At 43.5% G+C, this 144179-nt stretch overlaps 1 protein-coding gene across 3 annotated transcripts; it reads right to left on the reverse strand.

Annotated features, from left to right (window-relative positions):
• Nucleotides 1-11219: 11219 nt before the first annotated feature.
• On the reverse strand, nt 11220-98191 carry brinp1 (bone morphogenetic protein/retinoic acid inducible neural-specific 1). Of its 3 annotated transcripts, none has more exons than XM_072714761.1 (8): nt 97760-98191; nt 70885-71152; nt 49819-50009; nt 44151-44320; nt 34955-35060; nt 20846-21082; nt 17408-17630; nt 11220-13050 (listed from the first exon to the last, which is right to left on the reverse strand). In XM_072714761.1, the coding sequence occupies exons 2-8, from the start codon at nt 71100-71102 to the stop codon at nt 11910-11912; spliced, it is 2286 nt and encodes a 761-aa protein (XP_072570862.1). In that variant the 5' UTR covers nt 71103-71152; nt 97760-98191; the 3' UTR covers nt 11220-11909. The 3 variants fall into 3 exon arrangements, with proteins under 3 accessions (XP_072570862.1, XP_072570864.1, XP_072570863.1); XM_072714763.1 differs by lacking the exon at nt 97760-98191 and adding an exon at nt 74167-74264; XM_072714762.1 differs by lacking the exon at nt 97760-98191 and adding an exon at nt 74148-74264.
• Nucleotides 98192-144179: the final 45988 nt, after the last annotated feature.

The raw sequence follows: 144179 nt of genomic DNA on the forward strand, positions 1-144179 counted from the left end.
ATGCCAGACAGGAAGAACAGTTACTGTGCTGCCATAATGCACCAGGGCAATAAATAACTACAATTTTCATTACATTTTCCTTGCTAACTATTGTATTTTGTGTTAATAAAGTTTTGTGTATTTGAATGACAGTCTACTTCTACTGCCATTGTAAGATATGTTGTAGATTCTATGTTAAGCAGCAACGAGGGGGAAAGTTGAACCATTTAGCGTGTCTGCTGAATAAGATCGAATGTCCTGCAATCTCCCGTTCCTTAATTTCTGATTTGGGGTAAAATGTGTGCTGCATCAGCAGCTGCATCTTGCAAGGAGACAGCCAGCAGTTCCCCAGAAGCCCAGAACCCTGACTAAACAGAAAGTCAGCGCGCATCACGTTTTTTTTCTGAAAGTGGCAGAGCAGAGAGATGAAATGCGAGTGTGATGCTGTAGCAAGTGATTTCTCAATTTGTCTGAAAATAATGTCAGGGAAAAAAATAAATTATGCAAATGCGTTTAATCGGCTCCGAGAGCCTGGAGGGAGGCTGGTGTTTACCTTTGAGAACGGGACTTGACGTGGCATGCTTTGAATTTTTTATGCGTCTCAGCAAAGCAACTTCCAGGTCAGTGCGCAGTAACTTTAAATGCTAAACACCATCCATCGAAATTACTAACTCGCTTTGGATGAAGTTACCAGCTAAGCACCAGTATGATAATGGAACGTCAGCAAAACAAAGGAGCTGATTGTGGACTACAGGAGGCAGCGGGGCTCTTACACATCTGTCCACATCAATGGTGCTACAGTGGAGAGGGTGAGCACCTTCAGATACCTCGGCGTCCACCTACAGGAGGACCTCACCTGGTCCACACACACACGCACTCTGGTCAGCAAGGCGAGGCAGCGGCTCTGCCATATGAGGCAGCTGAAGAGGTTTAAGGTCTCTCCTGCTGTCCTAAAGGCCTTCTACTCGGCTGCCATAGAGAGCATCCTGACCATGAGCATCACAACGTGGCTCGAGAACTACTCTGCCCAGGACCGGAAAGCCCTGCAGAGGGTGGTTAGAGCAGCTGAGCGCTGCACTAGATCTGCCTTGCCCTCCCTTCAAGACATCTACAACAGCCACCGTCGGACCAGAGCAACAAATATCCCCAAGCACCCCTCCCTTCCCAATAACGCTCTGTTTTGCCTGCTGAATTCAGGCAAACGCTTCCGCAGCCTTATGACCAGAACGGAACGAAGCTCAAGAAGGAGCTTTTTCCCCAGGTCATAAGGCTCCTAAACCAGGACAATACTCAATGCCTCATAAGAACATAAGAACATAAGAAATTTACAAACGAGAGGAGGCCATTCGGCCCATCAAGCTCGTTTGGGGAGAACTTAACTAATAGCTCAGAGTTGTTAAAATCTTATCTAGCTCTGATTTAAAGGAACCCAGGGTTTTAGCTTCCACTACACTAGCAGGAAGACTATTCCATACTCTAACTACACGCTGTGTAAAGAAGTGCTTCCTCAAATTTGTTTTAAAATGTTCTCCCGCTAATTTCCACTTATGGCCACGAGTTCTAGTATTTAGACTAATATTGAAATAGTCATTTGGCTGAACAGCATCCAGACCCGTTAGAATCTTATAGACCTGAATCATATCCCCCCTTAGTCTCCTTTGCTCAAGGCTAAACAGATTCAGTTCCGCTAACCTCTCCTCATAAGACATTCCTCTAAGACCAGGAATCATTCTCGTAGCTCTTCGTTGCACCTTTTCCAAGGCAGCAATGTCCTTCTTGAGGTACAGTATGGTGACCAAACCTGCACACAGTATTCTAGGTGGGGTCTTACCAAGGAATTATATAAGTGTAACATCACCTCCCTTGACTTAAACTCCACACATCTAGAGATATAACCCAACATTCTGTTCGCCTTTTTTATTGCTTCTCCACATTAAGGCCTTCCGCCGGACTCTGCAGTGACTCTTCAGTCACTGTAACACCGACATATCCTATGAGTACTGCTTCATACTCTCCAAATTGTTGGCACGTACCTCAGGCCTCTTGCACATTGCACAGCAAAATACCTCTTACCTATCACTTATGTATAGATTATGTACAGCTGAACATTTCATATATTTCATATATTTTTTTATCTTATATTATTATTTTTCCTTATTTTTTTTCTATATTTTGCTATCATGCACATCTGCTCGGAGTGACCAGGGTTACATTCCACTAAATGTTGTATGCGTACAACTGTGTACGTGACGAATAAACCTCTTGAAATCTTGAAAGACAGGGGAATATCTTTATATATATATATACAGTATATATATATATATATATATATATATACAGTATATATATATATATATATATACACACACACACACACACACACACACACACACACACGTGATTTGAGACTTAATTGCATGCTTCGCCTGCAATGACAGTCATGCTCTGGTTTCACCTGAGACATTGCTGCAGGATCAGAGAGTTTTGCTGCGAATGCAACCACCGTAGTGACACCCCTTCCCCTCCATAGACTGCAGCCTCTAGCTTCCTCCCGTTCTGTCCTGCCAACTGAAGGATGGTGCACAGAGCAGTGATTGCAGGACCAGCTGCATCCAGATGAATTGAATATCTCCGCCTGGCTGGTCTTCTTCATCCCAAAGCCCCTGACCAAAGGTTGATGTCGATCTGCACCAACTCCACTAAAAGTACGATGGTAGCCAGCAATGCCATTCTATAATAGAGATGGGGGTAGGCAAAATTGAACTGAAACTTTATTTTCCATTTGCACAGGTACAGAAGTACAAGTACATTGGAATTCTTGCACAATTCCCCCAGTCAACCCTAGGCTGAACACAGTTAATTAAACACATGCACTCACCTACTATAAATAAAAATAAATTAAAATGTGGTATTTTTTCCTTATAATTCATGTGGTTACTTGGATTTAAACTATAACTCTTGAATGGTAAGAAGACCACCTTCCACCTCTCTGTCTCAAAAACGTTTCAGATTAACAAACAAATGCACATTTTTTCCTGTTTATTTAGTAGACACTTTCATCAAAAGGGACATAACTTTTTTTGGTAACACTTTATTTAAAGCATCCATGTATAATCCATTATGATACATTCGTAAAATATGAATGCTCTATGAAGTTGTCATCTATAATGCACTATAAATACCTTCATAATGCATTATAATACTTATAGCGACCTTTATAATGCATTATGAATGTATCTATAATATATTATAGATGAGAGCTTCATAAAGCATTCATAATGTATAATACACATGGCTATAATATGTTATGCCTTTTATAGATAATTATAGCCATGTTCATAATATGTTTATAATGCAATCATAAAGTATCTATAATGCATTATGATGATTGCTTTATGTAAAGTGTTACCATTTTTTTTGGAGAAAGGAAGATGACTCAGTCCCTGGAGTAATTTTGGGTTGAAATCAGTCTTTAAATCAACCTTCTGCTCTTGGCCACAGCATCCTAACCCCCTGCAACACATCCCCGCAACCACTTACTGCCCCCTTTCTGTGCCCCACAGACAAAACCACCGCTCAGATCCCAAACACCAGGCGTCTCTTGTATTCCTTTCCACGGGCAAATCCCCAATGACCAAATTTGTATTGGAAGCACTGCGCCGTGGCGAGTGGCAAAAACAAGGCTGGCCTTCATTAGCAGGCTTACAGGGCAGGGAGCGCAACCCGGACGATGTGTCTGCACTGCTCCACCGGAATAGCAACAAGTTCCACACCAGCATTACCCCTTTCAAGGGAGGGAGCGCAAGGAAGAATGGGTTTATGCATGTTGACATTAGCCCCATTTGTAAAAGACTTACTTTTTTATTGTGTCAGATAAGAAACCTAATTATTCTATGAAGAATATAAGTCTGTCACATATTATTCCATCCCCTCAAAGGAATTTACATTTCAAAAAGAAGGATCTAATTACCATGTCATTGCATAGTGGAATAACAAAGACCATAATTTTATAATAAATCAAATGCCCTTTGAATCATTGAAATTACAGTAATTGGTTCTTTAGGGGTATCTGTTCCCATGTATCCAAGTATACGTATGTGATGGACATGTTTAATACATTTTTGTTTGACTGATTTACAAAATGTTGATTAAAAGAACTGCTTTTGGGAATTACTCTTTTAAATGGACAGTTTGATGAGGGTGTGGTCTTGCCATAACATTATGCATTATTGTTTAGCATGAGACTAGTTAGTTCTTTCTGCAACTACAGTACTTGCAGTACCTTTCTCCCTTCCAGTCCACAATTTGTCTTAAGACATGTTATTTATTTATTAATTTTTAAATTTTTTTTCCTATTTTGTTTAAAAAGGAGAAATTACAGTTGCATTTTGTAAATGCAATATCTGAACTTTTAAAATCGGTGAAAACCTTCCGCTAAATGGATTTTGAGTGCACCTATTGACTTTTTTGTAAGTTGAGTGCAGATACAGAGGAGATTAACAAGGTCCAGAATTAAATGCTGGGGAGTATAGAGTATGCTCCTGTCAGGAGACAAACATGTTGCTAAGCTACAGGCTCTGAACTGAAATATTGTTGGGATTTGATGCTTATGATACTTAATTGAGGGCAACTTCCTGAGGCAGCAGCTGTTCTTTGCTTTTAAAAACCTGAAAACACAAGGTTCCTGAGGAAACAACAAACCTTTTTCTAAACAAAGCGGGGCGCTAAAATTTATATAACATGAAAGAGTCGTAGGAGAGCTCAGGAAATTTAAGGGAATCTTACCTTCCGGCAGGCGGTCAAGCAGGTCAGCTGCTCCAGTTTCACAGTCAGTTTGAAGCCCCTTTAAAGATCCATTATATGGCCAAAAGTATGTGGATGTCCCTATTAATTAAGCCCCATTGCTGACACAGGTCTATAATTAAGGATGCAGTCATGCAATCCGCAACAAACTTTAGTAGCAGAATAGGCGACTGTACGGAACACTTTCCACTTGGCACCGTCACAGGATGCCATCTTTCCAGTAAGTCAGTTTGCCACATTTCTGCCCTGCTACAACTGTCCTGGTCAACCGCAAGTGAAGTGATTGTGAAGGTCAGAATGTCTGGGAGCAAGTTCAGCTGTGAAGTGGCAGTGACACAGGTTCACAGAATAGACCACACCTGATAGACCAACATCAATACCCATCCTGAATGGCAACTAATCCAACCAGCAATGCTCCAACATCCAATGGAAAGCCTTCCCAGAAGAGGAGAGGCTAATCTAGCAAGAACAGGGTGGCCAACTTCATAGTGATATCCTTGCTTTCAGAATGAGATGTTGAATAAGCTGGTGTCCCCAAAGTATCGACTATACAGTATTCAGTAGAGTGCCTCAAGCATGAAGTCAGGAGACACTGGATTGGATACCAGCCTGTCATAGGAAACATATACTCACATACACTATGGGCAAACCCAATTTGCCACATGTTTTTTGACCCCTATGTGTACCCGTAGCGGGCCCATGCAGACACAGGAAGGACACGCAAACTCCACACATAAGGAGCTGTGTACATTGTGCAAAACCCACAATCTGGGAGGTGTGAGGCCACAGTTCTACCTACCGAGCCCTGGTGCTGCCCCTGCAAAGTACAGTATGTTCAGCTAATTGAAAGAGCAGAAACCCAAGGAGACAGCGGCCCGGTCCGCCTGCTTCCTGTGATGCGCCGCACCGTCTTGCAGGCCACGCTGGATTTGTACGGAGCCAGTATCAGTAAAGCTGCACTGCGGCTTCAGCTTGTGCTTAGTCTGTAAAGAGACCAAGGTCTCTGTGGAAATCAAAGGCTAAAGAAATGGAGTGAAAAAAATATATATTCAAACTTAAAAGTTTTAAACTAGGAACTATTTTTTAAAGAATTTCTTAATGTAGATCCTGACTGTCAAGCTTGCTTCCAGACTCTGGAAGTATCATTTTCATCTCCTCCGCTAATTACTTAATGGATTACTTTACCAAATTTTCTAAATTGTATTTCCTCGGCTCCGTGACAGTGATGGTGGCTCGAAGGCGTGCCAAGCTGGCTCCTTGAATCCCTGTTTATCCATTTGCTCAGTTTTGGCATAACACTGACACACGCAGGCATCTGCATTGATGTCCCAAGCAGATCACAAAGCAACCTCAAGCCTTATGAGTGTCCCTGGTGTCACACAGCCCCTGATAAAAAATGTATTTAGTGTTTAGAACACTCTGTATATGAGATTTAGTTGAAATGACAGAAGTGCACAAATATTTATTTCAAAGCATAGCATTCATAGCATAGCATAGTGTAGCGTAGCACAGTATAACACAGCATAGTGTAGCGTAGCATAGTATAGCATAGCATAGTGTAGTGTAGCATAGTATGATATGTTATAGTATGGTATAGCATGATATAGTTTCTGATAACAAGCTGTAATGCTGAAAGTGAATTTACCAGCTCTGTCAGTGTTTCTGATACAACAGCAGTCGTGAGGTGTTTGTTGATGTTTCTCGAACGTCTCGAGATGCGAGATTCAGCTTCAAACCTCTTGAGGTGAGAGCCTCCAATAACAAGTGTGTTTAATCTGCCTGCTTCTCTGAGCACCCAGGGGGAAACATGCGCACTTAACTTCACCTGTTTGCAGTTTAAATTGCTTTCACATTGACTGCATAATGGGGTTTTTTTTCCATACTTTCAGTTTTTTTCCTCAGTGCCCATTCTCCACAGAAGAGAATGCTGTGGACTTGTACTCGTTGATTAAATTGAGGAGGAGGAGTCCGCCACTTGTTTTTCAGTCTTGTGCAGAAGTGGCAGGACGAGCAAGGTGATTGCGATGGGGCTGTTTTCATGTCATCATTCTGAGGGCACTGGAGCTGACCAGGCCACACGTGGGAGGCCTGTGTACGTCTATACCTTCAGCAACATGCAATAATTAGATCTAACAAATTTCTGTCTAGGATCCAGATGATTTTTTGGTTGTTTCCTTTAACAAGATTGGAGAATGATAGATAGGCTTAATTTCAAAGAGGGCTATACCTCACAGTATGTGGTCAGGTGTAAACAGGAAACCCTGATATATTTTGCTTGTCCGGCCTTAATTTAAGGGAGGCTTGATCTTATTATCATTGGGGGGGGGGGTTCTCACATCAATTATTATTAATTAAAGTGCTCAGTTTACATCCAGGAGCCTCCCCTCCCTCTATGAGACATCCCTGACTAATTGTGATGGTCACAGTCGTGGCCATAAATCTTTCGTTTTCAGCAGCCTGTGGTAGGATCCGTGATGCAAAGCATGATGGGCGTCATAGTCATATAGCTGGTCTTTGCAAGAGGATTTCATGTTCTGTGATATCCATCATTGAGAACATCTGGAAATATCGTTTGCAAGTCTTGGTTCGTAACCTGGAGTTCTGATTGCATTGCAGCTGTTTTTTTTTTGGTGGGGGAGAGTTTTGTTTACTTGTGGGTGTGTGTGCCCTACAATTGCCTGCAATCATATCCAGAATGCCCCCTGCTTGGAGCTCTATGCTGCCTGGGACAGACTCCAGCCTGAGAAGATAAATGGCTGATCTGGGATGAATATAACTTCACCTGATGAGCTGAACCTCCCTCACAAGATACCAGCGCCGTTACACTCATTGAGGACAACAAGTTAATTCAAGCGCCTTCTTGCTAAATCACTTTTGACCTGGGACATTCCTCACACTCTAACTGTAATTGAACCAGATAACAGAAGGCAGTTTTGTGTTATAACGAGAAAGACGAGAAACAATCTGAATTAAATTTCACAGCAGAAGCATCATAATCTACCCCCCCCCCCCCAGCTGAAGCAACAACCCCTGCAGAAGTCCATAATCACCCATAGCCATTAGATAAAACATTATCCTTTAGTTCAATTTTTTTCTCCACTTTAAGGTAATGCATTTTAAAGTATAATGCTTTATCCCTTTAAGTGTAGATTTAGAGGAACTTATAATAAACTCACAAGGGGAAAGACAGACTTTTACTCAACAATTTTTTTTTTACTTATTCCCCCCCCACCTCATCCCACAATCTACAAAATGAGTTTGATCTTTTGATATTTCACCAAAGAAGCTCAATACGAATTGACAACTGGTTGTTAAACCCCCCCAGAAGCACGATGTATGGCTAATTGGCTCGGGAGCGTCCAGAGCAGGTGGCCCGGAACACGCCTGAGGTGACGCCGAGGAAATCCGCGAAACTGGCACTCATTTGTCCATCTTGATTCGGTACAGTGATGGCCGCCCTTCACTACTGCCTGTTACGGGCTAAGTCAAGACGGCAGGCCAGCAGTGCAGTTCTCTGTCAGGGAAAATGCTTTCTGACATTACATTTTAGATATTTAGCTTTTATCCGAAGTGACACACATTTTTTTTGACAAAGCAGGGTTAGGCAGCCCCTGGAGTAATTGGTGGGTTAGGGTCTTGCTCAAGGGCCCAACAGCGGCATCACTCTGCTGACCCAGGGATTTGATCCAGTAACCTTTCGATCAAAAACAGAGCATCCCAACCCCCTGAGCCACACAGCAGCCCCAAAGCCTTTATGGCAGATATACCAGGACTCAATAAACAAAAACACAGGAGCTCGGCAGGGAGAAGTAGCAAACGGATGCTTTGCAATACAATGACTGACATATGCAAATGTTTGTATTTTGTTTGTATTTTTTTCCACAGGCCATGTTGATCCGGCCATTGTCATATTGGTAGGGCATATATTTTCAGCGTCCGTGACTGACAGTATGACTCGGGGGGGCTCTGGGAGTGTTCAGGCTTCAGACAGGGCCTAAGTTTTCTACAGCCATTTTCCTGTTTCTAGGATGATGCAATAGCATTTTAAATTAAACTGGCGGGTGGGGGGGGTGCGGATCATTAAGGTGATTTAGCAGCCAGTTTTATCTAAAGCAGTTTCCACGGCTCAGAATTAGTATGGCTATTTATAGAGAAAGATATTTTTTATTGCACTCATTCATCGGGTGCAGCAGCAGAACCCTTGTGATGCAGATCTTTAGCGATTAGGCCTCCCGCTGTCCTCTGTTAGTCAGTCTGGCCTCTGCTTTACTGAGGGTTACTGAAATCTCTGTGCTGCAAGTCACATGACATTTTCTAAAAAAGAAGTGTGGATTTCGGTGAGACATTTCCCCCTCCGTTCCGAGGATCAGAGGCTGAGGAACTCGGTAATCAAGCTTCCGGAACAGCGAAAACTACCAATAAGATTAGGATAAAGTTTATTGATCTCATGGGGAAATTCTTGAAATGGGCGAATCAAACTCAGGCTATGGCGGCACTAGTGCCAAATACTGACCACCAAGGACCCCCTAACACTTTAGGCAACCAATAATGATTGGGGCTGTTTTAACAAAACCACACGCATACACAGATGTAAATATCTATGCATACATGTCTGATTCTCAACTACCATTAATCGCCAGTCATCCCTGCTGTAAATTGTTACACACAAACAGCATTTCTTAGTAAATATAGCATTTAATGCGAAATAGAGTCATTATATGAAACATTCATTTGAAGAGAGCTACCATAACAGTCCCAACAGAACAGCAAAAGTTACACAGACAAGAAATCATTTGCTGTAACATCAGGTCGACGTGTGTTGCAATACAGATGCGACTCTTCTCCGTCCATGTGACCACGACCGTGTGTGAGAACGAGTGTGTGCTTGAGTTTCACATACACACCTGTGAGACAAGTTATACAACCTAAACAGACTCAGGATAAAACGGCAAAACGAAAACTGACAGGTGAACTCTTTCAGCGTGGTTAACTTCAAATACCAAGTTGTGCTAGAGAATACTTCCCAGCTTCTCAGACTGCACTTGAAAATCCATATTTAAAATCTTTTTTTTTTTTTAAATCCTTTCTTACAATACTTCAAGTACAGCCTTTAGATATATCAGTCCAAAATAACTATTTACAGATGGGCTGTACTTCATTACCATGTCTGGTGTACAATGCTATCTGAAAGATTCCTTCCACACACACACGGTTAAACGGGATTACTCGATTTATATATAGCGTTCTACTCAGGTCGGATAAATGTGCCCTGGGTCGGCCAGGGATGGGTTCATTGTTTCTGGGGACCCATCGCCTCAGTTAAAAAGACACTTAGGGGACACCCCTCCCTTTAGACCCCTCCCTTTAGACCCCTCCCTTTAAATAAATAGCCAGCTAGTAGAATCAAAAGATTGTAGCTACTGTAGCTGGCTGGCTGAACATGCTGCTTCACCTTCTCAGGAATACAGGTTATACATTTTACATTTTTTTTAAATGAAGTGACTGTTTGTGGCCAACATGGGGATAAACCTTGGGGGCTGCACACAAATGTGTGGCTTGAGTGATGGTAACCCCCTCCGACCCCCCCCCCCCCCCCCAGTGTGTCTTCTCTCTTCATTTCTTATTCCAGAATTAACCGTGTCCCTGTTTTGCTCTTAATCCAGTTTTATTTCTGAGTAATGAAAATAAGGAAGTTGACCTTTCTTGTATCATGTTAAAGGGATTATAACAGACACATAATTATCCTGCTAACAAACAAAAACAATCTCCCCGGCTGCACCCTGAAATGTTTTCCTGGGTTTGGGTGGATGTATAGAGAGGATGGGACACTAGGCTGGGAGAAGGTGTTAATCAGCACATCTATCACTGCATATGTTTTATTAATGCTAAACTCCTGTTGCTGAGGCAAAATGGAGATTAGCAACTACATGTGTGTGGAGTAGATTTAGAGACTAAATCATTTTAATTGTGCGGTTTCATATCGGCCCTCATTTCACAAGTCCTCTGTAGTTAATGGAAATAGAATGGCTTTTAAGGTGTTAATCCTAGAGTATGTACATTTTCATTCCACGTGGCGATTTCCATCAGCCATTTTTACACAAGCATAGATGCATAAATAAACTGGAAAATAAAAATAGAATTTTGTGGAGGGTGGGTGGACTTTACTGCCTCCCGTTTGATAGTCACGTTAATGGCTTATGCTAGCTGCTGTGAATGATCGGAGCGATCGATGCACAGCCTCTCCAAAACCCCCCAATCCCCCCCACCCCCTGACTCCCCGCCCCGGGTGCAAACCGCACGCCGTGTTGCTTGCCTGACCTCACGTGAGGCGGCCAATAGTGCAGTCAGTCCATCTTCAAGACAGCAAAAATCACCATCAAACATTAATAAGGGGAAAAAAGCTCAAGATGTCTACAACGGAACAGAAAATTATGCTCTTCGACGGTTTCTATTGTCTTTATTTAAAACGGTAAAACAGAATCGTAATGACCTTGACTTTTACGCCAGAGAAAAACGTTAATGTTATTTTCTTTCACTGAATTCCGCTCGCGACAAACATCAGCGTGGCATCACTCGTAACTGATTATTAATAAGACTCTTAACACTGCGTCATGTGAAATTAAACGCATACATCTGCGCAGGCCTCATGGTTAAAATGCTTCACGTTCAACTGAAGAATATATTTACCCTCTTTTATACTTTGACAAAACATTTTTTGGTAAAATTAAAAAAAAAATTATATCTGGTCTACATTTACATCGTTTTATTAGATTAAAAATGCTTTTACTCAGTTAAGAATGGCAGTTATTAAAGTACCTTTGCTCCCTCAGAATAAATTCAAGGCCTCTTAGTCAGCATATTTTTCTTTTTTCTTTCTTTTGTTTCTTTCCATAGGTTCTTTAAGGTAACAACAGACATGCTTGGACAAATATGATACAGTCTTGTTAAATGGTTTTAGTCACTTTTCCAAACTAAAAATCTTTCTTTTTTTCCTCGATTTCAATTAACAATAACATTTACAAAGTGTTCAACAGTACATCAATAAGTCGAGTGAAAACTTCCAAAAAGTTATCCGCCTTGATCTGTTTTGTAAATATTTATATGTATATATATTTTTTCTCTCTTCCTTAGCAGAGTTTGGTAGTCAGGTGGTCAGATTGTTTCAAAATCTCCGTGTTGTACATGTCCAAGGCGTGGTTGACCCGGATCATCTCGCTGTTGTTGAGTTTCAGCCGATGTTTCAGCATACAGGAGAAGAGGTCGAGCTGCGGTTTGCCGGGGGCCACCGGGGGCGCCAGACGGTTGATCCGGTCCCTGATGTCCAGCAGCAGCAGCATGACGGACGACGACGAGTAAAACTGCGTCCCCTGGGTGTACGACTGGTTCACCTGCTGTACGGCGCTGCGTAGGAGGTCGGCGTTGAAGCGCAGGCTGTATCCGAACACCTGGATGTCAGAGATCTTGATGTAGATCTGCCTCTTGTTGGGGTCGGAGAGATCCACGGGGCCCTGGCCAGTGTCATTGCGCAGCGTGGTAGGCATTTTGGCCCGGCTGCGCAGGTAGATGTGCACCGTCTCAAAGAAGGTCTTCCAGCGGTTGCCGAGCAGCAGGGTCCAGTTGTAGCATTGTGAGCTCTGCAAGCGCACCCTCTCCCAGCGCGGGTAGCCATGCTCACCAAAGGGCATGCTCCACCCTTCTGAGTGGCTGCCACTGAACGGGTTGACGTAAACGAAGAACATGGGGTCGACACTGCTGTTGCGCATCTGGCAGATCTTCATGGAGAGCCCGACGATCATGTGCAGGTAGTCCATGCGGTTCTTGTTGCTCTTGAGCGTGAGAGACATGCGCTTGCGCCACCGTGGGTCGAAGAAGGTCTCCAGGCGGATCTCGTTGCTGATGAAGGTGGTGTGCACGTACAGGCGCGAGTCCATCTTCTGCAGCAGGTACTTCAATTCCAGGTCCTGGAAGTCCAGGTCTGTCTCGAAGCTGATGAACTGCTCGCTGCGCTCCGAGTCCACGTTCTGCGGCTCGCAGCGGCCGCGGTACAGCTTGTAGCCCTTGTTGCAGGAGCCGCACTGTGAGATGTTGGCCAGGCTGCACATGGCGCAGCTGTTGTTGCCGCCGATCACGCAGGGGATGGGCCTCTGGCACAGGCTGCCTCCCGTGTGGCACACGCAGGTCCGTTGGCTCTCCAGGAAGGTGCCCCAGAAGCCGTTCTCGTTGCAGTACAAGAAGGACTGGACCCTGTTCAGCCACTGCAGCACGGACCTGGACAACGGGCAACAGAGGGAAACGATATTCAGCAACATTTGCTCTCAATGCAACCGTGAAGCGACGGCCATTTCCCGCCATTCCCCGAGGCTGCCCGCCTCATTTCCTGAGTAGATCTTTCCGCTCTTCTCCATATTTTCCCCCCAGGCCTCCTCCCCTGTCATCTCTACAGTCCTTTATCTCTGCTAGATGAGGGAGAGTTATGATTTCAGGAGGGAATGTGTCAAGGTTAAAACGACACGAAAATTAACCCAATTTGCAAGGATGACTCTGATGACAGTTGTCCCAGATCAAACTGCAGGGACAGGCGATGGGGCTAGTAGCACAAACCGCTACTGCGGACGAGCTCAAACAGAACCTTGCCGACCGTGGATTAGGCTGTTCCTCTCACCACTGTGATTTGTGATCTTGGTATTTTGTATAAACATCAGTTTGTCACGCTAGTTTCAAAACGAATGAAGTGAGCAGGATATATTACATTTGAAGGCATTTTTTTTGTTCCAAAGTGTCCAATTCAATCCACAATTTTAAACCAGATCACAAGATAGTCATGAGTAAATCTGGGAAACAGGGAAGTTTTGCAAACATCGCTTCGCTTTTCTAAAAGTCAGTAGTGAAGAGACATAAAGAATGAGATCATTGGCTGTGCCATATTGCAGTGCTACAATATCCATAATATGATACAATATCCAGAATATGCACATTCATTGGTTTCCATACATATTGCTGTAGATGCAACGGTTTCAACTGTAATATTTTTGCTAGCTGGCCAATGGTCATCACAAAAAAAATGCAGAGCAAAAGTCACACAGTAAGAACAGTTAGAAAAACTGTAAATGTATGAGCTACTGACAAAGATACTATTTGTTCATCTATTACTAACATTGCATATTTTCACATTACATGGGCCAATTTCCTGAGGACCATTTGCCTGTATGTTTTTTCCATACACAGATATTTTCTATGCTGCTTTCCAATGCTGTTATATAGGAGTACAGTTTATGTGTATATGTCCATACCAAAAAATAATGTCTTCCATTTGCTGCCTATTAGGGACCAAAGAGAGCTGATAGCATCCCAAGCCTGCCTCGCTAGAGGCGGGTCCAGTTTGAGCCGGTACGCACTTCAAAGGCCTCCAGCTGCATCTTTTACTCTCCTGTTACGTATTTTCTCCAGGAGTGACACGGCCACTCTGCAGTTTGCCACAGGGGGCGATATGGAAATGATGGGACTCGACTGAACATGGGTTGTTTGTACAAACCCACACGTAATCCCCACGCCGGTAGCAGGGACTCGGACTGGTTCTGGCACTCAGTGTGGATGACAGACATGACTGCAAGCAGTGCTGCATCCTTCAGGGAGGGAAAGGCAACAGTGCTTCCGGCAAATGAAACACTGGGAATTCCTCGCCGGTATTCTGCGCTGAGTGCAGATGCAGATCAAACACTCCAGCGCATTTTAGTTTTCATCCCTATTTTTTTTCTGTTTTAATTATCAAAACTGTAATTTGGGGGAAATTTCTATCTAATTTCACTGCACAATTTTCAAGAAATTGTCCCCAAATGTCCCCACAATGTGATAAAAAAATGTTATTCTGACTTTTGGGGACCATTTTTTCAGTCCCCACAAGGGAAAACTCAATTTTATAAAAATCTGTCAATGCAATCAAAGAACTAAAAATGTCAAAAGTCTTGTATTTTATTTGGTTACTTATGGTTAAGGTTATGGCTGGGTAGGGGTTAAGGATTCCATTGCTGGGATTAGGGTTTTTCCCATAGGAATGGATGGTTCTCACAAAGATATGAGTACAGGTGTGTGTGTGTGTGTGTGTGTCTGCCTCATACTCTTCTAGTATCACCATAGCAAAGATGTCATAATATCTGATTACGGGTTGATCTAACAGACCCGTGTCTCCAATAACAGGCACATGAGATGCGTGGGTGTGGCAAAGTTCGTTGTTTGCTGTCACAGATCTCTGAGCGTGCCTTAATCAGGGTACGAGTGATGACAGACCGGCCCAATTAAAGCGAAGCCATTAGTCTGGGTGGTAAAGAACAACTACAGGACGCGTTCTGCTCACGGGGAGCAGCAGAGTGTTGCAGGCTGTTCGCTTAATCGCTCACTGCCAGGCGATTAAAAGCCGTGTCTCAGCAACAGCAACCGGAGAAACGGAGACGAGTTTATCAGTCCCACAACTCGCTGGCAAGTCGGGACTGCAGAGAGCAGGTTTTGACCCCCCCTGATCATGTCATTAGTGGCTGATGCATTGGAGGAAAAAAGCTTTTCTATATCATCTTCCGTTTAAATAATTTAATATTTAAATAGCAACATGTTTCCCGATGCTTAATTCATTGTCTTTGGTGTTTATGCATTCATATTCCTCAGCAAGGCATTATCACCTGCCACGAAGACCCTGAAATGCATAAGCAGCTATGGAAAAGGGAAGGAAAGGATGCTTGGATGGAATTATTGGTATACAGGCAGATATTATGCATAACTACAGATATCTGTATTTGGTTGTATCATGTTTATTTACTTATATAATTTTCCCCACATTCTGTTACCTGTCACAAAGGCAATTCTGCTGAAACAGCCCTTGTGTTTTTCCCTAATTCTGGTGCGGTAATTAATTAAATCCGGATACTGGCCAGAAACCCGTATGGCTGACAAGATTAGTGAATTTTCGGAAAGTCTTGCTGCTGTACGGGACAGACTATGTTTTTTTTTTATTTGATAATTATTACAAGGGACTTGGCTGAGAGCTATGTTTCTGCTGAGCCAGGACAAGAGGCTTGGTGATTGTATACACACACACACCATGCAGCGGGACAGTGTTCAGGTCAGGTGGAGGGCAGAGCCGCGTTCCCTTAAGAGCAGCAAAACGGGGAGTCATGACTTTCGACGGTCCTGTGGCGGTGTTGTGGGGGGGAGGGGCAATGAACTTCTGCTCCCATTGCCTTACCACATTTAAGGGCCCCAGTACCAGAAAGGACCATCAGGGTCAAATCAAAATGAAGCACATGGGGTGTGTGTGTGTGCCTGTGTGGGGACAGGATGTGGATGTATATCTCCACACCTGTAGGGGGCGCAATCATCCATTCACTCTGAGCCCTAGATTTGGGACCTGTCACTGTCTCTTACCATGAAAACACCGTGATTTCTGCATTGCCGCATGGCAACGCCTGCTCGGTTCCCTCGACGACCGTGACGGCGGTAATGTCATTTTCCATCAAAGCGTAGAGCGCGGTACATCAAACGCTTAAACGCCGGAGAAGCGCCCACCGTGCAGGCAGAGATTAACTGTCACCTAAACGACTTAATGCCATTTGTGTGCTTGCACTAAATGTAAATTATGTTCATTTATTTTGTCTTGTTTCAATTACATGGCTTTGATGGCACCCTTGATATTGTCACAAACATCCATTAGCATTAGTAGTAAGTGTGTTTAGGTTACTGCGAATTTACACGTGCTGGCTTCGCCTTGTTCGATCCCCTCATCCAGATAGATTTTTAATTATCCATGTTCCCTGGCGTTGGGCACATTTTGTCCTCAAGTCACTCACAAACACATAGATGATGAATAGAACGTTCTAGGTTTTATCCTGGGGACCTTTCCTACTTCCTCTGGGTGTGCAGAGGGGACCGTCTCTCTCCCAAATGTCGATATCTGCATTACTTTGCAAAAAGTAGCCCAAGGGATTTCCGACAGAACCTCAGACTTTTTGCTAGACAAAGTTCTTTTGCCTGTATCATATTTAATTTCTGTCACAGCCTTAGACATACCACACTCTGAGGTCATTTATTTTTGACAGAGGGCTGTTTGTCATATGGCTACAGGACAGACACCTAAAGTAATTTCTTGCATCAGCATGCATTCTTGTATTTATTTAATTAAAACATGTTCTTATTATACATTAATGTTTGCTCCAAGACCCTGACCAGGATAAGAGGATGGACAGAGGATGGACAGAGGATGGACATAATCCTATTTGCATTCTCAACCCAGTCCTCTGGAACCCCCAGGCAGTCTGCATTCCTGCTTCCTCCGAGTTCCAAGCACATCTGAACCAATCAATCAAGCAATCAAGAACACCAAATACCTGGTATATTGGGAGCTGGGATGGAATAAAACATGGACTGTCTGGCGGCCCCCGAGGACCGGACTGGGAAACACTGCCCTATAAGCTTGGAAAACACAGGGAACGTCACATGTATCTAAGAGGTCCACGGGAACTCTGCCATGCAAATGAAGTTCACCAGCCCCAGGACACTGGGTGGCTGTGGGCTGCAAGGTGGTGGGGAGATCAGTGGCACAGTCAGGAGACTGCTAAAAGGACGCCCTGGAGAAGCTCACCTCTCCCTGGGCATCTGGTGGCTGGGCTTGTGGTGGCAGCGCACGCTCAGGCTGAAGAGCTTGCGGGCCGTACGCTGCATCTTCAGCCGCTGGGCCTCCAGGGAGCTCTGCAGCAGCCGGAAGCGGGCCTGGAGATCCCAGTCACTGCCCCAAAGTAGGTGCACGCTGCTCACCGGCAGGAAGTGAGTCGAGGGCAGCCTCTTCAGGAAGGACTTGAACTCGTCTGAGAGGACAGACAGTGAAGGGGTTAGCATTGGTGCTAGGGGCACACATCTTAGGAGATAGGAGACACCTTTGGGAGGACAGGCAGGGACAGAGTTAGCATTGGTGCTAGGGGCACACATCTTAGGAGATAGGCGATGCCTTTGGGAGGACAGGCAGGGACAGAGTTAGCATTGGTGCTAGGGGCACACATCTTAGGAGATAGGCGATGCCTTTGGGAGGACAGGCAGGGACAGAGTTAGCATTGGGGCTAAGGGCACACATCTTAGGAGATAGGAGACACCTTTGGGAGGACAGGCAGGGACAGAGTTAGCATTGGTGCTAGGGGCACACATCTTAGGAGATAGGAGGCACCATTTGGAGGACAGGCAGGGACAGAGTTAGCATTGGTGCTAGGGGCACACATCTTAGGAGATAGGCGATGCCTTTGGGAGGACAGGCAGGGACAGAGTTAGCATTGGGGCTAAGGGCACACATCTTAGGAGATAGGAGACACCTTTGGGAGGACAGGCAGGGACAGAGTTAGCATTGGTGCTAGGGGCACACATCTTAGGACATAGGCAATGCCTTTGGGAGGACAGGCAGGGACAGAGTTAGCATTGGGGCTAAGGGCACATAACTTAGGAGATAGGAGGCACCATTTGGAGGACAGGCAGGGACAGAGTTAGCATTGGTGCTAGGGGCACACATCTTAGGAGATAGGCGATGCCTTTGGGAGGACAGGCAGGGACAGAGTTAGCATTGGGGCTAAGGGCACACATCTTAGGAGATAGGAGGCACCATTTGGAGGACAGGCAGGGACAGAGTTAGCATTGGTGCTAGGGGCACACATCTTAGGAGATAGGAGACACCTTTGGGAGGACAGGCAGGGACAGAGTTAGCATTGGTGCTAGGGGCACACATCTTAGGAGATAGGCGATGCCTTTGGGAGGACAGGCAGGGACAGAGTTAGCATTGGTGCTAGGGGCACACATCTTAGGAGATAGGCGATGCCTTTGGGAGGACAGGCAGGGACACAGTTAGCATTGGTGCTAGGGGCACACATCTTAGGAGATAGGCGATGCCTTTGGGAGGACAGGCAGGGACAGAGTTAGCATTGGTGCTAGGGGCACACATCTTAGGAGATAGGCGATGCCTTTGGGAGGACAGGCAGGGACAGAGTTAGCATTGGTGCTAGGGGCACACATCTTAGGAGATAGGAGACACCTTTGGGAGGACAGGCAGGGACAGAGTTAGCATTGGGGCTAGGGGCACACATCTTAGGAGATAGGCGATGCCTTTGGGAGGACAGGCAGGGACACAGTTAGCATTGGGGCTAGGGGCACACATCTTAGGAGATAGGAGACACCTTTGGGAGGACAGGCAGGGACAGAGTTAGCATTGGGGCTAGGGGCACACATCTTAGGAGATAGGCGATGCCTTTGGGAGGACAGGCAGGGACACAGTTAGCTTTTACGGCCCTGTGCTTCTTGTCCTGTCATGTACTGGGTATGCGGTCATGGGAGATGTACAGATGAATTCCCTTGCTTGCTGGCAGCCATTAGCCGGCAGAAAGTCTTATGTGCCGTGACGGCAGCAGCGTTTGTTCAGCCAGCTCTTTAGCCGGCTCAAATATGCGGCCGTTGAGTCGCAAAGCAAACTCTTCTCCAAGAACAAACATTTGCTCCTGCAGATTTTTTTCCCTCTTTCACCAGCCAGCATTATGATGAGAAAATGTGATGCCTATTAGTTTTTTCCTGATCACTTTCTGACAATAAAAAAAAAAACTGTAAACAGTAGTTCATCAAAAAACACTGGCTCACGTCTACTTCTTGATATCATTCGATAAATTTCTACGTAGATCCCCATCCAGTTTGGATGCAGTCACCGACTTCAGTGAGAATATTTATAACTGTCGGATTCTTTTTTCTTCCCCATTACTCTCTGTCAGGCATAAAACTATGTGAATGTTTACTATAAAGTTTGGGGATGGGGGTGTTTTGGAATGCCAGTGCAAGGTACTACAGTTCTTCCATGACCGAGGGGAGTTTGATTTGTGTGTCCACCATTATATATAACCGATCCTCTATGTTTGGGCTTTATTACATGTTAATAATATATAAGGCAGAGGAGATGTGAGATATTGAGTCATCTCTCATGAATTTTGATCAGGTAAGCTGGGCAAGAAGGAAAGATTATTACTGTCTGCAGGCCGGTCAAAGATCACACGTCGGTCCGGTTTACTCAACACACTTATTCTTTGCATTATAAATTAACTTATTCATGAAAAAGGGGGAAGTCGCTGAACTTTAACCATGCTGAATATGTACCGATATCGGTGTCACCTTCAGAACACAAACTGTGTTTGCGAAAAGGCGACTGTGCCTTAAACCGGCCCCGCCTTTTAAGTGGGAAATGCTGCGACGTTAATGGAACTTGGCTTTTTCTCCCGTCAGCCGTTTAAACAGCTGACTTCTGAGCATCAAAGAGAATTATTCATCCTCCAGCTCACGCGGGCATGTAGGCGCACTCCGGCGTGTCTGAAAGTGACTCCGCTACCGCCACGTTTGCCTTGACAACGCACAAAGAGAGGCTCGCTCCTGTTAAGCGCCGTGCCTCATGAAAACCTGGCAGAATGAAGAAATTGACTGATATAATTAACTGCAAGAGCCTTCCCCTCTAACCGAAGGCGCCTAAAAGACACTGAATAATTCATTGTCACTTTATTACATGCTGCCCTACAGAATTTAACATGCGGCATTTATACGGGGAACCGCGGAGGATGAGAAAGAGCCACCGCAAGAACCCTGCCAGAGAAGTACACCTCTTGATTTTATTTCCATGGTCCACAGTTAGGCACAGAATAACATTATTGTTGCTGGTTTATTACTGGGACTGGAAGAGCACAGCAGATCTTCTGCTAACATGCTATGGCTAATCTGTGGACCTTCTGACCTGTACTACCGCTACACATTGATGTTGAATCATTCTTATATCGAATGAGTTTTTGTCGGGTTATGCTAAAGGAGTAACTAGAGCCATTGAGGGTTAAGGGCCTTCCTCGAGGGCCCAACAGTGAAATTTCTGTGCCGACCCTGGGATGAGAACCAGGGATCGTCCGCTCACAATTAATTATTACAAATCTTCATCAAAAGACATTAGAGCATTTTCACAGGACTTCCAGACTAATTTCTTGGGCGTTATGACCAATCAGTACAGTCTGAGATGTCCATGTACCTGAATTTTCAAAGTCCTTGTAGGTGGTGGCCCAGGTGTCTGCCATCCCCATCAGGGTGTTCTCGATGATCTGGATGTCGGTGATGGGGCAGTTGCATTGTTGGAACTCCTCGGCGCAGCGGCACACACACTGGCTGTTTCGGCACACATACTCCCCCTCGCCGTTGCACATGATGTAGCTGAGGGCCGACTGGACGAACTTCTCCTGCAGATACTCGGGGAAGATTACCTGCAGACCTGGCAGTAAAAAAAGGGGATCCTCAGTTGACTGAGAGTATTTGTTTAGGGCCCATGACTGAGACAGAGGCGTTAGAGGTTCAAAATGACATGCTGTTTCTCAGCCTCTGTTAGGCCATGTTCACCTGAGATAGAATCGTTCGATTAACTCTGATCTCAGCTGTAAACTGTTCAAAGGCCATTTCCTCAGGTCCAAACACCTTTGAATTGCCCTTCTCTGCAGCCTTGCATGCGACACAAAATAAATGAGTGATTGATATGCGCCATCCCATCACATTTTGGTTAATTTAACACGACAGTAATGTTTAATCTCGTCTTGAATGGACGCGGCCGCATAAATCGAGGTGGCAGATTCTGCTTTCTTTGCCAAGGCCAGCGCAGGGTGCAAAGACACTGTGAACAGATATAGAAAGGCAATTCAGCATTACGCAACGACGGACCAAAGAAAGGATGCTTTTGTTCTCCCAAGTCTTGGCAAGGAGAGTTGTTTTTTTGTGCCTATCGGAACCTGTGTTCCGCTCAGCTTATTCCGAAGTCTGGCCACCTTCCCAAAACAAAGACTCAGTAGAATACAGTGTACTGAAAAGTAATATATATCTCCTATGCAAGGCTACATGATGTATGTCATTATAAGTATACAGCATCACTAATTCCACTCAGAAGAAGCATTATCGCAATATCACCTTTCAACTCGTATTAGTTTGAATAATAGTTACGTTAGGAAAAGAGTCACCATCCACTAAAAGCCACCGAAATATAACAGGTGAGCCATAGTGAACTCAATGGTGAAGGAGAGAGTTTGGATTGGAGGGCACACAACATAATTTAAATACTATGGTCTGTTTACTGGGGAATGAATGAAGCCAAATTAATTATTGGGTGAGGGGCACATCCACCCCATCTCCCCAGTTTCTACTCCCTTGGGTGAGCTATAACTGTAAAAATGCCAGGAAGTTATTGCCGTGAGAAATCCCCTATCTCCAATGGGAGGAAACCACAACACAAACTCATTAAGTTAAAATGCAACTGCCTTGATATACATATGGAAAACACACAGACATCTGTCAGCTGAATATGATTTTGTCAAAAATGTTGTGTAAGAATCCTCTCTGATGGACCAACAAACAGATCTATGTGACACTTGTAATGGACAGTTTTGGTAGTTAAGGAAACCATTTGGGCTGAGTACAGCACCACACAAAAGAAAACATGAACGCATTCCATTTAAGTGGACAAGTGAACAAATTAATTGGACGAACATGAGAAGTTAAGTGAGGGACCAAAATAATATACCAATAGCAGTACTGGAGTCTACCATGTAGTCAGGGTTACTGGGACACAAAATGTTCCTGAATGAAGGACAAGAAAACTACTATAAATAATATGTTTACTTGTCCTTTGAGTGACAGCAATGCTCATTTTCTCACATTAATGTTAGAATGTTTGAATGTTGGCATATGACCAGTAGGTGACATTAAAAATCAATTCCATACCATTTTCCCACATATTTTGAATATATGTAATATACTTCTGATTCAGTGAGTGTTTACATATTTCCCATTTTGTGATTTCTCTGTCTAAAATCAGTGTTGGCCCATCTGTGTACTCTGAACACACTGCAAGTCAATTTGCTGATTAAATCTTGCTGCATCAGATGTTCAGTTTTATAAGGGGTAAATCACACGCTCGCAAAGAATGAAATTATGCAAATTTTGCCCATCCATAAATATGATTCAGCCAGGATGGATGGTCAATGTTTCTTTGTTATCCTCATTATTTTTGACAGGCTAAACCTTGATGTTTTAATTCTAGTTGGTAAGAGTAGCTCGGTTTTGCTAAGTGGGATTTTTTTTCTTATCCACTCCCCCCCCCACTAATAAAATGAATGCAAACAATGCAAAATTTAAAAAATAAAAATAAACAGTGCAAATAACAGGTGCAATAAAACAGTAATTATGTGTGATAATTACTGATGCAGATTCCCAGAAAATGCTACAAAATTGCTTGGAACTGCACCATTCTCTCCTTTAACATCCAGCACAAGCATTTGCGCCATTCAATATTTGTTTTCCGTATGGTACCGTGGATGGATCCGGAACAATTTCCTTTCAAGGAAAAAAATTTGCTGCCGCCGACATTAGTCGCTGAAATGGATGGCTTCCTGGCGATGTTTGTAAACAGCTGGTGACTGCAGCAAAACGAACACGCCGATTCCGACCATTTGGAATCTTATCCAAAATAATTGCAGCACCAAAATTGTAGATAATGGGGAAATTGTTAATGATGGGTGAAGCCTGGGATTGTAAAGCGGACTTGAACACGTGCCCGGGGTGGTTAATGGTAGTTTGAGTAGGAGTAGCGGACTCCTTATTATCTCAGTCTTCATTTTGACCCTACGGTGCCCAGAAAGCGGTCTTTATGACGCAGCCGTGCAGAAGAAATTGAGGCACGCAGCAGAAAGACTCGCTGCAGGTCAGCTCCACGGTCCCCCTCCCAGAACGCCGAGGAGGCCCGAACGCGGGCAGAAATGGAACGTTTTCAACCGCGGCGTTTTGGACTACCAAGGATTCTCGCGCTGACAGGCTGCCCGGGGCCCCCGAGCCAATATTCATTTAGCTCAATATATTCCTGGGCCTGAAACTTTAATGTGATTTGTGGGAGGATCCAGATGGCAAGTTCACGGATGGGTGCCGCTCGCTGACAGTAGTGGAGCCAGCAGTCGAGTCCACAATAACACCGGGGCCATTTTCCTTTATTTATTACATCAGAGCTTGCCGAAGGTGAGCGCTCTCCATTTTTAATCTGATCAGAACGCCATCGCTCTCTCGTCATTGTTGTTGTTTTTCGAAGCCTTTTCTTATCTAGCCCTGACGGCACATATACAAATACATTGTTTTATACTTCCATCCAGCAGATTTATGGATTTTTTTTTCTCCTTTTCCTGAAACGTATTTTTCACAGTGAGACATCTTAAAATGACTTTCTCTTTAAAGTAACAGGCAGCCGGGGTGTGTCCGGCATAGCATCGCATCCAAAAATTTGAAAATTCATCAGCAGCTGCCTCAAACACAATCAATGGGGTGTCGTTATTGCTTTGACTCACAGCTGCGCGCCCAAATAAAACGTAACAGTAGCATTTAAATGGCTTCGCTATATTAGCAAACCGAACTGTGGCGACCGACGGGATGTATACCTTTAACACCAATCAGAAATTCACTCCTTAATGCAGCTAGTGTCTACTAGTCAGAGATGGACCACAGGAGTGAAGAACATGTGTGCAGGCTTACATATGATGGGACTGAACCTTGAGCACCGGCTCAACCACGCAGCCCTGCACAGCATGTCGATTCAGCTCTTTGAACATTTTATTTTTATGGACTGATAAATGGGAACAATGCCCAGGCAGAGCTTACAAAGGCTTTATTCCCTGCATTGTGATGCCAGACCGTGGCCTATAAACTTTGATTTCATCAAGGATTAATTGTGCATTGCAAAGCCACAAATTCACAAAATAATCATTATTTAACACGCCGCCCCATAAAACGCCCTGCTTGAGTGCGGCACGTTCAATTACACTAAGTCTTTGTTACCCGTGTAGTGAACTATGGTGGATTTTAAATCGAGAATGTATTTTTTTTTCTCCCCCACCCTCATCCTGCCCCTCCTGTCCTATATTTAGGAAATTGACAGGGGGCAGGAATGACCACTAAACTAATCTGGTCAGTTCATCAAGGTTACCAGTTATCAGTGGTGGATGATTTATTATTCTTACTATCTTCCAACATGGCTGCTGCTGGTCCATTAGCAGCATTAAGAAGTCAAGAGGCTTGATGTTTTTAAGTCTGCAGTACATGTTCCGCATTATAAGATCCACCATCGGGATCAGCAGTTAAGCGACAACCTTCTCAGGAACCTTAAGTCGGCTGTGTTTCAGCCCCTGGGTCCTCAGGGATCTTTACATATGTTGGTGCTCAGACATCAGTGATGGGATTTGTTCACCGCACTTGCTACTAATGCTGTTATTGCACGTCAGCTTGCCTTAAAACACTGCAGGGTAACGGCAATGGGTGTGGCTGTCAAAAAGGGGTTTAAACTGTCTCGGAGCAAAGCAGCACTGCAGCCGAAGCTGCTTGTGTGAAGGGGCAAAATGCCGAAAACCAAATGCCACTCAGGTGAGGCTTGTCTGTACAAACGGTGGCCGGTTCCACCTGCGTGACCTGTGGACATTTGCAGAAGTGAAGAGGAGAGGATCGGGGCGAAACAAGACAAACAACAGATCAGGGAGGTCGCTGGGAGCCACAAGTACTCACGTGAACGCTTGGGAGGTAACTGCAATGGCGGATCTCTGATCCCATGTGAGCCAGGAGCCAGATTCAAGTGTTTAGTTAAAAGACAGCAGCCAATTAACTTTGGGAAATGATAGGATTCTTAACTTTTCTGACTATGCGAACACTGATTCCATTTTCTCTTTATGCGTCTAGCTCTAAAGGCCAGAAAAGCTGCCTCGCTCGCCACACACGACGCCGTGTCGTGCCACGCACAGGGGGCCGTTGCTTGGTAACCGGTGGCTGATGCAGCCGTTGGCCAAGGCCCGCCACGTTCCTCGCCGTCCGCGTGTCGCTCTCACCTGTTTTATAGGGACAGAGGCCTCAGATAATTCCCTTCCATCCCCTGGCTCACTAGCCCAGGGTTCTGCCTTTTCTGTTTATCCTGCGCTGTCCTGCCTTCCCATGTCCACAGTCTGTGTGATCTTTGTTTACACAGAGAGACATGTTGCGGAGTCCTATAACCCAAAAAAACAGCAGGGATCTACTGAAAGCAACAATCTCTCAGACAGAAGTTCAGTGACACTGCATGGGATAAAATAGTTTGTCCCTTTTATGGGAATGGCGTTATCCTGCATTTTCTGTATTCGAGACTTTTACTGAGTAAGGACGAGGGAAAAGTGCATTTCCCCTTCATTCTATTTGTAATGAGAAATCCATACAAATAACTGCGAACCTCAACTTTAATATTCTGATTTTGTAAGGAAAGGGCAAAAAAACACTAAAGATCAGGACCCTGTAATCTCGGCATAATATAAGGTTATCAGGCACAATTGACTATTTAAGCGTGGCACTTAATGTTGCCATGGTCACCCAGAATAGGGAATGGAACAATGCAAAACTGTCCCACTTAAGGACTGGCAGGTGAAGCATGTATTTTTTTCCCCAATTAAAACCAGTTCAGTAAATCTGATAGGAAAAAAAGAAAGTGCCAATATTGAAATAACCAGATGTTACAATTTAAAATTCAGTTGCCCTCTGTAAAATCGTTACAATTGCGAAGATTTAGCTAAGTGCACATCGTACAAAAGAAGCTACCTGCTGCACACACTGATTAACGTTACTGAGATTCATGTAGTAGTGCAATTATCCTAAAAGAATGGAGCTGTCATAAAATGTCACAGGAAACAAGGCCCGCCAAGGGGGCATGAGCATCTCCTCGCAAGGTACATGTATCCGAGGTCAGCCTGTGTGGGCTCTTTCCTCACTGACTGGTCTTCAGAGCCCTCTGCTCTGGGCAGGACACACTGACAAACACTTTGGGGAAAAAATGGTGGTGGTGCTGGTGATGGGTTGGGGTGGGGGGCAGTAATTACCATAAAAGCTGAAAATTACACGTATAAATTGCCCCACTGTTCAGTCCGAAGCCTGTCACTGAAGAGGGTTAGGGAGAAATAGCATGTTACCAGTAAGAGGAGACTGGAGAGGAAATGAGTGCAGCTGTATCTTTTATGAAAAACCTACAGACACAGACAGTCATTCTGCTGTAGATTCAGCCTAACTGATGCCACATTATTAATAAATAATAATAATAATAATAGCAATAATAATTATATTGTTATTATCGTAGTAAGTAGTAGTAGCAATAACAATAATAATAATAATAATAATAATAATACATTGAAGTTCTCTGTTTTTCAGCAAGGGTGAAGCTGCGCCCACAGCAGAGACAGCAGGATCTCTATTGGCATTTGTAGGCCAAAATTGAAATTGTTCATTCAAATAAAATTCCTGGGGGAGGCAATGGGGCAGCTAACCCATATTCTGGCTTGGCTTCCCGGAGCTACACAACAAGCCAAGATAGCAGGGTGTAGCACACGGACGGCACTGGGCTCCACCCAAAGACTCCTTCAGATTTCATTTGATTTTTCAAGCATCACAGAGCCACAAAAAAATCAGTGCCGGCCACAGGGCTGTCTTCATATCTAAAAATAAAACCAGAACTTGTCACACAATTTGTTTTACAATGACAACTACATTTCAGAAATTTTAAAAATGTTCAGAATAGATATCATATTATATTATCGGAATTAGGAACAATTTCACGTACTAAGAGTCATGCAATAAACAAAACAAAATATATAAAAATCGGTATTAATCATAGCTGCACATAGGCCTGATACTTTTGTAGCTTCATGTAAAATACGTAACAAAAGTTTCCGTTACCCATACGTACAGAAAAAATTTAATATATATACATAGTATGCATACACACACACACATATACATAGTATGCATACACACACACATATACATAGTATGCATAGACACACACATATATAGCTAGGGTCTTTGATATCACAGGGCAATATTGAGGAATAAAATTGTTGAGGTAAAAGACATGAAATACTGCTGAAATCAGAGCATGAGTGGCATCACTGTTGAATCATACAACTGAATCCCGGTCAGTAAAATGAAATTGCATTAAGACCTATGGTTATACTGAATCCACAAGTTCCCACTGTGGCTGAGCATGAAGACCTCGCCTGGCATCCGAGGCGATTATAGCTGATTTACGACTGATTTATATGTCTGCTATCCCAGGAAGAAACATACCCTTGATTGACCGCTCCTGATACAAAGTTAACCTCGAGGTCACCTGGGAGCGATTTAATCAGATAACCAGAGTTTGATGCAGTAGACGGGATAAAAATAAAGGGTAATGCCATCAATCTATATGTCATGACTTTGTATTTTATTTTAACGCAAGTGCACCTTTGACAGGAAAGTAATTCCCCAGTAACGTCGAATTTTAGGTCATATTTTAATGCTATGCAATCTTCTCTGAGAAAAGATTTGGATAACTAAGATTGCAGTGGCCACACAGGTAATAGGTGCACTATATGAATATAGGATCTTACTTTATCGTCTTCATTCTGGATCAGGTACTGTGGTGCTGGGTTTTTGTGTGTGTGTCTGTGTGAGCGGATATATCTTACCTTATGCGGACAAAATGTCCCACAATGTGATGATTTTTTCCCTTATGGGCACCAGGAAACTCAATTAAATAAAAATCTGTGACTGCAATGAAAAAATTTTAAAATGCAAAAACTTGTACTTTGCTTGGTTACTTATGGCTATGGTTAGAGCTGGGGAGGGGTTAAGGTTGTCATAGTTAGCATTAGCATTTTTCCCATAGAAATGAATGAGCGGTCCCCAAAAAGATATGATTACACGACTGTGTGTGTGTGTGTGTGTGTGTGTGATCTTTTCAGGATCATAGGCTGATGACTACTTAAAAACCGACTTGTAAGAATGAAATAAACTCTTCAAATCCAATTCTTATTCTCTTCGTTAGAGAAATTTATTCACTTTCATCTCCCTCGATCGATCCATCCATCCATTTTCCATAACCAATTATCCAGGGCAGTACTGCGCTTTCTTATCATTTTCAAATGTGTGCATGTACTTCGTGTTCACGGGTGTGGTCACGCATGCATGCGTAGACCTAGATTTCCTTTTATTTATGTGAAAGATTTAATATGATACAGCATATAATGTGTCAGCAGAGTGTCTTTATTGCTTTGTTTACGCCATTCCAATTTTTTTGTATGCGTTTGTCAGCGCAATGAAACTGGCGGAATCCCCAGACTATGATAAGCATTAATCCATCAAATTGCAGATGAATAGCCAGTAGGTCTATTTAATTCATTTTCACCTTTCCACTTTGAAAATTGTTGGCTCAGGCCGTTTTAACATATTCATAAATCTTCCTAGATAGGCTGAGAGCCCCTGGAAGCAGAGGGAGAAAATAAAACATCGAAAGACTTTGCTTTTGTTTTCCAGTCAACACCAGGTGGCAAGTCCTTATTGGAGGAAGGGCATGACCAATGAACATGCCCCGCACTATCTCTCTGGGTGAAAGATGGACTTGTGAAAAACAGAAGATAATGGAAATTTAAAACTAATTATGGGCTAAGCCATCATTTATTGCCCTATTAGTACTCAGGTATTTCAATTAACCACTACAATGCTTGTCATATACACATACGGTCTGCTAATAATGGTCAATGTTAAAGTACAAAAATGGCCATTTCAGTTACTTTTTCAAAAAGAATGATTCAAATTAATAAAATGGGAATTCAAAATTGTACACGAGCAAATAATCATTTAGAGGAAACGGGAAAGAAGTAATACAATTAAACTTGACAATTAGCTAATTACTCCAATTTGCACAGCTGGAGAACCGGACGGAACAGCAGGTAAAGCCTGGGTTATGGTTAGAATGGAACGCAAGTCTGCTTTTAAAAGGAGAACAGTCCTGACATTAAATTGTATTTTCATTTAACAAAGAACGAGGTTTCTACACTTTCTACAATATTTTTGATGGGGAACGTGATTGAAATAATGAAAGGTATTGCAAAGTTTAAGAACTACGTCATTAAATAATTGTGGTTGTTTGTATATTTTAACTTTAGTGTTGCAGTTTCAAGCAAATGGATTTTGTATTCAGGTGAAAATAGGAAGGGTGCCCCAGTGAATTGTGAGCATGAAATGTTAGTAGTAATGTCCAAAAGTGCAATGTGTCTCTTGCCAGATGCTCTGTGACTTCCAATTAGGCTTTCATGCATACACAAGCCACAAATTCCACGCCCCAAAGCTTGCAAAGGCCTCTACACATAAACAATGCTGAAAGCATTCTCTCCTGAAGGCTTTGAGCTCATGAGATACACTTTGGTTCACAGCTCCAACTGAATGTGTGTTTCTCCAAAGTATCGACTCAAGAAGGAAAAGAAACATCGACTCCCTTAAGTTCCATCAGAGAAAGTGTCTATTGTAATGCCAATCGGTGTAAATCTCAGTGCAAAATGTGAAGCTTTTCCTAACTCTGCACCCATAGCGGTGTATACCAGCTTTACATTTTCCAGCCCCCATATCCAAGGGCTTAACTTTGGCTGGAACATTGGGGGGGGGGGGGGGGTCGAGGTCTCCACCCATTACAGGGGAAACATGATTATTGGGGGGGTTATATTGGCTGGATCTGATTATTGGGGGGGTCATGACCCCCCTAACTCCCCTGGAAATTATGCCCATGCCCAGATCACAAAAGTAAATATTGCATGAAAAAAAGACTTTTGTGCTTTAAATTGTTACGTGTTAAAAAACGTGTTAATTAGCAACAAACTTTTTTTGTGTTATCACTACCTCAGCACATTTTGTGTCACATTAGCTTAAATATGTGTTAAAATGAATAAGAAAAAAATAGTAACATTACTTGAGGGGGAACAAGTGACTTAGTTGCTCTGTTATTACTTGTATAGAAATCTCGAACAAATATAGTAGCTACATGATGCACATGAACCTTTATGACTGATTAATGATGAAAGAACATGGGATCAGTATATAACCAACACAGCTTCTTGCTACGTAAGACTGTACTATTACACACACACACACACACACACACAGACACACACAAGGATCACATTTATCATATGATGTGTTAAATATTTCTCCAATCACATTGCAGACTTCAAGTCAGATGTTATTGTCTGCCCAGTAACTTGCTCTCATGTTTCAATCCTCTTGATTGTTTGTGTCAACAGGAGTCAGATGAATCTCAACTACTACTACTATTTCCTGTTGACTTGCCATTTTGTTAAAAGCATTAATGGTGGGTATATAAGTTAAAGCTTTCTTCTTTTTCGAGAAGTTCAGTAATTTTACGAGTGTAATGTGTAACATCGGGAGTGGCATGGTGGTGCATAGGTTAGCACTGTCCCCTCTCCTGGCTTCAAGTCTCTACCAAGGTTCCATGTGAGTGCATGTTCTCTCCATGCTGTCGTGGGGTTTCCTCCGGGTAATCCAGTCTCTCCCCACAGTCCAAAAACATGTTGAGGTTAATTGGAGTTACCAAATTGCCCGTAGGCATGCATGTGTGAATGTGCCCTATGATAGGTTGGTGCCCTGTCCTGGGTTGTTCCCATCCTTGCGCCCATAGGCTCCAGACCGCCCCACAACCCAGAATCAGAGAAGCGAAAATGGATGGATGCAGAATGTCATTGACGAAATGCAATTATCAAAAATGCTTGCTAGCAATTTGAAAAAACACAATATGTGTCAGATATTTGTAGTTACAACACACTTTTGTTTTAAAAAACAACACACACCCATGTTCAATGGATTAATCCACTAGTTTTAGTAAAACTGACAAATTGTGTTAACTATACACACGGATGTGCAAAAAACACATTTTGTGTTGTTTTTAACAAATCTGTTTTTAGAATGTGTTACAGTGTCTAAAAATATAAGCAACGCATATAATGGGGTAGTACAAAGTGTCATTCACATGTGCTGCTGTTCTATCACAGGCTGTGTCAGATAAAACATTCTGGTGAGTCAGAATACTGCATTTACTGATTTTACATACATGTGAGTAAAGTGGTGGTCAGGTATTCACTGTTTCAAATTACAGATAAACTACATTTTTACTTATATTATGAAATATACACACAATTCAGTAGTTACCAAAACATCTGCAGAAATGTAAAAGAATCTGATTTTTATTGCAACTTCAAAGTCAAACAGTTCCTCATAAATCCTGCTCACCGGAATTGATAGACTATAAATAAAGTATACTAGACAAATGGACACATTTCTTAGGTGCAGATTAACGGCCAGAGGATACGAAGTTTCTAAGTTCGGTAACCTTGGCAACGGGCTTGTGATTCTCTCCTGGCAGAGACAGGAGTTTCATTTACAGCAGGGAGCACATCTTCCCCTGGCCTGACCCCCATCGGCTGTGCCAAGTGGCGCCTGCTCCACTATCCATCCCTCCTATAACTTGCTCTTAGACCCCTGGTGAGCCAGGGACAGGTCTCCCACAGTGCCCTCATGAGAGGTAACACAATATTGGCATTCGCTCTCCCCTGGCAGCACCGTGCTGGTAATGATCAGTCCTCTTCCACACCTCTCCCTTCAGCCAGCTTGAGCTGACGGACCCTCTGTTTGAAAATGCCGGCGAGACGGACAACAGGCGCGAGGCATTTTTCATGAAACGTGCTACACTGTTGTGGACCATCTAAAGGCTGATTTGTTTATTATGGTGGGAATGGAATTGAGTGGAATTGAATTGAATTGAATTGAATGGAATGGGAATTTTCGTCTCAAGCAGCTTCCAGTAAGAACCTGACCTATTTAGAGAGCTGGGTGTTTTACCAAGACAATTCTGCAATTTCCCAAGTGTACAGCAGAAAGACCCCCCCGGGACCTGAATATAGAGAATATACCAGCATCCGTCACACACCCACTGGTGCTCTCTAATAATCATAATAAAATTCAGAGCTAGCCATTATTGGCTAACAATCATAACAATTAAAAACATTGACATATGCATAGTTTCTTCCTAATTAATTAATAGCCAATTAATTATAACCATGCCACTTCCTTTTACTGGTAGTCTAATCTATAATACATGATTAATACAGCAGCGTAATTATCAAAACTCACGTTCACATGTGGATGATAAGCAAATGTAGGTCTACGGTCTGGTAACATAAATATTTCTCTCCCAGGAAACTCAGGGCGTGAAGTAGAGGACAATCTATATGACATATCAGTCCACTGTGGGGCGCAAACATACACACACACACACGTGTAATACAGCAATGTTTCCCAATCCGGTCCTTGGGACAGTCCACATCCTATCAGGAGCTGTGAGGGAGCAAAAATGTGGACTGTCTGGCCCAGAGCACGGAGGGAGCGGAAACATGGACCGGCTGTGGGTCCCCAAGGACCGGATTGGGAACACCGCAATACAGGCAAGGTAGACACAGCAATTCACTTAACTGCGAGTTTTCTAATGGCAGGAGGAAACCAGAGTACCTGTAGGAAACCCACAAGAACACAGAGGGAACATGCAAACCCCACACTGAGTCAGCAATCAGACCCTCATCGCTGGAGGCATGAGGACAAACCATCTCCCTTGGCGCCACTGGACATTCCCACATTACAACGCAAAAGCACAAACTCATCTTTACCTTTTGCTCTCAGGTGAATTTCAGGTCAACAAAACAAGGCATAAATTTTCCTGTCTTGACAACGTTTCACACCCACCCTAAAATTAAAGTTGACCGGCCAGAGCCCGCCGGCCGGGACAGCCCAGAGCTCGCCCCAATCTGCCACGCAGGTCAGTCACAGAGCTGTCTTGCCATGCGGGGGAGCCGGCTGCATGAGTGAGTTAGGTACCTCACCTCCAGAACATTAATCTGACTATCACATTTTTTTTTTCCATTTTCCACGTGGGAGACCAACACGTCTGCGTATTAGGGAGCAGACCTTACCCTCTGTGGTGGTGTCTCCAATGATAACAGCCACAGACTTTCTATTACTGGGCAAACGGCATGAACACAGTAAGAGATCCTGAACACTGTCAGCCAGCCAGTTGCCCGTTAATGATGTTAATGTCTGATATTAGCTCACCTGCTCCGTAAATGTGATCCTGTAGCTTTCAGGGCAAAAAATGAAACATTGGGGGGGGGGGGGGGGGGGGAGAGACCTATCCCATCCATTAAAATCATAATCTGCATTGATGTTTATTGTAATAAGTTCAAATGTTCATCTTTCATTTCAGCCAAACCTTCAAAATGACCTTATCTGAACCCTTAGTAGATTAATATGAATGTGTCAGCTGATCAGCGCTAATGGAAGCGCTAGCTATCTTCATACTCCATTCATTCAGCATTCTGTCTGGTTATTCCATTATCATCTGGGTTTATTTTCAGTGCCTTTTGCGTCTCCTCACATCCTGCATGACACAGCAGTCTGAGGTGCATCGCCGCCCAAGAACAAACACAACACTGTCCTCAAACGCAAAGCACCGTGAAAATGTCGCACAGCAGGTCCTTGATGGTTTGGACCTCCAGCGGGTTGTGTCCTGACACCAGGAAATTGGAATGGACAACTCGCTGATGGGGGGGTGGGCCAGCGGACAGCGTAAACAAACACCGTCGATTTTGTATAGAGAAGGACTCAACTGAAGCAGATAAGACCACATAGATGCTCCTCCAGAAAGTTACCTCAGCACATTATCACAACTACTCTATAAACAACCAAAACTGTGCTGGTATACACAGCTTTCGCTGACTTGCCAGTTAACTAAACTTACAAGCTGATATGAGATAGGCCTGTCTGAGGGTAGGTTCTGGTCCTGATGGTTTGTGGTACAGATAGCAGGACAAAAAAAAAGAAATTCTCACAGATTCTCACACTCTGTCAGAGAAGAGAAGGCAAAGGGGCAACAATGAAGTAGAACTGAAAACAACCAATGGGTTGGTAGCACTACACTTAGATTTCTTGTTTAGCTTCTTTAGTATGTCGGTAACAGCAGCTGCCATCGAGTGGGTGGAGGGATTCCACGCCACCTGCTCTCCCTAAAACCCACACCTGCGGTTCTCAAAGCGCCCACCTGGCGTCCCCAAGCCCCGGCCGCCCCTACCGTCCCCAAGCCCCTGCCTCCCGGCCGCCCCCTGGCCCAGCAGCTAATCCCGGGATAAGCTCGGCCGAGTCTCTCTGCACCAGCCTGTCCCGCCCCTGTCCACCCCCTTACCTTGCAGGTGCAGCTTGCTCTCGGGGCTCTGCAGCAGGACCGAGCTGACGGAGTCCAGGTTGTCATAGCTGCTGCATCCCAGTGGGCCCGTCCGCGTCTCTGTCACCTGAAAGGCAGTAATAGCGGGCCTCAGCCAAACGCCGGGGGACAGGTGTCCTCTGCGCAGCATTAAGATCCCTGGATCACCTCACACAGCCCCCAGAGCTTTAAGGGTGTTGCCAAGTATACACAGATTTAATGCCGGGGGGGGGGGGGGGGGGGGTGAAATCCAGGTCAACAGAAGGTCACTGGTTCAAATCCCACGGTTGGTATAGTGATTTCACCATTGGGCCCCCACTTGTTCGAGACACTGGCTGACTCTGCTTTCTCAATTGTACATCGCTTTGGATCGAAGCATCTGCTAAACGGGATGAACGACATAGATGTGCAAACATACATGCTGTCGAGGAATCACCTAGGCGTAAGTGCAGCTAGGCTGAGCTTACGGTGAACGCCCAGGTCAAAGGGTAAGCGGTTTTGGAGCAGGAGCTACACAACAAATACACATTTACACAACAACTACACAATAACTTCTAACAAAGTGAGAACCGATTGCAAGACTATTGAAGGATCAGAAGGGCAATATAACGACAATCAGGGAACGTAAATAGGCATCAGTTTGCAGCTACTGAACACGCTCGTCACATGCCATAGTCCTCAACTTCTTTTTTATCTGCCTTGTTTACTCAACTCCATTCATTATTACAGAAACTAGCAAGAGAAAAAGAAAAAAAACAAATTCAAATTTCCATCTCACTATGCTAAAAATGTCTACCGTACAGAATTAGCTGGCACCGTGATTATCTTTTTAGGAGAGGATTTCTAACCCCCCCAAGGTCTATGGCTTTATAATTGCTCCGGAAAAAATGCTCAAGTGACATATAGTTTTTTTTCTTTATATTTTTATCTTTAACATTTTTAAATGTTTTTCTCATGTAATTGGAGCAAAAATGTGCACAAGCAAAGGCAAGCCCATGAATGGCCTTTTGGACAACCCACAAAAGATACGGAAAGGTAAATCAATGTCTGCGGAATATGGTCAGATTAGACAGCAGACTTGCCAAATAAGCTGAGGACAGCAGCTCTTGAGGTTGGTAAGGAAGGAATGAGGCTAGGAATTCGTTGGTGGAGTTACAGCGTGCTGTCAATCACTGCCTCACCTGATCCTTCTCATTGGTTGCTTTATTAGCACCCATTGGGTTAAACCAGGCAGCGATTGACAGCGTGTCATAAATCCCACCCACAGAGGGTCCTTGGGCCTCGTCCCTCGCATAGCCAGTAAATGGAGTGAATTTGTAAAGGGGGGGCAAACAGGAAGCGCTCTGTCTGTGCGGCACAGCCAGAGAACACTGTGATCCCCTACTCGTGCCCCCCCCCCCAACTCCGGCAGCTCGTGGCAGCCAGAATTCAGGTCAGCTGAAGTCCTCACTCTTGTTTTTTATTTCCTTCACGTGTCACGGGAAAACAGAGAGAGGAAGCTTAGTTATGGGCACAAGGCACTTTTGTTGAGACAAGAGGAAGGCTGTGTGACCTGAGCCAGTGTACTGCGACGAAACGGGGGCAAATCCTGACACTGGCACATCATGCACCTCATCTTCCGGTTTTCCTCTTAATATTATGCATAATATGCATACAACTTGAAAAAACATGTAAAGAGAACATGCACTAGGAGTTGCAGTGCAATTTTGTGGTGGTATCCCATCCTCAATGTTCAAAGACCGTAAACTTTTTGGGGGATGTTTAAAAAAAAAAAAAACAGTGCCCCCACCACATCCCTTTAAGTCACACACATGCATGATGCAAATGCTGTGAAATCAGGGAAGTTCACTGTAAATAAACAAGAGGAGATCTCCAGTTGCAGTGTAACGATGTGTTTTGGCTGAATGTGATGTAATCTTAGAATCTTGATGAATGTCTGTTGTGAGTCTGCGGTCCTGCTTGGACGTCGGGACGGTGTCTCTTCAGGGCAGAATGTCTGCCAACGTGTTGTATGGGAAAGGCTGAGTGAAGGGATGACTTTCATACCATTTCATATTCAGGTGATCAGCAGACACTTTTGCTTACAGTGTAACTTTTATGGAGTGTGACAAGTGCAGGTTTGTTTCTGTGGTTGAGCCGCCGAGATTGTGAACACAGGCACCTCCTCAGCCAGCATGGGTCCTGCCACTGTCACATGTCGTCTAAAAATCTGCCCGGTGACGCGAGGATGAGGCGGGCCTCCCGCAACGAACCAAGCAGTGCCTGACATAGCAGGTGCTGGGAAGCCACCCACATTCCGAGTTTGGATGAATAATCCTACTTCGGAGCGGGGAAATGCTCTAAAACAAAGCCCGATAGACAAAAAAACAAAAAAAAAACTATAGAATCACCATAATTATTTTGATTTGTATGGTGAGGTAAACAGCCCAGCCTCATCAGGATGGCCGATAAACAGCAAGATGCTTAGCGAATCGGATTATTAAAATAGAAAAGGAACAAAAAAGCACAAAGGGAGATGGAATCTCAGCAACATGCCGCGGACTTAGAGGATTTTGATTATTTAAGAAGCACAGAAACTCCCAAATCCCTTCTGATTCATTGCTTATTCTATCCTGGAAGAGCTGAGAGAAGGCGGCTCCAGAAACTCCCTCGCACAGTTTCAGAGGGATCAGGCTCGATTCCCGTGCAAAGCCAGGGTTCAATCGTTCACCCCGCTTTCGATAGAAATCTCGCCTGTCTTCTCCTTTTTAACCAGAATGGTGTTAAAAAAAAAAAGTATGCCACGTTTTGAAGAGATTTCGAATTCTGCTTTCTTGGGAGAGAAAATGATTAATTAATAAGATATAAATGATCTGAATTTTAATCATACATTTACTGGTGTTCTTTTTTAAAATGTTCGCATCAATGTGGCCGCATCAATGCGCCCCTTTCGCCCCACCCACTGCACCTATTGGTCGAATCATACCCTAGTGCAACAAATTTAAGAGACACTGTCCTGTTTAAGAGGTACTGTACAGATGGAAGCATACGGCTGCCATCACTTGGTTCTGTTTGTCAAAATCACCTTAATGCATGAAAGCCTAAAGCTTGCATCACCTTTCCCATCTGCGATCGCTCATCAACGAGAGCGCCTCTCATCGAAGGCTCTGCATGACCTGACTGCAGACAGACCGCAGCTCCGACCGCTCAGTTATTTTCCCTCTGCCCCGTTGTGCCTTTAGTCAACTTGCTCTTAAATAATGCACTTGATGGTTATAAGCTATGCTTGACTGGCTGCCTGATACTGCCAAAGTGCTGCTTTTGGAGACTCCGATAACAGGGCCCGCGAACCAGGGGACTGTGCGCAATTTTTTGCTGGTCACGAAGTTACATACAATGAGCTCGTGACCGGAAGGCTGCCAGTTTCAATCCCAGAAAGGAGTCTTGCTGTTGTACAGTCGGGAAAAGGTTCTTACTGTAATCCAAATTGCTGCCGTAAAATATCCAGCCATAAAATTTGTAAGTTGCTTTGAAAGTAAGTGTTGGATAAGCAGAGAAATCATAATACTAAACAAGCTTCCAGCACTTACATGAGTCAGTAAAATATTTCCAGGACCCTCTGTCACTAATGTTCAGCCTTTTTTGCCAGAGTGGCTGAAGGCTACCTTATTAAGCTCTGCCTCCTTTCCGATTTCCCTAAGCCTCTAAGCAAACTTTCATGTGATTGACAGAAGCATCCTCTCCTGTCCGCCTACGGGGCACCATAGCTGGGTCATCGCTTTCGGCTCTGCCTGGCTGGTGTCTCGCAGACCATCGGCCCCCCCCTGCGCCCCCAGGATGATGATCGATAGCAGTTCGTTAGCGAAGCATTTTGCTCTACATGCAACTTGATCAATAATGAATTTCCCGCTTGCACTCAGTTCCAGAGGCAGCAGAAGTTTGAATTAAAAAAAGAAGGACTGCTCAACGAGATCCAGTAAACAGCAAGGCGTACATGAGTGCATAAATGTGTGTTTGAATGTATGAGGGGGTACTTATCTAAAAGTCTCAAAAGCCAATCGAAGTCATCGGATAATTGGGCTCGATTCTGCAGAAATCATTTTCCCTCCCTACAGGCGTTCCCCCCCCCCCCCCTCGACTTCCTTCTTAATTCCTTGAGGTGCACTCTTTTGTGGCTGTTGATTAACAAATGCCCGCAGCACACATACGACATCAAGTGATTACTTCCATCCAGTCATTAAGTTCACTTTGCGAGACATTGTGTGTCACTTCTTTGAAAGCTGTCAGACTAAAACATCCGTTACTACCGGCTTGGCAGAAAGCTTTCATTTCTATGCTAAGGTGTGCAGATCCTAATACCAGTCATTATTCAGGAGATTCTGAAGGATTTTCTTCCTCTTCTGTGGAAGACAGCTATCTGTGATATCTGATATCTTGATGTTGTCCTCTTGATAGCATTTTGGAGTTCGTTGATCCTTCATCATATCCTACCATATTCAGTATGCGCCGTAAAATTTCTTCTACACTGCTGCACTTAACTAGCGCTTCATAAGGTGTCTGTATTGCTATATTTTGAATCTTCTATTGCCTCCCATGAAAGTCCAGATGTTACAGTCAGCTGCCCCACCACCAGACTCTGGCCAAACATTCCCATTATCTAAAAATAAATCCTAGATATTTCATCATGTTCCATTACCTCCATTATGTTGTTATCACTAAATGCGGCCCAAACATTCAGTGAGCTTCTAAATAACTCCACGATATTTCACAGTTCCTAAAGAAAATCCATGCTTTGTTGCCAACTCCATACAAATATGAGATGTTTTGTGTCTGTCAAACACATCAAGTATACAGCATGTATTCTGTTATACTCCACTAGTTCCAAACAGAGAATTATCCCAAGCATACTGCTCTCCTCACCCTTAATGCATGCATTGTTGCATTGCTGCAGGCTGCCTTTATGTTCCTACCCCTGTGCTTTGAGACTTCCACCACCACGCCAATTCACCACAATGAATAAATGGCCCGTCCACCTACCCGGGCCTAATCTGCAGATGGATTGTGTGGGACCAAGCACTTCTGTCACATGCCTCTTTCGCATTTTCACCTTTCTCTGCAGTTTCTCCTCCGTCGGCTTCAGTGCGGACGATCCGGGACGTGAACCCGCCACCGTTCATTTTTCACTGGGTGTGCGATATTTCTCGCTTTCTGTTCCTACCCCCTATTTTTCATCCCAGTTCTTCAAAATGAGGATTTCCCATATGCACAAGGCATTCATCTGGTAGCCGACAAAAAAACGGAACCAATGTTCTAGAGCCTGGGCGCCCGACGAATCCGTCACTGCTGTCTAGAAGCGCCGTGCAATCCGGCCACTCTGCATGGGACTGGCTGCATTCAGCCGTCAGGTGTCTGCTCGCTCGGTGTGGACTCGATGTCCTGGAAGCTGTCTGCAGTCATACATCACGCCGGACGCTCGGCCTAGCTGCATGCCGCTAGAGCGTCTGGCCAGAGCTGAGCAGAGAACATCTACGGCCATGTGACCCACGCCGGTTTCATCAGTGCCGTCTCAATGTTTCTGCTGGTCTTCTGCAGGGGACCATACTGGATCAGATTCAGTAAATATCCATTGCTAGAAGCACATAAACTTTGATTAAAGGAACTTAATATGGGATGATACTGTATATTCATATTTATATAGAAGGGCTAAACTAATATACTATAATAAACTGAGGGTGACGTCACGACTTTGACTTGCAGGTTTTGGCAATAGCATTCAGAAATGACATATTTGAGTGGAATGAGGTGCAGCCTCCAGCTGTCTTGGAAAGACAGAGCTCGGTGCCTGGGATTATCCCCATTGATCTGTTACACCTGTCAGCAATCTGTAAATATTGTCATGTTCCGTTCTGCCTGGTCCCCAGAAACCCAGACCACAGACCCAGAACCAACACTAGTTAATCTGATCCCCTTTCACCGCTACAGTGTCTGACCTAAGTCTCATTTTTCCCTCCCTTTCCCAGCCCAGATTTGTGATTATTTTATTTACATCTGTTGGACTTTCTTATTTGGCTCTACCCCTACCGACCCATTCCCAAAAAGCCAAAAAAACCCCTTTAATCAGCCTCTTTATAGCTGCCAGTTCCCCTGCCGGATCGCTCACCTTCCTGACTTAAGACAGCATCGCCAACTCTTTCATTTTTTAATGGCAGCTCTTCCTTATTTATTTAATTTTTTTATGTTTCTTATGAGCCTTGCATTGCCTTTGATTCCCTTGGTTTAAGATCCATTTATTCTTTCACGTTTGGCTGTGTGCCGAAAAGATACAGAAGAACCAACCGTGAAATAGAGTGGAGGAATATTCCTTTGGAAGAAATATGCAGCATCATCATAATTTGCATATTGAGTCTGAGAGTGATTAATGCGGCGGGTGACCTTGACAGGAACGCAACAGCACATTACGCAGTGCGATTATCAAAGAACGTCAGGGAAAACAATCGATTGTAAAATGGAATTTTTTAGTACCATTATTGTGATGCTTCATTGACTGTGTTTCATTTTTTTTCCCGTGCACAGTGTGCCTGCAGGAATGGCATATAGCAAATCTGGTCCTAATAAAGAGAAACAACAAGGTTCATTTCATTCCCTCAGCGGGCAACGTGGTCCTGCACGCTCTGGAGTTTGTAATGCTTTGCTTTACACTTATCACTTTTTTATCTTGCTGTATGACGGGTACATTTAGTCACCCCATGCTGTTTGTGTGAAATTGATTTTGCTCCAATTATCAGACTGTTTTTTTCTTTCTTCCTACAGGAACAGACCCCAGAAAGGGGGGGAAGGGCGGTGAATGGTTTCTTCGGCTTCAAGATTAGCACTATTATAAAAAACCAAACAAGAATTTTTTAATAAGTCATGCTTACATTTCTGATTTTCTTTTATCATTAAAGATTTATGTTCTAGCGGTTTAAGACCATCATTATATAAAAGAAAGGCGGCAAGGACGTTAAGCTGAATAGAATTTCAGAATTTTTCAGACCTGTCTCACTTTTTTATGTATCAAATATTGTACATGTATCAGTCTTTTACTTCAGATCAGATATAACATTTGTTCTGGTAATCTACAGTATTTTTGGACACTCAACCTTCAAGCTACTGTTAATTCTCACCTCCTGCAATTTTTGAGATTCTGTAAAATGTACAATACAGTCCGTGGGTTTTAACACTGTGGGTCCCATGACTCAAAGAAGGTTTCAAGTGCAAAAAAAAAAAAGAGTATCCTGACATTAGACTGGAACATCAGAAAAGCGCAGGTCTGGGAACCATTTGGCTGGAAATAGAATTGTTTTCCTTTATTCCACTAACGCTCAAAGGTTCATTGATTTCTCAAAGCTGAAAGGCAAGAAAAAGTGATGTCTGGGATTTCCAGGGCATGAGAATTCATTGGATCAGACGAACATCCTTCTTTGTGGGGACAACACCCCTGTGTACGGAGGCTCCTTGACTCGCTCTGGGCGTAACCACATCACCGCAGAACTGTCTGCCTTTTTGATTAACATCTCTGTGGTGCCGAAAATTCAGAAACCGACTTAAGCGGGCCGCACGAGATTCCAAGCTGGGGGAGTGAGGGGCCAGCTAAGCAAAGGGGAGCCTGGCTGATGAGATGATGTTACAGCTACTGGAGTGTCAGCACCAGCCTTGCTTTGGGGGGGTGGGGGGGGGATGTGCCGCTGACAGAGACGAATGCCCTTTCCGTCACCGGCCGTGGTGAGCGTGCGAGTGTGTGTGCTGGACAGAGACAAGACGGCTCGTTTGGGATGGGAGAGGTATTCGACAAAAAAGAAAAAAAAAAATGCAGAAGAAAGCAGAGGAGGAAGTAAAAAATGAGCCACTGGAAGGCCCCCCCCATCCATCTTCTAACTGCTTAATTTGGACAGTATCGTGGGAGGGGGGTGCGGGGCAGCCCTATCACAATTAGCATAGGGCACAAGGCATGAGGATTTTCTGCATGGAATCTATTCATAGGGCTCTTTTTCATATTGTTATTATATTTCTAAAAATAAATAACATAAATCATAGCATATTTATTTATTATTACTCTAATTTACTATTTGTAATCACTATTATCAGTATTATTAAGTATCTTCTGGCCACTTCTGGTAATAGTTGCAGTATAATAATAATAATAATAATAATAATAATAATAATAATAATAACAAAAAATACACTTTACAAAATCTAATACTGAAACATCAAAATGAACTCAATACTCGAAGGACAAAACGGTCTCTTCTGTTTCAGAGAATATCAGAGAGCGACAGACTCGGGTTTCAGATGCGTCATCGGCAGCCATCTGCCCGGCGTGACCGCAGAGGGAGCGAAGGCACATTCGCCGTCGAGCTGCCACCTCATCTGGCTTATTTTCCAACCAAGCCTGAACATTATTGCGCACGTCACTAACCCCCGATGGTTTCGTTGCATGCATGTGTTTTTGTTTACTTTTCTGAAAATGATGATTTTTCTGGAGGGGCAAAGAGAACATAAGCAGCTATATTTTAGCTATTTTGTAATTGTGGGAATTATATTATATTCAGTTTCACATCCCTGTTTAGCTTGTCTTCACCCTCCACTTGTAGGTTAGCTAAACATTAGTAATCCCTCCATAAGCTAAGGTCTTGCCACTCCCCTTCTGACACGACACAGTTTATTAGAGCCTCGTGATGACGTCATTCAAAGCCGGACGCACCGCGCACATAATTACACTGACAAATTAAATTATCCCAGGGTGAGAAACGTGACTCCTCTTCTAAGGGATGCGATTCTTCTAATGAAGGAGGAGAGAACAGGTCAGGAGACAAAATGCCGTCTGCGTTTTGAGGCTGATCCACAATGATCCGGCCTGCCGGGCCAGTGACCGTTCCTCTTTAAGGCTGCGCCACCTGGACACATTTAGAGATTCTGCTGTGTGAGCATCTTTTTCTTTTTTTTTCCCTACCCCCTCGTACCACCACCGCCACCCCTCTGACTCAGCAGTCATTGTCGACTCTGCTTATTTTCATCACGCCTCAGTTGCCGGTACCCGAAGCCTGGGCTGCCACAACTGCTTCACTGGTCTGTCACCGACGACAACGGCAGAGATGACTGGATGGAACATGGAGTGGCACATGGGCAGTGATGGTGGGAGGACGGGCTGGGGGGTGCCTACCTTGATGGCATTGGTGGAAATCTGGATCTCATGGAGCTTCTTCATGGTCCCATCCCGGTCTATGAAATAGGAGGAGGCCAGCTGATGGAGGGTCTCCACGCTCTGCGTGACATTCACCATCTTCCGGTCCAGTTTATTTTTAGCCATATACATAGTAAGAGCCTCCTCACCTGCGGGAAAAAAGGAAGGATTTGCAGGTGGATCACCAGATGCCCGTGAGAAACACTCACACTTGGCACGAGAGACGTGTCCCTTGATAAGAGGCTTGAAGAACACAAAGGAAAAACAGCGCGTCAGTGATATTTCACAGTACATGTCCTTTCTCTAGCCACGGCCGGCATGATCATAATTACTACGGCGAAGTGTTATTTTAGTGATTTACACTGTGTTATAAAACGATAAAGTAGTGATTAAGACGTGTCATAAAAATGATTTTAAAAGGTGTTAAACATATGTTTTAGCAAATATTTAAAATAAGAATAATGTACCACCTCTGCAGTGAGAAAGTAGCAGTGACTCCAAATTTCAAATCAAATTCGCTCAATTTAATTCTTTTAATGAATGAACATTTTCCTCTTTCAGCCAGTGTTCTCGACAGCTTTATTGACAGTTATTAGCAAGATCCTGATTATTAATTATAATTATATTATGACTCAGTGTGACCAGTATAAAGATATATATGTACATATATATATATGTAGCCTGATGTTATATAAATGACAATATAAAATATAATACTCCATAAAGGATTCTGTCACATTCTCTCTCATGCTCAGAACTTGGCTGTGTTAAGTTCTCTGGGACCATGTTCCTGCTCGTTTCTGGTTAGGCCCGCAAAGTAAGGCTTTCATTATAGAATACAGTATATAATTATGTGAGCTGCTTTGCATAGTTCTGCTAGAAATGACTAAGTGAATATTCCCCTATCCTACATTTAGCCCTTTAATCAAACCAGTCAGAACCTGTGTCAGCTCTTGGTTCAGTTCCCAAGCTTGTGTTAGGTCACACCTCTACGAACAATGGCATGCATTTAGCAAAGCATTGTATTTTCACATTGCATCGATACTTTAAAAACTGCTTTGTTAAAAAACCTTAATGTTTACATGCTTTTTAACATATTGTAGCATGCTTATCTGAAACCAGTCAGTGTAAGACTATTTAATGTCTGTGATTAGACATTGTCTGTGTAATTAATTACTAACTAACTCCACATATGTACAATCTTATGTAACATTATAAAAAAATTATACAACAGTTCTGACCAACAAACCTGATTGGACAAGAGATGGTGTATGAGTGCTGTTACCAGAATATAACTGTATAACTGCGTTTTCGTGCCTAAAACTGACTCACAGCCGTGATAGACGAGTACAACCACACTCCTCATATGTCATTGCTTAAATATGACAGGAATTTTAAAAAGCAAAGTATATGCCTACTTGTATAAGCCTATAAAGTCGAACAGCAGACAGAGCTGACTTGATATTTTAATAATGTATGTTATTGTAAGTGTTTTATTCCTTTTTAAAATAAATACATGAGGCAAAGAGGCTGTGCTATGTGAAAATTAACAAAAAGATCATTTCTTTCTGAGCTTTTCCAGAACAGTTTCATTCATAACATTCTGGACTAAGCATCACTGCAGATGGTATTTATTGTGCCTTCCAAACTAAGCATTTACCTTTTTTTCACCTTTCACCGCATCAACTTTTCATCAAGGCTAAGTATGAGGGTTATTTGTGAATTACAGGAGGGGAAATCGTGATGTCTGTGAGATGACAAAATCAAGGTAGATTATGTGTTTAAAAAGTCACAATACAGGCCATCATTCTCCATACTGCCATTCCACTGCATGAAGAGTCATAACCTTACTCTGGGCCATACTCTGAACCTGTTAGGGCCTTAAAGCCATCGCCCCTCAAACCCGCCGAAGGCAGGAGGGTGTGTCAGTAGCCCAGTGGTGAAACTGACAGACACGACAGTAACACTCACACACACATGTAGAAGGAACCCTAAAGTAAACAAACTGATTCTTTTTGAGCACATAAACTGCCCCTCAAAGGACGGATGGGGGAAAAAAAGACAGGCAAAATTGGGGCACCTCAGTGCCCTTTTATCACTGCAACTGTATTAGCTGCCGGCCTTAACGGCAGATTCTGGGCAGCCGTGTTCCTTTCCTGCTTTATCAGTTAACGTAATGGCTCACGCTAATGTGCAGCTTCTAAGAACCTGAAGGTAGAGAGAAAAGTTCACCCAAGTTCATAGCAGCAGGGGTGCCATGAGAAACACTTACAAATATGAGTCGTTATTACTGCGAGTATGTTTCAATATTTCTTAAATGTAGAGCTCGTGGCCGTTTCTGCATCCAAGGCATCGTTTTATTGATCATAAAGAAGGGATTCACGAGTTTCCCATGCAGCACAGACCCAGTTTTATTACACAGCCTAAAGAAGAGCCAGTATTTAATGTTATTTAACTCGGTACTGCTGGCTTCTGTAAATTAGCACGTCTAAGTCTGGGCTGAGTACAGTGAGCTTCATCGTGAGATAAAAAGCGAAATGCAGGACAAATACATCCGGAACCTGATACGGCCGAATAACTATCGCTGAACATGCGGTTCTATTGACTCCATCACGATTTGACAGCAGGGCGATGACAGAAGAAAACGAAGACCATTTGTCTGACAAGACCCTAAAGAAGTGGGCAAAACAACTCTAAGTCAAACCACAAGAACTCACTGATCTCTGGAACCTCTATCACTCATGTCACTCTTGGTGCCGTGGCTGGTCTTTCGATCCACTTTCTCATCTGAAGCTGAGATTGACTGTAGAGAGACTCGGGGGCAGAAAAACACATGATGTGTCCAGGGTCAACCTTGCCATAGCTACCTAAAAAGTGGCTCCTGCTGACTAAACTCAAATAGACACCAGGGGCCTCATTTATCAAACTTTGCCAGAATTTTATCATGGAAAAATGTGCAAGCTTGAAAAGAAAAAAATGTGTACTGACAAAAAAAAAATAAAATTGGATTTATCAAACCAGGTGTATGCATATTTCCCCTCAAACATATCAGAACTATCTTGTCAATATGCGTACATGTGTGATCCTGCCCAGACATCACCCACAAACAACCATAAATGGTCAAATGCAAATGAGCTGCATGCTCATAAATTATGCAAATCAAGCCGTTCTGGTTGCAAATTCCAACGACGCCGGTTTTAAATAAAATTAGAGGAATTTGAACAGTGTGAGGAGGCACAATGAAATGTTATGTTTGAGTGCCTCTGCACATTTATCATAAACAATTAAATATTTAAAAGTACATTTTCTGATGATATTTTTCCCACATGTATGTATTGCACAGCTGTTTCTGGTACTTCTGCACCATTTTGCACTTTAAGCTTCCATGCCAAACTGCATTCCGTTGTCAGAGTACTTCTACATGATAATAAAGCTGAATCTCAAATGGAGTGCTGAATGGCGACGTAAAGCCGCTGCCGTAAATTCTGTCGGCTCTACAAAATGTACAGAAAAAAAAGGAATACGATAGAGAGGAAAAAAACGTGAAAGTCCAAATATGGAGGGCAAACCCACATCTTCCCCCTCAAACTTCAGCATGGCCATGGCACCTATAATAGGGTAAATAAGGTAAATGCATATTATCTAGTGCTGTGCCAGAGCAGTCGGGAGGCTCCGATGTGGTAAGTTAAACTCAAAATGAACAAATCATAATTTCATGATGACAAGACAGATGACTTACCCATTAATAGAATGAAATGGCTTTCGATTGACAAAAGTACTTTAATTAGCACTCATTTCACCACCTCCATCTACTGTACTGTTATGCATTTGATAAATACATTTTGATTTGATTTGAGGTCCCCTTATCACAATGTCAGTGCAGTTGATTGCTCAGATTACATCTGGAAACTGGACATAGTTGCAAATATAGTATTTATGTTTGTCTGTTCACCCACAGTGTAGGGAAACACACATTTAATGCAAAATAAATTGCGACGATATTACAAACACATGGTGCAAACAGTAAACAAATAATCTCGATGGCCCATGAAAACTCACTCCCTTCTAATCTTTTTGTTTACATAGTGACTTGCAAGAAAGACTTTTATAAGTCAATCCATGCATGCAAATGTCTGACGCCTATTTCACATTTAGTGCAACTTGTGACAATTAGATATTTTTAATTCATGAGAAGAGGTGGCAAGACAGTATTTGAAATAGCTAATTAAATTATCAAAGGCAAATACATAGTCTTTGGCTTGCACAAATAAACGGAATCACACTAGAATAAAAAACAGAATTATTATTATTATTATTAATAATAATAATAATAATAATAATAATTAAAAGACATCCCAGTTCACATTTTTAATTTTTCTGTTTTTCACATGAAGGCGTGGATTGATGGTATGAATTGCTGCAATGTGTGTGGTCACTTCGCTGGTTTACGCAGTTCCCCGCTTTAAAATGGATGTTGCCTTTTACCGATTCATCCATAATGTCGTATACACCTCCTCCTGAGTTTTTGGAAATACATAGATTCTTTCCTGTAAAATTTTGTTTGATAAATACAAGATTATATGTAAAAAGTTGAGTACGCGCATTGCCTCTTTGTGCGTATGCAGTCTTGAAAATGAGGCCCCAAGACTTGGGGACCGTCTTTCCAGGGAACCTAAAGTACAGTGGTACCTCAGTTCACAAACTCATTAGAACTCGAATTTCTTAAAAGTTGAACCAACCAGTTCGACAAAAAAATGACCTAGAACTTGATCTGAATCTCAGAAGTCGTACCGTGAACGTCGAACTAAGATAACTTGTACGCGCGGGGAAATGAGTCACGCGGCACGTCTCTCAGCGGAAACAAAGGGTAACTCTTCAGTCTCAACCTCGCATTCGTTGTGATAGCATCGTGCATGTTTACACTAGCTGAATACATATATTTATACAGTAAAAATACATTTAGACAATGATAGTAACAGGAATTATTATTATATAATAAAATACATTTAAAAATAAAGATTTCTTATTAATTATTTTAATATCATTAATAATAAATCATTAATACATTTAATTATAATAAGATTGTCGTGCGGAGCAGGATGGAACAGAGAGGCGCAGACGTCAGGGTATCGGGGAATACGGGGTTTAATTACAGGTAAGGCAGGCAAAACGCCGACGGACAATACAATGACTGGACTGGGGAAACAAACTGAAACGCGGACTAAATACAAAGGACTAATGACAACAAGCAGAAACAGCTGATCACACAGGGATTCCACACGGGGTTAACGAGGGGGCGTGGCACACGGAAGGAGCGGACGATAGGGGCAGGACACATTGTTTGGATACGTTTATTTTCTAACTTTACAAATTACTGTTTTGATAAATGTGCTTAGACGTGTTTAGTACAGTATATCTTCTTCTTATTTTATCCTGTTCATTTTGCGTTTAAAAAAATATATATATACTTAGGTGTAATTTTTGGGGGACGTGAACCAATTAATTGTTTTTTTTTATTATTTCTTATGGGGAAAATTCGATCAGAACTTTTTAGGATTCGAACCCGAGTTCTGAACTGAGGTACCGCTGTAATTGATTTCCTTGAAGGTGCACTGATGGAGGAGCTAGGAGATTAGCACCATCTTACCTCCCAGAGTAGCCGAGATGAGGATGTGGGTGCCGTACTTCTTGATGATGGTGTCGATGAACTGCTGCGTAGATGGCCGCCGGCCCAGCATCCGCACGCTGCGCTGAAACTCCGGCATGAGGGGCACAGGGTTTCGGATGAGGTCCCTCCGCTCGATGGCGGTGTTCCTCACCTTCCAACGCGCAAACTCTCTGCCGGGGGGGGGGGGGGGGAAGCAGTGACAGAAAAGGTCACATTAACCGCTACAGATATACCTTACTACCACCCAGCAAACGTCCATCAAGTCTGCATCACCCGACCTGGGTTTACAAGGGTGCCTACGGCTGCCTGGCACCCTCAAGTTAGAAATGGGCACCCGCAGATGGAAGTCGATCAGTCCATGACTGTGGCGTGCTGCCGATCCCGCCCCTTCACTAATTTCAGGTGCACCCTTAGTGATTTTGAACCAGCACTGTTCATCACTATTTGCATTGCACAGGAGAAAGGCTGGACATACATCCTAACAAGGGAAGCCGTGTTACAAAAAACTTTTTGTTGTACACACAATCGGAGAAACGTCACTAACAGCTGTCACTTTACTTCAAAAAGGTGTTTATGACGACAATTAAAATTAAACAACTTAACCCCTCCCCCCTCATTATTGCAAAAATTATAGAATCAAATGCTAAAAATATTAGCCTCTGTACTTAAAAACACATTATTATTTTGAAGCGACGTTTCAGGAGATGAAGTGATAGACGCATCCAGGAAATGACAGGAACAGGGATACTTGCAACAGCTGAACTGCCCCACCTACCAGTCCGATATCTGTTTGGGCACCGAGATCATGACACGGCCACATAATCCCTACTACGCAATACGAATCACCGGATGTAAGGGCAGTTGTATTTGAAAATATCCCCCGGATCTAACTCCTTTTTAATTCATTTGTTGGCCACAATACCCCAGGCGGCCGGTTGTTCTTTTAATTTCCACGGAGACAGATATCAAATCGCATGAGGCCAGAGGAGCTGTTTAGCACTACCGGCCTACAAAACAATTGTTACCATTTAAAGGTTGCAGGGGGGTTTATAATAAAAATGCCATTTGGCGGCACTGATCATTCGGGTTTCTACACACAATTAAGCCTGTGTGCTCAAAGCTATTTCATGGACCCGCTTATTTTCATTCCTTTTGTGGGAAATCGCCCCATTTCCATGACGAGTGAATCTTCTTTTTTCCTGCCTTTATAAAATGAGCAAGATTTTTTTCCCTTTAATACATTTCAATACAAAGGTGTGGTAACAAATTTAAGAAAATTTCAGCACTCCTGATTGTGCACCAACATTTCTTAACATAAAGGAGGTAAGATAATTAGGTGCATTGATTCTCCAGGTGGGGCAAGTGTAGGTTCAAATCCTAGTTATTTTGCCTTCAGGCTCCTGGGTAAGGTCCTGAACCCCCAATTGCTCCAGGGAATGTGTCGCCCTGCTTTCCCAAAAATGTTCACCGTGTGGTGTCCCGCTCAGTGATCCTGCTCAGGAGCGGTATGAAAGATTGATGGATGGATGGATGGATGGATGGGATGATTCTACTTCAATTTTAACTTGGCAGCACCATGACTGGTGAATGTCTGTGAACTGAGGCTCCATTGAAGTTCATTTGTTCCTGGGTTTGGCTTGGGCTGTTATCAATGGGGGCCTTCGTTCTGTTCTGAATGAACCTGCTGCACCGCGACTAAGATCTGCTTGCCACGGTCCCTAACAGGATGCCGTGGCAGAATAAAGACCCGGGTGATAAAGTGCAATACATATATAAAGGGAAAAATGTGTAGGGATTGGCTCGCTGAGCTCCCCACACCAACCACTATTCCGTCAAAATCAGAACGTGTTCCAGTGTTCCTGGGCCTCGAGCCGAACGGGATGCTGTACCCGTCACTCGGCGTCGTTCTGAGGCCGTCCTCGCCCCCCCCATGTTCAGCACGCCATCAGTTGCGAGCGTCTCGCCTCCTCTGCTGCCATGTTCAGGTGTTACTCAAATTTGCTTTGCAAATAGGTGCATTTACATACAGACTATTCACTTAGTAAACATAACGCGCTGTGAAGCTGACAAGGTACATGTTGATTGCACTTGGAAGAGAGTCTGTTTTTTTGAAAGAATGTGTTGAACTATCTTACAAAATCTGGACGTGATAGCTTGATGTTGAGTCACCCGGTAAAATTAGTTTAATGTGGGCTTTGTGTTTGTTTTGCGAAAGAGCGGTTTTTAATTCAGCTCCTCGCTGTCTCAATGAATTCCCAGTTTGGCCGCCTACAAACACAAATAAATAAGGAAAGCGCTTAATCCTCTGGGCTCTTGTTCTCCCACTCCCCCTCTCCTCTGTCATTCTTGGCAAAGCTGTCAGATTTCGAGGCGTTTTGAACCTTCCTGCGATCGTTTGTGGCTTCACTCAAGATTCCATTTCACCAATTATACAAGGTGCCTATTAGTCAGGAATGACAGCGGTAAATCACTGTGATTCACTGCCACCCTCCAGACAGGAAAGAACAAAAATGTCAAACGTTGTCTTTATTCGTGCGTGCCCACACCTTACCCTCCGGCTGGGTCCTCACGGGCAAACAGGGGGTAAGTACGCAGCCTCACTTAAAATATCGCAGTCCTTAATTGACCTGCGGTTTCTGAAGCGTCACCCCCAGAACACCCTCTGCATCTGCACAGGTGAAAACACGGACCAGAATTCAACTGCACCCTTTTGGTTGATTAAAACATGCTCATTTTGTGATACACCACAGGCCGCGAATGCACTCGCAAGACAGGCGACCAAACCGATGAGGAGATGGATAAACCAGAAGAATCTTTTTAAAAATCTGTCTCATGTGTCATTCCCTTTTCGACGGTCCGCTCACAGCTTCGGCGGTTAGTGCCACGCCATATGTGGCCGACATATGTATTTTGGTCCATATGCCCGGAATTCCAGAACTGGCAGATGGATGGTGTCCCGTGACTTCATTCCACCATGAAAAGGCTGCATACTGCCACCTCTCACCGGACCTTTCTGCAGGGCCAACAGCTCCCTAAGTTAAGGGGACTGATTTTTGGCCCCTCGGAGGAGAATGTGGCGGAACAGTGACATAGCTCAAGGTTACCCATAGGACCTGTCCATTTTAGATCATAGTGACGCCGCTGCAGAAAACAAACATGTCTGATCTGGCTCTAAGGGCCTACCTCCATTATGACCTAAAAACCTCCATAACTTGAAATCCACTAAAAGTTTACTAAACACAGTGACTCTGCTCATGTGAGTCAGGTGGATGGCAAAGAATGCTATAAATATCACTCTGTTGTGCTCCAAAATCCGAAATATTTCTTGTTTACCTTCTACAGACCTTATCTATTTGTCTTCCTTGGCTTTAGATATCTGACAAGCAGTACAGTTTCTGAATATATTGCTGCTCTTTTAAAATATAAAAGTGTTTTTATTTCTACGCAGCCTTTATTCCTGGAGAAGTGGAATCCCATTTAAGGGTTTTTTCTGTTAATGTCGTTGATGCTGTTGTTGATGTTTCTTCTCCCTTCTTCCTGCAGGGAAAACTTTCTTAAGATGTTTTAAAAGAACATCTTTTTAATAGAGCGGGAAAACTATCAATCATCCTCGTTCTCATCCCTGGAGACCTTCTGTGAATCACTAAAACAGTTCAGCTGATGCTAACTTTTTTTTTTTTTTTGGGGGGGGGGGGCATTTCCTTTCAGTCACCTATTCACCATAACACAAGACATCAGCTTCTGAATTCCAGCAAAGACCATCTAACAAACCATTATTTTAACCATCATGGCTAAGTGTCAGTTCCACTTACACATTTTCCACAGCGAGACTGGGAGGAGTGTTTTTTTTTTTGTTTCCACAAGGGGCATTTATCAGGCACTTTGTGTCACAGACATTAGCAAAGATGTCAATCATATGAAACTATTTTTCTTTAGTATTTAAATTAAGTCACAGACCCATCCATCCATCATCCAACCACTTAGCCAGTGGAGGATCATAGTGCCCTACGAGCTTGTCCCGGACAGTATGAAGCACTAGGAGGAGACCCTACGCTGGAAGCAGCTACGGGTCTTAGCTACCAACAGAAAAGAGGTTCTGTGATACATGTAATACATGACCTTCAGCTTGTGGAGGGACAGATATGAATCTAAAAGACATACAAGTCCACCGTATTAACCTTTCTTTTACATTTAGACTTTTAAAGAGGGTAATATTTCTTATAAATACTCAGGGATGGACTTGCATCTGTGCACACACATTTCTGCCAGATTGGCAAGATCCTGCCAAACCAAGAGGGCTGGCATTTCTCGAGCCTAATTTGCCACGCCGGACTTCGTCTAGGCAACCTCCACACCGGGATGTGCGCCCTCCCCTCCCGTTAGCGGGCTACACAAGACACCCCTGTCCCCATAATGCTCGCTACTCTACAGTCCGTTCACCTTGGTATTCTCCCTGTCACATCCTTGGCGGCCACAGCCACAAAAGTCCGATTGCCAGAGCGTGAAATCTGGACGCCTGTAAGCGGCCTTCGAGAATTACAATATTTCACCACGCAGATGGCTTATTCTGGCAGTCCTGCTGAAGTCTGATATTAGGGTGAGGCTGGCGGAGGCAGTGTGGGGACACTGCAGTCCCCTCATCAAAGACAAATGTGGCAAGGTGTCATTTTCGGGGACGGGAACGGAGATGGCCTGGCGTATGCCATCCAGTTTGGCCATGGAGCTTGTTTACTGGGAAAGCGTAGCCGGAGTGGTCCGCGTCCTGTTCCAATGTCCGTAGCTGAAGTATGTAATAAGGCTGGTGCGATTATACGCTTAAAAAGAATCGTGACAATGACTGTAGCGCGGCCGCAAATTGCAACACGGGGACAGAGAGAGAGAGAGAGAGAGAGAGAGAGAGAGAGAGCCCCTGATGCGGCAACGGAATGTAAATCCCTCCCCCGAGTCGCGGTCGTGTCGGGTCCAGAGCGTACCGCGGGTGGCGTGATGTGCCAGCCCGTTGCAGGGGGCTCGCGGGGTGCAGGGGGCTCGCGGGGTGCAGGCATGCACATTCACAGGCATAAATTCGGCACGCCTTTGGAGTGTGGGAAGCGGGGGGGGGGTGGGGGGCTTGGGAGAACACGAAGGGAGAAGCACATCCTGTACAACACTCACGATATCTCTCTGCAGACAAACAGTATATACACATACAGTATATTGCATGTGATTCTATATACTGCATGCAACAAAAGACCATATAATGTTTAAATGCATATGTACATGCACATAAGATGTCATATATGCCCTGTGTAAAATGTAAATAAAAACAGAATGCAATGATTTAAAAATAATTCAAACCCAGATTTAACTGAAAATAGAATAAATGTTGAAACTGAGAAATTTTTGTGTTTTCTGTATAAATACATGCTCGATTTGAATTTGATGCCAGCCACAGGTTTTATAAAAGTTGGGTCGGGGGCTTGTTTACCACTGTGCTGCATCACCTCTCCTTTTAACAACATGCTGGAAATGTCTGGGAACTGAGACCAGTTGCTGCAGTTTTGAAAGTGAAATGTCGTCCCATTATTGCCTGATACAGAATTTCAACTGCTCAACAGTTTGGGGTCTCCTTTGTCATACTTTTTGTTTCATGATGTGCCAAATGTTTTCAACGGGCGACAGGTCTGGACTGCAGGCAGGCCAGTGTACTGTAGCACCCGGACTCTTATACTACGGAGCCATGCTGTGGTAATACAAGCAGTTTAGCATTGTCTTGCTGAAATATACCTTCTCTCAAAAAGACGTTGTCTAGATGGCAGCATATGTTGCTCCGAAACCTGTATATATCGTTCAGCATTAATGGCGCCTTCCCAGATGTGTAAGCTACCCAGGCCATGGGCACTAATGCACCCCCATACCACCGCGGATTCTGGCTTTTGAACAGTTCGCTCATAAGCTGGAGGGTCCCTGTCCTCTTTAGTCTGGAGGATGCGGCGTCCATGATTTCCAAAAGATTTTGAAATTATGATTCATCAGACCACAGGAAATTTTTCCATTTTGCCTCAGTCCATCAAGTCCAGGGCATTTCTGGATCTTGTTCAGATATGGTGTTTTCTTTGCATGGTAGAGTTCCATCCTGCATTTGTGGATGCAGTGATGAACTGTGTCCACAGACAGTGGTTTTCAGAAGTGTTCCTGGAGCCATGCAGTGATTTCGGCTACAGAATCACGTCTGTTTTTATTGCAGTGCCGCCTGAGGACCTGAAGATCATGGCTATCCAATATCGGTTTTTGGCCTTGTCCCTTGTGTACAGAGATTTCTCTGGATTCTCTGAGTCTTTGAATGCTGTTATGTACCATAAATGAAAAAATTCTCAAATTATTTGAAATTCTACAGTCTTTCAGAGAGTGGTGAACATCTCCCCATCTTCACTGCACAGAGACTCTGCCTCTCTGGGGGGCTCTTTTTATACCCAATCATCTTACTGACCTGTTGCTAATTAACCTCATTAGTTGTGAGATATTCAATCAGATGTTTTGTTTGTGCATTGCACAACTTTTCCAGTTCTTTTCTTGCCAAACTTTTTTGAAGCACATTGTTGGAAACAAATTCAAACTTTGTCAATTTCTCAGTTTCAACATCTGATATGCTGTGTTTGTTCTACTTCCAATTAAGTATGGGTTTATACGATTTGCAAAATATCACATTCTGTTTACATTTCACAGAGCTTGCTGTTTTGGACACAGGGTTGTGTGTGTGTGTGTGTGTGTGTGTGTGTGATTATATATATAATGTCATTTTTACGTGAAACTGTTTTGAGTTATATAAGCTGTATGGATGGAGATAATTTTTTGAAAGAATGTCTGCATGCCGTTTGAACATGAACCCTGCTGCGTGTGTGCATGCATACATGCATAAAGCAGATGTAGTGATCAGGCCGCTGCAGTTCGAAGTGGGAGTCTGCATGCAGGGCTTCTCCCCACGCTGATCCCCCTCCCCCTCCCCCTCCTCCGACCCCCTGCGCTCTCTCGTGCTTGTCTGCTACCAACCTTTATCTTGTGGCAGAACTGCATTTCTGCTGGGGGGCTGCGGGGGGGGGGCACGGCACCCCAATCTGAGTTTTCATAATCGTCAGACAGCAAGTGTAAAGTCATAAATCAGGCGGCCACAGATACAATTGAATTCCTGGATGGTTTCTGAGCTGCCAGTCCCTTTAAACATATTATGGAATAAATCTTTATCCAATACCCTTCAGTGGGAGGCTTTGCTGAAATCGATGCATCTCATTTTCATGGCCGCCCTGCGGCCCGCGGCCGGTCCCCGCGCCGCACCAGTACACAGAGGCCAACAGAATAAATCTCAGACTCCTTCTGCTTTTTGGCTGCCATCGCTCCCTCCCAATCAAATGCCGTGGAAACACTCGGCAACTGCCCACCTACTTACCGAATGTGCAGCAGGCCATCATTCATCTGCACAGAAGCCTATGCAGAGAAGTTAAAAAAATAAAAAATAAAAATCAATCCATTCTAGAATGTTCCAGGTTTTCGGGGCTCAAAGTCGACCATATGTGTACAATGGGCAGGTAAGAGATGGATGGCATGGCACGGGTCCGGGCTTGGGTGACCTCCATGATGGCCACTGGGCCCGTAACTACGGAGCCCTGAGGCAATAAGCCCCAGCTGACCCTGATTGGTATAATCAGCTTGTTAGGGTTTAAATAGGGTCAGCTGGGCAAATTCCAGTGGCCCCACACTGAGGGCACACACTATTTGTTTGGCAATTTAGGACTGATTTTACTTTGTGTTGCACTTTAATGTTTTTTTTTATTAGATGCTACAATGTTTTTTTCACAAATAAATTTCTAGTTCCCTCACTTTACTGTGAGCATTCCTGGAGTCGCCCCCCCCCCCCCCCAGTGACCTGCCACAGCCTCATTCTGCCTCCCTTTTGCTTCTAGCAGTTCATTTACATTGCAGAGTTAAATTTCTAACATTTATCCAAGTCATTTTCCTCCCTCCTTTTTCTGGATGGGTTGCTGTAATATCTCTGCAAGAAGTACCATAATGCACAAGCCGGATTCCCGCCGAGTCCATCTGTCCACACTGGTGGCAGCAACTCCAGTGGCAGCTATATCAGAGAAGAAAAAGAAACACACACACACACACACAAAAAAACTAACTGTTTTGTTTCAGGGCTTTTGTTTTCTTTTCGTTTGTATTCTTCTTCGCCCACTGAATATGCTATTAATAAAGTGTTCAGAGTTTACCAGTAAGTCAACTTTGGAATAAATGAGCAATGCCAGTTTTTGAACGGTAACTTCTATAGCGTTACTAGTGAACAATAACCAGTCACTTCTAAGCTCACAGTTTCCCCAGTGAACCGTTTCCAGCATCTGCACACCTAGGCAACGACAATCAACTTCACGCTGCCATTTTTGACAAGGACTCCCAGATCCCAGCAATGAGGTGTACAGTCTATAGCGCTAGTGGGAGGTATGTCCACACGTGGCCTCCAGAGAAAAATGAAGAAGCAGAACTGAAGTACGGCTTCAATAAAGCTGGAGCGAGGCCAAGCCTGCTTATCCCAGTGACGGGCAGCACAATGCATCACTTTAGATGCGCTTCCCCATCTGCCAAAAGCATTGCAAACTCATGTACTGCATGTTCTTCATTTTAATAAGAATGCTAATTATAAGTTTGAAAGGGGAAAAGTTATCCGGTGTATCATTCGATTTATAGGCTATATTTAGCCTGAACAACTAAATAAGTATTGAAAATCATTTTATATAATGAACTGTTGCTCGTTTTTCATTCAATATTAGCCTGTAACCACAGTTCCATGTTGAGGGTAAATCTCTGAGTCTTCCCAAGTTGCCCGGTGCTAGGTTTCCAGTTTCTGAACAGGGTAAATAGGGATGACAGATGGATTCTGTGCTCCATTCCAGCTTACACACCAGTTAAACCAGTCTCTGCGGCCAGCAGACCGTCAGCTACCAGCTCTGGGACAGAGAGTGTCTCTTTCAAAGAGCATAGTAGCTGGAGTTCCTGGCTCCCGAAAGATCCCGTTTCCCAGATCTTCCGGTTCCCATAGTGCCAACATTAAGCCCGGCACCCGCGTGGAATGAAGTCAGTCCACCCTGAGTCCAGCTACTGACATCACACTCTACCGGAGCAGCATTGCGTTCCGGCTGATTTCACGTGCAAATTGGCGGTTTAGCTTTCGCCCAGAATGTACGTGAAAGGGGTGTGATTAGCTATGAAATGCAAAATCAATTAGATTTTTATGCAAATAGGAACCTAAGTCTCTCACTGAAGGGATTAAATACCCAGACGTATTCGGTTTACTCTCCAGTGAGTAAACGTCTCCTGACTCCTCTCTCTATTGGATATAATTATATTTATTAAGTCAGCTGTATTATAAACAAGGAAGAATCATGTATATTTATCGATATAAGAGCATAAATGCTAATAATTTCATGCTAATAGGGTACATATTGTACTAATATATTAATACTGCTTTCTAAGGTGCAGATGCTATAGGAAATTCTATAATATTTTTCTGGCCACGTCACAGCAAAAAAGCAATTTTTCTTCCAAGGGGTGTCAGGCTTCCATACACATGGGTGGGGGGGAGGGGGTAGAGAAGGGAGGTGAGCTAAGCACACAGTCAATAGAGAGGAAACACTGATAACCTCTGGTGACCTCTGAGTTAGCGTGCTCCATACTCTGTGCTAATCACTGTAATGTGCTCTGAAAGGCATCCAAGTGCAGCTGGACTGGAAATGCTTGGCAAGCTAGCTGGGTAGGCTAACGAGGCCGTCTGCATTAATTTTTCCACTTAATCCTTATCCACCCCTAAGCAACAATGATATATATATATATATAAAGCTCCTTTTTTGCTACCTGTGTTTGTAACAATTATAGCTAAAATTGTGATGCAAGCACATTTACAAACTATATTATCAAATAACATGTGAACACACTTACACTCGTGCTTTTATACAGTGCAGGGTCACACTGAATCAAAAGCCGACTGCACAAGGACACAAGGCAGGGGATGCTACCCCACCGCAGGTTCACAAACAGGCTCATGTAGCTCACCTGTTTCTGGATTTGGAGGAGAACATACAAACCCCACATACAGAGAAAGGGGCGGGACTTACACCACAATTGTGAAGGCATAAGGATATAATGCTGATCTCTAATCTGCCCCATTAAATAATACGCTGTAGCGGTACATTACATTTTCCACAGACATAAATAACTACGGGACAGATGATCATGTGTTCTTTCCATACTGGTCTGTTTACATGCATTGTTCATATGTCAACAGATCAGTTACCTAAAAAGGACTATCAGTAATTGATGCCGTAATTGATTACATGTTCAGGTTCCAGCGGTTATCGGTCGGCGATTACGTCTGGGACATCTGTGTCACGCGACGTACCTCTCCATCCCAACAGTGATGTCGCCTCTTCCCCAAGGATGAGAAAGCCTTTGCTTCAGCACAGAAGCATCAGTCAATGCCTAACCCTGACACTCTTTCCAACTCCATTTCTCGACTAATTACCAGCTCCTCCCAGCAGTCATTAACTAATCCCGCAGTGAGGGACCGTCGTCAGAATTCTAAGAGGGTCGTGACATGATTCGTTCTCCCGCTGCCTCCCTTCATCGCCCTCCCCATCCAAGGTGTGCAATGTTTTTGAAAACATTTTAGTCATGGCCTGGATTTTCTTTTCTTTTTTTTTGTTTTAATTATAAAGAATGTTCAAGATCACAATTGTTATTAGTGAAACCAAAGACAGCACTCGGTTATTTGTTGAACACTTGGACAAGATCCATCCATATACGTTTTATTTATTTAGCAGCAGCTTTTATCCAAAGCGACATGCATTTTTCTTTGGAGAAGAAAGGGTCAGACGGTCCCTGGAACAATCGGAGGTTAAGGGTCTTGCTCAAGGGCCCATCAGTGACATCACTCTGCTGACCCTGGGATTTGAAACAATGACCTTCCAATCAGAGGCACAGCATCCGAACATGCGGAGTCACACACAGTGACGCAGCCCCCCTCCACAGAAAGAAACATGATATGCATGCTAACGTGGCTAACGCGGCTAACACAAATACCACAACTTGACTGACAGTATTCCCGATGTTTGGTCATCTGCAAATACGACGTTGCAGGATCTGAAACAAGCAGAGTGGTATGTTGTGCTCGTCTCCTCTCCCTGAGCGTGACCTCTCCTCTCCACCCGCCCGCTGCAAGGGTGGGCCACACGCCGCTCACCGAACACCATGAACTTACCTCCCTCGCTCTCTGTAAGCTCCCTGTCTGTTCGCGTGCAGCGTGAATATGAGTTCAGCCTCGCTGTATTCCCCATATAGCAGATGAAACTGAACACTAACGAAAACTAGGCCAGTAAAAAAGTGCCCCCCGAAGGAAGCAAATATTTTTAGAGATAGGAAATTATACGATTTGAGTTTATTTGGACAACAGTCTTTAAAAGTGCAACTTTTTGGGGTTTAGAATTTATTTCTGGTCGGAATGTCAAGGGGGAAACCAGGGCATAACAATGTAAAGGTTTCACTCCAGTAAACGGTGATGAAAAATCGACATCAAACTTCAAATCAGCCAATCAGCCTGATTTCAGGCAGCATGAGATGGTGCAGAACGGTGAAATGTAACTCAGCACAGTAACCACATACTAAATCGCAATCATGAAATTTTCATAAATTGATTAGAGTCGGGCTGATTAAAACGACAAAGCAATTTAAAATGACGGTAGACCATAATCTCCCTAGACTTGTAATGATATGTTATAGAATTAGAATTACAAATGTAACAAATACGATTAATTTACGAACTGATCCGAAGCTAGTCTGAAAGTTGCTGGTAAGCCTCCCTATGTTATACGTACAGCAGCCCTGTGAAGTCACGTAGAAATAAACATCACCACTCATTGCTATTTTTCATATTGTTTAAAGAGGAATATTAAGTTATTTAATTCTTATTAAGTTGCTATTTATATATGTAAACACAGTATATGTGTTTATGTATATATGTGTGTATTTGTATGTGTGTGTTGCCAGTGAACATTAAAATTGTAATATACATTAGCATCAACATTGTGCAATAAAACCACAAAATTGTTTTATTTTTATCCAATAAATAAGAAAAATAAACATAAATAAATATAAATATCAGCGTGCAAATGTCTGACTGCTTGAAAAATGTTATATGTAGATTATAATACAGTCGTAATATTTGTAATAGTGCTGAATATTCCTCAGACACAGTGTTTGAAGGGCACCCACTGAAAAATTTGTGATGAAGAACCCAAAAAGAGTGCATTGGCACTGTGGGATCCTTTAGCAAATCTTTGTAAACGCTTATCAAGTCCAGGGCTTTATAGATTTTCGGTTTGTAATTACTCCCATTACAATGGCTGTGTAGAGCAAGCCTCTCAGCTCTCTCTCTCTCTCTAAGCCTCATGCCACGGCCCTGATCGACGAGGAGCCAGACTGGCCATTTTATAAATATGTTCATCCCAATTGATGCTCTCCATCTCACTCTTTGATTACAAAACAATGGTTATTCAAACCCTTTAAAAATGTAATGTTGAGTAGATTTGCATTTATATTGGATTTTTCAGACAAGACAAGCATGAGACAGGGACAGGAACAATGGCCGATCGCAGATCATCCAAAACATGATTGACCTTGTAGTGTCAATAAATTCATAAAGAATATGATAACTAAACTGCGATTTTCAACACTCTTTTAGCTTCTGAAAATGCATTTGTTACCTGTTACTTCTCATTTCAACTGCTATGTTCTACATTTATCTGCATAATAAATAAAAACTGGACAAAGCAATTTTCTAAACATTAATTAATTATATTATAATCATAGATTTCCCTTACTAAGCAGAATAGCATAATATGAGAACAATACTACAGAACACAGAAGACAGCTGGGTAACAGGATGCAAGTCAAATTGGTAGCCTGTGCGAAACTAATTAACTCACCAGCGACAGATAAAAATAGACGGTGATATAAGCTATTACTTCACTTTATTACCATTTCCCCATTAAAGCACCAAATAGATGTATGATTAAAAGATACAGTAGCTTCTCTCTAGAGACACAGTTTTTGCACAGCACATGACAAAACAATCTGCACACCTATTCAGGCACTGTATTCAACTTGTACTTTGTATTTAACGTAAATTTAATGTTAAATATAGAACAGCTAGTTGATGTTTCATAACTAATCTCAAGAATTTATTTATGTATTTTTGGCACGCGTTTCCCAACCAATCGAGTCTTTAGAACTCGCTTTATGTGTATCTGGTCTGATTAGCACCAACCCATTGTTGGTTACCGTTACTGTGATCAGATCCAACTTATTTAACGTTAAATACGGGATACTGCAGTGTGCTGGCGCCCACCCAGGGTTAGCTCCTGCCTGCGCCCGGTTGTTCCGGCCCCCCGCGACCCAAGTGGAGATTAAGCGGTCACGATAATGGACGGATGGAAATGCGGGATATCTAGTTTATGTTTTACGTTAACTCATAACAAGAATTGATATATCTACTTTTCACATGGGCTACCCCAACCGACTGAGTAAATTGTAGAACTAGCTTAAAGTGTATCTGGCCCGATTAGCATCAGCCCATTAACACTAATGCGGGAATCATTTCACTGATACTCTGGGCATTGTTTTTAGCAGCCTCCAAATGAAAGCCAAAGACTGGAACATCTGCATTTGGTTCGACGGCATGTCCAGGTTATTACAGACCTTGGAGTGGCCTGTGGCTGGACTGCCTTGCAGTAGATCAGCGTTACTTTGCTGACTGTGATCTCTCCTGAAAGTAAAAGCCATGGGATACTCTGTCTCCATGTAAGTCTGGTTTAATCAGCAACTCTCTAAATTATACAGACAAAGGAGGAGCTCTTGGGGAAATAATTTGCTTCATATTGGTACAAATTGGTACAAATTCAAATATATACATATACACACATATGTTTATTGAACATCTTGAACATGAGTCGGATGCATTCCATCTGCCACAGAAGTGCAATACCATGGACCCATATCAAAAAGCAAGATTTTTTTGCTTAGCCGGACAACTTGTCGGATTTAAGGTACCTCAGTTTAAATGGTCTTTATCTTCGTTTCGCTTACAATTAGCACGAACTACCGTAAGTCCGACAAATAATCCAACTAATCATGAAGTCCAATTCTAGCCCGGTTAATTGCTATTGTTAGCAATATCAGTTGATAATACATTATGTGCGGTGCTTTTCATATAAAACTCCGTAGCAACACATCCACAGATAAGTTGGACGGTATAGCGTGTGCGACCGATTTAATGAGCCACAAATGAGAAGTAGTGCTTAAACAGTATAAAACTACAACTTTCCCTTTTGTTGATAAAGGGCGCAGCCATCTTGGATTCTGAACTCGGGATCCTCTGTGCTGCTCCGAGATATTTGTCGGATCTCCGAGAAACGGGAGCGCATGTTGTCACTTCCGGCTTCAAAACGCACTAAAACTGCCCGAAATGGGTTGACAGAGACATTTCAATGATTTTGAATCATTCTGCGCTGCAGATGGGTTAGTTGCGTTAAAAATTTTAATCAGACTAATCATTATGATGGATTAATCTGTGTTAACCCGTTAATTTTGACAGCCCTAATTATATACACACACATACATATACATACACACACACACACACACACAAACACATTGGTATTCATGCCTTTGTAGGGACTCTCCATTCATTTTTATGGGGGAAAACCCTAAATCCAACAATGACAACCTTAACCCCCACTCAGCCCTAATCGTAATCATAAGTAACCAAAGTATAAGACTTTTGCCATTTTCTTTTTAGTTTTTGACTGCAATCACTGATGTCTTTTCTTCAGAAAGACAGGGGACATTATATAGGTATATTTAAAAACAAGATCTGAAACAGTCTTGTGCTATCGGGCCCTGAAAGCTGAACACTACATCCAGCATTTATGAATGATTCCACAGTCTCCTGCAGCCTCATTTGGGTAAACAGCTGCAACGAATAAATGGTGGGAACAACATGGCCGTTTTATGATAATTTTATGCTGAAATGTAGGTTATCTTTATTTTTTATTTTTTTTTCTACTCATTGGGTTCATTTTCTGCACTGTGATGATTCTCCAGAAACATAAAAAAAGAGCTGAACACTAAGCTCAGTATCCGCTGCAATATTTACAAAAAGCCTCTAATCTCTGCATCTTGTCCCATGTAAACAGAGAACCGCAAGTGTGAATGCCCTTTTGATCATTAATAGAGTGGTCCCAGTTCAGCCTCTTCCAATTTAAGGAGTTTGCCAGTGGAAAAAGATAAGGCTTCTGTGGAGGCCTCTGTCTTAATTTTACTGTGGCCAGGTGTTAAAAAAAACATTTCCATCTAAATTCCACATTAAATTCCTTGTACTCTCAGTTACACCAAGCACTGAATAAAAGCTTAGCTCAAAACGGCAATATAAAAAATATTTTTCCTGTGTTTTCCTACAATGCCAAAGTCTCCTTCCAGACACCTTAGTCTCTCGACCTGGTGAGAACCATAATATCCCAGAATTCCGATTAGACCCCTTCAGTAGGCTTTACCTCGCTCGCCGAAAAATGGACAGAAAGGCACTAGCCAGCTGTGTCTTGCAGACTTCCAGTACTTCAATGACTGTAACATTATCTGTTTGCTGCCCGTCTGAGACTCTGCTCTCCTTCGCACTGAATGTAAGGTGCATTGTCTTTAAACATGCAGTAATTATTCAATGGCATTTAGAGAACAATTCGAAGCTTAGGGTAATTTATTAACTGCAACTCAGACCTCTGACCAGACAGAAGAACTGCAGCATTTAGGTTTAATTTCCTCAGAGAATGGCAGGAAATAAAAAAAAAATCATAAATATAAAAATTTTAAAAGCCCAATGCTTGCAACTTCATTGCAAATCTGCCCGCTAATCAGTATCAGCCATTTGTCTAGCTTTCGCGAAGATGTCTGACAGATGTGACTGCAGATTTTCCAATTCAATTTTTAATGAGAAATGCGCTGTGTTCTGCTGGGCACTGACGCAGCCTGTAATTGTCCTGTCACCGGCAAGGTGATATTCTGCATCGATGGCTGAATTTTTAACGCTTACTTCAGCTCAATAAGTGACGGAGACTGGGCTTTTGTGCGAAACCTTTGAATTTTAGTGTCAGGATCCGTGTACAAACTCGGACAACTGCAGATGCAGAGCCCACTCCACTCCAAACCCTCCCCCATCAAATAATCACTGGTCCCTGACATGAACAGGCAGCACACGGACTCGGGACCCCAAAAGGGAGTTTATCTAAACGCTCCCGTGATGCAGCCGTCAGACAAACGGATGCACAAATGCGGCACCTGCACATGGCAGAGTGGTAGCAAAGATGACATAAAACGGGAAATAAACATGAAAAGCAGGAATGGACTGACTTAAGGCTGGAGTGAGGGAGAGTCTTCACTTCAGCAAAAATTAATCGAATGTATCAAGAGACAAAGAGAGGGGGAGATGTTTTTTTCCAAAATTCTAAGGTGTTGACAGGAAAGGAGGAGAATCAAAGCTCTATCTAGTCGCCTATTTGTTGTACCTTGTCAGTTCGTTGAAGGGAAGATTAACAGAGTAAAGAAAGCAAAGGGGTAATATTTTGAATTTCCAGCAGCTGCTCAGTATTGTATAAGATTGCCGGGGGAACAACATGTCGCTGCGTGAAAGCCATCGTGCGCCTGCGAGTGTGTCGGGGAAGATCTGCAGCCATGTGCCACATTCTGGGGCAATTAATACTCATTTCAGGGTTTGCGACAGATTTTAGAGAGAGAGAGAGAGAGAGTACACACTCCAAGCTGACGAGAGCTGCAGCTCCGTGGCTCTCAGGAGAGACCTGTAAACCTCCGGGCAAAAAAAAATAAAAAAACCCAATACTCTGGAGTCTAAAAAAAAAAAAAAAAAAAAAACATGCACCTTCCATGTATTTTCAATATGCACTTAAAAAAAATTTGGGTCACCGTGATCCAGAGTGTGTATGTGGGAAGCGGCTGTGGCAAAGCAGGGTACACCCTGTACAGGACAGCGGCCTGGTGAAGGGGAGTCACCAATTTACCCGAAGCACCTGTCTCTGGGGGAGCAGAGTGAAGTGCCAGGAGACAGCCAAACATAAGCAAGGGGAACATTGCAAACTCAACAGAAAAAAACCGAATCTGTGCTACAGTGGCTGCAAGAGCAGAGACACCCTGGATGCCGTCTAAGATTAGTTTAGACTCACAGTGGGTGGGATTACTGTGCCCTGTCAATCATTGTTATCCTACTTCCCATTGGTTATATGATTGCGTCTCAACGAGTTTTGCTGGGTTTCAAAGCCATAATTCCCTTTAAATTGTTTTGTGGATCAGCGTAACAGTAGTGCTTTCCACTTAGCGGATGGTGTATAGAAAATGAAGGATGAAGTTCTTTTTTTTTTCCGAATTCTGCAAGTGTAACTCACAGATTTTCTCCTGAACACCAGACAACAGCCCTTTAAAGAGCATGTCAGGTGACCAAGGTTTGCAGCAAACATTCCACTAATGTGTCAGTCAGGGGCTTCTCAGTTCATCTCCTGTTTATATAAATCACTCACAGCAGTGCCGAGCCCCATTAAAGCCTCCTGTCACTTCAAACTAGCATTTAAACGCTGTGTCTTTGGTGAATCCCAACAGAGACATTCTCACAAAGGTATCACCACTTTATCTCAAACAAAAAACAAAAAAAAATAAAAATAAAAAAAATCGCCCACATATTGTAAGAAATACTCCTTGTTCTTTATCTTTTAAGGCTGCAGTAGAAGGCAGCGATAGTCAAAGTGAACACGCATTTATGACACAGCTGTCTCCAAGCTGAAAGTCTCCAAGCTACCGAAAAATGTTTCCTCTGATGATTCTGACAATGCATTCATGTTTTCCGCATCTATAAATATGCATCTGAATGTCAGCTGGTCTGGCTGTCATTCTAGATTTGCTGTGATGACCTACATATAGTCTGTTGTGGGCAAAGTGATAGCTTGGCAGTTAAAAATGACACTGGCAGAAACACCTAGTTTAATGGGGAGGAAAAAAAAGTGGCAATCAATCAATTTTAGTGACTGCCCAATACGTTCTCAGTATCAGAGCAGATTTCCCGAAAATGATCAAATTAAGCACATGGCTGAGGAGGACAGTGCAGTTTTACTGACATGAAATCACTGCAGACCAGAGCAGGATATAAATATGCCATAATATAACCTACTATAAATCTACAATTATAATATATAACACATGTCAGATTATATATTGTATGTCACATGTGTTAAGGATTTATTATGTCAAAATCTGACTTATGCCACAGCTCAGCGCACATATTAAACAGGAAGGACAACGTACTGATAGTTTTGTGGTGATTCTTCCGTAAGCAGTCAAAATGTGCTACTTCCCTCGCCACAAAACTGCAAACACACACTATCATTCAACTTTTCAGCTCAACACTTTAGCATTCCCTTAAGGTCTTTGTTTAATTATTTGATAATTAGGGACTGCTTTTCACAGAAAACCTTTCGGGTTAGGGTACCGTTATACACAACTGCAGTGCTGTAAAACCCGCTTTAAAGCGAAGAGAACACAGAAAGCAGATAAGCTAGATAGGCCCAGATTGCAGCCCTCCACACTGACAGAGGGCGCTGCACATTTTGGCTCACTTAAGCTTCTTTCGGCCTACTTAAACTTTACATTCACATGCATTTACTTCAGCTTTGGCTGAATCTTCCCTCTGAAGCGACTCAAGGTCACCGCATGCAGAGAGTACATCAAACAGCACAGAAGAAGCAGGACCAGTGCAGAACCATTAAGCACAGTCACTGTTGTTCTGCTTTGCTGCCTCTGTGCGCTACCAAAATATTGTAGTATTTGTGGATACAAATCCACATATAAACCAGCTCAGTAATCAAGACACAATGCACCTTAGATCATAAACACAGCCTCGCAACAAGCTACAGCAGACAAAGATCACTGATTACCAAAACACTTAAGCAGGTATATATTGTACATCCAACATCAGTTTCCCTATTTGCTACAAGAAAACTGAGCACAAAGACACTATACAAAATTGACATGAACTGGTTAAGATATTAAGTGATATTTATAAAAAAAAAAAAACTTACAGTGATTACAGCTGGAACTGCGCCAACAAATTATCAAAAAGCAAAAACGAATCAATAAACCTGTTATTCTGACTATCCACATACATGACGTTGGCAGAAAGCTCAGTATGCAACTCCAAATCCTTACATCATACCTGAACACACTTAGCATTCTCTTATTAAAGATTCAAGCCAAATGCTGAGAGAGCTTTCATAATATCATTATGTCATTTAGCAATTATATGTTTCTGTAGCTCTGAGAAACCTCTTTGGCCATAAATTAACTGCTACATAAAATTCTTGTACTATATGCATGACACAGATAAAACAACAAATTTTGCTGCTATAAACAACTAAAATAACCACATTTTAGACACATTTGCAGGTGAGAAGCTTGTTTATGAGAAATTTAGAAAAAATACGTTTAATGGAAGACATGACACTCACACTCTGTCCTGTTTGTATCACTCACTGTCTACCAGCTGTTTTATGTAACTGTGGCCATTGCATTTGCTTGTCTACCTTTCAATGCATTAAGCTTCTGTGTTTGAATGCACTTAACCTCAATTGCATCAGTAAAAAAGCATCTGCAAGCCATAAACACTTAACAGGGGTACAGGTTGGAAATGTTTGAATACATCTGCCAAACAGCTAAATAATGAGGTGAAATACCTTTCTGGTTTCTTTAATGAACTTGTGATCAGCAGAATGATGTCTAAGCCTTGGCATAAGACTGGGGTACTTGGCATCTAGCCTTTATTTATTTTTTTCTGGAATGATATCCAAGGTTGTTGGAGACACGTAAAACTAAAATTATTTCGCTTTTGCAGGCTCAAAAGCACAGAAATGAGATAGACTCCATCTCTGGGAAAACCTTAAGTTATCGTCTTTGCGCTGATCAAAGCTAAAGCGCTACGCTAAACTGTCTGTTCCCTTCATGTTACCACATGATTAGCACGGTTAGGTGTTATCTCTCTTCTTCTCTCCGACAGAATCACTTCAAAAAAATGACTGTTATTCCACTCTTATATCCTACCCTGCACGGAAATGTGAGAGCATTAGAGTGCACATTTTTTTCTTCACTTTTGAGATAGGCCATTTTTTTGTCTGGAGTATTTCCTTTCCAAGTAATCTTGCTATCAATGAAAGTACACAGTCCTGTACCAGGCAAACCTTATTGTTGCAGAACAACAACATCAAGGTTTTTCACATTTTAGGTCCAAAGTGAAGCTGACAGATAGACTGACAGTAAGGGTTTTGGCAGGTCTGGGTCACGGTGACCCCCCCCCCACCCCCACCCCACCCCCAAAGCACTGTTACAGCATAGCCGAGAGCTCTGTCCCAAATGTGCTTCGGGGGGAAACAATAAACAAGGCAAAACGCTAAAAATGATTTTTAAATACTGCTCACAGCTAAAATGGAAATGTATCCCCCCCACCCGGGGTAGATTACAGACTCTTATAGTGCATTCTGTATACCGGAAAATTCCACACACACAGCAAGATGTCGTATTAGGGGGACATGTGAAGACGTCACGTTTCAGATCAGGATCACTGGGTTTCGGGGATTACAGAGATCAGAGTGTGATCACTGGGTTATCATTACAGAGAGAAGTTAAGTAAAATGTCATTCATTTTGCCGCTTAGCAGACCCTGCCTGACAACTTACATACAAGTTCTGTACGTTTCACCTGCTAAAGCACCACCCTCAAGGGCACGGCAGCAGAGCTGCTTCCAGAACTTCAGCCAGGGCCACAACTCCCTGTCTGTTTCAGTCGATACGTCTTTAAAGGGCCCTGCTGAAATGTGGGTGTTCTAAAAACCACAGACGGCGATCGCAACGGCACAATATTTACCTATATATTTTATATCTGGTTGTAAATCCTTGGCGGAATCTTTCCACAAAGGAGAGGTAACTCCGAGAGTGGTGGAAAGGCCCGCGGTCCGAGATGAGCCAGTCAAATTGCTTGGAGACATGTTGCTCGGCAGCAGATGGGTCCTGGCGGGAAGACTGAACTGTTATATGGTCCCATATAAACAGGAAGCAGATGACCTCAATAAACCTCCAGTTCATGCTTTTCCTTCAGCCGCTCTCTGCTCATTCTCGCTCCATTCTGTGGAGACCTGTAGGGGGCGATAGATGAAGAAAACAAACACACTCAGTCCATTTAAATAAATAAGAAGAAAAGAACTCATAATAAAATTAGCTAATTATGTGATGCTGACTAACGAGGCAGTGTTGCCGAGATTCCTCTCTCTCTGTGATGGCACATGCGCCGTCTCAAAAGCACTTGGTCCCAGAATCCTCAGGCTGTTATCAGGTCCAGATTGCAGCTGTCCATACTAACAAGGAGCATTGCCCTTTGTAGATGAAAATGAATCGGCACCCAGGACGAGCGCTCTTCACTTTTTATAAACTAATTGGTTCCATGATAAGATCAGACAAGGTTAAGAGCCTGGTTTATCATACGTTACAGCATCAGGCTAGTCAGAAAGACCAACGATAAACTGCACTGCTTCATTGTTTATTGGAGCCAGACACAGCCTTCAATGACAGAATCACTATTAATGTTGAATTATTTTATCGGAAAATATGTCACATATTTACCCAAAACAAACACTGTTTTCCATGTAGAGGTGAAAAAAATATTTCTAACTGAAACGTGGATTGGGATTTCACTACACCTGCTAAATGTTTTGCCTTCTTACCGGGAAAGCTTCCCATATGGTAAACATCTTATCCAACTTCCATAAAGATATCCAGTCGAGCAGTGTTTCCCAATCCGGTCCCCAGTGACCCACAGCCAGTCCACATTTTTGCTCCCTCCCAACTCCCTGCCAGACAGTCCACATTTTTAGGAAGGTGGGAGAGAGCAAAAACATGGACTATCTGTGGGTCCCCGAGGACCAGATTTGGAAACACTGCAGTAAAGGATCACTGTAAGCCCGGAGTCTGTTCCAGGTAACGTAGCATATGAGACAGAGGACACCAATACAAAACCCATACAAACAAAGGAAGAATGTGGAAGCTCCACAAGCACACAGAGAAAGAGCTAGGATACAATTCTCCACCCAGTCCTGAAGTTGTAAGGCTACAGCCTACCCACTGAGCCACCATGCTGGTCCTTAGTAAGCATTTCATGTATGAAATAAATCACAATACTGCCCACTGCTTACAAAAAGAACGACCATACAGTATAAAGCATACCTTCAGCTACATGCCATCTCATATGCATAACAGTTGAATGCAACAATGAACACAGAGTTTTAGTCTAGCGTAGCAAATCTGCTTCTCCTTGGTGTGAGAGCATCTATAGTCATGACTTCTAGTATTCAACAGCCTTCTTTTTCAGTATTTTGCATAGACTCAGAGCTCGTGTGCGGCAAAAACAGCCCGTTAGCTATTCGGTATCTTGTGCGTGCGCCTGCTGACTTGCATTATTTATAATCAAAGCAGCCCACAACATATGAGCACAATACTGCAGTGAGTACCTCATATAGCCGTCGTTTGGCCCAGGAAAGTTTCAATGCCAAACCAAATTAGACACCAATTATTCATCAAAGTGCATTGTGACATAATACTCTTATGTGTTGCATTATACATTATAGAGGGGCTCTGTGATACTGATTTGCCAGAGGAGTTTTACCCTGTATCTACCCACAGTGATAAGGGAGCCATTTTCGACTATAATTGCATTTAAGAACTTTGGCCTCTAGCTTCTGAACACCAATATTATGGCATTAAATTAGTACTACTGTGTGCAGAAATTATTTCTTTTTTTCATGCTTTATTGGAAGAAAAAGTTACAACGCCGCCAAAAAGCCAGAAAAAATTGATGGCGCTAAGCCAGAATATTACCGAAATATTATAAATCACGTCAAAAGATAATTTACCAGTGATATCCATCGAGAACACCAGTGGTCACACACTAACATGAGTCTTTAAATTACTTAAAGTGCATAGCAAACTGAACAACAATTTGACCAAGGTCTTTTGTTCAAAGTGTTAGCTGAATTTTGCTAAGTTCACTGTACTTCAATTTAAAGTTTAAAAACACACAGAACATTGCTAATTAAGGCTTTTGTTGCTGGTAACGTAATAAGAAGTGTCAGATGGAAAGACATTATAACAGTACTAACTAAGGAAAAAGGTGAAGGTGCCCCCTACACTTTCACTGCAGCTGTTTCCTGACCTGCAATTCGTCACAAATGTTAGGAGTCATTGTGATATATATTTATTGGCTTTACATACAACCATATGTTCTGGGTGATTATTTAAGCATCCTCAACCCGTCGGCAGATTTCAATGGACAGACTAAGTGATCCAGGGCACAAACAAAGGCAGCTGAGACAATGACAGATCTGAGGCAAAATAATTAAATGGGAATCCCATTTTAAATAATTAACTTAAGCTAATGAGGCTGGCTGTCAGAATATAGCAATTAGTCTAATTGAAAAGAAAGGTAGGGGATTCGTAGGATCATGTTCTAGAGTATGAAGGACAGTGCAATTAAACTTCAGTTAACCTTGTTGTGTGTACAAGATTTGGTGTATTTGTGGGGACAAAATGTGTTTGATATTGGTTAATTGAATCGGTCTTTTAATTTCATTACCACTGGATTAGCATATATTTGCATTCACACGTACAGGTACGCAACATATTACGCAGTCACTTAATCACTAAATTATATATACTTATCACATAAACACATAAACATACAATAAAGATATTTAGTAATACTAGTGCAGAAAATTCATTTAATTTAATAGCTCGCACTGCTTATTTTTTATTTCATCAAAGATTATTGACACCCAAGTCCTTCCACAGACAGTAGAAAAACTAAACCATAGTAAAAATTCGTTGCTATTAGAATACCGATTTTTACCGCCCTACATCAAAGCAACGTTTCTTGTTTCACGGTTTACTCAGTACTCGCTAATGTGTCTGTGGATATATTTAACAGTGTTTTTTTTCCGGAGTAGACGTCAGTAGACGGGTAAACACAAGCCCATTTTCTGCAGACTGCCATTCATCTCATTAGTCTGAAAGCGAGAACGGGGCTGTACATATAAGAGGGTAAAAATACATGTAAATGTCATATACAGCCCTTAAACTCACCCTGATACAAATCACTCATATTAGATGACTCAACTAATGGAGGCGCGAGTGGATCACGTGACCGGAAGGGCAGGTGTTAACAGCCTCGCGCGGTGCTCTATCCCTTTAGCGCTGTAACTCGATAGTATAAGTGGACGGCTCTTAAGTGTCTGAGCGAAGGTTTGTTATGCGTGTTTAAACCCTGAGCACAAGTCGAAAACAAAACAATCCAATTTGCGTCAAATACCCGGCACATGGATCAGATATCTGTATTGGGTTTTGCTTCCCAGTTACTGGCTTTTTAAAATGACAGGCTACAATAAGTTATACGTACAGTGTTGCCAACTTTGACTAGAGTGAGATTTTCAATTCAAGACTAATCTGCACACACCTGTACATGTATTTAAGAGTTTTATTACTTTATTAATAGTTTGTAGGGTTTGCAAACTGCCCCAACACTTTAGATGTAGCTAATTTTAGGTTTATAATGGAATAATATAGATTTGCCGTAATATTTCTTGCGTGAGTGTGAGAGTCTGAAAGCGAGTGTCACGCCAGACGCGTGAGAGTCTGAAAGCGAGAGTGTCACGCCAGACGCGTGAGAGTTTGAAAGCGGGAGTGTCACGCCAGACGCAGGAGAGTCTGAAAGCGGGAGTGTCACGCCAGACGCGTGAGAGTCTGAAAGCGGGAGTGTCACGCCAGACGCGTGAGAGTCTGAAAGCGGGAGTGTCACGCCAGATGCAGGAGAGTCTGAAAGCGGGAGTGTCACGCCAGACGCGTGAGAGTCTGAAAGCGGGAGTGTCACGCCAGATGCAGGAGAGTTGGCGGCCCTGTTCATATAGATGTGCCATAGCAGTACATTTAAGGGCTTCATCAGTATTTTTTAATATATCAAAGGGGATAATTCTAATGTGTAATAATTCAGCACTTTTGAGTGCAGTTCTAATATCGCCTGAAAAAAATTAAGATAATTAATATTCGTATATTGTATAGGACAAGTGGGCATAGAAAATGGATCTATGGGTTGAATATAACATGTAGTACATTTAGGCTGCAAATCACACATTTTAAAATATTTTATATTTCATAATCATGAGAAATATAGAGCAATTTCATGAAAGTGTTTAAAGGGGCAGTTCACCCCAAAACTGGAAAAGGATGTTTTAGAGGGATTTCAGTGCTGTCCATCCATCTGGGCTGTTCTGCTGGGAGCTTTCTACTTTTGGAGCTATCGGCGAATGAATGGGAATCATTCTGTGGCGATTAAAGAGCCAGATAATCCAGACTTTGTCCTGAGCAGTTTAATGTAAGAACTATTTCCTTCTCCCGAACTCCGCACATCACTCGTATCACTGTGCTGAAGATATGAGTATGAGCGATATCTGTGATACGATTGGTGGTAGCATGTGGATAGCATTAATATATATATATAAAATATGTCCTTTTTGGTTTTGGGGTAGCTACCCTTTTAAGCATTTTGAGACCATTCCAAAATCAGGGATGGAATATTCCATAAAGGGCATTCTCTCCCCCCCTTAGTGGGTTAAACTTTATAAACGCCGCGGTCAGTCTTCTGCGTTGGGTCTTCTGATTACAAAGGGAAGCTATAAAAATATACGAGACCCCGCTGCTTTTGGCGCTTTGTGTCCGACGCGCCCATCAACATCCGGACTCCCCTCTTCACGGGCGAATGTCAAAGAGCCGCTCTTATAAATTATGTAACGGCCGGGACGCTTAGCGCGGCGCCCTCCAGCCCCCGTGCGTCTGGCTCGACAGCAGGCACAGGCCCCGCGCTCTGCATGACCCAGCTGACAGATTATAGGCAAATTGATTTATTTATTTTGGTGGCAGCACCTTTCATCCAAAGTGACTTGGTTTACACTGCTTTTGTACTTTTTACCCATAATGCTCTGCGCTATTGCTCCTATTCTTTTGGAAGGGGGTGCTTTAGCTGGGGACCCTTTGCTGTGCCTCCTCCCAATACGTCCAGTCAGTGGTACTTCATGGTGGAGTTGACCAATCAAAAGCTATACTGGAAAATTTGCTGAGTCAACATATCTCCTATTGCCGCAGATGATAATGCTGTATTGTTTCTGGAAGCCCCTGTGTTATTAGCCAAGAAGATAAAAATGTAATTAAAATGAAAAGCTGCATGAGGTTATTTGCTGCCACGGCACTGGTTGAGCTAGCACCCAGTAGCTCACCTTCACATACGTACCCCAGGAAACAGCCTAACCCAGACGTTAAATCACATCTCCAGACACTACCGATGTAGTTATGGTTACATTCTTGCTAGGACTTGCCTTTATCCCATTGTACTTATATGGCAGTAGATAGTGCTGAGCAAGTGACTGGGGGACAAGCTGTCTACAGCTTCTCGGGTCACATCGGAACCACCCCAAACTCATCTCAGCCAGAACCAAAGGGACACCTATAGACAGATTATCATTGGAGGAAGGACTTTCAAAACCAAAGAGCACGACTTGGGACTTTCTCCCTGGATCCTCCTCATAAGGCCGTCCGACACAAAAATGCCATCGATGCACCAGCATCTGCAGATACTTTACTGTAACAATGCCCTAAGACATAATTATACATTCACTGTGGCAGATTTTTATTTTTAGGGCATTGCATTTTCATCGCCGCCTCATTGGTCCCTTTGATTCCCTCAAGCTGGTTTTGTGTAAGAAAACACAAACTCTTTTCATGTCATCCTCATTCGTTCATAAAAGAGCTCTGGTTACGTATTCGAATGCTGATCGTACTAATGATGCATTGATGTGATGTAAAATTATGATGGAAGATAAAAATAGCCCTTCCTATCTAGGAAAATAGATGTGTATTTGAACATGAGAGATACTGTAACAAGCAGTAATAAGTCACGTGACCTTTGAATTGACAGAGAGTCATGGCAATTGCGACGTATTTCTATACAACAGCTTCTGACAACTGGAAATTAGACAAAGCAAATAAAGTATAAATACACTATATATGAAATATGTGAAAGTGAGCAATACTTGGTCTTAAAAAAACCTTAAATATCCATCCGTCCATTCATTTTTTGTCCTATTCAGGGTCTGGAGCCAATGGGAACAAAGCAGGGAACAACCCAGTATGGGGCACAAACCCATCACAGGGCACATTCACACACCAGTTACTCACACATGCACCTATTGGCAATTTGGTAACTCCAATTAACCTCATTATGTTTTTGAACCATGGGGAGAAACTGGAGTACCCAGAGGAAACCCCACGATGATACAGGAAGAACATGCAAACTCCAGATACATGGAGCCAGGGTGGAGACTCAAAACCTGGTTCCAGTGGTTTGGGGCAAGAGTGCTAACCACTGCACCACTGTGCCACCCCAGACCCTAAACAATATCATGAAACTTAACAGAAAAGCAAAATCTGGTACTGATGCCATGCACCAAGCAATTGCATGACAAAATGGACTGACATGAGACACATTTTGGCTGCAAATCCTTCGCAATTTCTGCAGTTATGGATAGTTGTATTTGACTGGGTAACACTGGAGCCTCAGGCCTCCGGGGTCGGAGATCTGAACTCCGCCCTCAGCGTCAGTGTGAGGAGTTTGCACATTTTCCCCATGTCTATGCAGGTTTCCTGCAGTTTCCTCCAGCAGTCCAACAACATGCAGCGAGTTAAATCGGCATCTCTAAGTTGTGTGCGAATGCATATGTGAGTCTGTTCCCTGCAATGAACTGGCATCCCATCCCAGGTGTTCGATGCCTTGTACCCTGTGCTTCCTGGAATAGGCTGCAAGCTCACTGTGACCCTGCACTGAATAGGCAATTATGGAAGATGGATGTATGGATGAATGTTTACTGCTGCGTCAGGTGGGGACAAGCGCTGTAGATCCCTGCCCCTTGGCATCTTCTGTACTCCTGTGATCTTCAGACCGTTTTTTCCCCCATTGTTCCCTTTCTGGGACTGATGTCAGCCTCAGCCCCGTGTCAGTCGGAGGGAGAAGTCAGAGCCCTCTCAGGATTACCTTTCGTCACCCGCTGGGGGGTTCACACTGATTCCTGATATTTGCCAGCAATCGCAGCTGGGGCTGTCAGCAAGGGCTGGCAGGAGTGCCAGAGGGGGGCGGGGGGGGGGGAGGGAGGGAGGCAGCAAATCATGTCCTGCCACCTCTATGGCTGAATTCGTAAGATCTTCAAACTCCCCGGTGGCCGCCTTTGGGCGTTGGAGGTCTGTCGCTTTTGTACCCCTAAGAAATCACGAAAGCCTGACCTTCAGAAGCCACGGCACGGAGGCTCGATAATTAAATGCCTGGATCAGACCCGGCCCAATCGGCAGCCTCCTAAATCAATGGCAGACTTTAAAAACAAACTAATTCACTAATGGTCTGAGTTATCGTTCCAATTTAGCTAGGCGGGGATTTATCGTCCTTTGGTCCGTATCAGCGGACGATCAATGGCTGCATGCCGGGCGAATGTGATACGGGACAGCTGTCGCAGGACAAGATGCGTTGCAGAGGAGGTCCGGATGGAGCCCACTCGGCCATTTCCGGAAATGCGTTGAGAGTGTCTGATGCAATTGTAAAACAGCAGTTAATAAGGGTTAAGCGCCAGCCTGGGTGGGAATAGGCCTGGCGTTTTAAAAAAAAAGGAAATTTGACTCACGATATCAAGCTCGGAGGTCTAAAAGAGGCGCAGCAATGAGTGCCGTCCATCGCAAGACTGCTGTGTCAAGCTGCCCCGACCCAACCGAGTCAAATTACAAGTTGCCAAAGGCGTAGATACCCAGCCAGGCAGACAAATAGCCTCGTATCTTGTATTTCTCCAACGACGACTCACCCCCCTTAAAATAATCACTGCCTTAAAAGCCGCGCTGTGCAGCTGGGGGCAACACAATCATTGCCTGAGTTTAGTGTTTAGCGTTCTGCATGTTTTACCTGGAAAACGTGTGAATGATGTGTAACTAAATCAGGTGTCGGACTGCAAATCCTTTTACCAGTCAGGCACAGGTTCAGAAGTAAAATTAAAATTACCGAATGAGAAACCAAACCAGAAATCTGTACTAAGTCAAACATATTTTTTACAGCTAGTTTAGAAACAATTAGCTAAATCTAAAAAAAAGTCAAAGTCTTTGATGTATAAAGTATTCCGCATAGTATCTGAAACATCAAAGCTCTGTAAACTGTTAAAATTAAATATCTAAAATTTGCGGCCCATAATACTCAGATTCCTTTTATTATTTGTAACTGCATGTGAAACATCGGACTTGATCGAGATTTTTATTTCCAGGAGAATCACCGGCGTTCCGTGTGTCAGGGAATACTTTTCCAGCTTTTCACACACTCTCCCTTTCTGTGGTTAGATACCCTGTGGAAAAATCCACCAGAAATTACTTTTCAGCAGGTTCCCTTTCGAGTCCCTGTTATGGAAAATAAAATCTGATTGACCGAATAAATCGTTGACACATTCTCGAATATCTGAGAATTGTCAGACGAGCAGAATGACTATAGCTGCTTGAGGTATCTTAAAAGCTAGTGAGAAAATTGGGTTTATTCCCCTTTGCTGATCTATGTATCACGCTCATTTCTACATCCTAAATGGAACAGGTGCATGCACTGCTCTTTCACTGGTTAGACAGCAAACACTTTGCTGGGTACTAACTTTGAACATTGCTACCTCTTGATGCATGCTCTACATAGCTGTTCATGTGGACGTAGTTCAGGCGGTTGTCATGCAAGGGCACATGCTCGCAATAAGGCCTACTGTGATAAAACACGCCTGTTTAGTACATGCGACTAATAAGCAGCATGCATTTGTGAGATGTCAGGCTACTGCAGTCTCCACATGCGTCCGATCGGTCAGATCCGTCCTGCGATGTCGGGTGGCTCAACAGGCCGGCATGGGTAGGCTTCACCGCCGTGATGCGTCATCACACGGACCTCGAGGAAATGAGATTTCTCAGTGGCGGACAAAAAAACCTGCACGTCCTACATGAGGAAGAAACAATGCCCCGGTGGGTCGCTGTGGCTGCAAGGCTCTACGAGGCTGTCCTATGATGTACTGTAAGGGCGTAATAAAAAAAAAATTCAGATCCACGCTTATTCCCATTGCTGGGCAAATTAATCCCATCCATCAAAGCAGCTTAGAGATGATGCGGGAGAGGCAGATGACACTGCATCTGGATAAATTCCCATGCCCTCACACATGTAAGTGGCGATTCACGTTATCCCTGCGATTTCTTCTAGCCCAGCGGACATAAAGACCTCACTGACGGCCGATATATTAAAAACCCTAACTGGAGAGATAAAATGAGAGTACATGGCTAGTGGAGGGTGGGTGGTGATAGTGGGGGGGGGAGGGGGGCTATCAGTGCTGTGACCTTGGCAGATGGAGGCTCTATTTGAAGCGGAGGCACATCAAAGGAGTGTTTTGACCAGAGGTTGTTCATAATTCCTTTAATTACCTGTCAAATTGTTTTGATGGATAGGCTACCCTCTGCTCAGATGGAGCCCCTGTAATTGCGTGAATCCGTAAAAATTGATTTTAGCCCTCCTGTCAGACGGAAAGAAAAAAAAGCCTGGGCTTCAGGTGGGACGGCACACTGGCATCATCGCAGTGAAATGGCCCGTCGGGCTTCAGGTGGGACGGCACACTGGCATCATCGCAGTGAAATGGCCCGTCGGGCTTCAGGTGGGACGGCACACTGGCATCATCGCAGTGAAATGGCCCGTCGGGCTTCAGGTGGGACGGCACACTGGCATCATCGCAGTGAAATGGCCCGTCTGCCATGTACAGGGTAGCTTCACAGATTCAGCTTCAGCTGGAAATTTTGTCATTTTGCCAAGAACTTCACGCGGTAATGGAAGGACACATCACAATCTACGGCCTATAAATACATTTAAAAATAAATTGCAGATTTGCAAACAAGTGCCTTTTCTAACAAGCCCCACTGCAAGGCTAGCATGTATTTGATGTTTCCAGGGACACAAATACTTGCAGTCAGCTCTGTGATTCCTGTGCCTCCCAGCAGGGGGCAGAGAACATCTGTGGTCCTCTCCAGGGACGGGACCTATGGCTTCTCATGCTATAGCGCCTCTCCATCGCATTGCAGAGGATTTGCTTATTGTTTTGAATGTTTTTGGTTTTTTTTTGGGGGGGGGGTGTTGTTTTTCCCCCTCTGCTCAACTGCATCAGCGAGTCGGAACTTTGTGACCTAATTTTTTGCAGTTTTGTGCTTGTACTCGAATTTCCACATCTGTCCCCTTTTGCTACACAATTCTGAACATCAGTCAGTGGACAGGAGTGTGTTCATGTAGGTTTTTATATGCACATACCTACTACTAAGCCTACTTAACATACAAATATCTACCTACTTAGACTATTCATCTAACACTAACTACCAAGCTAAGTAATCTTCATTACAAGCCCTCTTTAAGGCTCCTAATGAAGCAGAATTCATGAAACGGCAGGAGTCATGATGAGCGCAGAACACAAGGGGCGCCAGTGAGGCCACTAGGGACACAAAAAGCAGATGGTAGAAATTGCTCACATTCAATTTCCAGTTTCTGGCCGATAAAGAGCCCGACACCTTCCCCCGTACGGCCTGAGTACGTCTGACGAGGTGCGCGCCTCCCTGACAGATTACACGCGACGCGGCACATCACGGACCATCAATCCACGGCACCCTTCCTGTCGACACGCCAGTCAATGCCCGCATGTCATTAACACGCTTCTTCTACCCGCTCTGGAGAAACCTGGAGGCTACGGGGGAAAAAAAAGTTTTGTCGGTATTTTATTAAACCTTGACGTATCGGAAATCCCTCGTTTGTCCTCTGCTATGAATACACCATAAAACTTTCATGGGGTTGAGGATATAATCAGCGATCCACTTAAATAGGTGTGAAATTCCTCACGAATACCATGCAAATAAAAGGATCAGGCTCCCTTAAGCATTTATTATGTCTTTTCTTGGGTGTGTTTCGTTGACAACAGCGCTATTGCTCATCCAGCTAAAATGTACCTCAGTCATCTCAATTCTGGTTTCATTCCTCCATACAGCCAGATTCAACAATGCTACTTATTTGGTAGACCTGGATTCGTTTTAGTGCAGAGATTACCCTAGTCTGAAGGGCCCTTCGGGCAATGATTACCATTACAAGCTCTCAAACAGGGACAAAAATAAATAACAGTTTGGGAGAATTATCAAGTTTGGATTCAGTACTGAGCAGAAGCCAACAGACAGTGGCAATTAAAACAGAAAAAAGTAAACTACTGATATGTTTATCCTTTGATGAAGTCAAAGACTGATAATGGACTGAAGAACGCAGTCTCCCAAAAATATGAGCATTTGGCAGCAACATCAACTGTGCTCATCCTACCTCCATGTCAGAACGCTTAGTTATTTTAATAGCTAGCTATGATTAAACATCTGGACACGCCCACAGAAACTGCCGGTGCCAGTAAAATCATGCATTACGAATGTTAAAGGTTTCCTTATTTCTATGACAGTTGACAATAAGATCTGTTGAGGGGATTTAAATGAGTTTAAGTCTACCAGGAAAAATGTAGGTCTACATGAAATTCCGCCTTTTATTGCTCGGACAGGAGCCATGCAGTAAGAAGAAAAAGAGGAGCAGGACGGAATACCCCAGTGATGAATTAACCCCACACTCTTCAGTTAATTTGCCAATATGATGCAGTAGGGAGATGAGGTGTCTAGGCTCAGTGTTCCCCAGTCACACAATTATATCGAAAAATATGTCTCAGGTGTCAGTTGTAATGAGATTTGATCGTTTCTGCACATCGCTTCTGTACAAAACTCTGCGTTTCCATACTGGCAGCAGCCGTACGCTGTTTTACTGTGTGCCGGACGGCCACACTGCCATGTGGGTGTGCCCCAGCTGAGTGTAGGGCACTGCCATGTGAGTGTACCCCAGCTGAGTGTAGGGCACTGCCATGTGAGTGTACCCCAGCTGAGTGTAGGGCACTGCCATGTGAGTGTGCCCCAGCTGAGTGTAGGGCACTGCCATGTGGGTGTACCCCAGCTGAGTGTAGGGCACTGCCATGTTGGTGTGCCCCAGCTGAGTGTAGGGCACTGCCATGTGAGTGTGCCCCAGCTGAGTGTAGGGCACTGCCATGTGAGTGTGGCCCAGCTGAGTGTAGGGCACTGCCATGTGGGTGTGCCCCAGCTGAGTGTAGGGCACTGCCATATGGGTGTACCCCAGCTGAGTGTAGGGCACTGCCATGTGGGTGTACCCCAGCTGAGTGTAGGGCACTGCCATGTGGGTGTGCCCCAGCTGAGTGTAGGGCACTGCCATGTGAGTGTGCCCCAGCTGAGTGTAGGGCACTGCCATGTGGGTGTGCCCCAGCTGAGTGTAGGGCACTGCCATGTGAGTGTGCCCCAGCTGAGTGTAGGGCACTGCCATGTGAGTGTGCCCCAGCTGAGTGTAGGGCACTGCCATGTGAGTGTGCCCCAGCTGAGTGTAGGGCTCATCTCGGCAATGTGCGACGGCCATTTGGGACACTTCCCAGCACAAAATAGCATAATAAAAAAAAGCTCTGCTTAAAAACTCAAGACGAAGAAACATATTGGTGGGGTGGCAATGGTGGAGGGTGATACGTTTGATGTGAGTGTTGGCATTGGTGTTTAATGCCCCTGATCTTAAAAAAAATGTCTTAAAATAGACTCATCCTGACCCCTTGCCTTTAAAATGTTTGCTCCAGAACTCGGCACTCCCCGGAGCTCAATCATCTTTTTATATCCTTCAAACGCAGACCATGGAGAGGATATATCCATTTACAAAGTACTACAAGGTGCACCATACTCCCCAAATAACACAAAGAGTTATATAAAAATGCTCATGTAAAATTCATAACACATAGAGTTTAGCTAAGATGCTCTTTATCCATGGCAACAAACACTAAACAAATCCTTGTTTAACGTTTCCCGAAAGGGGAAGTCGGTTCCTCTTAAATTATTCACCGACCAGATTTCCAGACTTGCTCTCAGTGCCGCCAGAAAAACGGGTGAGGATGAAATGCCGCAGAGCAGGGTACGCGGCGGGTTTTCACACATGCTTCCGGATGTTTCTGAGAGGTCCACACACAAGGACATATCATCAATGGGTCAAGATCGTCGGCAGAGTCAGTTGACACCAACGTGATGCGTGGATTAAGGTGTTTTGGCGTCTGACAGGGGAGATTTTTCATCTTTATAAGGGTTAATAAGCACCTTAGGGAGGTCTTTGCTTACGTCTGTGTGCACTGCTGTATAATTCAGTAAAGATCTGCTTCCTGAACAGACTGACGTACATGCTGGCAAATCTATCACAAAGCTTCTTACCGGGAAAATGGGGGTATGTGTGATGTCTTGCCCACTGGACAGACAGAACCTGGTCCTCTAGAGTCCCTCAGCTTTCATGGACCAGTGGAGATCTTGGAGGAGGTGGAGATGGGGGTAAAATGGACGCATGAAGGAACTGCAGGGGCATGAGGGACTTCCTGTTTTAGATTCAGACAAATTACCTCGCATCATGGAACTGTGTAAAGACTGTCCACGAACTCAGAGAAATGTAGTCAGTGGTGTGGGTGCAGTGAGCATCTGGTGCAAGGTGGAGCAAAGGCATTTTATGCTGATAGGCAAAACCTAATTTGCTTCACTTAGTTTGTATAACAGGTTCTCTGGAAATTCCCTGTCTGAAGATTTCTGTAAGACGTCTAAAACTGTAAGGGCTTTGTCGTTCACATCGGGGTTCACGAGTCTTCAAGGGGTTCTAAAAAGACTCTAGAGCAGGAGGAACATTTTGAGTGCGGACTTTTATAATTTAGCAGATGCAGAATAATAAGCCGGTAAGTCAAAATCTGCATTTGGACAATGAAGGACTCTTGGCAAAGACGTGCATTTTGATGCCGGCAAGGAAAAGAACTCGTAATACTTAGGCCAGTAATGATGAAGCCCAGGTTCTTAAGCCTATTGCCATCCCAGTCTACCAAAGATGGGGAACCTGAGTAAAGATCTTTCCTAATGCCAGTATTACTTCATCATTTGCCCTTAGATTCCAATGCAAATTTACCCTACAAGGGATGCCCTCCGCAGAGCTTCTGAAGATGAATATACAAATCTTTGACAGCCGATGTTTTAAACCTTTTTTTTTCCCCCCCAAAAGGGCAATTACACATCACTTGTGCATAGAAAACAAGAAAAGTCATTTGTTTTTTGTGTTTCCAACATAATGCTATTTAATTAGTTGGAATCTATGCCTGACAGTTGTAATTCATTTATTTTAAAGATTAACATAAAACAATGACGTAGGAGACTGGTGACGATCATTAGAAAAATGGAACTGTAGTCAAAGTGTCCCCAGATGTAACATAATGAGATCAGTAAGTTACACATAGGAAGAGAGGAAAAATCTACAAAGAATGATCATGCAGCCTGTATCTAAGTTGTATGACGTGACATAAATTACACAGGGGCGTAGTTAGAAATTCTGCCCCCCTACCTTGGGCCTGAGCAAGTGAGTAAGGAGTCCCCACCAGTAGATTCTGGGACCCCTATGAAGAGCCAGGCCCCCTAAATCTGCTCGAGCATCCATGCCCCCCCCCCCCAACCCCTGACGCTATATGATGGATGTCATGAATTTGTTGGCGAAGCAAGGCTCCGAAACTCACCGAGGTTGGGATTATCGTGCGCTGTCAATCACCGAATGGATTAAACCACTTCCCAGTGGATTAAACCACCCGGCGAGTGACAGGGCATGTTGATTTTACACAGTGTGGCTCTGGAAGCCTATCATTATTACTATGTACCAGAAAAGTGCATACATACATATAAAAATGAAAATGTGGGGGAATTACATTTTCTGTAAGATTAATGACGGGGAGACAGGAGAGGTGATATCGCTCATGCTTGGTCAGTTTTTTTTCCCCACAAGAAACAGAATAAGGCTGGAATATGAATCACGGGGCAGGTTTTGATTTTCATTCTCGAACTGAAACTAATATGAAATACATTCTGGAGATATACAGTCTTTCTTGGAAGATTTTGCTGAGTGGGGGGAGGGAGAAAATTTTTTGGGGGGGGGTTCACACCCATAATTTTTCTATGCTACGTGTCTGGTACACTGTTATTACTGTACTCCACAAATCATGGTGTTCATATATTCCTAACCGATTTAAGCTCAAGGACTTTTAAATAGACAGCAACGCTACACTGGATAAGTGGTATAGAAAATGGATAGATGAATGGACTTTTAAATACCCCTTTTAGCGAGCAGACGCTTAATGAAGGACTACTTTGAACCGCCGTTTCTTCTTTTAAATGCATTCCGATTTTAAAAAGTGACGTCGGAGTCTCCGCTGCTCTTTGTCGGAAATTTAAAACGAGTCTGTCACACTAGCGACCGGCAGCACGTCCGCCGCTCTTTCCGGAACATTTTCGTCTGAGAACTCGCTACAGGAGTAGCGTCCGCCCTGTGTGAGGGATCACGGAGGCGCAGACCGGGCGACGGGGGGAGGACGCTAAGGTCGGTCGGGGGGCTTTTCATCCTCAATGTTTTCGACATCAGTTCTCCTCTGTTCCCGGCACTGCATAATAGAACCACAGCAGGGGAAGGAAAATTGCCCATCCATCTGCAATGCATTCAGACAGTAATTAAAAGCACAGATTACTAAACCTCCTGAAGCAGAACCATGGACATTTTAAGATACAGAATTCATCAATGCTTGTTTTTTTATTTTTAATTTTCTCTTCATATAATTTTTCTGAGTGGAAACTATAGAACCCAGATGAAAACCATGAAAGCTGTAAGGAACGTGACATTATGTAGCTCTGTAGGGTAGGAGAGCATCACTCTCACCTGTGAGTCTCATAGTGACATAATGGGATGCATGAACATTTAATTTCATTATACTCACTAGCTGTACAATAACAATAAAGGTGTTCCATTCCATTCTGAACTCCGCACAGATAGGACCAGGTGTGGGATTTGAATCCACAAACCTGGAGGTGTGATGTAGCAGAGCTACCTACTGAGCCTCCCCAGTGAAGCAATATGGCTCTAAAAAGCTGTTCAACCATGTGATCACAGTTAGGGGGGGGGGTGATCAACAGGCACAGGTCTTGATTGTAAAAATATCATAAATTGAACGTACCTTTAATTAGCTGTCACTAGTTTATTGTTACTTGAAAGGCATCAGCAAATTGGCAAGTGAGGAATGCAGTTTATGGTGCAGGTCCCATGGGCCAAGAGGCCTCTTCTTCTGATTATAAGCTGCTGGACAGTCTCATGCCTTTTTAAATGATGTCTGTCTGGATTCCCCATCCTGATTTCCCAGCATTTCCATTACGGCTGAGTAGAGAAATCAGCCAGCGATGGTGAAGTGGCCTGCTCCATTCTCATCTGCTCATATTGATTGTAAATACACACTGTGTTTCCTGTTCTGACTGATGTCGGTCTATGTTCCAGAATCGAACGGCATGTTCTGGACAGGCCGCAGCCAGAAATACATTTTGTGAGGGGTGGGGGTGCAGCTAATGGACCCTTCTTCATAGATAGGGGGATTTTCCCCCTTCATAGAATTTTGCTGACAGGAGGGTTCAAAATCCTTATTTTACTACCAGGCTACATTCCTAATCAGTAGCAATAATTGTATTGTATTTATTTATTTTTTATTTGAGGGAGGGGGGTTTAGGCCTTTGATTTGCTATGTGGCTATGAGCTTGGTCTTGGGGGTTGTGTTTAAATCCAGCCAGCCTCGCTCCATGGCAAATCAACACCCAGACATCCAGCGGGTCAGGTGATCGACTCCTATATATAAAATCAAGTACTGTCAGCGAACTTCACATTGACTGAATTGGCAGTAAGGACCAGGCAATTGTTGGTCCTGAAAGCTGGGTCTCTTTTGACAGCCAAATAACAGAACATGGTATGTTACTCAGTTTGGAAGAAGGAAGGGAAGAGCGACTAATATAACACAAGGGCTCAGATTAGTTGCTACTATAGGCTAAAGAAGACTAAGTAAAAAATGAAACGCTTCACACAGTGGTAAACATTTTAACACATCAGTGCAATGTGTCAATATTGGTCGATGTTGGTTCAAATTTAGCAACAATAGAGCTAAAGGCATGACTACTAACGTAATGGAGATGGACTGCATTGGTACACCTGCATGTGCTAGGAATTTGTCTTGGCAGTATTAGTATTAATGGGGTATTAGTGAATCCTTCAGAAGCTCACTACTGCACATTCACCCAAGTCAGTGCGACTTTGCTGATGTCCCACTGCCTACATTATATGATGTAGTTGCCACATACATTCATGAGATCTTATTAAGCAACGTCACTAACATCGATTTCACTCCTGATTTATGGAGCTCAGAGTTTATCTGGTTATCATAAATGGTAAAATCAGACAAAAACATATTGGTTATGGGTACTTACCAAAATGTTCAATACTACCATTATTGGTATCATGGGTCCTTCAATCTGGAAAGTTCATGATGTTTGCAGATAAATTAACATTACGTAGACTAAAAAACGCAGTATGTTTACATTATGCTATTTCCGGTCAGACCTTCTGCTTTTTGTAATTACCGTATTTTTGTGAATAATTCACTTTCTTAACTGTTATTGAGCAGGATAGGCTGATTTATAGATTTTTCTTTAAGAGAAATGAGATTATACATTCCCATTAATTAGAATTAAGTGAACATGGTATCATTTAATTGGAATTAACAGAAAGCCTTATCAAACAGTAACACCTAGGTCCTCACTAACCAGAAGCTTACAGTCGCATACAAGAACCACTGTGCCTCCTGGTGGATTCACAAAATAGCATCCCCCCCCCCCCCCCCCAGATAATTAAAAAAATGAAGGAGTTTTAGGTCACACTGTTACACCAAAATTACACCGTGCAGTATGACACAGGGCTATGTGTAAGGTTGTAGGCGATTGTTAAAACAACCACAAACAACCCTTATAAAAACAAACAGGAACAGGATCAATAAAAAAAGAAATCAAAACGGTCTGTAAAACTGTCCTCTGGAGCTCAGAAACGTAAACACATTTTGTTTCAAATAAGCTAACATTAGTGACACGGCTGTACATCACATAATGCATTACAGAAAAACATCAAAGGTGCTTTAATATATTGATTAAACTTATTACTCATATGTAACATCTGTCCATGCCCTGGAATCTGAATAAACTACGCTACATTATTTAGCGTGATTATTGCATCATTTCATACTTAGCTAGTATTGGACTTTCTTGTTCTACTGTTATAGCAAATCCTTATGGAGCAGTTCAAGTGATTACCATTTTGACCTAAATATCGTATATTTGAATGTCATGCTTTCCTCTGAGGGGTACTATTCCAAGCCCTCTCATATCAAAGCAAAGATGAGCTTTCAGAGGGAGCAGGATTTCGAGACATTTCTCTAGCGCAATGCTTTCGTGAAAAATGTAGCTGCCTATCACCCAGTACTGATTGGGTGGCATTAATCCTCGATAGCGCGACACAGTTTGGCGACGGGGTCACCTTAGACCCGCGGTCCTCCCTTGCTCCATCATCCCTAACATCCTGAGGGGACTGAAACAGCTTTAAAAGACGTTTCTCCATTACACAACTGAGTCACAAGATGAAAGAATGACTGTGTGTTTAGCAACAGAGGGACAGAAAGAAAATAAGTCTTGTTAATTACTGGCAAAATAAAAAATAGACAAATTCTAGTTCAGCCTGGTGGAACCATGTAAAAGCAAGGAAATGGTTATGGCCTGTGTATCACTTACTATTGACTAAAAACAAAGCAAAAAAATACAGAGCAGCACCTATGACCTGTCCATTCAAACGTTTCTTTTTTTCCACTGGCAACCAAAAACCAGGTTAACCAGCAACAGGATCGAAAACAATCAAAAGCGTAATCCAATGCTAAAATATCTGGAATGCTCAAAGCATGCAGACATTTGGGTCAACAAACAAATGAGATGAAAATGATTATCTGGCCGCCTGATTAACTGATTAAAAATTCTCAATGTGACTACAGAGCCTGTATCTGAATTTTAAAATCCAAAATATTCAGTGAGTGCTGGAATCATACACACACACACTTTTAAACAAAACATACATTCTGAAAGTTAAGATACTAAATCATTAATATAATTTTTTTATGATTAACCTTTACAATGAAATTAACATTAACTCATAAAAATGTCACAGAACGTAGTCGATTCGATGTTCAGGTTTGTAACACTTTCAATAACAGGGGGTCAGCGAGCTACACTTTTTAATCAAATGTCAGCTCTCCAGAGTACCGGTCGCAATTTATAGTCGTCCACTACGTTTTCACTAAATCAATGCCACGCTCGGTGTGAACAAATGCGACGTATTTCTGCAACGGCCCCCATAGCAACACGTGCCAAGGAGCGTAGAATCTGGACCTTGTTCAAGATTCGCTGCATACTTTTAACGGGAAAATGATAGTGAGTGTATATGCAGATGGTTTACAACATGATGGTATATATAATATACGGCTCAATGAATTTGCCAAAAGCAGATGCCGGGTGAACGGACTAGTGCGGTTTCAATGGGCCAGTAGCGTAATAGGCCTCTTGGCGGACATCTGTGGGTCGTAAAGAATGATATCACCCCTTGGAATCTCTCACAGGACTTCTTGTACGGGCAACCTGAGCAGTTGGTCGACGGCCTCTCGTCGTAAATTTCAGCTGGTGCGAAACTCTGCTCGGTTCCATCTGGGGAAAGGTCGGGCGCAGCGTGTCATTTGAGTCTCGTGGCAATGCACGACCCGAGCCTCTGACTGTCCCGTCCATCAACGATAGGCATCAGTGTAACGGGATGCGCTGCCTGCGACAGATGGACAGTCTCCCCCCGGGATTGGTTACACAATCTTTTGGGTGGCATGGTAACCATTGGAGAAGATTCTGGATGGAACCTTCGTGCCATGTGGCCAGAAAGCTCCAGCGTTTCAATGCTCCAGCCTTGGCTGGCTGTAGAGCCAAATAACAACACCGCCATTGTAAGCTCCTTTCAGTGGTGAGGAATCCCCATGCTTTGTTATGTGTCCCATATTACCTTTATTTTGTAATTATATATAAATGAGTAAGAATGAGCAAAACATCTAACAGGAAAATGGCCATTTTTGTTTGACGTCCGGTCGGGCGTTCAGCCCACACTAGAGCTTATGCTACAGGTTCCAGATGATCGCAGGCTTGAATGAAAAACTGACTCCTGACTTTGAAAGGATGAATGGAAGGGTGGATCTCGGATGAATCCCCACTGATTATTCAATTATGCGCACGATCTTAGGCGAGACCACCTGAATGGAGACACAGAGGTTGCACTCCGCCTACGAGAACCGAACACAGCACAAACAATGATGAGATAAAGCTTAGTGAGCTCAAGGTAGATTGAGACATGTATCTGCTATAATACATAGCAGAGGAAGCTGGTCACATGACGGTGCTCCCTTTAGAAATGTGTGAAAAGCTTTTGTGGGATCATGGGATTAATGTGTGAGAGGCCTTTATAATGCTCACTTTCACTGTTTCCTTTTCTCTGTGCCGTGTGCTTGTGAGTACCGTGTAATATAATGAATTAGGTCAGGATCGTTTCCCTTTCTTTATTTCCCTAAAAGGTTAAATTCATTACATGGATCCTTGATAAGGACCAGAGAGTTTCCAACAATTAATACCAGGCTGAAATAGTGCAGAAACTGTATCTGAGTGACGCCTTCTAGTCTCAGTTTTGAGTTAGCTATGTATCAATAGGATTTTGCCCCACAGACTTCTGAATTCTTTAAATACGTACCAGTGGTTTCTCATTAGCTGAGAAAGGATTTCTTCAAAGCAGCAAATTATGCTCCTCGATTAAATATTTACGGATCATTCGTAGCTGTAAAAGAAACTCTGGTGTTTCGGTAGCAGTAAAGTAAAGATCTACATCGTTTACGAAGCTACCTTTACGGATGTCATATTTGCAAATGCTGAGAGGCTGTTACCAAAGCAGTCTTGAGGGATCGTCATGATCAATGATACGGCGATGGCCTGTTGGCACTTAATTGGGATAGGTTTCCATTAGGAACAGGCTCAACGAGGACACCCAAGGCTTGCCATATGAGAGGATGGCTACAGAGCGGACAGGACGATGGGAGGTAAATGCTTGAACTGGACGCATGGGTATGATTCACTACCTGGCACTCTCCCACAACATACGGATCGCGGAAGGACAGAGGCGCCCATTTGGAAATGGGGCCTTTGTCAATCCATCCCACTTAAGTGATGAGGTGACGCGAAGGGCAAGTCATGCCAGTCATGCTAAAGAAAACACAGCCGGGGGGGGGGGGCAGGGAGAGTCGTGTATAAGGGCAGAGCATCATTGTTTTTCCACTACAGCTTGCCACCAGGGCGGGACGATTTGCTCACTCTCGAGCGACAAGTGACTTCTGCGGAATTCCTTTTCGTTGGTTTAATTTCGCAATTCCTGGCACCCACTTCGCTGGGGAGGGCTGTGACAGTGGCGGAGAAATGCCAGCTGGCAGGGTCCCCTCCCCCGTCAGGTTGCTATTGTTTATTAATGATCTCAACAGTCTCCTTGGACTGGTGCGAGGGCAACCCAGCTGGCAGGCCTGCTGTATTATCAACATGGGGGGGCCCACTCTCCGAGTCCTGTCCCCCGTGTTCAGGCTCACCTGCACGAAGGCAGCTCGGATCCAGAGACGTCCACTTCACGTTACCCTATTGTTCAATTCGAATGTTTCATTTGTTAATTGTACAAGACACTGAAAGGGCGTCACCAGCCCATCACTACTGTAGGTTCACAATCATAGCCAATCAGCAGGACTATGTCAGCATATCAGCAACACAGCTATAGTGCAACAGACACCATGGCGTTTTTGGCAGTTTGAACAGGAATTAATTTTTAGACAAAACGTTGTTCCACCACAATCATACCTGCAGCATTTTTGCATCTGTCACCTCTTACGTGTTATTTTTATGTTAAATATTTTGGACAAAGATTAAATATGGTCATAAAACGCTATCAAAACCTTGATATATGTATAAATATAATGTATCTAGTCCTAGTTGTGGCACTACATGCCAAAAACTGCATTTCTTCAGTTACATTTGTATAACTTATTTTGTATGACTACGATTCAATGAGAATGAATGTAAAAACACAAAATTTTTAATTAATGAAGATATTTAAAACTACAGACTAGGTATACCATGATTGTCTTTGAAATCTTTCAAAAACCTCTGAAAAGATTATAAAGCCATATCTCCATAAATCTAAGACAGATTAGAATAATAGAATACATTTCAAGCAAAAATGTATTAAAAATATATCTAATGACAGGGTACATAGCTGTTTTTAAGTGGTTAAGGTAACTATATGATTCTGATGGATGCTGCAGGCTAGTTGAAAATGCAAATGTTCTCTTTGATAAGTAAGGCAGGTGTTGCACATCAAGTGCATCCATAACTCCTGTTCAGTGGAACTGCAACAGGACATGACTGCAATAAATTATCGCATTTTAGTCCACATTCCAGCATGCTCAATCATCTATGGTAGAACTCTCAAAATATTGCTTTCCTTTGTGTTTTTTCCTTTCTTATCTACTTACATAACATCTGATCACTTGTATCAAATCACCCAAGGTAATCTGAGCATCTGATTGTTGAGACACATACGCAAGAGTCCTCAAAAACCTCGAACTCTGCTTGCTGTTGTGCGTTAGTACTGTTGAACTAAATATGAAACAACATCACCCCATAAATCTAGCTAGAAAAGAACACTCAACATTGATAGCTCTCTTGTGCAAGAGTTGTACAGGTTAAGTAAACAGATTTGAATGACAGTAACCTAATAGCTGTTAGTTCAAGCTCTAGAATGGGTTTGGCTCTTGTACCACTGAGTGATTTAATTGACTTGCATTGCTTCAATAATATATCCTGCACGACAAGTGGGTAAGACTTTTTTTTTCCAGACATTGCTTTTGTTAAATATATCAGGTATTCAAGTGGAAATTTTTCCAAAAATAAAAAGAATTTTTTTGCTTTCATTGATATCCAGCACAACAAGCTTGCCACTAAACAGATACATTCTGAAAGTGCAAACCTAATTCATCTTTGATCTCAAGGCTGCAGTAACTTGGCTGAAGATTGAGACGTCATATTTTAAAGATTCACAACTGACATCTATGCCTTTGTTACCAGCCCTGAGGGTTGAGCAGGTCTGTGAATGACCAGTTATTGTCTATTACTCATTTAGCAGATTTCAAATTCTCATTCAATCCAAGTGGAGGTTCATTACATTTTGTCAGGCACTTCTCTTGACACCTATAGCCGCTGTCAGATATCTACTGTATGTTTCTATGCTGGAGGATGACTAAAGGTTTTCACATACAAGATATTTTGTATATAAAGATGTAGGACTAAGCAATAGAGTACATACAGAAATTTCTCATTCCAAAATATGTATTTATAGAATTCATAATTGTATTATATCATTACAGATATCATTCAACTTTTTTACAAAAATAAATCATGATACATGCATTTAAAAATCTGTAGGGAAATATATTAAATGTTGAGATTTGAATGTAAGAATAATCATGGATATTTGTTTTATAAGTACATATATATGTGGGAATAGTGCTTGCAGTAATGCTCAAACAATGGACGAAAAACAATAGATATGTAATTATGATCTTGTCACTGAATTTGGAACAGGATATAGTCACAACCCTTGGCTGACAGCTTGTGTCTCAGAAAGAATAAAAAACAAAAAAACATGCAAGTAAAGCCATACCAAAAAAAAAAAAAAGATTTGTCTGTCTCTTTGTCTGGCTTTGTCAGGCTGATGAAGCTATTGTCTTGAGAGAAAAAACAAAAACACAAAATGTTCAAGGAATAAACAGTTCTCCAAAATTTTGGTTAACATTGCCTGTGTTCATGTTGAGAACATGTATTTTGGTAAAGGTATTTCTTCTTTTTATGACGAGAATATGAAAAGGAAAGCAGTAGCTTCATTCCTCCAGTCAGTAGAGGTCAGTAGTTGATATCATGTACAATCCATTCACTACTCAATGGCCCAGCATATGCCCAAATGCATGCAAGAGATGTTCACGAAAGAGCCATTGATAAATACTGATGTATTAAAGAGGGTCATTTTCTTATTAACCAAGCCACACAGAACATGTTCAGGCCCTAAAATGGTACCAATCATTGGAGCTGTGAAGATTCTATATTATTTTACAGAACCAAAGGGAAAATATTTTAATTATGAGCATAATGTCCTGGAAATAAGTATGAATCCTTTGTGACAATATGGTAATTAAGGCCTGAGCATAAGTTCAAAAACTTCACTGAAATAAGCATGACTTTACTGTGGAGATTTGGTCCACACTGGGGGTATTTTGTAGCTGATGCATAAAGCTTGTCTTCATTAACTCCATTCACTGTCTGGCACCCAAAACACAATTTGCATATTGCACTAGCACAATAATTCATTGAACTGTTACTCTCTCAACAGACAGACATGTATAAATATCGACAACTTCAATCTATGTAAAGATATGTGCTAGTTTTGAAAGCCCTTTTTCAACATACTACAACATAAATGCATTGTGATACTTTCCATTTGATTATATGAATTACAGAAAGTTAGAGCAACACCGTGTGCAGGTACTTGTATTACTAAAGTAAATGTGTTGCTTTGGAAGGAACAAAACAATTAAGGTATGGAATATTAAATTTGTGTGTGTGTGTGTGTGTGTGTGTGTGTGTGTGTTGAATAAAATGAACATGGTCTCCACAAATATTTAGCTAGATTCCATTGTCATTCATTTCCAAGATGAGGCAATATATACATTGTTTGTAAAGTTCAGGTGGTCTTTCATTCTCACTGAGACGCTCATGGAGATTCTTCTTCAGCTGAGGCATTGGTGTCATTTTAGGTTAAGGTGTTTGTGTCATGAAAATTACAGCCACGTGAATTTTTAAAAAAATCTTTAAGTCTAGATAGTACAGTAGCAATTAAAACATCAAGAGCCAAATATTATTTCATATACATTGATGGAAGAAATTTATTAAAGAAAATAAAATGAACTTTATAAGACTAAATTCTTGCGTGGCCATTACTGAAATGGCTCTATATAGTTTAATGACACATTCAATTAGTTTGTTATTAATTGTAAATTCGAAAAGAAACGGTGAATGCCGCGAGCTCCCCCTACAGGTACATACGTTCTAGTTTACCTAAATTGTTTGAATAGATTTATATATCTAAAAATAAAATAAATTGTAACGTTTATAGATATGTAATCACACTATCGTATTTTAGTAACATTCAATCTGTCGTGTTACTCTATATCATGTAATGATGGATACTACGATATTGCGTTGTTTTTGGTGGGATAGCAGTTCTTTTTCACATTGTCTTTCACATCTATCCATCAATCTATCTATATATCCATCTCATGCACTTACACAAATCATCGGCCATTGAGCAGTATATAAATGACAACACTGACATCGTGAGCGGAGTTCCCTGTTTAATGCACAGGGACACGTAAACTTCTTTACTGCGTGGCCAATGTACTATACATTTTGAGAAATAAGACGTTAAACCCAAGTACGGAAGAAAGGAAGGATAAAACGGAAGAATATTAGAATGCTAATGTTAATGCTGGCAATGTCAGGAGGGTATTACGAAGGCGCATTGTTATCGTACACGAACATTCACACACCACGTTTCGGGTACTGAGTTTGTAGTCATCAGTCTGATTGATTGAGCATCACCCCATGCGTACATGGGGGTGATTCATTTTCTTGAAATGTAGCGCCGGTTTCTTTTCAAACAATAAGTGATTCATTACCACCTTGGAGAGGAGTGCAACTTCAACAAACACCATCCCAGAGCTTAGCAGATGCACGGATGTGGGTGCTTGTCAAAATAAATGTTGCAATGTAGCAATAACAATTTAGTCCGACTCAAACGGGGAATAAAATATACAGATCTTCAAACCTATATAACAATCCATTGGCTTGCGAAGGGCACCGGGTATTAAACCACACGAATTGAATAATAGGTCCTCCGCAGCCAGATTTATGTCGGTTTTTTGCTACCGGCTCTAGAGCAAATTTTTGCTGCCGCTGAGGGATGATGTGCCGGTACGTGGTCAATAAAAGGAGACTGCGTGGACTGAAAACAGATCCGCCTGCCCTACACTCCCTCTCTCCCGATGCAGCATTTGCTAAGCACTGCTCCATTCATCCACTCTTTTTAGTGAAAGGAAAAAGAAAATACCCACCGCTCTCAGTCTACGTGTACGTTTAAAGAAGCGAAAAATAACCGGCCATGAAAGTTTGCGCCTCGAATTAACAACTCACTTTATGCAATTGCATAAGCCTGCGTATAAACTTAGATAGGCACGAATTTATGGCAATCGTTAAATACTGCAACGAATTAAAATGGAAAAAACACACATATATATTATTGCTGCCTTATAATGCAAATATTTGCAATTAAAGCATAATCTCCTACGAGGTAATATATTCTAATAGCATACCTTAAAGCGCAGATTAGACTTTACGCGGTGGAATATCACGTACGAAGCCAGCCTTACCTAAAACCGATCCTCCCCAGTTACTGGAAACCCAAGTCCCCGTTGTTTTATTCTGTTGACGGAAAACTTCTGCTGCTGGAGCATATGATCCCAGCTCTCATAGTGGCAGCTTGATCTCTGATGCTGGATTGCGGATGAGTTGGCAGTCCTTCTCATGCTCGGGGGAGAGGAGTCCTTCTCTTCGGCCGGGCTACGGGCATCGGCGTGCGGGGAGAAAGAGAGAGAGAGATGCGGCGATTGCCAGAAAAAAAGTGTATGGAGTGGAGTGCGGTCCAGCCGGAGGAGGGGATGGGGGGATGAAATATCCGCTCAGACTGGACGCGATCCGGAGCGTGGGGAGAAGGAAAGCAAGCGCGAAAGATCAGGTGGAGGAGTGCGGTGGATAGACTGAGGCACAACGAGTGATGTGAGCGCGCAAAAGGGGAGAGAAACTAGGGGGAGGTGCTGAGATTACAGTTTGGTATTATAGAGGATGGCTGTGCTAGACAGTAAAGGGGTGGGACTGTACCACATAAAGTGAATGGGAAAGAAAACTGGGGAGGGGGGACATGGGTGGAAAAAGGACCGGCCGATCTTGACGTGGGCTTTTTTGTTGATAAACATCGATTCAGTTTCTTTACCCCTTAGGCATATGGCAGTGCCTGTAAAAAATCAAAATCATAAATAAGCCCCAAGACGAGATGTTCGCTACATTAAAAATAAACCGAGTTTGTTAATATGAGAAGCCGCAACTCATGCACTCAAGCAAGGTGGAAAAGATAACAAAGAAGGATGAGTGGATGACCCGGATTTCTGTGCAAAATAACTTAAAAACTCAGTCTGCGCTGGAAACGATGTGCACAGGGCTGGTGACGTGCGAGTGATGGCAAGTTTGCATTAAAAATGAGGAACACGTGCTGCCGCCCATTAATACTTTAAATAAGTTTTAAAGGAAAAGGCTGTTCGGCTTCGTCATCGTTCTTTAAAATGCAACGATGTATGAAACGCTGTGAATTAAAATTTTAAAATGCAAACAAACAACATTGTGATCGATGAATACTGGGCACGTAATAGAAAGGGGAGAAACTATCCGGCGGACGCTGTCCAGGGTCCTGACGACATCACTCACAAAGGTGACCGCCGGTAAAGGTCAAATAATACACACGTCTATGGACAGCCTTGTACTGTTTGCCGCCTTGATTTTCCACGGTTTCTACTAGTATTTTTGCTGCATCCAAGAAACGCGGCGATGAAAAATGGAGGTGCGCCGCGATTTACGCCGTGCGTAAGCGGACAAGGAGACACGTACGCCGGTAAAATAAGGCTTCCTGACTCTGCTTGAAGGACACAAGCAGGACTGTTGACTGAATGCTGTGAAAACATTTTTTAAAAGGAAAAGTACTAGTACTGCTACTTCTATATTATAGTTTCAACTATAATAATAGTAATATCAATAAAGAATAAAACAATACATGATTACCCAAAGTATTATATTAAAATTCATAGAGATTTGAGATTATTATTAAATACAACATTTTAAAAAAAAGAGTTATTGCTCCTTGTGAGTCTGTGTATGTCTGATTTTAAGACCGCGTGGAGTGGAGACTTCCATGCCTTAAAATGTCATATAATTATTCTGGAAAATCTGTCATGGAAATTAACATGTGACAAGGAAGCGTGGAGAAGAAAAACGAGAGAAAGTCAGCAATAGGCAGAAGCAGAGGTGTATTAATCTGGAAAGTGCAGGATTCGGTCATGGGCGCCGTGTCTCGTTTGAGCAGCTGACATCATTATCTAAAGGGGTTGTAAGATTGCCTATCTGGGAGGATATAGATTATGTCAAAATATGACTTGTTTGTGATATATTACCCTTTGTCTGAGATTCATAGGTAAAAAAAAAAGTGACAGATAGATATATAGCAAAATAAGCATGACCATTATCTGGGAGCAAGCATGACCTATCCTGAATTAATGGCAGTGTGGAAATTCAATTAAGTATGAATCAGCTCCTTATGCTTAATAAAGAAAAACTGTACACTGGGGGAAAACCAGCATATGAGCCCAGTCATAGAGCTTTGACATATTTCAGCATGTTTTGCGAAATGCCTTTGCTAAACAAAATAGACATTTGTGAGCTGTTTTTTTCCCCCAAATACTGCTGAATTATTTGTACTTCAATAAGTAATATTTTTTGTTCCACTCCATTGGATCACTAGATAATACATAGTAGGACAGGAAGGAGTTTCTGCAAATGCAATTACAGCCGATGACCCCCTAAGCCAATATCTCAGTTGCTGTATCCTATCCTGCTCGAAAGAATAATGTGTAGGAACCAAGAAATTTTGGAGACCCTGGGAAAATGTCACCTCGAGTCCTTCCTCAATTATACATATAATTTTAGGTGTTTATAGGTCACTGGAAAGTGCTGAGCCTCCTGAATCTGCCATTGTAGCCATACCCCTGCTGCCCCCCACAGTGTCGTGTGATACAAGAGCAATGCAGAAATAGTGGGTAAGGCAGGCAGGAAATAAATTTTAAAGTTTAATTCAAAAGTGACAATGTCATAATCACTGAAGGGATATTTGGTGGTTATATTCTGTTTTGTTAATAAATTGACCAATAGACAAATAAACACAAATGCACACATTTTTAGACAACTAACGATGAGCAGTGACAGTCAAAATCATCAACATTAAAATCAAATTTACATGCGGGAGGGGGACGAAGTTATGTCAATAATTATGAATATAAACATGTTTATAATTGCTGTGGTTATAATCTTTTGGCCTCTGTTTGTATGTGAGTAACCCAAGAAGCTGCTTACCTGTACAGTTTGCATGTAGTGGATGTGCAGGTTGCCGTGGGTACGTTTGATTAATAAGCAGGCGGTAATGTGGATGCTGACAGCAGCTTCAGTGTTTCGGCAGAACAAGCTAAATTATAAATGCTGCGTTTCTCTTATCTTTCAGCTGGTGAAAGGTTTCAGTCTAAACTTCCAAAAAGTCTGTTGTGCCAAAAACAACTGTCACAATCACTTCACATCACAGTTTAAAGGGCCCGATGTTATGTATTCTGTCATTGCAACTGAAATTTAATTGTAAACTGACATCTGAACATTCAGAACTGCATTGTAGTTTTTCCTGCATGTGGTTCTTTATTTTATGTATTAAACACGTTACATTTGAAATAACTGAAAGTAAATTTTTTTTAGAAGTTTCTCTGTTTTCATGCAGCCTTGAGCCTTGGTGATGTGATGCATCAAAGTCACCTTTCTGACACTGTGGATGGAATATGGATTCTGGAGGGGACGCCGTCTCTCGATGGTTCTGTTGTGTGGCAACACTGCATTAAGTCCTGTCAAGATGTATTAGTTACAAAGTTGTGGGACTGTACCAGTAAGGGATGACCAGACATAGCAGTCAACTGTAAAAAAAGAGAAAAAAGAAACAAGAAAGAAAAAAAAGCTAAAGTAGCAGATGAAAGGAGAAAATCGGAGGGAAGGATGAGAATGTAGCATGTGAGAGAGCGTAAGGGATGAAAACAAAGAGGAGGCTCAACTGTGTTGGGAAAACTGCTTTGCCTTGAGGCAGACAAAGGAAAAATGAATGATTGTCTTGAGTTTTTTTTTTTCACACTGAGCAAAGGCCAGGCTTTGCCGCACGGTTTAAATAAACCAGACAATGGTGCAGAGTGAATCATCTTGGAATCAAACGGTATGAGAAAAGAACAGAGGAGTGAAGCTGAAGACTGCAGATTGTGGATGATCTGGAACGTCATGCGAGTTGATCTGCTTGGTGAGGGATGGAGAGAAAATGGCTTGATTTTGGATTTTAAGTTGGCATTTCAAGTTTGAGATCCTTCTTTATGCTGTGAAAAAGAACTGATGAAGATATATCCTGCAAATCATCTCAATGAACATTAAAATATGGAGTTCTACAGGGTTTGGGTATGGTTTTCCGGTATTTTTGTTTTAGATGCACTTTGTTGGTTTCACTGCATAATGCAGTCGAATATACTGTAAAGTCAAGAACGTCAAAATGTAGAATGTAGAATTTTATCTTTGCTCATAAAATACGGTAGCTTATTTTTATTTTTCTTGTAACGAATCATTTCGCTCAGTGGTGCTGCATTCATCTCAGACAGTGAAGGGGTGGGAAGAAGAGACCCAAGGAAACAGAGCAATTGCAGGTCGAACGATAATTTGCACCCTTGCAGAGGCGTTCAGACCCAAAGCGTTGACTGAGCATGTCTGCAAGGTAGGAGTTTCTTGGTGCTTAGCTGACAACTTACTAATGACTTGTGCTGTAAAGGTTCCCGAATGCGGCCTCAGAGCGTTTTCTCCCCCTGTGTTATTTCGGGTCTTCGTTGTCTGCCGTGGAGTTACACCTCATTAGGCGAGTTGTGAAGGGGACGACAGATGTCCAAACACCCAGCAAGTGCATCCGTCATTGCATTTGCATGAGGATGCCCCCCCCCCAACAAAAAGGAACAAAAAACAATAAAACAGAACTGGACAGTCACAAAGAGTAAAAGAAAATTAAAGCATCTGCAAAATCATAATCGGCAAATGTTACCAAGTAATTCGCAAAGCAATGTAGGAATCTAGGAATGTGGCAGTACTCTTGTCAAGGGGGGGGGGGGTTTGCATTGGAGGGGGGTTACACTTTGTAAAATTCCTTAGCATAGAATCAGCTTAGTGACTGATTCCAGAGGAAATGTGTAGTGTACAGATCAGGGTGTTCTGAAAGTTAGCATGTTGTATGGGGAAAAACATAGTGAATACAAAAGAATACATACAATAACTTCAAAAAGACAGAGACAGAGAGATAGATAGACAGTATTTTTGTTTTGCTACAAAAATTGTCTTTAAGAAGTTACTGGCTTTATAAACGCAGCAGATAAAACCCCTTTAAATTGAGTAAATCTCCTTTCTTGCTGTAAAATTCCTCAGAGAGGCCATTGCCATCTTTATGAGTCCCAGGAGATCGGAATGCCACGCCCCCCCCCCCCCCCCCCCCCCCCAAGAAAGCACAAGATACACACGCCGCCATCCAGTAAGTGGACCCGCTGCTGATGTGCCAGTCAACAAATTATAATATTTCATTCAACATTAAGAGGCCTGGGTTTTATGGGGGGACTGTAAAACAAGAAGGGGGAAATGAAACACCTCCCTGTGATCGCCTGGGTTAACGGGGGTCAGACGGATCGACCTGGATGTATTTAACAAGGCGCGAGACGCCGGCCGCCCCCCCCCCCCCCCCCATTACTCCCGTGGCACGATGTTACAGAGCAGGCTGAGGACAGGCAGCTTTACTGTAGAGATAAATGACTTTGGTTATGGCAGCTTACAGCCATTAGAGCGTGTGATGGGGAAGCCGGTGCTAACTGAGTGTCTGAGGGACAGGCCCGGCTCGTTGAGAGCGAGTAGCTAAACACAGCAGAACCCCCCCCCCCCGCAGGTGCGTCAATGCCAGGTGCGTCAGGGGGGCATGGATGCCTTCACAGATTCAAGAGACCCAGTACTTTACAGGGGCCAGTAAATGTGTAAATCAGGGCGGGGGGGCCCAAGGTGACATTTTGTCAGGGGGCCCAGAATTTCTAGGTACACCCCTGCCCCCGCTGCACCCCCTTGAACTTTTGTACTGTAAATACAAGGAGGACTAATGACCGCGGCTCCATTCCAATCCTCTCCGCTTCTCGTGCTGCTATTCCAACCCCCCCCTGAAAATAATCGGGTGCCCTCCACATCGTTACAGTACATTTACGATGACCGCGCGCCCATCCCCCGTGTTTTAAATACGCATCGGCGTGGCAGGCCGGCCTCGGCCGGGGCGGACGGAAGAGCCGCACCGATGCTCCTGGGGTCCCGGGTTCGGCGCCCTTGGGGGAAACATTTGGGACGAAGCAGGACAGCAGGTGGAATTGTGGTTAAGGACACAGACGCGCAACCTAAAGTCTCCAGAGGGGGCAGTGCTGAAGTACCCTTGAGCAAAGTCCTTAACCTGAATTGCTCTGAAAAATATGTCTAGCTGGTCACACAGTTATTAAAAAAAAAAAGGTTTCTTTTGAGAAAGCACTTTTACAGTGTAGCAGACAGCAAAATAATAATAATCATACAAGTCGTACATGACGTGTTCCTTACGAGGCTGCAGTCAACAAAAGTGTTATTTATATTTATATAGATGTACATATACATACATACATACATACTGTACAAACACACACACACACACACACTCCAAAGGCCCAGTTATTTATATACATCTCATTTGACACACGTTCTTTAAAATCAGGTATTTTGGCCGCCCGTCATGTCCGCTGTATTCTGAGCGAGAAGCTAATTTTAAACGACATCCCCCAAAACCATCCCGTTACAACATGAAAACTAACAAGTAAAACATTTTATATTAAGAAATAAAACACAAACATTTTCTTCATCAGGGTCGCTGTGCGTCAGTCATTAAGTGTAGAATGCGGAGCGGTAATGGAGATTGCGGGTCCTGGTCTGCCGCTCGACAGAGAGGTCGCATTTAGCCTGATGAAGCTGCAGTCTCAGCAGTTACAGCCTCCACTGTGACCCTCCTCTCCAAATCGCACCGCAGATGCTACCCTCCCGTACCCTTTTTTTTTATTTATTTATTTTTTTATAAGCGGGCAGTTCCATAGACGACTTCTATCCTGGGGTGATATTTCGGAAAGCATTTCGATGACACTCCTCAGTGACGATTTAAATCCACCCTGCACTTGAACCATTGCTGCTAAGCTGCTTTTTTATCTGCTTGGGTTTTTTTGTTTTGTTTGTTTGCCGTTTTCCTGGGTTAAATCATAGTAGGTCACTGATGAACAAGGGGGCTGTGAGCGCAGGTGAGATCTCTGCTTAGGCTGCGCAATTTCCACATTGTTTTGTACAACCCCGTTTCCTAAAGAGTTGGGACGCTGTGTAAAATGAAGGAGAAACAAAATGTGATGATGTACAAATCATATAAACCATATTTAATTGTAAATAGAACAAAGACAACGTATCAAATGTTGAAACTGAGAAATTCCCAAATTCTTTACAATATTAAGCTGAAGAACATTATTCTTAAATCACTGTACTATTTGCCCACTCAGTCTTTCACAGAGTGGTGAACGTCTCCCTAATGTTTTAGCATTACACAACTTTTCCAGTCTTTTGTTGCCCCTGATCCAACTTTTTCGTAGCATGTTGCTGGCCTCAAATTCAAATTGAGTATATATTTATCAGAAAACAAAAAAATTATGTTCTATTTACAATTAAATATGGGTTTATATGATTTGCAAATCATTGCATACTGTTTTTATTTACATTTTACATGGCATCCCAACTTTTTTATAAATATGGTTGTACCCAGGATGTGGTTTCCACCAGCAAAAAACAATTAAGTACATTGTTGCCAAAGCAGACAGTCTGCACAAAAAATGATTCACTGTAGCAACAAGATTTAAAAGCTCCATCTGCGCACAGACGTGAGATTATGCCTTAGCAGATGTTAGCATTACAGAGAAAACTGTCCAGTAAAAAGTCCCTCTGGGTAGTTTTGTATTTCCAGATCTATATACCAGCGATACACAGCATCCCAAAGAGTACCGGTAAAAATCTCTTTAACCCCTGTGTCACATGACCAAAACATTTATTGACATTGACTTGACACATTTCGGCGGGATCACGTTGCTGGTACCCTGACAGGAAGATCACATGCTGATATTGTGAGTAACAAGCCTCATTTCAAGTAATTTATATTGGTTTCTGTCAGTGCTATGTTTCCTGTTTAGCCATTGTTGCATGTTAACATGCGTGAACCTGCCCCGTGTTCACTAATAAACACCCTCACATGTGGTCTGCCCCTCCTGGAGCCGAGACCTTATCGTGGTGGAGGGGTTTGCGTGTTCCAGTTATCCCAGGAGCTTTATGCCCCTGGTAGGGTCACCCAAGGCAAACAGGTCCTGGGTGAGGAACCAGACAAAGTGCGGCTCAAAAAGACCCCTTATGACGAGTGAAAACACGGATCTACGTTTTCCCTTGCCCGGACACGGGTCACCGGGCCCCCCCCCTGGAGCCAGGCCTGGGGGTGGGGCTCGATAGCGAGCGCCTGGTGGCCAGACCTACACCCATGGGGCCTGGTCGGGCACAGCCCGAAGAAGGCACGTGGGTCCTCCCTCCAATGGGCTCACCACCTGTAGGAGGGGTCAAAGGGGTCGGGTGCAGTGCGAGTTGGGCAGTGGCCGAAGGAGGGGACCTTGGCGGTCCGATCCTCAGCTACAGAAGCTAGCTCTAGGGACATGGAATGTCACGTGGCCGCGAGGTTCCGACTAGATGTAGTCGGGCTCACCTCGACGCATGGCTTGGGTTCTGGAACCAATCTCCTTGAAGGGGGTTGGACCTTCTTCCACTCTGGAGTTGCTCACGGGGAGAGGCGCCGGGCAGGGGTGGGCATACTTACCGCCCCCTGGCTGGGCGCCTGTACATTGGGGTTTACCGCGGTGGACGAGAGGGTAGCCTTCCTTCGCCTTCAGGTGGGGGGACGGGTGTTGACTGTTGTTTGCGCTTATGCACCAAACGGCAGTTCAGAATACCCAACCTTTTTGGAGTCCTTGGAAGGGGTGTTGGAGAGCGCTCCTCCCGGGGACTCTCTTGTTCTGCTGGGGGACTTCAATGCTCACGTGGGCAATGACAGTGAAACCTGGAGGGGCGTGATTGGGAGGAACGGCCCCCCCGATCTGAACCAGAGTGGTGTTTTGTTATTGGACTTCTGTGCTCGTCATGGATTGTCCATAATGAACACCATGTTCAAGCATAAGGGTGTTCATATGTGCACTTGGCACCAGGACACCCTAGGCCGCAGTTCGATGATCGACTTTGGACATTGAGTCTGAATGGGCCATTGTGGAGGCGGCTGACCAGAGCTGTGGCCATAAGGTGGTCGATGCTTGTCGCGGCGGCAATCCCCGAACCCGCTGGTGGACACTGGCGGTGAGGGATGCCGTCAAGCTAAAGAAGGAGTCCTATCGGGCTTTTTTACAGCTGATGAGTACCGGCGGGCCAAGCGGAACGCGGCTTCGGCGGTCGCTGAGGCAAAAACTTGGGTATGGGAGGAGTTTGGCGAGGCCATGGAGAACAACTTCCGGACGGCTTCGAGGAGATTCTGGTCCACCATCCAGCGTCTCAGGGCGGGAAAGCAGTGCAGCATCAACACTGTTTATGGTGGGGATGGTGCGCTGCTGACCTCAGCTCGGGATATTGTGGATCGGTGGAAGGAATACTTCGAAGACCTCCTCAATCCCACCGACACGCCTTCCAATGAGGAAGCAGACTCTGGGGACTTGGGGGTGGACTCACCTATCTCTGGGGCAGAGGTCGCTGAGGTGGTTATAAAGCTCCTCGGTGGCCGGGCCCCGGGGGTGGATGAGATCCACCCGGAGTTCCTCAAGGCTCTGGATGTTGCAGGGCTGTCTTGGTTGACACGCATGTGCGGCATCGTGTGGACATCGGGGGTGGTGCCTCTGGATTGGCAGACTGGGGTGGTGGTCCCCCTTTTCAAGAAGGGGGACCGGAGAGTGTGTTCCAACTATAGGTGGATCACACTTCTCAGCCTCCCTGGTAAGGTCTATTCGGGGGTGCTGGAGAGGAGGGTCCGTCGGATAGTCGAACCTCGGATTCAGGAGGAGCAGTGTGGTTTTTGCCCTGGCCGTGGAACAGTGGACCAGCTCTATACTCTCGGCAGGGTCCTGGAGGGTGCGTGGGAGTTTGCCCAAGCAGTCTACATGTGTTTTGTGGACTTGGAGAAGGCATTCGACCGCGTCCCTCGGGGAGTCCTGTGGGGGGTGCTCCAGGAGTATGGGGTACCGGGCTGCCTTATAAGGGCTGTTCGGTCCCTGTACAACCGGTGCCAGCATTGTCGGCAGTAAGTCGGACCCGTTTCCGGTGAGTGTTGGTCTCCGCCAGGGCTGCCCTTTGTCACCGATTCTGTTCATAACTTTTATGGACAGAATTTCTAGGCGCAGCCAGGGCGTTGAGGGTGTCTGATTTGGTGACCTTAGGATTAGGTCTCTGCTTTTTGCAGATGATATGGTTTTGTTGGCCTCATCAGACCGTGACCTTCAGCTCTCACTGGAGCAGTTCGCAGCCGAGTGTGAAGCGGCTGGGATGAAAATCAGCACCTCCAAATCCGAGACCATGGTCCTTAGCCGGAAAAGGTTGGAGTGCTCTCTCCGGGTCAGGGAGGAGGTCCTTTCCCAAGTAGAGGAGTTTAAGTATCTCGGGGTCTTGTTCACGAGTGAGGGAAGGATGGAGCGGGAGATTGACAGGCGGATCGGTGCGGCATCAGCAGTGAAGCGGGCACTGCTTCGGTCTGTCGTGGTGAAGAAGGAGCACATTTCAGGGTGGCCTTTTATTGTGGGCAGTCTAAGGCACACCTGTGCAATATTGATGTTGTCTAATCAGCACCTTGACATGCCACACCTGTGAGGTGGGATGGATTGTCTTGGCAAAGGAGAAGTGCTCACTAACACAGATTTAGACAGATTTGTTAACAATATTTGAGAGAAATGGGTCTTTTGTGTATGTAGAAAAATTTTCCGATGTTTCAATTCAGCTCATGAAAAATGGGAGCAAAAACAAGAGTGTTGCGTTTATATTTTTGTTCAGTGTATGTTCCTACCCTCACCTATGGTCATGAGCTATGGGTAGTGACTGAAAGAACGAGATCGCGAATACAGTGCAAGCGGCCGAAATGAGTTTCCTCCGCAGGGTGGCTGGGCTCTCCCTTAGAGATAGGGTGAGGAGCTCGGTCATTCGGGAGGGACTCGGAGTAGAGCCGCTGCTCCTCCGCATTGAGAGGAGCCAGATGAAGTGGCTCGGGCATCTGGTCAGGATGCCTCCTGGACGCCTCCCTGGTGAGGTGTTCCGGGCATGTCCCACTGGGAGGAGGCCCCGGGGAAGACCCAGGACACGCTGGAGGGACTATGTCTCTCGGCTGGCCAGGGAACGCCTCTGGATTCCCCCAGAGGAGCTGGATGAAGTGGCCGGGGAGAGGGAAGTCTGGGTTTCCCTGCTGAGACTGCTGCCCCCGCGATCCCACCTCGGATCCAGCGGAAGATGATGGATGGATGGACATGGGGTCTGTTGTAATACCACCTGCATGTGGGCCGTGCCTTGTTTCAATGTCATGACAGAATGACTGAACCACGAAGACAGAGGTAGGTCCAACTAGAGGAATCGCTTACTTTCATTCATTAGCTGATTCCAGAGAACGCCTACCTCTGTGAGCAATGGTGGTATTGGCCCAGTGCCCAAGAGGAACCTGCGGCCGCTCCTTTGTCAGACACCAAGTCCACTCCAGACTAGAATGAAGTGGAAGATGCCATTCACGCTCTCCCCGGAGTTCTGCAGGAGCTCCTTGGAGATCCCTGGCTTAAAGGGTCACCCAAGGCGGTTGCCCTGCTGCTCCAGAGAGGGGCAGAGTTGGACGCAGTCTCCCCAGCCTCCACTTCCCTGGCGACATGGGGGATAACTGGGGCTTTGCTTGCCTTGCACTGGTGGGTGAAAGAGACGACCCCACTGCCGACCGAGGAGCCATCGCTCAAGGCGTTCTCATCCACCACTGCCACTGCTCCACTGGAGTCCAGCCCAAGAGACTATTCCACTAGCATCCCTCCCAGGAAAGGCCACTGCTCCACTAGCATCTGGCCCAGAAGAGACCACTGCTCCACTGGTGTTTCAGAAGAGGCAGCTGCTCCACTGGTGTCTGGCCCAAGAAAAGTCGAAGCTCCACTGGCGTCTGCCCCAGGAGAGGTCACTGCCGCGATCAGTCCAGGTGCCCCGGTTCCATTCTGACCCGCTGCCAACTGAGGAGCCATCACTCGAGGAATATTTGTCTGCCGCTGCCCTCCTGCCTGCCAAGCTCACCTTGTCCGAATTTCCAGATGAGCTCAGCACCGTGCTACCAGCTAAGCCTTCAGTTAACTCCCATCAGAGGAGATGGAGGGCTAAAAACCCGATGGACCCCAATGCAGCAGCATCCGCTTCAGAAGAGCTCTGCATCTCAGCAAGCGCCCAGAACCAGTATGGCCACCACCGCGACAAAAGCACCCTGCCCAGAAGAGGCCATCACCACTCCACAAGATCACAACTCAGCAGTGGCCACTGCCACTTTGCCAGCACTCTGCCTGGCAAGGCTGCTGCTGCTCCACCGGCGTCCGGCCCATGAGAAGCTACTGCTCCACTAGCTTCCAGCCCAGAAGAGGTTGCTGCTCCACTGGCGTCTGGCCCAGAAGAGGCAGCTCCACTGGCGCCTGCCCTCCTTAAGTTGGTCTGGCTGCACTTTGTTTACCCCCAGGTACGTCTGCTGTGCCTTGCTCATTCCCAGAGGTCCCTGCTGTGCCTCATTCATGGCCTGAGGATCTCGCCATGCTGCACCCACCTCCAGGGAGTCTGCCGTGCTGCACTCACAGTCAGAGGATCCTGCTGTGCTGTGCCCGCCCCCAGCAGATCTTGCCTCACATTAGCCCAGGAGGGCCACTCCGCCCCCAGTCCCAGCTTCTGCCACGCAGTCATCGGCAGTCCCGCCTGCTCTTGCCACATAGTCGCAGGCCTGCCTGCTCTTGACACACAGTCCCCAGCAGGCCTGCCTGCTCTTGACACACAGTCGCCAGCAGGCCTGCCTGCTCTTGCCTGTTGCCTGGTCGCCACCCCACTTCCAGCTCTTGCTCTGCAGGCCTCTCTGGACCGTCCTGCTCTGCAAGCCCCTTGGGGCTCTCTGGTTCCAGTTCCTGCCCTAGTCTCGGCTCTTATTCTACAGGTCCCTCTGCATCCTCCAGCTCCTGCTCTGGTTCCTGCCCGGAATCTTACCCTGGTTCCTACCCTGTGAGTCTCTCGGTACCGCCCAGTCCTACCAGCCCTCTGGAGCCCAGGAGGTCCTATGTCCCTGGGCCAGCACCCAGCCTGCCCTGCGTGCACGATATCCGTGCCTATGGGGGGGGGGGGGTACTGTCATATCCAGCCCATACCACCTGTCTAATCCCCTCGCTTCCCCTCTAGCGTGGCTCTAAACTAGCCATATCTGGGGCTTGTTAGTCTTTAGTTGTTCCTGTCTTCCAGTCACAGCTGCCTTGTGTTTGCTCCATTGTCAGTCATGTATAGTAGTGTCTCACCATCCTGTGCTCTTTGTTCGGCCATTGTTGCATATCAACATGTGTGAACCTGCCCCCTGTTCATTAATAAACACCCCTACGTGGGGTCTGTTGCAATGCAGCCTCATCTGGGCGTGCCTTGTTTCAATGTCATGACATCATGTGGCACTGAACTGCCTCCTGTCAGCCTCCTTCTATCCAGCATGGCAAGCTGGGACAACCCATTTCCTGTCTGTGGATGCTGAAGTGCATTGACAGATGCCACAAGCTAAGGCCTCAAAAGCGTGTGACACATTTCATCTCAGATGTGGCATATGTTACGACCCTGTCTAGGGGTTAGGGTGTAACAGATGAAGGGAAAGGGAAAAGGGGAACGAGGGGAACACAGGGTGTGGTGTACAAGGGAACACACGTGGACAAAGGGGATATTTTTATAGCTTTTTATATTTTTATTCACGCAGGACAGACACAGAACAAATGATCCAGGTGCGTAAAACTCAGGAGTGACTATTGCCAAAATAATAAACAAAACCCACTTACCAAACACAACCCCTTTCTAGCTTAACTAAGTGCGAAAACCAAATAACAAGTGTTAACCCTTACTCCCTATCCAAAAACAGTCACAAAACTTCCAAACAAAACCGGCAATCACTCCCTAAGCACCAAACAAGCACACAAAACATACACACAGTAAAGCGTCAAAGTGAGAGGGGCGCGCGAAGACGTAAACCAAAAGCAAGAAAAAGATCGATAACCAGAAAATCAAGCAGACTGGGCAAAAGTACAGAAAAGGGGTAAGGCAAAGAATCGTAAACCAAGAAACCAAAACCGTCATACACAATAATCTATCCAATAATGCAAAAACAAAGGCAAATCCAATAACGAGCAAAAGCTCCTGAACGATCTTCCCGTCCGGCTTTTCACTTCCGCCGGACGGAAGTGACGGCCGATCTTGCGAAGCATCGTGGGCGGGGTTCGGACGTGGAGGCGGAGCTGGGTAGGCCGAAGTGCTGTCAGAAGGGCCGGAGTCCGGATGTGGAGGCGGAGTCAAACAGCGGCACGTAACACCCCCTCCCACAAGTGTGAACCTCGTAGGGTTCACAATCATCATTAAAACCCACAATACACAATTACACAACCAATTTACAAACCTATCAGGAACGTGAGAGGGCATCTGCCACAAGGTTACTGGCTCCTTTTTTGTGGAATATCTGCAAATTGAAAGCCTGTATAATCAAAGACCAGCGCATGAGACGTTGGTTGTTATTTCGCATCCTATTCAGAAACAGCAGCGGGTTGTGGTCCGTGAACACGACCACTGGCTGGGTACTATCACCAACGTACACTTCGAACTGCTGCAAGGCAAGTAACAATGCAAGGGCTTCCTTCTCAATGGTGCTATATGCTAATTGGTGCTTAATAAATTTCTTTGACCAATAGCAGATAGGATGGTCCAGACCTGCATCATCCTCCTGGAGAAGGACGGCGCCGGCACCGGTACCACTGGCATCTACTTCTAGTTTGAACGGTTTACCGAAGTTAGGGGTAGCCAACACAGGGGAACTAGTGAGTAACGATTTTACCGCGTCAAAAGCAGCCTGACACTCAGCAGACCAGATCACTTGGGCGTCCTTACGAAGTAAATTAGTCAGGGGTAACACAACGTCTGAGAAATTTCGGCAGAAACAGCGGTAGTAACCCGCCATTCCCAGGAAGCGGCGAAGATCCTTCTTAGCTTTTGGAATAGGGAAGGACGTGATTGCTTGGACTTTGGCGTCAACAGGCTTCACTGTTCCGCGTCCCACTAGCTTACCGAGGTACGTGACCGTGCCTTGGCCGAACTCGCATTTCTCCAGATTTAATACTAATGAAGCATCCCTGAGCCTAATAAAAACTTGTTCTAACGCTGCCAAATGATGCTCCCACGAATCAGAGTACACAACCACGTCATCTAAGTATGCTTCACAGTTTTGGACATCCCCCAGAACCTTAGTCATAAGTCGCTGAAACATAGCCGGGGCATTTCGTAATCCGAAGGACATAACTGTGTACTGTAGGAAAGTATCTGGGGTAGCGAATGCAGAAATCTCCGAAGCACGAGGGGTTAACGAAACCTGCCAATATCCTTTCAGGAGGTCGAGTTTCGTGACAAATTTGGCGGAACCAATGCGGTCTATACAGTCTTCCATTCGGGGAAGTGGAAAGGCGTCTGGTTTAGTAACAGCATTCACTTTTCTATAATCCGTACAGAAACGAAATGTACCGTCAGGTTTTGGGACAAGCAAACAGGGTGAACTCCAGGGACTGGAACTAGGAACGGCGAGACCCGTTTCCAGCAGGTAATCAGTCTCCTTCTTTAATAGCCCCTACTTATGAGGACTAACGCGATAGGGGTGCTGTTTGATAGGGATATGATCTCCCACATCAATGTCGTGTACCAAAACAGGGGTCTGCGAAGGGGTGTCGGAAAATAGAGAGGGAAATTTACGCACCAGGGCATGGATATCCGATTGGGCGACACTGGGTAAGTGAGCAAGCCTTCTCTTAAGGGTTTTAAGGGCTTCCGAGTTGGGCAGACGAGCGCATGGCAAACAATTCCTCCCAAGGTGCAGATCATCGAGTTCGGGCGAGTACTCACGCACCGGCACATTAACCACGGCAGAAGGGAGCAGAACAGGAGCGGACGATGGAGCTGGGTCAGCACGATCAACGTAAGGCTTCAACATGTTTATGTGACATAATCGGGTTTTTCGCTTTCGATCTGGTGTCTCGATAATGTAATTTAGGGGACTGATCTTTTCCTGTATTCTATAGGGACCTGAGAACCGCGCTTGCAAAGACGAGCCAGGCAGGGGTAAAAGGACCAACACGCGATCTCCCTCGTGGAAAGTTCGTTCTTTGGCTTTCCTATCAAACCGAGCTTTCATTTCCTCCTGTGACGAACTTAAAGAGCGCTTGGCCAATTCCCTGGCTGCACCAAGACGCTCACGCAGAGACTTTACAAAACTCAGCACATTCTTATTCAGAGGAGGTGGACTCGGGGACAACCACTGCTCCTGTAGGACCTTTAAAGGTCCACGCACGGTATGCCCGAAAACAAGTTCAGCTGGACTGAACCCAGTGGATTCCTGTACGGTATCCCGAATCGCGAATAAAAGCAAAGGAACCCCGTCGTCCTGCCTCTAAACAGTAGGTTCGCAGCATCGTTTTAAACGACTGATGAAAACGCTCAAGGGCACCCTGGGACTCCGGGTGATAAGCACTGGAGACCCTATGTCTAATATTTAACTCACGTAATACCTGTGAAAATAACAGGGAAGTGAAGTTCGAACCTTGGTCGGACTGGATATATTTCGGCAAACCAAATGTGGTGCAAAATTTAATTAGAGCCTTCACCAGTGATAATTTCGTTGACGAAATATTTTCGTTATAATTTTCGTCAACGCCAAATTTTCACTGACGAAAACGAGACGATAACTAAATAAAAATTAAGTGATGATGACGAAAACTATAATAAAAATATATTGACATTTTCGTTAACTAATAAAAACGAGACGAAAATGTGAGTGAGGGACGCTTTTGGAAATGATCCAATCAGAATTAATCTTGGTGCGTGGCGCGGTGAGACGCACACGCACATTTGGAAAATTAAGATACTGATTCACCTTGCGACGCGAGATGCGACAGTACATCTTGCATACATTGGTGGGTGTCTGTCTGACTTAAACTAAAATGACATGGCAATGGCTGGGAGAAAAAGAAGAGAAGATATATGGAATAATTTCACGTTTGATGTCAAGATAAACAAGACCTTGTGTAAACCGTGTGGAGCGGAAATCGCTGGTAAAAATACAACAAATCTAAAGCGACATCTGCAAGGTAATTTTTTCAGGTCATGCAGTATTTGCAATGGCATTACTGCCAAATACAGTTTTTCTTTTAAATAATTTGGAGTTGCACTTTTGCTTTACAGAATGAAGAATGTCATATGCAAGTTCTAAACAATGCATATCTAATTTTTGGTTTTTATGGAAAGACGATATTCCACATATTTAATGAGACTTGGCTTTATTTAATTTTAAGTTAGAATATTTTGTATATTACCACGGTTTAACTAAATTACATTTAAATTAAACCCAATATATTTTAGTCAACTAAATCTACAGTAGATTTAGTCGACTAAAATCTTATGCTTTTTAGTCGACTAAAACTAGACTAAAACTAAAACAAAACAGATGACTAAAATATGACTAAAACTAAAATTGCATTTTAGTCAAAAGACTATGACTAAAACTAAATTGAAATCTGCTGTCAAAATTAACACTGGCCTTCACCACCCCTTTGGTTTTTAAGCTCCGCATAGGTATCGCCTCAGGGTAGCGGGTAGTAGCACACATCAGGGTAAAGAGATAGTTATTTCCAGAGCGAGTTTTAGGCAAAGGACCTACACAATCGATGATGACATGTTCAAACGGTTCTCCGATAGCTGGGACAGGACGCAGGGGAGCAGGGGGAATTACTTGATTTGGTTTCCCTACCAGCTGACAAATGTGACACGAACGACAGTATCTCTTTACATCCGAATTTATACCGGGCCAATAGAAATACTTTAGTACCCGAGCGAGCGTCTTCCTGACTCCTAAGTGGCCAGAACACGGGTGATCATGAGCTAAAGCTAATACCTGGTTTCTGTGGGAACACGGAACGACCACCTGAAACACCGTAGCCCACTCCATTGGAGACTGAGGAGGTGTCCACTTCCTCATTAACAGATCACGGTCAACAAAGTAAGCCACCGAATGGTCTGCTAAGGTTGCTTTCTCTACGGCCAAATCATAACACTCCGTCAGAGAGTGTTCCCTGAGCGGCAGATAATTCCTTTCGCGTACACACATCATCCATAGCTTGAGGTAATTCTGGGTCTTTTACAAGTGGGGGACTAGCACATGGGGACGGAATGGTGTGAAAAGCACCAGGGAAATCAAATTCTAAATTGTCAGAGCCACTCTCCGGTTCTGACGCAACCTCAGGTAGAGGAACTACCTTACCACCCACAATGTCATTTCCCAAAATGAAAGAAACACCTGAAACAGGAAGACGAGGACGAACAGCAACCTTTACAACACCCGAAAAATCATTAGTCTCTAAGCAAACCTGGTGGAGAGGCACTCTCATGGTTCCTAGTTCAATACCTTGAACTAACACATCAGAACCAGCATAAGACGAGTTATCAAAGGGCAACACAGATTCCAAAATGTGAGCAGCACCAGTGTCCCGTAATATAGTGATGGGGCACTTCACATCAGAGTTTCCAAGTGACACAAAACCATGGAATACAAAAGGCTGGAAGGAGGGTTCAACAGAGTTAGGTGACATCGGAACATCAGAAACAGGAACACAATCCGTCACAAGTACCTTTTTCACATTCGAACGAGCGTTCTTGCGTCGTAACGCAGGACAAACAGAGATGAGGTGACCAGCTTCATGACAATAAAAACATTCTCTAGTTTCTACCGGTGGGGCCATCGGGGCAACCTTCGCAGGAGGCGGCACCGGTCTGGGATGGAGCTTACGAGGCAAAGGAGTAGGGACAAACACAGTTCTGTGGGTTAATACAAACTCATCGGCGAGGGTAGCGGCTTCCGCAAGAGACATAGCTTTCTGTTCATTCAAGTAAATAACCACACGATCAGGCACACAATTTTTAAACTCCTCTAACAAAAGCAGTTCCTTGAGCTGATCGAAGTTAGTCACACCACTAGCGGTACACCATTTATCTAACAATATGGCCTTTTCTCGAGCGAATTCCCCGTGGGTTTGCGTAGCGGATTTACATAGTTTTCTGAAATTCTGCCGATATGCTTCAGGCACTAACTCGTAAGCTCTCAAAACTGTAGCCTTCACAATGTCATAGTCAAGACTTTGCTCCAGACCAAGGGCTGAGCAGACCTCTTGAGCCTTCCCCATGAGTTTGCATTGCAGCAGCAACGACCAAAGATGCCGGGACCAATTCAAGGTGGTCGCAATGCGTTCGAAGATGGGGAAGTAAGCGTCTACCTCATTTTCCATAAAAATGGGCACAAGTCCAATGTGACGGCTTAGGAGGTCGAGTAGAAACCGGGGGAGATGGAGCCTTAGGACGCACACTCTCGTCCAGTGAGCCTACACCGGCACGAGCGGTGGAGCGGTCGGCATCAAGGGGCGAGCTTACCTTACGAGGGTGAGGAACAGGCGGTTTTGGACCTGCCCTCGCCCTTTGTATGTTAGCATCCCGTTCTGCCTCCAACTCCAAAGCCCTAATTCGTAAGATTTGGGCTTGGCAGTCCTGCTTCTTAATCTCCAGTTCGGTTTCACGTAACCGGATTGTGAGGAGAATCTCCTCCTTATTCGAGCCGGGACCTCCGGGATCCATGCGAGACCTAGGCACCGGGCCTTCTGCTTCCGCCGACGCAGGAGACCGGGGCGGGCAAGGTGCAACACCCGAAAGATCACCAGGCTCGGGTAGAATACCCTGCATGACTAACTCGTCGTACAGGACCTGCTTAATTTCCTGCTTCGACGCACAGATCGGAATCCCCACGTTGAAAAACCCCGCAATGGCTACTAGGTCAGCTTTCCTGCAAGATTCAAAGTGCTCCTTCGTGGGGTTCAGGGTAAACTCAAGTAAATCAAAGGCAGCCATCCTACAACCCCAAGTACACCAACTATTCCCACTAAAGTCAATCCGCCACGCAAAACCGAAATTAACGGAAAGACAACACAAAGAAATGACGAAATCCCAGACAGGACAATCCCAGACGAAACAATTCCCGGACAAAACAAACCCAAACGGGAATATCCCAGACAGGAAAATCCTGGATAGGAGGATCCTGGACTGGAAAATATCCCGGGCGAGCCCCCAATTCTGTTACGACCCTGTCTAGGGGTTAGGGTGTAACAGATGAAGGGAAAGGGAAAAGGGGAACGAGGGGAACACAGGGTGTGGTGTACAAGGGAACACACGTGGACAAAGGGGATATTTTTATAGCTTTTTATATTTTTATTCACGCAGGACAGACACAGAACAAATGATCCAGGTGCGTAAAACTCAGGAGTGACTATTGCCAAAAGAATAAACAAAACCCACTTACCAAACACAACCCCTTTCTAGCTTAACTAAGTGTGAAAACCAAATAACAAGTGTTAACCCTTACTCCCTATCCAAAAACAGTCACAAAAACTTCCAAACAAAACCGGCAATCACTCCCTAAGCACCAAACAAGCACACAAAACATACACACAGTAAAGCGTCAAAGTGAGAGGGGCGCGCGAAGACGTAAACCAAAAGCAAGCAAAAGATCGATAACCAGAAAATCAAGCAGACCGGGCAAAAGTACAGAAAAGGGGTAAAGCAAAGAATCGTAAACCAAGAAACCAAAACCGTCATACACAATAATCTATCCAATAATGCAAAAACAAAGGCAAATCCAATAATGAGCAAAAGCTCCTGAACGATCTTCCCGTCCGGCTTTTCACTTCCGCCGGACGGAAGTGACGGCCGATCTTGCGAAGCATCGTGGGCGGGGTTCGGACGTGGAGGCGGAGCTGGGTAGGCCGAAGTGCTGTCAGAAGGGCCGGAGTCCGGATGTGGAGGCGGAGTCAAACAGCGGCACGTAACACATAAGAGACAGTGGAAGTCACAAACGAATTTGGGAGAGCAGGATGAAGATCTCTGTGCATGGCATTAGTGTAGTTGACATAGCGTTGTCCAATTGGATGCCTTGTAACATCCAGAACTTCTCTGTCCACCTACCAGGAGTGATTCTAGGTTTTTTTTAAGGTGGGTGGGGCATAAGACGGCCATAACTCATACAAAGGGACTATCCTTATTATTAGCAAGTGATATGTTTTTGATTAGTGACAGGGAAGGAGATACTCCACAGACCAATCAGCTTTTAGCTCGGACCACTGGCTCCGCCCCTCTGTATGGCCCTACCACCAACACAAATCGAATCAATAGATCCACCTATTTTAAGGCTTACTCCTACTACCGGCCTGATGAGTAGTGATTAGTTCAACTGTCTACCACCATGTCTGTGATTAATTCAGCTCTCCACCTGGTTGGGTCAAGTTCCCCTGCTTACTCTGTCATTAAGGACTAGTGCACATGTCCAGCACTTTTTAGTGGTCTTAAACTAAAACCCGAAGTGTTGAAGTGATAAAAAACGAAGGAAGCCGCATTATTCACAACAGATGTGTCAGGGGTCCAGAGCTGATCGGCAGGCAAATATGCTTCCCTTAAAACGTAATTATTGCGGACAGTCTGATGCTGATGAAGGTCATTGTTTGCTAAAAGCAATTAAGCCAGATTTGGTTTAGGGATTCATTTGAAACTTACAGCGCTGTAGATTTCATGGGCACTTGTGGCAGCACATCACCAGCATGCTGCAGCCACATCATGAGGCAAGTAAAAGTGCGTTTAATGCCCAATCGATCTGACAAAGCCTTCGGATTAAAGCGTCCAGGTGTGCAGGCACTGCGTCATTATACTATCGATATATGGCCGCTTTAAACCTGTGATTCATTCTACCTTGCATTCTCCATCGGCAGCAGGTAAGCACCAGGACAGGGGAAAGGAACAGAGTCACGTGAATTAGACCGTGAATCCGGGGGGAAAAAATGAAAACGAATACATGTTTAAAGCACAACAGGCGAATTAGTGCTATTAATGTCTGAAAAGAATGTTCTGGCAGACGGAGAAGCTCAAACTCCCAAAAGTGCAAGCTTTTGGCAACAGTGGGTAAAGAACCCCCACAGTGAAAAGAGAAAGAAAAATCCCTCATATTAAAGAAAGAAATAAAAAAATACCCCCTTTTCCAAGTTTTATTTGGAGAGTGAATTCAGTCAGCTGAAAGCTGATTGGCCCCCGGAGTGCCCCCTCCTCCTGTCATTCACCAATTCAAAAATATCGTTGGCTAACAATAATGTTGCCCCCCCTGTATGAATTAAGGCCCTTCATATGCCCCCACCTTAAAAAAATCCTAGAATCACCCCTGAGACACAATTTGGGAAATTGGACTTTTAAGGGAACAGTCCCTGTACAGTCGGGGTCCTCTCAAACGTTCTGAAAAATGCCATACGGCGAGCAGGGCATGCTTTCTCCAGGCAGCACCTAAAAGCAATCACTAGCTACGGAACGGTGCCTCGTAGTGTCCAAGGTATATGGGAGTTTCCGGTCCTATTATTGTAATGACATGTTATTACAATCACTCCTCAAACACAAAATACTGCTTGTCATGTCAAGCGTTAATCTGTTAGACTTTCACTAACAGCTCGTCACACGCGCTTATCATATCTCGTGTTTGGATACCACCTGCCCAAGTGCTGTTAACCTGATTTAAATCTACTTACATGCAAAGTGAAGCTGGAGAGTGCTTTACACGTAACTACTAAGAACATTGGCAGCACATCTAAACGCAAGACACCAGCTTAAGCTACTGAACTGTCAAAGCAATTATAAATAAAAAGAAACGGCAGTGAAAGGAGTGCAGTATAGCTTACGGCGACTTAGTGTGGAAGACATGCATAGATGATAATGTATATCAGAGAAGGAATGAGGGATTTTATATATATATATATATATATATATATATATATATATATATATATATATATATATATATATATATATATATATATAAACCTTTAAAGAAACAATGTGTAGTCAGTTACACTAATGAGCCTACAAGGGATTCTGAATTTCTTTCATAACAACAGATGTGACGGAAAAAACCAGCAGGGCTTTTAGACAAATTTACTAATGTCAAATGCATAGTTAACTCTAATTTATAAAGCTAAATTTGCTTCCCTAAAACTCTACACTCTCCCACACTACCTGTACAATACAAAATGTAATAAATATACACGCGTAGTTGTGTTTTTCTTCCACCCAAGGCAAATAAACACCTGCAGTCTGTCAAGCCTCCTGGGATCCAGCAGACGACTCGCGCTGCTAACAAGCACCGGATTACAGCAGAGACGTACCCAAGGTGTTCCCTGTGTGCTCCTGCACAGAGACCTGGAAGAGCTCGGCCAGGCAGCGGTGCCGGGTCCCGTTAAAGAGACGAGGGACCCTCTCGCTGGGACTGAAGATGCGCTGCCATCTTACATTTCATTCATTTAGTCAAAGGATTCAAGGGTTTCATTGTCATTTGTTCAACTACAGTGAAAATAAATGAAATAACATTATAGAAAAATAAAAATCAAATAACTGAAGACTGAGACTATAATGTATATACAAAATACATACAGTATATAAAGCATACGTAACTTCCTGAGACCCGACCTATTCATTTATGTCCATTGTAGTGGACATTGTATTTGGATACTGATACTGATGTTGGGAAACGTATTCATTCTTGTTGTGCACTAAAGAGGACAAATTAAAATAAGAATAAATTTGAAAAAATCTAAATTGTAAGATGTCTTATTTCCTCCAAAGACAAATAACCTACAATTGAAGGAAACTTTTTTCCTTGGGTCTCAGGAGGATATAATATGCAGCATACATGCAATAACAAGTAGGACTGGTTTAGCAGTCGCTATATTGTTCAAAGTAGAGTACTTGTAAGCGAGGATCAGAACAGGGTCAGCTAGTGTCAATGGCTCAATTGGGGTTAAGGGTCTTGTTCAAGGGCCCAACAGCAGCGTTACTCTGCCAGTCACGTCATTTGAACCGGTGACCTTCCCATCACAATGTTCCACCCCACAGGATTGCGTGCTGTTCTGCCTCATGCCTTGTGACTTTGTTTTGTATTCCTAAGACAAGGTCATGTAGGTTAGAGTGACCACTGAGTAATGGACATGTATGGGATTGTGTATCAAAACCATGGAGTATAAAATGTATGGTGCTTTTAATTTGACCACTATATATACGTGGGTCAGGATGAGGACCAGCAAAGAGATTACAGCAGGGTTGCACTCAGGGTTAATGTTTTGTTTGTCCACGTCTGGCCATTTCCATTGTCAATTCCTCTCCTGGCCGGGCCGTATTGCTGCTGAAAGAATAGGGGATGATGGCAGCCAATTTCTGGGGCTCTATTCAGGATCCTTCAAAGCAAACGGGGATTTACTGGTTCCAGGCAAAGCTCTGCAGTCTGAATTTGCAGTGGGCTCGAGCGAATCCGCCACCGGACAGCGACAGGCGAAGGACTGACAGCGGACGTCAGGCAGCCATACACTGCAGACCCACACAAAATGACTGCGACATCTTGAGAATAGCACACTGGATGTAAACCAAAATGGCTCCCTGTCAATGCCAGAAAGTAAACAATGAGAGCCTATAAACCTGTGCTCTGGAGTGTCAAGGACAGCATGTCCTTGGAGGATATCAGCTACTCAAGAGTCATGAGTAAAGCTGAAATTCAATGAGTGCTAGCGCTGTGCTAACAGCCGACTGCTTGTCACATGACTATTAATAGCAGCACCGAACTATAGCCCAACAACAGTGATGCTGCTCCCTGTTAAATATGTGCGTTAACAATGTTTCTCGTACGTTCGTATAGAGCCTCAGGTATTCAGGTTTGAGTATTCTTAAAAGAAAATCAAGATGAAAATTACTGGAATTCTTTTCAAAAATCATCCCTATGGAAACAGGCGAAACAGAAGATTAGCGATATTTTTTTCTGCTTTATGGGAGATCTTAATAAAAAACTGCTCTTTAATTACAGGCTGACTAAATGGAAATTATTTGTATTGATTTGTTTGCTGAGGATAATGTTGCCTGGCTTTTAAATCTGGCCTTTATTTTCGGGGAGACCGACGCCCGCGCGCACTGTGTGCTCAGAGCATGGGCAGCCTCGGGCCTCAGGTGGGGGGCTACAGTATGTAATGCGGTTCCGGTAGCTAAAGTGAGGACCGACGAGAAATGAAACAGCACCTAGGGGAAAAAACAGAGGCGAATGTAGCCGGGGTGACACTGTCTGTTACACGTAACTTTACCAATGCTGGGATAATGATTAGGCATTCATGTGAATACTACATTCAGTGCAACTGTTCTGTGGGTGGGGAGGGGGGGGGGGAGCATATATTTTACATTCTGGGGACTAAATGTCCACACGATGTAATAAAAACCTGTTATTTTGACCTGGTGGGGACCATTTTTTTGGTCTTCACAAGGATCACCTCAATTTCATAAATATCCGTGACTGCAAACAAAAAGACTGCCAAAAGTCTTGTATTTTGTTTGTTTCATGAAAGTTGACATTGTTGGCACATGCACACAGTACCTACCATTGAGGACACCAAGGTCAAGTCCTCAGACTCCGATCTGTTACAGGGCACACCTAGGAAGGGATAACACTTCTGACCTCTGCATTTCAATAATCCTGACTATGGCCCTGATCGTTGCGGTTATGCTCACTCGAATGAATGGAGTGTCCCCACAAAGATATACATAGCTAATCTGTGTGTGTTTGTGCGTGCGTGCGTGCGTTTGCTTGTCTGTGTAAATGTTCGCCCTGAGACGCACTGGCATCCCACCCAGGGTATCCTGCCGCCTCACGCCTTCTGCTTGCTGGGATGGACTCCAGGTTCGCCGCCACCCTGTACTGGAAAAGACGTGCAGAAGGCAAATGGATGTACTGTAAAAGTCGGCAGCATCAGATGGTTCGGCCGGACTGCCATAACACGCACGCAGCAATGCGAACAAAGAAACAGTGTGGCATCTTTCACTAAAAAAAAAAAAAAAACAGTAGTACTCCATCTGTGTACATGGAACCCCCAGTGAGCTCTGTGGGGTATTTTCTGGCATGCAGTGTATGTGGGGCTTATTTATTGACATGAAGCACATAAGATTTTAAGCTGGAGCTTAGGGCATGACTGCTGAATGCACCAGTAACGCTCTCGATCAGAATCACTTAGGATTTTTTGCCTAATTAATGAGTCGACTTTCTCCAGGTGTCCTGTATGCTGCACCCGACTCAGAATCGTGGGAAGCCGGCGCTCCGGCAGTCTCCAGCCTCCGTGTCTTCTATCCGATGAAAAACCTGAAGACCAGGGCATCAAAACGGGTTTGAAGAGGGTCGTGTATCAGTTCATGGGTCCCACCCACATGAGTCACAGCACATTCTGACCCATGCCTTACACGGGAGTTCCTTTTTCTTTTTGTTTGTTTGTTTATTTATCGGTGTTCTTTCTTGCAGGGGGTCAGGTCAGGGCTTCTTTAGGAAGCCGTGTCCCAGCACAGATGAATAATGCACTGTGCGCTCCCTTTGCTTACTTCATGTGCTCCTTTCTAGTCAGAGAGAGAGAGTTTCATAGATTTATCATTTATCACAATTTCCTGAGCCTGGCCCAAAGATCCAAAGTCACACGGTTCTGGTGATTCTGCGCTCCGTAGCGCCTTTGTATGATCGCTGACGAAGTGCACGTCCTTCTGTGACCATGCATTTGTGTCTGCCCGCCTTCAGTGACACTCTTTTCGGACTCTTGCGATTCAGCCCATTTCACGGCCTGCTGTCGACCAGCTCGCCTCGTCTCGTCTCGCCTGCATTGCGTGGCGAAAGCCGTCACGTCCGTGGACGTGCCTAAGCTAAAATTAACGGCAAGGGGCACCGGTCATGTAGTCCACTGGGGGGGCAGGTGCATTCTGGTAGGGTAGTCAACATGACCTCATCCTGACAGCTACCCCCAGTCCAATGTCATGTTATCGGCTGAGGTTGGGTTAGGTTAACTTTGTTTTTATGGAATAACTTTTTCCGTGCTCTCTTAATTGTGTTTAAGAGTGCACTCTTTCCCATTCCCTCCCCTCCTCTATCACTCTATCACTCAGGCGCATATACAGGGGTGTGGCCACAGGGTCACTGGCCCCAACTGAAACTTGATTGGCTGCTGGAGTACCTTTCTTCTGTCACTCACCGATTCAGCACGTCATTGGCTAAAGATAAGGCTGACCCCTCTGTATGAGGCCCTTCTTCTGCCCCCCACCTTAAAAAGTCCTAGTCATCCCTACTCTCTCTACCTCTCCCTTTTTTCTCCTTCCCTCCATTTCCTTCCTTTTCCCAATGTCTCCCTTCCTTTCACCCACCTCCCCCCAGTTCTCTGCCACTCTCTCCTCTGCCTCTTGTACACAGCCGCTTTCCAGAGGAGCCACTGCAGTAGGGAAATGGGGGGAGATGGGTGAGATGCAGTATTCTTCAACTATTACGCCTCATCTGACAGCCTCATTATAGAGCCATTTGGAGAAAGAAACCAATTATGCTGCATCTAAATCAAATAATTAATTTTGCATTATTCTCCCAAGATTTCCTTTCTTCTGTGACACTGCTCATCCACTTTGCAATTTAAATGTTGCAGGGAAAGGACGCACATTGCGCACCGTCATGTGAGATGTGAACGGTATATCCATCCATAATACACCTTTCCTATAATGAGTTGCTTAAACGTGTCATGTATTCGGCAGTTTTCTTGAACAGAATGGTCATGCTGTTTCAGGCCTGTAAATAAAACTGGATTTAAATGAATGTCACGTAATGATGTGCTTATGGCTACTCTATATTATACAAAACAACAATAATGACATTAATAATAGCAGTCAAAGTAGAAAAGTGATTTAGTCACATTTATATGATTACATAATTCACTTTTACTAATATTATCTTCTCTTGGGTTGGTGTAGCACTAACAGAGCGCAATAAACCATGAAATGTTTATAGTATGAATCGTCAAGGATTATGATGCAGACGTACACTACTGTATATAACTAAAATAATTCCAAATGCAGGTGAATAAAACAAAATGTAATGAAAGGAGACAATTAACTGCGCTATGGTTTATGTCAGAACACTGTTAAACCCATACGCAAACATGTTATGCTGTTAGAAATCTAGCAGCTAGCCTAACAATTAAAAAAGTTTACTAAATACCTGCTTACAGCAATGTGTGATCTCTATTGTGTATTGCTAAAAAGTGTTTGAAGATTATGGTCTGGGTTGTTTCTGTGGGTATATGTGGTACAATTTACTGTATGTTATGTGTAAATATTTCTGTTATAATCTGTTTGTTAAGGTGTGGAGTATTCCAGCTTCTGTCTAAGTATGTTATTGTGGTCAGTGGTGCATTGTATAATCTGTGCACCATTTATTTGATGCTTTTAAATATCATTTGCAAATTTTATACACGGAAATCTGGAAAGCGGTTTATGACTGTTTAGGACCAAGCTTTGATTAAAAATTTATGTTGTTAGTGTATTTATTATTGCTTTGGCTGTGTGAGAAGAAGGAAATAATAATAATTTTATTATATTCAGCTGGCCCACAGGACAACAAGTGAAAATTATGTACATAGAACACAGCAAGTGTTCATTAAAAGAAAGTCATTTTATTTCTTCATCTAAAAGGTGGTGAGGATGATGATCTCGCGATGAGTCATCCTTATAGTTCTGCTTTCCTGGCCTATATATTAGGACCGTATTTATTATTAATAAAAAATAAACAAGAATTATATTTTATGTGTGTACTTGCAAATCACTGTATTACATTGCAATGAGCATAAAGAAGATATATGGGTGTACAAAAAAAACCGGTTTAGTCACAGTAGACCAAAGACCAAAGAGATTTGGAGTCGAAGGCTTCCTGTGTATTATCCTTGAGCAGAGGTTCGATACCGGGGCTCAGCAGGTAGCACTGCAGCCTGATACCTCCATGGCGGGGGGTTGCTTCCTCCCCCTGGGTCCGCATCCATGTTCTCCCCACGTTTGCCCGAGTCTCCTCCAGACGATCCGGTTTTCTCCAGCAGTCCAAGAACATGCTCTCAAAACTCCCCACAGAGTGCGAATGCGTGTGTGAGCATGCGAAGCCCAGGGTGTATCCTGCTTCCAGCATCATCTCTCTGGAGATCGCCGCAGCCCTGCACTGGATAAGCAGCTATGGAAGATGGAGGGATCCCTGAGCGCAGGCTTAGCCCTCTTTAGCCATAGCTATAGATTACGAAAGCCCGTTGACTTCTGAAGCAGCTGAATCAGGTTCAGGTTAACGCATGTACGTGAGTAAGACGCAAGGCCACAGGCGTTTACCTGGTCTGGAGACACATTTAACTTGCAAGGTGCAAGACGCGATCAAGGATTCGCAAGCGTAGCCATCATCTGTACAAATACAACTACAATGAAATGATTGCAAACTTCCCTGCAGACTTAAACAACATATAACGATGAACAAGAGAACCAATAATATACAATGTACAAACAATAAATACAACATGCAAGCAATATACAATATATATCAAATATGCGATAACATACAAGGTGCTGCAGTGATTAATAAGTAATATTGGTGATTGGGATTATGTTGGCAAGTTACCAGTGTGTATTTAACATTCCTATTAATGACAGGAAGAAGTTGTCACATAAAACCGGACACACACCCGGGCTACATTATAGGCTGGGACTTGCTAGATCACACTAAGGCTTGTCAGAGCCTTAATGCAGGTGTGTACTGTCACATGGGAGAGGTTGGTTGCTGTTGTTTATTTATTATTTTGCACTTGGCAAGTTGGCAAACACGAGGCCTCCAATTACGCTTTCTGTGGTACATTTTAAAATGATTGTTTTTCTTCGGTTTTGCTCATTTTTATATATTTTGTTATTTTTGTTGAAATATCTGATGTTCTTTTCACACAAAACCAAGGCAAGCACTCGTCTGTCTGCAATCACCACTCTTAACAAGCCTTACACAGACTTTTACATTCTGCCGGCGATGAAATATCCCTGCGGTTCAAGCTCGACACTCGTCAATTAGACCCAATCGATAAATGTTTTGATGAATTTGCGCCGCAGCAGGCTTTGCTGGAACACGATAGAACCGTTCCTTCATAGCCCAGCGGAAAGGTTCTGGTTTGCCCCTTGTTTTTGGGGACAGAATACTGGCCCAAACCTTTTTGTCAAATCCATATGTCACCCTCTTGTAGAAATAAAATTACATAGGCCATTATTAAAACAAGAAATCAAATGTATACATCATCTTAAAAAAAAAAATGTTTCCGTGGCACTGGCTATATTTCAGACAAGTCAAGCATTACATCTTGTGCTGTCACAACATTTTGCTCACTTTTAACTTTATGTTAAGGGCCTTTGTTGGTATAACATCGGAATATACAGTAGCAGTGCTAAATTGACATTGAACTTTAAATTATATTTGTTTGCTTGTTTGTTTATTTGAAACATATTCACATTCACCATATTTACATAACATATTTCCAGTCTTTTATGTTTGAAAAGGAGTAGGCTGAAGTATAAACTTATTTAGCCCTACCCCCATCCAATTATTCACAGCTCACTTTAAACACTTTTTGTCAAATAAAGAAAAGACAACAAAACAAAACAACACTATTACTTTCATATAAAGACTGAACACACCAAATGACACATTTCTTTCAAAAGGTAAGTTTTGGGATTACCATTACCATTACCATTACCATTACCATTACAATCCCGAGGTAAACTGCTGTTCTTCATCCTCGTATTTATTTAGAATTTGTACTTTATATTTTCTTTTAAACTGACTTATATTTTTACTTCGTTTTAAGTCTTCTGTTAAACTGTTACATAATTTAACCTCTGCTATTGAAACACACATAATTTTTAAATGTTGTTCTAACACTACGGATTTTTAAATTCGATTTCCCTCTTAAATTATATCCTCCCTCTCTCTCTGAAAACTATTTTATTTTATTTGGAAGTAAGTTATTTCTTGCTTTAAATATTATCTCTGCTATTTTAAACTGAATCAAATCTGAAAAATGTGTAGCTCCCATTTTTATAAAGAGCCCATTTGTGTGATCTTTGTATCCTACTTTATTTATTAATCTAATGGCTGTCAGTACCCTCAGCCGCGGAAGGTAACTTCGAGAGGGCGACTAAACGACACATTTTAGAGAACCGATCGACAATGGTAAGAATCACGGTCTTTCCCGAGGACCGGGGGAGGTCCGTGATGAAATCCATAGTTACATGAGACCACGGTCTAGAGGAAACGGCAAAGGTTGAAGAAGACCGGCGGGGCTTAAGGTAGAGGACTGGACAATCTGGACAACTGTCCACGAAGGTTTGTACCTGCTGCCGCCAACCGGGCCACCAATACCGGCGAGAGACAAGTAGTTGAGTAGCAGAAACCCCAGGGTGACCAGTCCCGGATTGAGCATGAATCCATCGAAGAAGCTCCTGTCGATGGGAAGACGACACATACTGTATAATAAACCGAGTGGACAACTCACCGTGGGAGCTCGGTTCTCGTTCTCCAACTTGATGATCTCTTCTGTGTGGTCCCCTCCTGCTCCCTCCTCCCTCTCGCCTGCGGCCCCTCCGGCCGCTGCCCGTCGCCCGCCTGGGCTCCCTCGGGCTCCCCTTTGTCCCCCTTCCGTTCCTGTCTGGTCTCCCCTGTCTGCTCCTCATCCCTCTGTTCCTCCTCTGTTCACTCCTGGCCCCTCCGTGTCGCCTGTGGGTGTTCCCTCCGTATCGCCATTTTCTGTCTGCCTGTCTGCGTTTCCCGTTCTTTGTCGGGTCCTGTCTTTCTTTTCGTCCTTGTTCCTGTTCTGTGTCTCTGTCCTGTTTCCCGTGTCCCGTTGATGTTTTGCTTTTGTTTTCCAGGTTTTGGGCCCCTCGTCTCGTCCGTCGCCTCCCCTCGGGCACGCCCGTTGTGCGCGCCTTTGCGGGGGGGTTATGTCACGTTCAGCTCCGAACGATCCTCGTGTGTGCCACGCCCCCTCATTACCTCATGTCGACTCCTGATTGTCATCACCTGTTGCCTATTCCTTTTGCCTTGTTTCATGTATTTAGTCTCAGTCAGTCTTCCCCAGATTCATCATTGTATTGTCATGTGTGGTTCCTTGTCTTCTAGTCCAGTCATTTGAATAAATCCTGTCTGTCCGTATTTACGGCCCCGATCGCCTGCTTTCCGGCTCGCTTGCCCCGCGATCGTGACAATCACACCTAGGAATTTAATTTAATTTGCCCTTTCCATGTTTACATATTTTTACTTCCATATTTCTCTTATATTTTCTAAATACCATAAATTTAGTTTTGTCTAAATTTAATGACAATTTATTTATATCAAACCATTCTAGTTAATTTAATTAATCCAAAATCTGCTGCACTTCAAGCCCTGAACAAAAAATATCTGTGTCATCTGTAAATAAAACAAATTTTTATATATTTGATATTCTACAAATATCATTTATATACATTATAAACAATTTTGGAGCTAAAACTGATCCTTGAGGTACCCCACATGCTATATTCATAAATCTAGATTTATGTTGATTTGTTTGTAATTTATTTTGTACAAATTGTTGCCTGTTAGTTATATAGCTCTTTAACCAGTCCAATACAATACCTCTGAAACCATACTTCTCCATCTTTCTAATCAATATATCATGATATTTTAAATTATATGAATACTGTCATGTCCCAATCGTGCCGCTTCTCCTGTGTGCCCTGCCCCCTCGTTAACCTCATGTGGAATCCTCCTAGTCACCAGCTGTATCTAGTCTTGTCTAATTGAGTCTGTGTATTTAAGTGTTTCCCAGTTAGTCTTTCCCCAGTCTTGCCATTGACGTCAGTTTTATGTGGTACTCCCTGTTCCTGCCTGTTTTCTCTACGAATAAATCCCTCTTTTCCCCAACTCCTGCTTCCCTGTTCCATACCCCCACGCTTATGACAAATATGGTATTTTTGGTTCATATAACAAGAGCTTATTCAGAAAGTTCACATTATTTTTTTGTAATATATGTTTGTCCACCTAAATTCATTTAAACGTTTACATTTAAATGCAGAGGGTGATGTACCACTTATGAAATGCTAGTCTGGGCATTGCTGTCACTCTGCCATTTTTATGGCAGCTGTTAATCATTATGTTGCTTCGGGTCGTGTCTGTCAAATATCTCAGCTTTTCACTAAAGATGATGCGTTTAATTTTTGCCTGTGAAACAAATCACTGGATTGGACAGTGAATATTTTTATTTTTCATTGTATAATATTGACTAAAAAAATCCAAACTGCTGAAGAATTTTGTCAGCTAGGGAATTTATTAATGAGCAAGTCCATTCTCTCTTCTGTATAATGTTAGTATGCCCAGGGGGGGTTGGGCAGCCTGTTGACCTTGGACCCCCGGAGATTTTTTTTTCTTCCCACTTGGGAGTTTTTGGTTCCTCTCCTCCATTGTCTTTTCTTTCTTTCTTTCTTTCTTTCTTTCTTTCTTTCTTTCTTTCTTTCTCGTTCTCTCTCTACTCATTTCCATTTCCCTGTATTTCATATTGGACACAAATGATGTAGGAATATATTACACCCATATAAAAGACTTTGGGGTGACTCTGTTGTGAGAGGCGCTATATAAAAATGAATTGAACTTAATATGGGGGGCAGGGGGGTGATGTATACTTTTAGCCATCATATTTCATTTTCCCAACAGAAAACAGAAGTTATGCACTTCAATATAATTATGCACTTCAATATAAGGCACGTTGTATAGCATAATTTATGAATTTAATCCATGTTAATATGAAAAAATATTCTGCATTTTGCAGTCTTTCTTTGTATTATTCAGATTTCGACGAATAACTGCACTTAAAAGTTTCTACCATCGCATTTCAGACCATCATTTGCTTAAGAAAAGTGGGTCAAGTCAGGATTTTTTTATTTTTCAGTTATATCTGAGAAAAAAAAATCATACAGCATACACTGTAGGAATAATCTTCTGTTCCATTTGTGCTTCAGTATTCCAGTTATGGATATGTTAAAGTGCATGGTGGATTAACTTTATCTAAAATCTCTGGTTATGCATTGCACAGACGCTGGGCTTTGTATGATACCCATGGTTGTGTATAACTAGACACAACCATATTGTTTTTCTTAGAGACCAACTACAGGAGAATAAAATGATATACCAGGAATGAGAAATTTCTCCCCTGAACAGTCATAATAGTGACAAGATACTGTATGTCGATAAGTATCCTTGTTTAAAAATAATTGCACAATGATGGGATTAAACTGAGTTGTTCGGTCAGGGCACAATCTAGCACCCATCCGCAGCTTGGGTTTGTCCAGACGTAGGCAAACCAATTTGGGAGAGTCAGCCCAGTCGTACTGGACGGAGAGAAGGTAAGCGTGTCCATCACCCGGTGTCAGCGGGCGCAGTAATGTTTGTGGATGTGTCCCTGTCTCACTGCGACAGCTTGCTGAAGTGCGGCCAACAGGTTTGGCAGTCCGGACCCCCCCCCCCCCCAAGCCATTCTGGAGTGAGCATTTATGCTTCTCCTTCACAAATAGGTCTTAAATGACCAGATTCACTCCACATGTCACAATCTGAAATGTTTGTGAAATAAAACCTCATAAAACTATAAAATAAAAAATATATTTGTAGCTGTGCTCTATATATAAATATATACAACACAAATGATATTGTTCAATGTCTTTTTTAAAAAAAAAAAACATGGTTATTATGTTTAACTGTTTGTAAAATAGCAAAATTCTACACTTTTTGTAAACTCTGGGTTTAATTTCCTTTATTTTAAAAAATTATAATTCTTTTTAATTATTAGTTTTATTTTCCACCACCATCTGTGCTCCTTAGGTACCTTCTTATATTTGCAAGAACTGTTATTAAATGTAGGGGGAAAAAAGGAAAAATCCGAGTCCTCAATGGGAAAATGTGTTGTAATAGACAGAATCTTTCATTTCTGTATTACTGCTGTGTATTATTGAAGCAGGTGAAGAATTGCTCTCCATTAAATATGTGGCTAGTGTTTACTAGTATACTAGTATACAACTAAGAACTACTACTACTATTACTACTACAACTACTAACCTAATAATAATAATAATGAAAAAAAAATAATAATAAAAAAGAAAGATAAAAAATTGTATCTGCTGTCACTATCATTTTACATATTTTCCTTGCCTTTATATTTTTTTTAGTTAACTCTTTTATATCGATTCCACATAAATCACATATAATCTCAACATATTTTCATGCATCAGTTTGTGATACCACATTATGTGCTCTGTCAACACTGAAAGAAAACACCTGATGGTCTTTAACAGCAGCAAAAAAAACCCCACAAGTCTGAAATGTTTAAGAGAAAAGACTCGTGCCAACCATAAGCTATTGCAGTGGGTGTTCATTAATGAAGAACGCTGACAGGCAATCAAACTTTATCCCTGGTAATAGCAGATGTGTGAGAGATGGAGCTGCAGTTGGCTCACACACGTCCTTGTCTACGAGGGAGAGTCGGCTCGACCTGAATAATGCACGCAGCATGTGTTTCCGAGGCAAAGATGAAGGGCCCGATCGATACTCAGGCATTTACTTCAATCAGTATTGATCAGCCTGTTTCTGCTTCTCTGTTTCCTTTTTGTTTTGTTGTTTTTTTTTGGCGATGCTTTCTGCAGTGTTTGGAAAGAGTAGCCTATGAGGAATAATCAGGCGGCCTAAAAGATCGCACACACAGAGTTCCTACTAAGCTTCATGTGAAGAATGGAACTGATTTGGGCGGACCAAGGGAGTAGGAAATGCACAGTCCTCGAGCGGCAACCAAACATGCTAAATCTGGAAGCATGACATGCTCATTAGCAAAGATGGCAACGGTGTAATGCTAAGTCAGAGATTACGAGGTGCAGTACGTTTGGCTGTATCCTGGAATGAGTGAGGTAATCTGTTGAACAGGGCAATTTGCAAGGCTGTAACTGTTTGGGGGCACTGTTGGATTCGCTCCTCTTGCAGCTGCATTTATTAACAACTCCGCTCTCCGTTCGGTCTCTGAGCCGACTGCTCACAGCAGGAGGTTCCTCGGACGCCTCGTAATGATTTCTCAGAAGCCTTCATTATCAAATCAGCGTGGTGGATGTCAAAACAAAGGGACCCAGGCCTCGAAGGCGTTCGCAGCTCCCGTTGCGATCCCCGGTGTTGTTACACAGGGGGCCCGGCCCTCGGGGGCCCACTGCGGGGGGAAACCACTACCCTATCAACACTGACACACTGTACGGTGAGGAGCTCACGTCAAATGGTCGACAGAAGTCCATTGTCAATGACAAGAGTTATAGTTCTTATGAAGCACCATGACAACAACATGGTGATTGTCATGAGAGCGAATGCAACGGGGGGGGGGGGGGGGGGGAATGCCCCCAGGTGTTGCGACTTCTTGGCCTTTGAAGTGAAGCTCGCCCCCTTCAGGTCTGTGATGACATTATTATGAGCATATTCCCCATTATCTCTTACAAAACTCATCCCTTTAGATCAGTGTTTCCCAATCTGATCCTTGGGGACCCACAGACTGTCCATATTTTTGCTCCCTGTCGGGAGCTTGAAGGGAGCATAAATGTGGACTGGCTGTGGATTTCCAGGGGCTGGATTGGGAAACACTGCTTTGGATGACGCAATAAGAAGAGCACAAGGTCAGTGCAAATGAAGTGAGTGTGTGTGTGTGTGTCCCTGCTCAAAATGAATATTTGCCATCTCCCCGCTGCTGTCAGTGTGATACTAATGATTAACGGCTTCAGAAAACAGCACTTTAAAGTCATGTGTCTGTCTCAGCCTTTGGTGCCCTCCTATCCCTTTAATCAACGGGGTGGGCAGACCATGCAGAGAGACTTTAACATGTTTTCCACCTCTCTGCCATGTGCAATTTGACCAGCTCTGGCAACCCTTCTTGAAGCATATTAAATAAGCCCATCTCAAATATTTCACAGGAAAATTTATGTGACACATTTCAAATACGAAGGATATGAAAGTGTAATAGTTTTTCCCTAATTTATCGACAGCAAGGTACAGTAGCATATGTCTGTAAACTAGTCATGTACATCTGTGATGCGTATTTAGCAGAATCCTGCATATGAAAATGAGTATTTAAAAACTGCGGTCGTCTGTTGAAATCATCCTTAATAGAGTTCTGTGTAAGAGGTACAGTAATATTTTCAAGTTTAATTTGAACCATCAGAATGAAATGGCTGACACCCTGAAATAAAAGTTCAGCTTCATGGAGAGTTTATGCTTTTTCTATGATTAATCAGTGGTGCTGATGTACTCCTGGTGTTCTCCTGATGTTCTCCTGGTGTTCTCCTGGTGTTCTCCTGGTGTTCTCCTTACACAGAGGCTCAGAAGACATCTGTGGACATTGCACCTCCAGGGCAGGGTGCAGGCTTCACACCCCAGGCAGATTTGTGGATTTTTTTACGTTCTCCCCCATTTCTGTGGGCCCCCCTCCTGAATACAGTCCCAGAATGAGGCGCACTGGCATCTCTAACTTGCCCTTAGTGTGCGATTGTGTGGCCTGGCTTGTAGCCCATAGTATCCGCTGCCTCCGTTTTCCTGTGACTCCTGCACCCAGATGGGAACCTATAGACTTTGAGGTGGCAGCGCCAGCTAAGCAGAAACCCCTTGTACTATAAATTATACATCATAGCTTAGCTGTTGGTAGATTGATTTTTATCACAGCAGACGAGGGAACCCTAAAGGCAGTCTACGAATTTCGACCCCATCTAGGCAGGCGCTCTGATGGACAGTGATAGCCGAAATGTTTCGCTCGGCTTTTCATTGATGCCATGCGTCTCGCATCGGCAACGGAACCCGACTCTGAGAATAACCATCATGCATGTATCACGAGCCCCTAAACGGTGCCGATTCAGGTTCCGTTAGGGGGAGCATTGCAATCCCAGCAATCGTGCGAGGGCTGTAATAAGCTGACAGCATTTCCTGACGAGGCCCCCCCCCCCCGCTTGCATCACTCGTGGACGCGATCACATCTACAGTCGTGCGCTGAAAATTTCCCATAAATGAATTTGCATCTTTCAAACTTGGCAGGACAGCTCACACAATACTTTTCTTACAGTTACATCACCACTTTTTCTTGTTCTCTGTTTTTTTTTTAAATTACTAAGTTCCTAACCTGAGGGAGTGAGAGCTTATTTAATTAAATGTACATTTTAATGATATTGGCGACATCGCTATTTAATTAGCATGGCTAGGAAGCTTCCTTGTGCCGCCAATTTAAACATCCACTAAATTTGCAGTCCTCTCAGACATATTTATGACATAATATGAACAAATAAGCCAGAAAGAGCAGCCTCTGAATTAGTTTGTTGTACAGGAAGTTTCTTTTTTCATCGCCCCCAAACTGAGTATTGAGAAAGTTACACATCATTGTAGATTTCAATAGATATTGCAGCTTCAGAGAAAAACATTGAGTTGAGTCACCTAATGTTGTAAAGCTGGCACTTGGACATTTGTGATTTGACATGGATCCTTCCAGAAGTTATGGAGGAACTTATCGGGAAACGTTTTACACTCATACTGATGCAATGGTTCTGGAAAATGTGAATTCTGAAATGACCGTTATCAACATTACCAGGTCTGAAGCTGTTCAGGTACTGATGTGACAGTATTTGTGGGATTTTGTGGGTTCTGAGGCGATAGTTAGGTGACTTGACCTCACAGGTTTTGAAGAGAGAGTTCTAGAAATAATTCTGAAACAACACTTTTTATGCATGAGATTAAATGTATACCCAGTTCAGTTATTTAAAATGTGAAAACAACAAATGAATTCTAAATGAACCAAAGTTTTTCAGTTTTTTTTCGTATATCACTGGCAGCTTTCTATTTGGACCTTGTTTACAAAATTCAAATAATTAGTGAAGATATTTGCAAGCTATCTGCAGCCTGCAGCGATGTATTTTAATCGTGACTACTGGTGTACTCCCTGATTGAGAATCCAGGCAAGCGCTTGTGTGTGAGTCAGTAGATCTGTTGGAGTCACTCAGGCAAGGTGGATTTGCATACTTCTGCTCTTAAGTTATTACTGTAGGCCTCGATACGTGCACATTTCCCGTGACAATTTCAAGGTCCAGTGCACATCTGAGCCCAACAATATGTGCCCGTCACTGTAGTGTGATGCATTTTGGGATACCGTTCCTCCAAAACAATGAAAAACATAGTCACCCATTTGTGTGTTGTGCAAAAGGATTCTTGAAAATGGAAAAATGGAGAAATAGAGCCTATTTTCATGTGCTGTATTTGTTGTTTGCATTTAATGGTATCGATAACTTGAAGGGAATGAACCTAGATGTTTCATATTCTGTGTGGTTTCCTTACAATTGGTATAATCTTTATGATTTCCAACAGTGCTGCCCATAACGACACAGTTATTACAACTCCAGCAAGATATTGGCTGTAGAGATTCTCCTAGGCAGGATTGGTGGGCATCCAATGAATGTAAACATTAGGGAGGTTTTCTGCGAAAGGCATGTTTACGTTGTCAAGAAACCTCACAGCACTCAGAAGCACAGAAATCAATAAAACAAACAATTCTTAATTTCAAGAACGGAAAAGGAAAAGGCGAAAATACAAATAAGAAGAACATTTATTGTAGATAGCAGAACAGCTTTGTAAACACAGGTGAGATTTATGGTTCTGTAGTAGATTATACCTGTGTGTTTCATGAATAAATTAAATACTTCACGGAAACAACAAAGTAAGGAACAGTAGATTTTTTAAATGTATCCTTTAAATATAATATGAAAAAGGCGAGTCTGGTACAAGCAGGACTTCCCCTGACACGTGGCAATAATTCACCCTGAGGCATTAACAAAACTAACTGGTAAGTACAAGAATGCAAGTGTAAATTCTACAGTGTCAAATTACATTTTAAATCATGTCTGTTTTGATGTGCTGTTAAAACCTTAAATTGGTTATGTAATGCAATCACAGTGCCATAGCCAGGGTAAGTGGGAAACTGTGCATTTAAGTAACACAGTAGAAAGCAAAAAATGAGAAAACTATTAAATGAGGCACAGTACTCCCTGGGTGGGTGCCCCCATACTGCAGGGCACCTACATACACACATACAGGGCAATTTTGAGTCACATTTAGATGTATGTTTGTGGACTGAAGGATGAAATCCACCCAAATACAGGGGAAAACAAGCAATCCCTGCACACAGAACAAGAGGCAGATTCAAACGTCCAATTCTGAGCTGCCCAGCAGTGTATACGGGGGCGGAGCCACAGGGGCGCTGGCCCCAGCTAATTGGTCCCCAGAGTGCCCTTTCCCCTGTCACTCTCTGATTAAAATATATATCATTGGTTGGCCCATCTGTATGAATTATGGCCCCTCTTGTGCCCCCCACCTTAAAGAAATCGTAGAATCACCTATAGTACTGCCTTACTTTAGCTAGCAATTATATAAAAAAGAAACTCTTAGAAAACTATAGTGTAGCAAGGTGACATGAGGCTCAGAAGAATTCAGAGATTCCAGCTACCACATAAGGAAGCAAGCGAGCACAACAAAAGTGGTTAGAGTAGCGTGACGAGTGTCCTCTGTTGCACGCACAAGGATAACGGTGACGTCTCTTTCCAGAATAGCCACATAAGAATTAGCAGTCACAGCCGGCTCAAACACAACTCATTAAGTTCTCCGTAGCACCGTTTCCACACACTTAGGATTTGTGGTTTGCAGTAGCAACCCAGGTGTCCCGCGAAGCCGCGGCGAACGCAAGTGTGTCCCGCCGTAGCATCCTTAATGATGGAAAAATCCATTTCAGTCACACCCGCAAGAGCTGCTCTAATTCATGAGTAACTTCCGTCCCCTTTAATGACAGCCTTCGGTAGAACAGTTTTGAATTGTTATGAAAATGTACACGGACATGTGTGGGAAAGGAAAGGCACTAGTCTTTGGGAGCCTTGTTAGTCAATTAAAAGCTAAAATGTATAGGAGGAATATACCAACAAAGAACATTGTCTGGGAAGTTGCCTGTTTCATACAAAAATTAATGAAAAAGGCATCAATTCTGCCTCACACATCCGAGGCTGGGAGCTAAAATCCTGCCCCACCTTGCGTGTTTGCATGCAGCTTTGTGGGTTTGCATGTTCTACATATGTTACATGGGTTTCCTCCAGGTATCCCAGTTTCCTTCTGCCACCCAAAGACATTAAATTAACCTGGTGACCCTAAATTGCCCATAGTGAGTGATCGTGTGTCAGTATGGCCAATGAGGGGCAGGCTAACTTATCTGGGGGCCCTAGGCTGACATCAGCATAGACACTCAGGTGATGGCGATTTAACTAACCGTTCCATCTTTCCTGAGATGGGGAGGGGCCGTGATGTTTTCTGAAGCCCTGGGCTATACCCTAGCATAGCCTATGCATTAATCACTCTGTGGGTCACTAACAGGGCTGGCAAAGGCCAGGTTTTACCCCATCCTTGTTCTTCCTAGTTCGGCGAGAGCCCCTCCGCGACCCTATACAGAAGAAGCGGTTGGAATATGGGGGGGGGCTGAGGTTTGCCGGGGCCCTGGGCAATAGCCTAGGATAATCTATGCATTAATCCACCCCTGGATCAGTAGCAGACTGGCATAGACTCCAGGTGTTACCCCAGCCTTGTCCTTCTTTGGATAGGCTCCAGCCGCCCCTGTGGCCCTGTGCTGAAATATGGATGGATGGATGGATGGACTTAGTTTGTCTGTATTTTCTCCTATACCTACAGCAAGTTGTCGACTGAACCCATTGAGGTTCACACCCTTTCCTATATCTGTAACAAGCTTTCCTCCTGGGTCCTAGCAGGCCTTGGTCCTGGTGTTATAATTGCAAACGTCCAGTGAGCAAATGCCATGTGAGCAGGACTGTTGCTCCAGTTAACAGCCAGCAACATCCTGAGGGCATCGACTGGGCTGCTCCCTGCTATCTGTCACCGCCGGCTCCCAGTGCCGCTGTCCGGCCCGGGATTACACCGCCGCTGCAGCGCTCATTCATTTTCGGGTGGCCTTTCCCATGGAAAGCCCGATCGCAGGCTGACAGAGTACCTGCCCCAGGTAAATGCTGCACGGTGGTTATACATCGTGTCTCATCCCCGCGAGGGACCGGCGAGGCGGCACGGCCGACTGAACCCAAAATGTGCTGCCAAGAAGGATCCTCTTCTGTCCTTTTAAGCTACAGTGTAAATCAGCCTGTGGCGCCATCTTGAATTATAATTCCCCTACAAAAATAGATGCTGCTTCCAAACATCACATCAAATCAAAGACAGCAGTTAGTCTAAATGGAAAAGCACAATGCTCATTCTCAGGTATAACTTGTGATGTTTGAACCTAAAGAACCTATGAAGATTCATTATACAATACATATATATGGTCCCTCCACACTAGAAGTACAGGTAGTTTGGCAAACCATTTTAGGAAGTATGACACATATGGAAAGGTTATGCCTTGGTTTGGTTTGTTCCAGGATATTGGAGACCAGTCACACATCTGAACCCTAATGCTGATTGAGAATTCACTATTTCGCTTATTCCAGTTCCTGCATGCCTTTGAATCAAGGGACAGAAGCAGTATCTGGAGAAAAGGCAGGAATATCCAGACAAACGGGACAGCAGAACCAGACACGGACTCACAATCCTGAAGGTGGCTTGTGACAACACTATATTTTTTATCAATCGATTAAAGTCAACAAAGGGGCTTCCAGGAATTCTCTGCTACTGAATGGCCTGTTATTATAGTATGCTGTGGCGTATTGCTAGCAGAAAAAACATCCACAATTCAAACGCATTGTGAAGGAAACCTTTAAGCTGCCCGCTCACATGACAGAAACAAAATGGTATTAAAAATTCAAAAACAGGCAACGACAGTCAATCATTTTGCGGTATTTATACATAACAATATTCACTCAGCCGCACGATCATTGGCAGTTCTCCTATTCTCTAAATTTATTTTTTTGATGTGACAACTCCTTAGATCATGCTTTTTGTTTAACAAAAAATGTACTAATTAACAACTTTAATCTATTTGCAATTTGAAGAGGCAAATTATCATCCCAAGTTAATTAAGCTATTATTCATCTTCTGGAAATGTTAGGTAGTTTTTTCAAAGGGGTAAATAATTCATGTCTTTTCAGAGCAAATTGCCTTATGTACTGCATCTGTGTGCTTTGGGTTAATTTGCATTCTGATGCGAAGATATGCAATCGCATTTGACAAAGGACTTTTTTTCCTGACAGCGAACCATGTCAAAAGTAAATTGTTTGGAGAAGAATTAATTCATCTCAAAGGAAACATTACAAGGAACAATGGCTTTTCTGTGAGCAAGGATTAAGAATGTCATCAGAATTCTGATCAGTTCTCCTAGAGACACAAGTGCATCATTTGGGTAGTTTTACAATAAGGTCTCGACTGGTTAATCATGCAAAAAGCTCAGCATGTTATGTGCCAGAACCTTCGAAATGCACAACCTGGCTGAAACAACATCACATAAGAACAGGCCAGAAAAACGAATAAGATTCTACAGTATGTCAAAGGCAGCATCAGGTGATAAAAGGTGATTACAGGTCATACTGAGTTCACCATTCTATGGAATTTCACAGAACCGTATCGCCTGGATACACACGCGCACACACATACACACACACACACACGTTATGGGGACCGCTCATTCATTTCTATGGGAAAAATGCTAACGCTAACTATGACAACCTTAACCCCTACCCAGCCCTAACCATAACATTTTTAGTTTTTTCATTGCAGTCACAGATTTCTGTTAAATTGGAAACTGGTCCCCATAAGGGAAAAAAACGGGTATTCATCACGTTGTGAGGACATGGTGTCCCCATAAGGTATACCCACTCACACACATACACACACACACACACATAATTTTTTATTATTTACATGCAATTTTTCTTATATACAATTTTATTTTATATATCATTTTTATTATATATATTGTATTTTTTTATAATTGATAATGGCATCATAAATCAAGTAATCATTTTCTTATCATAAAACTATTGTGCTGTAGCCCTGGCATTTTCACAGAATAATTATGATAAACGAAACTTCAAGAGCTAAGTAAACATGAGCAAGGTCCAAAAAAAATAAAATAAAGGTAAAAAACCTGCCTGAATCTTAAATTCCCCCTGTAATCTGTTAATTACTGGCAGGAGAAGGTAGCCTAATGCCTTTGTACATAAATTCTTCATGTACAAACTATCCTCTTTGGTGTGGAATCCTGCCATAAGTTAAACCTCTAGCCTCTTGCAGTTAGTAGTTAAGAAATTACACTTCCCAAAAGACCTCTCATCCCTGGGGAGTCACTTTCAGCGTGCACACAACCTAAATTACCTCAGTATCCATCTTTATAAATAGGCACAGCTTTAGATAAAAGCATCTATTAAACAAATTAAATACAGTGTAGTATTTAGCTTGCAGGGCAGTGAGTATCATGGCGGTTGAGTGTATGGTGTGATGAGTAAAGATGGTGCCATTTCTGACTACTTGTGGGGGAACTCTGACTTTAAGCATAAATCGCTGCATTATAAAACCCTGCAGTAGAATTATAAGCTATTTAAGTCACTTGGGATAAAGTAATAAAGTAGACATATGTCAGTTTTCGCAAAGAAAAAAAAAATCCTAATGCTTCCGATGTTTTGTAATCGTCTAACGCTTGGCGCCATTTGATGCGACGTGTGCATTCCCAATGATGTCGCATTTGTAGAACTTTCCTTTAAGCCACGAACCTGGCAATGCAATTAGTTTCACCTTTTCTCAGATCGGGCCTTGACGGCATCCCAAAATTCATCTCAGCATCTCAGTCCCATCGCATTGATCTTCAGGGAACCCCACACTCAGCAGAAATCTAATTTTCGCTGAAGAAGAACTGGTGAGTAGAAGATCGCATCAGGTATTTTAATTCCTTTAACTGCATTGTAGGACTCGAAAGAACATGCATCAGAGCAGCTGCGTTGTAATCTTATCAGAGGAACGGAGTGGTGCTTCACAAATGGAGACTATGATTAGTCACTGCAGAATTTGCTGTGCTCTGAGATCAAAACTGTTAGCAACATATACATTGGTTCTTCTGACACCGAAGATTTGACTCCATTGTTAATTTCTCCTCCAAAGACTGATACATTATTCTTGTTGATTTAAGCTTCAAATCTGTCCATTTTCACATTGTTACACATACATATGGACTAGATATCAACACTGAGACAAGACCTAAGATGTTAATATGGCTGTGCAACGACCTGTATCCTTTATTGTTCACTTAAGCCCAGTACACATTTTCTGATGAAGCCACCTGTTGCAAAAACCCATGGAAATATAATTTGTCTTATTTTCACACTCGTTTGCCACTAACCATCGCCATCCAGCTGTCCATCAGTGTCTCTGAGAGGTGCGCATCTTCATTGAAGACACTCTGCCTAATTCACTCAAGTTAATCCTCTCTTGTTTACAGTACGTACGACTCCTATAATTTCTTGCTTTTGCTTTCTCTTTTTCCTGTGATAACAGTTTGTATTTAGTCATACCTTCAATCATTTTACTCTAATCTCCACGAATCTTATTTTACCAGGTCCGATTTACATATTTCTTGACATTTTTCTGAACAGTCCAACAGTTGCTGAAAAATCCAGTCCTGTGACTTAAGGCTTCCCTTAAACCAGGGATGTAGCTAGAAATTCTGGGACCCTTGACAAAATGTCACAGTGGGCCCCCCGCCCAGTTTTACATATAATTTTACATATCCAAGGGCCTCTTAAAATGCTGGGCCCCTCCCTCACCCCTGCCACCAACCACAATTTCTGTACAGCTAGTTCCATTTCAATCCCTTCACTGATCATACCAAACATTATATCAATCGTTATCCTCCAGCCCCTGTTTCATCCTCACCTCAGGCCTCAGCAATCACCAGCAGTCCCAAGGCACCCCCTCTGAGCATCCGTCTTTCCAAATCCATTTTCTTAGCTCTCTTTTCTTCTGTTGCATCGCAACTGTCCTCTTTTCACCCAGTGAAAGACTGAGCGCCCTTCATCACCTTCAAAACAGTCTCCTGCCTTCTCTCCCTCAGCCCCTGGATCAGCTGTTGAGTAGATGGCAGGAATTTCTAAAAGAGTTTCGGCTTCCCGTCTGCCTTCCTCCCCTGGCCCATTGACACTGACCTCTGCTCACTCATCCAGCGCTATAAACCCACCACAGCGGCAGGGTCTCCTTCCATCTAATCTCCTCCAGGACATGACATTCTCAACCCATCTCTCACTTTCTCTCGCCTTGAGTTTTCCTCATTTGTAGGTCAAAAAAAAAAAAGGTTAAGAAGTAATTAAGGGCAGTTGGAAGCATAGTGGTTAGGAAAACCAAGTTGTAATATAAAGGCTCTTGGCTCCCAGGGTTTCTGGTTTCCGAGTAATGTTGAGTATCTCCTCTAGAACTGTATGTTGGTATGGGTAATGATGTCAACTATATACTACATACTCCTGATTTGCATGGGATTTGTGTGAATAATATCCTTAAGG

Source organism: Paramormyrops kingsleyae, chromosome 7, assembly GCF_048594095.1.
Source record: "Paramormyrops kingsleyae isolate MSU_618 chromosome 7, PKINGS_0.4, whole genome shotgun sequence".
Lineage (NCBI taxonomy): Eukaryota > Metazoa > Chordata > Actinopteri > Osteoglossiformes > Mormyridae > Paramormyrops > Paramormyrops kingsleyae.

Bases quoted from the DNA above. Each gene is read 5' to 3' on its own strand.
- brinp1 (XM_072714761.1), bottom strand. From the start codon at position 71,102: ATGAACTGGAGGTTTATTGAGGTCATCTGCTTCCTGTTTATATGGGAC. The intron at 44,321-49,818 runs GTAAGATGGTGC...TTTTTCCCGCAG, and splicing joins CATCTCGGCTACTCTGGGAG to GTGAGGAGGCTCTTACTATG. The intron at 13,051-17,407 runs GTGAGCTTCTCC...CCCGTTGTCCAG, and splicing joins CACCAGATGCCCAGGGAGAG to GTCCGTGCTGCAGTGGCTGA.